A 144,179-nucleotide genomic window follows, 5' to 3' on the forward strand; every position below is an offset into this window, starting at 1 on the left:
ACTTTCATAGTATATGAGATATATATAAATCAAAGCATATCATGTATATATCCCATATATATATATATACAAATAATCATATATATATATATATATATATATATATATATATATATATATATATATATATATATATATATATATATATATATATATATATATATATATATATATATATATATATATATATATATATATATATATATATATATATATATATATATATATATATATATATATATATATATATATATATATATATATATATATATATATATATATATATATATATATATATATATATATATATATATATATATAATATATATATATATATATATATATATATTGTATTTAAAAAAGTATATTTTAAAACAAAAATATAGTTTATACCTATTTATATATATTATAGACTAAATATTTTTTTAGAAGCCATTTTGGCAAAGTTCATTCTAAAATTTACTTGGATATTTTCTGTATTCAAGTACATAATTAAAAGACAAACAATGTTCTCAGTACTTTCCCCACTAGATAGATAATACGGTTGTAGGCTTGTTCAAATTGTCTTTAAATGGTTTGTTTACGTGGTTCAAAATTCATTGCCTGTGATATAAATATTTATTTTATGTAGTTATTATTTAGTTATTACTTTTATATTATGCAGTTCATAGAACATGTGAAATATAGGATAAATTAAGAAGTTATTATTAGTAGTTTTTTTTCTATTTTTGAAACTTTATTTATTTAAACTGAAATTGTTTTAATAGTTGTTAAATTGTTTATAATTTTTTTTTAAATTGACCTTTTTGCAGCTAAAAAGTTTTTTTTTATGGGAGGGGGGGGGGGTAAGAGGCTGAATTAAATGGGTATTTGCCCTAAGAAGGGAAGAGAGAAAAAGCTAAATGTGAAGCATGATCAAAGTTTCGGACCTACTTCGATAAATAGTCCCATTGTTAACATATAAGGATTTTTGTTTGAAAAGAAGGCATGTTTGATCTTGGGTGTGCAAAAAAGGCTTAGAGTACTAAGGTGAAACTGAAAAAACCCATTGCAAACATCAAATATGTATATTAAATCTTAACGGTTAATCGTAAACATCAAATCTGATAAAATAGCTAATGATAAATGGTCAATCATAATCGGTCCTTAGGGCATTTTCCCGTATTAAATTGTCACCAAGGTCTAGGGCAAGGTTAAATCTGTACCTTTAAAGTAAGCCTTATGATAAAAGTTTGACCCTGCCCCCCCCCCCCCCCCTTCTGCCCTACCATGATTTTTTATTTTAGTTTTCACAATTTTGTCAATAGAGTATTGTATATTCATCTTATTTTGGTATTTTCCATTATGATTAACCTAACTTCATTTCTCGAGTGTGTATCATAAAACACATAAGCACTTCTTTTTTCAGCACCTTTTAAAGATATAAGTTATGCTACTTGACCAATGTTAACATATAAGGTTTTTACTATAGGGGTGGTCTTATTAGTTATGGAGGGGGCTCCTTCGATTGGAGGTCAAAAGTTATAATGCTCTTTTTAAGTCAAAAGTGATCGGAGGGCAACCAGCCCCGACTCTTAATGCCCTTTTTTCCAAAATTTTATCCAATAAAAATTTTGATATTGAAATTTTTTTGAAATTTTTTTTTATAAAATAATGAGGAAACCTGGGGGTTCGGGAAGGGGGGCAGCTGCCCCCCCCTAAAATGTAAAATCTACACGAGATATGGCTGAAAAAGTAGACGGTTGAAAAAACAGATGGTTGAAAGAGCAGTTGGAAAAAGGTAGATGGTTGAAAAGGCTGGAAATAAACTACTGGAATGACAGAATAAAAGTCAAACAAGAAGCAACTATCCAGAATGTCTAGGAAAGATTTAGTTTTAATCCAAGGAAATTGATTAATGCTGAATCTTATTGATGATTTTTGGCGATTAGTTTTCACAGGTATGATAGAACTTGCTGGCAATGTAAGTTTTTTGTGAACTGCCAATATAACTTCAGCCCCCCGCCCTTCATCAAAATTAGCTGCTCCCCAGCTAGAGAAGACGCTACGTACGCCCATGGCTGCAACATTTTGTTTTTTATCCAAACCAACGAACATTTCATTGAATTTTGCGTCGCAATTCGAGCAACGAGACTGGAACGATCTTGACCGGACTGCTCTATGTTAAATTCATCATCATCAACTATAAAACACGTTGCTTCTTTATTTTCTGACCAATCAGGACTGTAAGTCATGGTTATGAAGAAATCTGAGGGTCCAAGTCGACGAACAAAAGCCATGGCATCTTCAAAATGTTCACCATAGTTGCGTGCTGATCCGATGAATGATAACGATCGTATTACTTTTTCAACAACAAATGCATTATGTTTCGCAGTTAAGTCGTGTAACACCTATGTAGTGTTCAGTCATAAATTATCTAGTTCAAATATATCCATTGCATGCGATCACGTTCAACATGAATATAGGTATCGACAAGATATTATTGGGAAAGTTGTCCACCAAAATGTAAAACAAAAAACCTATCTGACGCAGGTCAGGTGTTACATCTTACAGAGAAAGGCTTTTTGCGTGTTCTGGTCAAAAAGCGATAACTGCATTAATTCAAGTCGTATTAGATGGCAACGATCTACATAAGGTCTTTGACATATCCACGGTCCATCCTGAGATTCCAGTTGGATAAAACGATGGGTAAGTAAAGGGCTCCACATGATCGTCGGAGTTTTTTAAACCGAAAAGATTTTGCCATGTTGTTTTACAACCATTTCATTCGATGAAAAACTTTGGTTAGCATAAAAGTAAGAACAGCACATACTTTATTACATACAGTATGGTTTAAACATCTATAATACACACCATCTGGCACAGTAAAAAAAAACCTGCACGTTTTAGAGTTTGTCTTCCCAGTCAAGCAGAACGTTAATTTACATCATCCTCCGCCACTTCTAGCATTTTCGTATAGTCTACCTTTGGCACCCTTGTTTGTGCCTCGCGATGTTTCGTCCAACAGATCAATTAGGTTACAAGAGATCCCATAATTTGTAGGATGTGCAAGACGCTCGTCAACAGCTTCATCGGGGTCTAAAAGTACATTTGGCCATGTGAAGGTGGTTTAAAACCACCTTGAATGGTTTGCGACGGATGTGCTGCCAAATTAAATTCTGTGATAAATTTGTCCACCTTCTTTGAAGCAAAAAACATTGCGACTATTGATGGTTCGATCACCACTTACGTTGAATGAAGTTACAGCGAAACATCAGTTCTGTTTTGGATTCTTTTGTGGTGCTCTTTAGAGAGCGAGTGACGTTCGAAAAGATGACAAACTAATTCATTTGTAAATTGTGGAGGTGGCTATGGAATTTGACTGTGCAAGCAGCAATCTCCAATATTTGCTACTCTACATTCGAAATAATAGAGGGCCTAACGGTGAATATATATATATGGAGAGAGAGAGCTGAAGGGTTTCATTGACTTAAAATCAATGCTTGTGTAGTTTAAGGCATCTTTGTAATGAATTTGCCGTCAGTTTGTTGGCTTCAAATATTGCGACGGCGTTGTTTTTCTCGATTTCGTTTGTCTCCGATTTCGTTTGTATTATGATATAGATATATATATATATATATATATATATATATATATATATATATATATATATATATATATATATATATATATATATATATATATTATATATATATATATATATATATATATATATATATATATATATATATATATATATATATATGAGCTGTTTTTACATTCATTTTGATTTTTGGGCAATATAATTGGGAATACACAGAATGCTTTGATTTTAAAACCTCAAAAACTACGAAAGTCGATTTGGTCAGATTGACATCTGATAAACTTGCATATTTCTAGGAATAATCACAAAAAAGTCTTCGCACACACTTCTACTCGTCAGATGCAGTATAATTAGAATATTCTTTTTTGAGATGCCACTTATATGTTAACAATGGGACCATTTAAGTAGAAGGGGGGTACCAGCCCCATTGCCCACCCCTGCTGCCACCTACAACTTTTTTTAAACACCAAATATGGGCATAGAGTCCCTAGGGGAAATGGATTTCTGAGAAATTGATTGCGTAATCAAAGTGTGTCAATCACCTAAATTTCCAAAGGTGTTGATGTTGTTGTTGTTGTAAGTGCACGCTCTCAGCGAATGTCAAGGTCAATGTTGTTGTTGTTGTTGTAAGTGCACGATCTCAGCGAATGTTATGAGTTTCCAGAAAAAGAAAACAGCATTTGTTGTTGTTTTGTACATGTACATGCTCGAGGCGTATGTCATGGTGTCCAAAAATAGGAAACAACATTTGATGTTGTTGTTGTTGTATGCTCGAGGTAAATGTTATGAGTTTCCAGGAAACCGTTACATCCCGTGTGTCCTTCTCAGCCAATAAGAGGGCTGGTTACATATCCTTTCTCAGCCAATCAGAGGGCTTGCTTACATATTAGCGACGGAGGGAATATAAGGAAAGGATTTTTGCTATAGTTTTATTAGTCTGTGAATAGAATTCAAAGGAGTGAGAAGAACAGTTTTGACTTTACTCATCTGGATATATATTTGTGATGACGAGTGGAATGTTTACCCTCCTAGAAGTTGATAGTGGGGTTGATGGTAATAATACAAGAGCGCCTAACATTGCGGTGGAAATCACGAAAGGATCGCGGCTTTGTCTGGAATGGGATGCAGTATATGCAAGATATGTGATATCCTTGAGCAAATTTAAAATGGAAGATCAATTATGTTTCGCCGCTAAAGTTGATATAGCACATGTGAATAGACTTCAAAGTGCTTTAAGTGCATTGGTGAAACATATCGAAGACAATAAACTCTATCGCTAATTGTACATGCTCTGTCTTATTAATGTTGTTGGAATTATTCAATAAAATTGTTTCGAAATCGAAAATGTTCCCTTTCTTTTCTGGTCATGTGGCTAGCGAATCAGGGTTAGTCGAGAGTCAGCAGTCGGAGTGAAAGGATTGAAAAATGAATAAATTTGAGAAAGAGAGAATTAGGTCAAATCTAGTGTTTATGGAAAAACATTTGATTTTGGATGACAATTTTCTCGAGTTATCTCTTAAACGCGGGATATTCTTTTGTGAGGGAACACTTGACAATATAATGAAGAATGATTCTCCCCCATGGGACTATTGTATGAAACTTTTAAAATGTGATTCAAATGCTTATACTCAATTTATTGATATATTAATTGGAACAAAGCAGAATCATATTGTGGATAAACTTTCATTGCCGATGTAGATGGCTCCTCCTTCGAAAGAGGTAACGTCACAAAGTTACTCCTCTCCCCACATTTCCCCTCACTGAATTTATGGAGCGAGGACGATCAGTTTCGTTTTAGCTGTGAGTGAGTTGACATCGGAAACCGAAAAATGTTCTATATATGTCCATTGTGCTTGTACACTCTTGGCAGTTGGACTCAATGTGAGAATTGTACAATTATTGATGACTATAGTGAAAGGTGTAAATTATGTAATCCTTGTAAATTACATAGAGGCTATGCAGTACAAATTAAAGGATGTAATTCATGTCTTGATGATGTGTGTGACTCTTATCCTAGAGGACACCTGTGCTCCAACTGTCACTATGATAAATGTGATCAGTGGGAGAATACTTACCCCGCTATGATTTGAAAGAATCCCAAACGCGATGTTAGATTATTTCTACGAGATTGGTATCGTCACGGATTTAAATTATTCTGGGAAGAGGAGTCAAGTCTAAAATTCAACTGTTGGGCTAACAAGACAATCTTGTTCCTACGTCATCGCTGTAACGACACAGCCTACTATGACTATAAACCTAGTGATTTTTATTTGGCAGTTGCCGAATGTGATTCACCACTTGAAAACACTGTTTATGATATTGCTTCAAATCCTTTTTTTGCCAAGCCTTGACCTCCCTAATTGAAGAATATGAATTAGAATCATGGGAATGTATTTTCATTTTATTTTGCATATTTTCGTTGGAAAACACACTGAAAAGCCATATTAAGAAATATATTTGTGAGTTTTTCACTGACAATTCATTTTTTAGCCGAGCCTTGACCTCCCTAATTGAAGGATATGAATTAGAACCATGGGAACGTATTTTCATCGTATTTTGCATATTTTTGTACCTCCCTAATTGAAGGATATGATTTAGAATCATGGGAAAGTATTTTCATCGTATTTTGCATATTTTCGTTGGAAACTACATTGAAAAGCCATATTAAGAGCTAAATTTTTGAGTTTTTCACTGACAATTCCTTTTTTTAGCCAAGCCTTGACCTCCCTAATTGAAGGATATGAATTATAATCAAGGGAACGTATTTCATCGTATTTTGCATATTTTTTGTTGGAAAACACACTGAAAAGGCAGATTATTTAAACTTACATCAAACATTGGAGAAACATCGCATATATTTGAATTATCCATTATTTTTATATCTCTCGTTCAATATTTCAGTTTATACTAATTTTTAAACCTTCAAAACCCTGAAATATACTAAAATAACGGATAATTATTTACGAAAATCGTGCGAGGTGACGATTTTAGAACAACGATTACCTAGCATTTATCACATAAAGGTAAAGGATGCGGCACTAGACCCTTAAGGTCCAAACAGGCGGTGCTGATCTCCGTTTCGTGGCCCTTCAGCCAGGAAGTGCAATGGGGGGCTGGGGGCCAGCCAACCTATGCTTTCGCAAACCCTTCCTGTTTTACCTTCCCCAGATTTCTCCAAATAACACTCAAGGGAAAAGGTTTCAAAACATCTTACATCATTTAATGTTTCTATTCTAAATTCTAACAGCACTTTTTTTCCCAATGTGCGTATACAATTGGAAATTTTAAAACTTTAAAAATTAACGCGCATCCGTGATCGTTCTTCTGGGAAAAAAAACTAAGTTGCAAATTTTTGCAGATATGAGCTTGAAACCTATGTAATAGGGTTTTTCTGATATGCTGAATCTAACGGTGTGACTTTTCATTAAAATTCTTTCAATTGTAAGGGATCTTTCCCCCCTCTTTCAAAATCAAGTAAGTTTTCACAGGGTCGTAGCCTTTGATGAGTAATACCGAACTTAATAAAATTTATATATTTACAATCAGCATTATAAACCAATTCTTTTGATACATTTATTGACATCGAAATTCCGTTTTTTAAAAGTTTCGATTACTATTGAACCGTGTCACTTGGTTTTTTACTGTTTTTTTTTTTATTACGTATATGAGGGGGTTCTCCCCTTAGTCAATACCACACTCTTTATGCTAAATTTTAAATTTTTGTTTAAATCACAAACCCCTGAATCATTTTTAAATAATGTTGGGAAATCCAGCGCCCCCTTCATAGAATTATCCCTTAACCCAAAAAGACATACTCCACGGAAAGATTCTCCCGAGTAACCCCCTCATCAAGAAAAAAAATCCTTCCTGAGAATGTCTGTATGCTTCTCAATAACCAATCCGCGGGACAGGTTCCCCCCCACCCCCGGGGGTGCAGGCTGAAGACCCACCGTGGGCGGGACCCCCCCCCCTATTCCCCGGGGCCGCAGGCCGAAGCCCGGACACGGACCAGGATCCCCACCCAGGGGCCACAGGCCGAAGGCGGCACAGTCGGGACCTCCATCCCCAGGTTAGGTTAGGTTACCTAACATTTCTAGGGTTAGCAGGTTAGGTTAGGTTAGGTTAAGTGGCCAGCCACTTAACCTAACCTAACCTGTTAACCCTATCCCCGAGGCCGCAGGCCGAGTTAGGTTAGGTTAGGTAAGTGGCCGGCCACTCGGGGTCTAGGTTAAGTGGCCGGCCACTTAACCTAACCTAACCTGCTAACCATATCCCCGGGACCGCAGGCCGAGTTAGGTTAGGTAAGTGGCCGGCCACTCGGGGCCACCATCCTCAGGTTAGGTTACCTAACATTTCTAGGGTTAGCAGGTTAGGTTAGGTTAAGTGGCCGGCCACTTAACCTAACCTAACCTGCTAATCCTAGAAATGTTCTATACCAATTCTATGTAAACAATGGTTAAAGTTTATAACTTGCAGCTCTTCCCCTGGGAACTGTGGGGGATTAAGTCATCCTCAAAGACATATTAATTAGATTTTCAACTATGCTAAACAAAATGGCTATCTCAAAATTTTAATTGGGTGACTTCGGGAAAAAAATGAGCGTGGGAGGGGGCCAAGTTGCCCTCCAATATTTTTGGTCACTTAAAAAGGGCACTAAACCTTTTAACTTCTGTTCGAATGAGCCGTCTCACGATATTCAAGGACTACTGGATCCATACGATCACCCCTGGGAAAATAAAAAACAAACAAATAAACACGCATCCGCGATCTTTCGTCTGGCAAAAAATACAATAGTTCCCATTTTTGCTAATAGGACCTTGAGACTTCTACGGTAGGGTTCTCTGATTTGCTGACGCTAACGACTTGATTTGCAATGGGGTTCTGTGACTTGTATGGGGTTGTTTTCGAAAATAAGGCATGAAAAAGAGCTATTGCTAAACTTGTTTAAAAGGGATTTTATGCACAAAAAAGCCTCCCCCTCCCCCAGAAAATGTAATCAATTGTCAGTTAAAACACACTCTCCGCTCTCTCACTAGTTGCTCACATTCGTGTTAATTTTCTATGGTTGTGGTTGTAAGGGTTCGGTCTAAATACAGAACGATATATCGCTCTCCTCGACTTACAAGTTTATCGGAGCGGGGAGGGGGGGGGGTATGACAAATTACGAAGAAAGAATTCAGGAGAAGAGTTGATGTCAGGAATAATGATCACAAGGCTTTCTTTGACAATTAGTAGCCATATGGCAAGATAGATTACTCCCTGAGTCTGTATTATACGTCTTTGAAAGAGGGCTAATGCTAAACCTGTTTAAAAATGATTTTATGCACAAGAAAAACTCCCCCGCCCCCAGAAAATTAAATCAATTGTCAGTTAAAACACACTCTCTCCTTCCTCACTGGTTGCTCACATTCGTGTTAATCTTCTATGGTTGTGGTTGTAAGGGTTTGGTCTAAATACAGAACGATATATTGCTCTCTTCGATTTACAAGTTTATCGGAGGGGGGGGCATATGAAAAGTTACAAAGAAAAAAAAATCAGGGAGAAGAGTTGATGTCAGGAATAATGATCACAGGGCTTTCTTTGACAATTAGTAGCCATGTGGCAGGATAGATTACTCTCTGAGTCTGTATTGAACGTCTTTGAAAGAGGGCTAATGCTAAACTTTTTTGAAATTTTTGAAAAAAAAAGCCCCCCCCCCTCCCCTCCTCCAGAAAATTTAATCAGCTGTTAGTTAAAACACACTCTCCCCTAGCTCACTGGTTGCTCACATTCGTGTGAATCTTCTACCTTAAAGTTCCCGAGGTAGGAACCCCTACCTTAAAGTCCTTACCGGGGGTAGGAATAAATTGCCTACATTAGGCAATTTAATTATGACGACTGATCATTGATATCATCATTGGCTTTAACACATAAAAAGAAAATGATTCCTGCACAAAAATTTTAGCTAACATCAAAATAATCACCAAGTGTCCTTGGCGCTGCCGTATTGCGCACCGGTGCGGTTACCTTATGATTAAAGCATTAAATTCCACTTGTTATGGCCTAATTTTTTTTTTTTTTTTTTTATTTTTTTTTTTTTTTTATAAAAAAGGTATAATTTAAACACGATTGTGATAAAATTTATTTTAAAAAATAATTTTTTGAAAAATTTTAAAATTTAATGTTTATTAAAATTTTCATTTTTTTCTAAAATGGAGAAAACACCCCCTTTAATAGCTAGATATGCAATGGAATAATAGCTAGCAATGGAATGACTGATTGCTGGGAACATCAGAAGTAAGTAAAGATGTGAAACGTTACAGAAAGAAAATTGCAAGGAAAGTGCAATATGAATTCACCATAGAAATAGGATAATTTTATTGCAAGCTCTTTCAGTGAAATTTTTCATTGAAAGTCTCAAACTTGATCTAATGCTTCTCTACCTTAGTTTTGCCTTTGGATGGACGAAAGGCTATATATCAACAAGTGAAATGATTCATATTTATAGAATTCTGAAAAAGTTATGCCAGTCTTACCTCCCACAGAGACTATCTGCCTTTGCTTTAGTCTTATTAGCCAAGGCTCTTAAGTTTTTGGTCCTTTCCACCAGGTTTAGCAATGGCTCTGGAAGAGCTTTATTACACATGAATTAACAGCTGCAACCAAGTAAAGATTAGTTCACTGCTTATACTGATCTAAATTTTAAAAGCGCCTTTAAAAAAACTATTCATAATCAAGTCTGTCACGAAATATTATTTTTCGTTTATAATTAATTGCGGATCCTCCTACTACGACAGACTGAATAAAATTTTTACAAAAGTTTAAAACGACTCAGAAACAGTCATATGTCAGAACAAAAAATACATTATTGGAATTGTCAAAACGCTTAAAACGGATATTCTCACTTCCCGAGCCTGCAAACCCAAGGAAATCCCTGAGTATGTTTTACCTGCTGCTAAAATGCTACCCGAAAATTGGAAGAGAGCTGTTTAAGATGATGTCAAAACAATTATTCAACTCTATGTCAATTTTTTGCATAAGGATAAATTTTCTAAGCTGAAGAAGTTGAGTTAATCTCAGAAAAACCTACCAGTAGCGAAAAAAGCAAAAGTGAAAAAACGGTAAAACTAGATACTGGTTATAAGTTATTATAATAATAACTATTTTCTTTTTATGCTTAAAAAATAAGGTTCTACTAATGGGTCTAAACAGCAAAGATGATACTTGAAATGAAAAAAATTATTTCTTCAAAGTTTATGTAATTAACTCGTTATGTACAAATAAAAGTAAGTTGCTGATTTAAGCAAAGTAAACTTTTTTGCAAGATTACCCATTGTTGGTTCATCTAGTCAAAAATTACTTATAATAGTCCTGTAGCAAATAACGGATTAGTAGGTGACAGTTGGGAAAGTTACCTGACGAACTAAGAAACCAAAGCAAGGTAAGTTTTTAATAAAGCAATAGTTTTACACAATTCTACAAACCAGCAATGTAGATATGTGCTACATAAACTTAGACCTCTAAAAAATTTCGTATATAATTTTTTTGGCTAGTAATTCAATATCAGTTGAACAGAATTTTTTCTCATTTTAACCTACATAAGGCAAAGCACATATTATATAACTTCTCAAAAAAAATACATAGTGGACATAGGAGTGATGCTGAATCATCAGCTGGATTCAGAAAATGAGCTTGATCCAGTTCAAAATGTGAAAAAACAAGGCTTTAAAATCAGGGCCGGATTTAAAGCTTTGACACTCCTAGGCCTAAGCTCTGTTCCCGCTCCATTTTCGCGAGATTTTCGGGGAAATGCCAAAAATTCGGGGAATTCCTGTGCTGTTTTAAGATCACTATTCCCTGAATAGATAGCGAGGCACCGGAGTGAACCTGGCGTTTTGACAATGGATCGCATCATTCCAGTTATAGTTGAAAAATTAACTTAAAAAAACAAGTTTTTGTAACTGAAAGTAAGGAGCGACATTAAAAATTAAAACGAACAGAAATTATTCCGTATATGAAAGTGGCTGTTTTTATTCTCAACGCCTCGCTCTTTACGCTAAAGTTTTTTATTTAAAAAAAAATAAAGTTGTGAGAGAGTCAAACTTTAGCGTAAAGAGCGAGGCATTGAGGAGGGGACAGCCCCTTTCATATACGGAAATATTTTCTGTTCGTTTAAAGTTTTAATGTCGCTCCTTACTTTTAGGTAAAAAAAACAGTTTTTTTTAGTTAATTTCTGAACGTTTTTGAATTAATGCAGCTTTGATTTTGGCTCACCGTACATGAATAATTAAAACGAAATTCGCAAATTAATTTTCTTTTTATGGCTCTTCTCTTTACTAGGTTGCAGCTGTTAATTCAGGCGTAATAAATCTCTTCCAGAGCCATTGCTACTGCATAGGTCTTGTTCATTCATAAACAGAAAAACAATTTTTAGAAAACGTTTTTAATTGTGGTAATATTTGAAAAAACGGGCGTTAAATAGAGATTGAGCCATGATCAGGACTGCCACAACAGCAATCAATAATAGCCAAATAACTGCGGTTAAATAGTTATCCCTTTGACCAATTATCCAGGAGGTCGGATTCTTCCCAAACATCCAGTAAGTTAATAATTGCTCTTCCTATGTCGTTTAAAATAAGACACTTCTTTCGCTAATGGTGTTGAAATACAAACCCTAAAAATTGTATCAACATCAGAGTTCCAAGTCTGTTCTTGCTTAATTTATTTTTCCTATTAAAAGCGGTTTTGCTTAACTTGGTTTAAAGCAGGATTCTGGGGATTGTCTTCTCAGATTATGTAATAGACTTAGTGTTAGACGTAACTTAAAGTCTAGTATTTGCAATTTGAAAGGCCCCTTACACCTATTTTAGGAGGATGAAGTATGTTGCTTTCCTTTTCTTCAAATTCAAAATAAGAAATCTCTCTTAAACTGCCAGAAACAACTCAAAATTTTCGCAACACTAACAACGCATAGAGTTAAAATAAACCTGGTGGAAGGGACAAAAAACTTAAGAGCCTTGCCTAATAAGACTAAAGCAAAGGCAGATAGTCTATGTGGGAGGTAAGACTGGCATAACTTTTTCAGAATTCTATAAATATGATTCATTTCATTTGTTGATAGATAGCCTTTCGTCAATCCAAAGGCAAAACTAAGGTAGAGAAGCATTAGATCAAGTTTGAGACTTTCAATGAAAAATTTCACTGAAAGAGCTTGCAATAAAATTATCCTATTTCTATGGTGAATTCATATTGCACTTTCCTTGCAATTTTCTTTCTTTTCTTTTTCCTTGCAATTTTCTTTCTGTAATGTTTCACATCTTTACATACTTTTGATGTTCCCAGCAGTCAGTCATTCCATTGCTATTCTCTATTTTATTAGTTCTCTTACCTAGCTATTAAAGGGGGTGTTTTCTCCTTTTTTGAAAATCAGGCAAATTTTCTATAACTTAAATATTTTAAAACTTACTAAAAGTTATTATTTAAAATAAATTTTCTCACATTCGTGTTAATCTTCTACCCTTTTTCACTCTTAAAAAAAAAAAAAAAAAAAAAAAAAAAAAAAAAAAAAAAAACAGGCCCTATCAAGTGGAATTTACTGATTTAAGCAGACGGAAACCGCCCCGGTGCGCTAGACGACAGCGCCAAGGATGCTTGGTGATTACTTTGATTTTAGCAATAATTTGTGTGCAGGAATCATTTTGTTTTGTTATGTGTTAAAGCAAATGATGATATCAATGAACAGTCGTCATTATTAAATTGCCTATTGTAGGTAATTTATTTATATGTTAACTGGACTGAAAGTTAACGGGTTAATTTTAATTTAACCCCCCCCCCCTAAATATGGAGTCGGCCACTACAACCTACGATGAGTATAAATGTTGTTAATGTTTCACACTAAATACGTGTAAACCGTGGCTGGTTTTGGTCATGAATCATTTCAATAATCCCATGTACCTAAAAAAATAAATTTCCCAAGTGCATAAGAAGAGGTTCCTACCCCCAGTGAGGACTTTAAGGTAGGGGGTTCCTACCTCGGGAACTTTAAGGTAGAAGATTCACACGAATATGAGCAACCAGTGAGGGAGGGGAGAGTGTGTTTTAACTGACAACTGATTAAATTTTCTGGAGGAGGGGAAGGGGAGGCTTTTTTATGCATAAAATCACTTTTAAACAAGTTTAGCATTAGCCATCTTACAAAGACGTTTAATACAGATTCAGAGAGTAATCTATCCTGCCACATGGCTACTAATTGTCAAAGAAAGCCCTGTGATCATTATTCCTGACATCAACTCTTCTCCCTGATTTTTTTCTTTGTAATTTTTCAAATCCCCCTCCCCTCAGATAAACTTGTAAATCGAGGAGAGCAATATATCGTTCTGTATTTAGACCACACCCTTACCACCACCACCCTTGAATATTCACACGAATGTCAGCAACCAGTGAAGGTGGAGACAGTGTGTATTACCTTACAATTAATAAATGTTTCGTGGGGCGGGTGATTCTTTCTTGTGCCTAAAATCCTTTTTAAACATGTTTAGTATTAGACCTCTTTCAAAGATGTATAATGCAGATTCAGGGAGTAATCTATCCTGCCACATGGACACTAATTCTCAAAATAAGCCCTGTGATGATTATTCCTGACATCAACTATTCTGCCTTATTTTTTTCTTCGTAATTTGTTATACCCCCCACCCCTCTCCGATAAACTTGTAAGTCGAGGAGAGCGATATATCGTTCTGTATTTAGACCGAACCCATACAACCACAACCATAGAAGATTAACACGAATGTGAGCAACCAGTGAGGGAGCGGAGAGTGTGTTGTAACTGACAATTGATTACATATTCTGGAGGAGAGGGAGGCTTTTTTGTGCATAAAATCCCTTTTAAACAAGTTTAGCATTAGCCCTTTTTCATACCTTATTTTTTGAAAAAAGGGCAACCACTAAAAGTCATAGAACTTTAATGAAAACCACACCATCAGATTCAGCGTATCAAAGAACCCTACTATAGAAGTTTCAAGCTCCTATCTTCAATAATGTGGATTTTTTTTTTTGGCCAGAAGAAAGATCCCAGATTCGTGTTTATTTGTTTATTTTTTTCCCAAGGGTGATCGTATCGATCCACTAGTCCCAGAATATCGTGATATGGCTTATTGGAGCGAAAATTAGAAGTTCTAGTGCCCTTTTTAAGTGACCAAAAATATTGGAGGGAAACTTGGCCCCCTCCCACGCTCAATTTTTCCCCAAAGTTATCCCATCAAAATTTTGAGATATCCATTTTGTTCAGCATAGTCGAAAATCTAATTAATATCTCTTTGAGGATGACTTAATCCCCCACAGTTCCCGGGTGAAGGGCTGCAAGTTATAAATTTTAACCATTGTTGACATATAGAATTGGTTATTGGGAAGCATACAGGCATTTTCAGGAGGAATTTCCGAGTGGTTTTAAGCTCTTGTCAAAATTTCTAGCAATTTGTTTTTGCATGAACATTCGCAATTAATAAGAACCGAAATAAAAGCTTTCATTCCAGAATCACAATTGAATGGCTTTTTTAAAGGCGCTTTTAAACTTTCGATTACTATGGGCAGTGAACTACTCTTTACTAGGTTGCAGCTGTTAATTCAGGCGTAATAAAGCTCTTCCAGAGCCGTTGCTACTGCATAGGTCTTGTTCATTCATAAACAGAAAAACAATTTTTAGAAAACGTTTTTAATTCTGGTAATATTTGACAAAAAGGGCGTCAAATCGACATTTAGCCATGATCAGGACTGCCACAACAGTAATCAATAATAGCCAAATAACTGCGGTTAAATAGTTATCCCTTTGACCAATTATCCAGGAGGTCAGATTCTTCCCAAACATCCAGTAAGTTAATAATTGTTCTTCCTATGTCGTTTAAAATGAGACACTTCTTTCCTCAATGGTGTTGAAAAACTAACCCTAAGAATTGTATCAACATCAGAGTTCCAAGCCTGTTTTTTCTTAATTTATTTTTCCTATTAAAATCGGTTTCGCTGAGTTTGGTTTAAAGCTGGGTTCTGGGAATTGTCTTCTCAGATTATGTAATAAACTTATTGTTAGACGTAACTAGAAGTCTAGCATTTGCAATTTGAAAAGCCCCTTACACCTATTTTAGGAGGATCAAGTATGTTGCTTTCCTCTTCTTCAAATTCAAAATAAGAAATCTCTCTTAAACTGCCAGAAACAACTCTAAATTTTCAGAACACTAACAACACATAGAGTTAAAATAAACCTGGTGGAAGGGACCAAAAACTTAAGAGCCTTGGCTAATAAGACTAAAGCAAAGGCAGATAGTCTCTGTGGGAGGTAAGACTGGTGTAAAGTATGTAGAACATCAATTCGAGAAGCGTTTCCGGGTATCTCATTTCTTAGTTATTTGGGCATTTATGTGTCAACGAGAGTGGTCCAGGGGGGCTCTTGGGACTAAAGCTAGTCGTCGGAAAGGGCCCATTCCCAGGCATGGTCGAACAACCAATAGCCGGAACTTCCGTTCCAAGAAAGTTATATTCGTGGTTCATTTCTAAAGGGAGTCCATCTTTCGCCTTCGTCGTAGCTAGTTGTTCTTGTGCTACCTTATTTTTTCTATGTGTATTCTCACGTTATTTTATAAAGACCATATACCAACGTTTATCGTCTATCTTTGGAATTTACGTAAACCATTACATCTACCAATATAAAAGGCATACAAATATAGAACTAAAAAGAGGTTTACAGAGTGGTGACAGCAGAGATTTACAGAGTGGTGAAAGCAGATGTTTACAGAGTGGTGGCAAGCGGTTAAAACTAGTGGAGCATATATTACTAGTGGAAAACCTCCAAGTGACATTTGAGTGACCGTTATAAGTACTTACGACATCTTACGCTAAATACTGGCAACATATTGAAGAGTTTTTCACCCTCTACCAGACTGTGATATTGAGCCGCAAATACTGCAAAAGACTGATTAATAAGACATCGAAACGTTACGAGCTATTGAACTTTCTTCTATTCAAAGCGCCTTCTTGAAACACACGTTCTTTTAAATGAACATTTTGAAATAGGCTGAAATACAATGCCTAATATGGATTTCCTCAAGATAGCTTCTACCTACTAATTCAAATTTCTACAACTGAGAGTCTCCGGTTGATTTTTACCTTCGCTTAGCCATTCTACGTTTGGTGTTTATTTTTACCTGATTTTATACAGTCGACATGGGATCTACATTTGACAGTTTCCAACCAAAATTTAACATTTTGAATTCGATAATCGAAAGTTAATTCTCAATTATGACTACATTTGACGCTAGTGATTTAATTGAGACCAACTGCAATTGGATTTGGGACGGACTATCTTTCGTAAGTGATTTAACACGACTAAACAACCCAGTAAATTTTATTAGACCCTTGTTGTTAGAAGTGAAGTTTTTGCCCAAAATTTAGCGTCCGTAATTAAAGAACTGTGTTTAAAACAAATATTTAAATTTTTAAAATAACTGCTTTTTCAAATTTTGACCTCAATATGTCAGTTTTTATTCCTATTCTCGATCCGGTGGAAACTGGATATAGCAAAAAGGTTGCTTTTGATTTTGTAAAACAGTTGAGGGGAAATGGCATATTTCCACCTCTTTTATTTGACTCAAATGATCCTGATTTCGATCAAGATAAACTTTATGATTACCTTCAAAAGATCAAGACATGGGTCCCAACAAACCCTCCAACTCCCCTGAGCACCACCCCAATTAATCCTCCAATAGAATAGCCTCAACAGTCCCAAGTAATAGGATCGCTAATTGACCCTCTTTTAGTAATATATCCACTCACAAAAGCAGAAAGCGGAAAAATAATTGAGTTTGTTTCGCAGTTACAAAAATTTCAGTTGTTGTTAAATTGGTCTGATCCAAGAGCCTTACAGACCGCGTCACTTCTTTCCCATGGGTTGTTTCGCCCCTTTTTTGAGGATCTAGATCCCTCGATTAAAAATTTGTCAAGTTTAAAACGTGGATTGCTTGTAGCATATGCCCCAGGCAAAACAGTAGGCAAAATGGTTGCAGAGTTTGCAGGCGCGATTCAATTTAAGGATGAAACGGTATATCTGTTCTATAAAAGGATACAAAACTTAGAAAGGTCATGTAGGGTGTCCTTAGAAGCCAGTGAGGACGGTTTAGTCCTTGGAAGACTTGCTCTTAATGCATTCAAGGAGGGGATCAGACCGTCTTACAAGCGCTATTTGCTAGAGCATAGCGCAGAAATTTTTTGTTTAGAGGATGCGTACAAGGTTGCAAAACAATATCAACAGATAGAACAGATAGTGGGGGAAGGAGATACGTCGTTTTCTTCCGACGAATATCTTTCTGCTCTGACGAGGGTAAAATTCGGACTCAAAGATGAAGGTTTTCAAGGCCGTGGGCGAGGAAGTGTTCGTGGTCGGGTAAGTTACGATAGTGGGCATAGTAGGGATAGTTCTTCTGATGAGAGAAGAAAAGAGTGTCTTACTTGCGGGGGGAGACAAAGCGTTATGGAATGCCATCAAAAATGCGGATCATGCGGGAAACCAGGTCACCCAGCGGTTAATTGTTGGGATGGTAGGTCGTATGAAAAGAGGGAAACGCGTTATGAAAATATACAGTGTTATTTTTGTAAGGAATATGGACATATTCGAGCCCAATGCGAAAGAGCCAATGCTCGTAGAAGTACTACTCTGGGAAACGAGTGAACCAATCAAAACTGGGAGAAATGGTTGGTAGTAAAAATATATCCCTAAATATTTCTACTACTAAGTCAAATGTTTAGTTTACACCATTAGAGCAAATAATGTTAGGTTCCAGTGATATTTTAACTAGCAATAGGAAACAATCCAATCACAGTCTGGAGAGACACCTAGAAGAAGTTCTATACTATCTTGGGTTACCTGCCAAGATAAATAATAACACTCAGTTCCCAATGCTCCATAAGATCAAGCTCGGTGATATAGAGCGTTCGGCATTTTTTGGTTCAGGTTGTCATAGGTCAATAATTAGTGAAAGATTGTTTAACCAAATCCCCCCTAAACTTTGACAGAATTGTGATCCAAGGTTAGCTGGTACAAAACCCCTAGGGTCTAAGGCACTGTCAATTGCTGGTAAAGTCAAGCTTCCGCTTTGAGTTTCCGACAAGAACCGACAGAAGCGTTTAGATTGGGAGTTTTTAATTTTTCCTGAAGTTGATTATAAGGTAGTAATCGGATGAGACATTCTGCATGCTCTGAATTCCACAATTGACCTCCATACAAATTCCATTACATTTGGGTTATCAGCTAGACAGATTAACCCCTGCAAATTTCAGTCGTTTTGTAGAGGTAGCGTTGTATTACCAAAATCCGTTTCGGTTGGCCCTGGAACTATGAAAATTATCCAATTAAACTTTAAATCCAGAGATAGTAATGACGTTGCAAACGGTTCAACAGTTTTATTCTACCCTTCAGATGATTTAGTAGACAATTTGAAATGGTCAGTACACGTGGTCACTCGTAATGCTAGTTTGGTGGCTTTGAAGAAATTTCTAATGAATTGATTGAGGCCGCAAAGGCAGATATAAAAATAGAAACCGAGAGAAGTTCGTCACAAAAGGAGGAATGGGGTGATGATACTTTTATTAACGGTTTCCAGCTAAATCATCTCACTGGTAAGCCTTTACTGAAAGGTACACTGTGCAGCCTTCTAGTTAAATATAAACAAATTATTTCGCGCCATAGTTATGACATAGGAAAGAATGACCTGTTTAAATACAAAGTTGTAATTGATCCAAATGTTCCACATCCACAACCAAAATCATTCAATTTACCATTTGCCATGCAAGACGTCCTACAAAAGCATATCGCTGCGCTTTTAAAAGCTGGCGTCATCAGACCTGGACGAAGTGAATTTTGTAGCCACGTTTTCCTAGTTGGAAAGGCAAAAAATGGGGAGATTGCTCCAAAACACAAATGGAATTAGGATAACTCGAGAATAATTTGGGACATGAGAGGTATTGATAAAATGATCAAAGATTCAGCGTGGCCTATGCCTCTTATCAAAAATGTCCTTCAGAAATTAAGCTCCAAAAATAAATACTCTATTTTAGACATGAAGCATGCGTATTATAATGTCGAATTACATAAAGACTCACAAAAATATTTTGCATTTAACTCACCGGAAGGAAAAATGTACACTTTTACGAAGTGTCCACAAGGGTCAAATATCTCTCCTCGAGCCTTTTGTCAGTGGGCTAGCATTTTAATTGATACCGAAACTTTCGGAAATATTGCGACATTATACTTTGATGATATTTGTATTGCGAGTAGGGGTGACGATAATGAACATTTGGCAGACCTTGAAAAAGTGTTTGAAAGGCTTTTGCAAAATAATGTTAAATTGGGGATGAATAAATTCAATTCAATTCAATTCAATTCATTTTATTTAACATAAAAATACATTTAACAAATATGCCAATACCCGCCCCAAGAAAGATACTAAATGCCAATTCTTCACTGAGCATCTGGAACTATTAGGACATGAAGTGACTCCAGCTGGCATTGCGCCGCTCAAGAACAAACTCGACACCATAAAAGCCATTCAACCTCCCAGAGATACAGCGGAGCTTAGAAGTTTCTTAGGGCTAACAAATTGGTACCGTTTCTTCTATTTGAATTACGCAAAATTATCGGCACCACTAACGAAGCTACTCAGAAAAGATTCAAAATGGTCTTGGGGAAAAGATGAACAAGAGAGTTTTGACTCGTTAAAAATGGAAATAAGCAACACAAATTCTGTATTTTTATCGTTCCCTGATCTATCAGAGAACGCTTCATTTTGGATTGCGGTATACATCCGCTGATGCTTGTGGCGGTTTCCTTCTACAGATAGACGTCACCGGACGGTTTAGGCTAGTCTCCACATTCAGTAAAGTCCTTTTATGTCAATTGATTAAAATGGATAACATGTCAGGTGAGCTCTTTGGAGTGGTGCAATCTATAAAACCCTTTGAGTTCTATATCTGGGGAAGGGAAGTTCATTTTCTAATCGATTGTAAAGCAATTACATTTCTCCGTAAGTGTAAGGATAGGTCATCAAAGCTGTATAGAATGTCAATTGTCTTAGACAGTCCCTTGTATCATTGGCACCATATATCAGAGAAAACACACACTGCCGACATACTGTCTCGACCAGCGAAAGAAATTGTAGAGGCTACTAGACCTTTTTCAATGGCGGATGATGAGTTTGAATTCTTTGCCGCACCAGCAAAATTGAAAGAGATTAATTATTTAGGTTTAGACCACGAACATATGGGAAAACTTTAAAGAGGAGACGACACATTAAAAACTTTAATTGAATATCTTGAGGTGATAGGGAAAAGGTCAAAGGTCTGTATAGCTACCCAGGAAAAGGGAGCTGGTTTTGAGGTCCCGTGGGATGGTACTGATGCCTCACGGGATGGTTTTGTTGCACTGCGAGATGGTACTGATGCCTCGCAGGACGGTTTGGCTACCCAGGAAAAGGGAGCTAGTTTTGAGGTCCCATGGGATGGTACTGATGCCTGACGGGATGGTTTTGTTGCACTGCGAGATGGTACTTATTCCTCGCAGGGCGGTTTGGCTACCCAGGAAAAGGGAGCTGGTTTTGAGGTCCCGTGGGATGGTACTGATGCCTCACGGGATGGTTTTGTTGCACTACGAGATGGTACTGATGCCTTGCAGGGCGGTTTGGCTACCCAGGGAGAAGGAGCTAGTTTTAATGTCTCGCGATATGAGGTTGATGCCTCGCAGGACGGTTTTGATGTCCCATGGGATGAAGTTCTTGTTGAAGAAACAAGGACAAAATTGGAGAAAATACCATGGTTGAAACATTTTGTCGATGGAATGTTCATGAGTAATGCTGTATTATACTGCAAATCTAGTATCAATGGAGATCTAGAATGTGCACAAACACCAAAACTTATGATCCCCGAAATGCTGATTGAAACTACGATTAAATTAGCTCATGAACATCCCCTCATAAGTGCACATTTAAGTAGCCAAAAGCCGTTTTAAGTTTTAATGTCGCTCCTTACTTTCAGGTAAAAAAAACTTGTTTTTTTAAGTTAATTTCTGAACGTTTTTGAATTAATGCAGCTTTGATTTTCGCTCACCGTACATGAATAATTAAAACGAAATTCGCATATTAATATTCTTTTTTTTGCTAATAGGCTTTCTCAAAATTTTGTTCTGAAATAAATCACGAATTAACTTATGTAACGAATTTCTATATTCGTATGTTTTTATGTCGTATATTAGGGAGTGCGCTCCCTAGTCAATACCTCGCCCTTTACGCTAAAGTTCGAATTTTGTTCGAACCACAAACCCTGAATCACAAAGGCCGTTTAATTATAATAGATAGCTATTTTGAAAGTACTAAAAAAAACTTTTGCGTAAAGAGCGAGGTTTTGACTAGAGGGCGAACCTCCTCATAGAGGTAATAATGTTTGTTCGTTTTAAGTGTTAGTATTACTCCTTACTTTCAGTTGAAAAAAACTTGTTTTTTTATTTAATTTCTGATCATTTTTTAAATAAAAAATGATCAGAAATTTCCCCAAAGAAATATCCTCCGTTGAAAGATCCTCCCCCGTAACCCCTACTCTGACCCCCACCCCCTACTAGAAAAAGTTCCTCCTGAAAATGCCTGTATACTTCCCAATAACCAATTCTATGTGTAAACAATGGTTAAAATTTATAACTTGCAGCCCTTCCTCCGGGAACTGTGGGGGATTAAGTCATCCTCAAAGGCATATTAATTAGATTTTCGACTATGCTGAACGAAATGGCTATATCACAATTTCGGTTGGTTGACTTCGGGAAAAAAATGAGCGTGGGAGGGAGCCAAGTTGCCCTCAAATTTTTTTGGTCACCTAAAAAGAGCTCTAGAACTTTTAATTTCCGTTCGAATGAGCCCTCTTACGATATTCTAGTACTATTGGATCTATACGATCATCCCTGGAAAAAAAAAAAAGAAACAAATAAACACGCATACATCTTTCTTCTGGCAAAAAATACAAAATTCGACATTTTTGCAGATAGGACCTTGAAACCTCTTTAGTAGGGTTCTCTGAAACGCTGAATCTGATGGTGTGATTTTCATTAAAGTTCTATGACTTTTAGGGGTTGCCCTTTTTTCGAAATTAAGGCATGAAAAAGAGCTAATGCTAAACTTGTTTAAAAGTGATTTTATGCACAAAAAAACCTCCCTCTCCCCCAGAAAAATTAATCAGTTGTCAGTAAAACACACTCTGCTCTCTCACTAGTTGCTCACATTAGTGTTAATTTTCTATGGTTGTGGTTGTATGGGTTCGGTCTAAATACAGAACGATATATCGATCTCCTCAACTTACATGTTTATCGGAGAGGGGGGGGGGGTATGACAAATTACGATGAAAAAAATCAGACAGAAGAGTTGATGTAAGGAATAATGATCACAAGGCTTACTTTGAGAATTAGTATCCATATGGCAAGATAGATTACTCCCTGAGTCTGCATTAAACGTCTTTGAAAGAGGGCTAATGCTAAACCTGTTTAAAAGTGATTTTATGCACAAAAAAAACTCCCTCGCCCCCAGACAATTAAAGTAATTGTCAGTTAAAACACACTCTCCCCTTCCTCACTGGTTGCTCACATTCGTGTTAATCTTCTATGGTTGGGGTTGTAAGGGTTCGGTCTAAATACAGAACGATATATCGCTCTCCTCGACTAACAAGTTTATTGGAGGGGGGGGGAGGATATGACAAATTACGAAGAAAAAAAAAATCAGGGAGAAGAGTTGATGTCAGGAATAATGATCACGGGGCTTACTTTGAGAATTAGTAGCCATATGGCAGGATAGATTACTCTCTGAGTCTGTATTAAACGTCTTTGAAAGAGGGCTAATGCTAAACTTGTTTAAAAGTGATTTTATGCACAAGTGATTTTAGCCTCCCACTCCCCTCCTCCAGAAAATTTCATCAGTTGTCAGTTAAAACACACTCTCCCCTCCCTCACTGGTTGCTCACATTCGTTTGAATCTTCTACCTTAAAGTCCCCGAGGTAGGAACCCCCTACATTAAAGTCCTCATCGGGGATAGGAACCCCCTCTTATGCACTTGGGAAATCTATTTTTTTAGGTACATGGGTTGATGGAACTAAATCATGACCTTAAACAGCCCAAGGGTAAAGGTATTTAAGATGAAAAATTTAAAAACTGTTTAATAATAGTATTTTTTATTGGAAGCATACATATTTAGGGGGGGGGGTTAATGGAACAGGCAACCGTGATATTTCAGTACATTTAACAGCTTAATATGTGACATTATTTAGTCTGATTAATAATGAAGAAGGGGCATTGCCCTCAACGGGTGGTTTAACACATAACACGACAAAAAGAGACATTCCAACAAATTAGATCTTACATCCCAGTAATAAGCAAGTGTCCTTGGCACGGCCATCTATCACCCCATGGCAGTTACCGTCGGCTTGTAGCAGTAAAGTACACTTTTTATGTCCTAATTTTTTTTTTTTTTTTTTTTTTTAGAGAAAATTTGTAGTAGTTTACAACGAAGGATATGATATTTTTTCTTATATAATAATTTTTTTAATTTCTAAAAAATTTAATTAACAGAAAAATGGACCTTAGTTCCTAAAAGTAGAAAACACCCCCTTTAACTGCACAGTCACAGATCAAAGACATTCGAGACTAGCAATTGACTAAATGATTGATGGGAACATAAGAAGTAAATAAAGATGTGAAACGCTACAGAAAGAAAATTTAAAGTTTATATAATTAAATCATGATGGAAAAATAACAGTAAGTGGATTTTTTTAACAAAGTAAACTTTGTCATAAGATTACACAATGTTTTTTACACTCTGCAAAATTACTTAGAATAGACCTGTAGCAAATAATGGATTAGGAGCTGAAAAGTCGGAAAGTCGTTGGAAGATCTAAGGAACCAAAGCAAGGTCAGTTTTTAATAAAGCACTAGTTTTACACAATTCTACAAACCAGCAATGTATATATTTGCTAAATAAAATTATACCTCTAAAATATTTATTATATTATTTTTGTGGATTTTAATTCCATATCATTTTAAAATATGTTTTTATAATTTTAACTCTAAATAACGCAAAGCACATATTATATAGCTTCGCAAAAAAAAAATATATATATATATAGTAGACATAGGAGTGATGCTGAATTATCACATGGATTCAGAAAATGAGCTTGATCTAGTTCAAAATAAGAAAAAACAAGGCTCTAAAATCAGGGCCGGATTTAAAGCTTTGACACTCCTAGGCCCAAGCGTTGCTGCCGCTCCATTTTTGTGTGATTTTCGGGGAAATCCCAAAAATTCGGAGAATTTCTGTGCTGTTTTAAGATCACTATTCCGTGAATAAGTAGCGAGGCACCAGAGTGAACCTGGCGTTTTGACGATGTATCGCATCAGTCCAGATTTAGTTAAGAAATTAACTTAAAAAAACAAGTTTTTTTAACTGAAAGGAGCGAAATTAAAACTTAAAATGAACAGAAAGTATTCCGTATATGGAAGGGGCTTTCTACTCCTCAACGCCTCGCTCTTTACGCTAAAGTATTTTATTCTTTAAAAAAAATAAAGTTGCAAGAGAGTCAAACTTTAGCGTAAAGAGCGAGGCGTTGAGGAGGGGACAGCTCCTTTCATATACGGAATATTTTCTGTTCGTTTTAAGTTTTAATGTCGCTCCTTACTTTCAGGTAAAACAAACTTGTTTTTTTAAGTTAATTTCTGAACGTTTTTGAATTAATGCAGCTTTGATTTTCGCTCACCGTACATGAATAATTAAAACAAAATTTGCATATTAATTTTCTTTTTTTGGCTAATTGACTTTCTCGAAATTTTGTTCTGACGTAACTTACGAATTAACTTATGTAACGAATTTCTATATTCGTATGTTTTTATGTCGTATATTAGGGAGTTGACGACTCCCTAATATACTCCCTAGTATTTTGATATAATAGTGATTACTTTGGACTCAACTTTCTGAGATTATAATTTTTAATTATCTGAAGTTAGATTACAGAAGTTCTTTCGAGAAATATGGGACGTATTGCAATAACCCAAATAGAAAACTGTTTGCAACAATTTAATTAATACTTGTATTCCCGCAAGGCAGCAGTGATTACTAGTATATAGATACTAGTACTAGTACTAGATATAGTGATTACTAGTATAGTAATCACTACTATAAAATTTAATTATGACGACTGGTCATTTACATCATCATTTGGTTTACCACAGAAAAAAACAAAATTATTCCTGCACACAAATTAGAGCTAACATCAAGGTAGTCAGCAAACGTCCTTGGTGATGCCATCTAGTGGACCAGTGCGGTTACCCTTTGTTTGAAGAAGTAAACGCCACTATATTGGGCCTGATTTTTTTTTTTTTTTTTTAGAATAACAAGGGTAGAAGATTAACACGTATGAGAGAACATCTATTTTAAATGAAAATGTTAAGTAATTATAAGAAGATTTATTCATCATAAATTTTGATCTATATTCGGAAAAGCATCCATCAAACATTGTCATATATCATTCCCAGAACTCAGATAATAGAGAAAATTACTGGACTGACTGATTGCTGGGAACATCAGAATTAAACAAAGATGTGATACTTTGCAGATAGAAAATTGTAAGTCTGTGTAATTAACTCGTGATGAACCAATAATAGTAAATGACTGTTTTAAAAAAAAAATAAACTTAGTCGCAATATTAACTAATGTTTTATAAACTCTGCAAAGATTACTTAGAATAGACTTAAAGTAAATAACTGATTGGGAGCTGAAAAGTCGCACCGTTGTCTGAAGATCTAAAGAAACAAAGCAAGGTCAGTTTTTAATAAAGCAATAGTTTTACACAATTCTACAAACCAGCAATGTAGATATGTGCTATATAAACTTAGACCTTTAAAAAATTTATTATATGATTTTTGTGGCTAGTAATTCAATATCAGTTTAAAATAATTTTTTCTCATTTTAACCTACATAAGGCAAACTTAACAAATATAAATTCACAAAAAAAAAAAAAAAAAAAAAAATATACATAGTGGAAATAGTAGTGACGCTTAATTATCACCTGGATTAATAAAATGAGCTTGATCTAGTTCAAAATAAGAAAAAACAAGGCTCTAAAATCAGGGCCGGATTTAAAGCGTTGTTGCCGCTCCATTTCTGTGTGATTTTCGGGGAAATCCCAAAAATTTTAAGATCACTATTCCGTGAATAAGTAGCGAGGCACCAGTGAACCTGGCGTTTTGACGATGTATCGCATCAGTCCAGATTTAGTTAAGAAATTAACTTAAAAAAACAAGTTTTTTTAACTGAAAGGAGCGAAATTAAAACTTAAAATGAACAGAAAGTATTCCGTATATGGAAGGGGCTTTCTACTCCTCAACGCCTCGCTCTTTACGCTAAAGTATTTTATTCTTTAAAAAAAATAAAGTTGCGAGAGAGTCAAACTTTAGCGTAAAGAGCGAGGCGTTGAGGAGGGGACAGCCCCTTTCATATACGTAATATTTTCTGTTCGTTTTAAGTTTTAATGTCGCTCCTTACTTTCAGGTAAAAAAAACTTGTTTTTTTAAGTTAATTTCTGAACGTTTTTGAATTAATGCAGCTTTGATTTTCGCTCACCGTACATGAATAATTAAAGCGAAATTTGCATATTAATATTCTTTTTTTGGCTAATTGGCTTTCTCGAAATTTTTTTCTGACGTAACTTACGAATTAACTTATGTAACGAATTTTTTTATTTGTATGTTTTTATTACGTATATTAGGGAGTGCGCTCCCTAGTTTATACCTTACACTTTACGCTGAAAATTCAAATTTTTTTCGAACCACAGAGCCCTTCAGTCGGTATTGATAGCTCTTTTGAAAGAACTAAAAAAAAACTTTAGCGTAAAGAGCGAGGTATTGACTAGGGGGCAAACCCCCTCATATACGTAATAATTTCTGTTCGTTTCAAGTTTTAATTTCCTCCTTACTTTCAGTTGAAAAAAACTTGTTTTTTCATTTAATTTCTGATCGTTTTTTAAATAATAATGATCAGAAATTTCCCCAAGGAAATATCCTCCGTTGAAAGATCCTCCCCCGTAACCCCTACTATGACCCCGACCCCCTACAAGAAAAAGTTCCTTCTGAAAATGCCTGTATACTTACCAATAACCAATTCTATTTGTCAACAATGGTTAAAATTTATAACTTGCAGCCCTTCATCCGGGAACTGTGGGGGATTAAGTCATCCTCAAAGGCATATTAATTAGATTTTCGACTATGCTGAACAAAATGGCTATCTCAAAATTTTGATTGGGTGACTTCGGGAAAAAAATGAGCGAGGGAGGGAGCCAAGTTGCCGTCCTTAATTTTTGGTCACTTAAAAAGGGCACTAGAACTTTTAATTTCCGTTCCAATGAGCCCTCTCACGATATTCAAGGACTACTGGATCGATACGATCACCCCTGGTAAAATAAAAAACAAACAAATAAACACGCATTTGTGATCTTTTTTTTTGCAAAAAATACAAAATTTCACATTTTTGCCGACAGAATCTTGAAACCTCTATAGTAGGGTTCTCTGAAAGGCTGAAACTAATGGTGTGATTTTGATGAAAGCTCTATGACTTTTAGGGGTTGCCCTTTTTTCGAAATTAAGGCATGAAAAAGAGCTAATGCTAAACTTGTTTAAAAGGGATTTTATGCACAAAAAAGCCTCCCCCTCCCCAAGAAAATGTAATCAATTGTCAGTTAAAACACACTCTCCGCTCTCTCACTGGTTGCTCACATTAGTGTTAATCTTCTATGGTTGTGGTTGTAAGGGTTCGGTCTAAATACAGAACGATATATCGCTCTCCTCGACTTACAAGTTTATCGGCGAGGGGGGGGGGTATGACAAATTACGAAGAAAAAAATCAGGGAGAAGAGTTGACGTCAGGAATAATGATCACAAGGCTTTCTTTGAGAATTAGTAGCCATATGGCAGGATAGATTACTCTCTGAGTCTGTATTACACGTCTTTGAAAGAGGGCTAATGCTAAACTTGTTTAAAAGTGATTTTATGCACAAAAAAGCCTCCCCTCCCCTCCTCCAGAAAATTTAATCAGTTGTAAGTTAAAACACTCTCTCCCCTTCTTCGCTGGCTGCTCACTTTTGTGTGAATCTTCTACCTTAAAGTTCCCAAGGTAGGAACCCCCTACTTTAAACTCTATCTTAGAGGTTGGAACCTCTTCTTATGCATTGGGAAACTTTTTTTTTTTAGGTACATGGGTTGATGTAAATTAATCATTACACTATACCGCCAAGTGGGGTAAAAGATTCGTCTAAAAATTGTACAAACTTTTAACGTTACTTCACATTTATGGGAAGAGTAAATTTTTAGGGGGGGGGGGGGTTAACATTTCCTTTCACACGTTAAATTTATTTTAATTTAAAATGAAAAAAAAAAAAAAAAAAATTGACGAAAAAAAAATAATTATTTTACAATATAAAAACATTAGATTATAAGCAAAACAAATGAAAACTAGAAATTCAGACAAATTCTAGCTAAAATCAATGTTGTCACCGAGCGTACTGGGCACTGTCGTCTAGCGCACCGGTGCGGTTACCGTCTGCTTAAAGCAGTAAAGTCCACTTGATGGGGCCTAATTTTTTTTTTTTTTTTTTTTTTTTTTTTTTTTTTTTTTTTTTTTTTTTAGAGAAAAAAAGTAGAAGATTAACACGAATGTGAGAAAATTGATTTTCAATAGATAATTTTATTAAAATTTAAAAAATTTAAGCTACATAAAATTTGCCCGATTTTAAAAAAAGGGTGAAACACCCCCTTTAATAGCTAGTTAACATAAATAATAACATAGAGAATAGCACTGGAATGACTGATTGCTGGGACTATAAGAAGTAAATAAAGATGTGATACGTTACAGAAAGAAATTGCAAGGAAAGTGCAATATGAATTCACCATAGAAATAGGATAATTTTCTTGCAAGCTCTTCCAGTGAAATTTTTCATTGAAAGTCTCACACTTGATCTAATGCCTCTCTACCTTAGTTTTGCCTTTGGATTGACGATAGGCTATATATCAACAAGTGAAATGAATCATATTTATAGAATTCTGAAAAAGTTATGCCAGCTTTACCTCCCACAGAGACTATCTGCCTTTGCTTTAGTCTTATTAGCCAAGGCTCTTAAGTTTTTGGTCCCTTCCACCAGGTTTATTTTAACTCTATGTGTTGTTAGTGTTGTGAAAATTTAGAGTTGTTTCTGGCAGTTTAAGAGAGATTTCTTATTTTGAATTTGAAGAAGAGGAAAGCAACATACTTCATCCTCCTAAAATAGGTGTAAGGGGCCTTTCAAATTGCAAATGCTAGACTTTAAGTTACGTCTAACACTAAGTCTATTACATAATCTGAGAAGACAATCCCCAGAATCCTGATTTAAACCAAACTAAGCAAAACCGCTCTTGATAGGAAAAATAAATTAAGCAAGAACAGGCTTGGACCTCTAATGTTGATACAATTTTTAGGGTTTGTATTTCAACACCATTGGCGAAAGAAGTGTCTCATTTTAAACGACATAGGAAGAGCAATTATTAACTTACTGGAGGTTTGGGAAGAATCCGACCTCCTGGATAATTGGTCAAAGGGATAACTATTTAACCGCAGTTATTTGGCTATTATTGATTGCTGTTGTGGCAGTCCTGATCATGGCTCAATCTCTATTTAACGCCCGTTTTGTCAAATATTACCAGAATTGAAAACGTTTTCTAAAAATTGTTTTTCTGTTTATGAATGAACAAGACCTATGCAGTAGCAATGGCTCTGGAAGAGCTTTATTACACCTGAATTAACAGCTGCAACCTAGTAAAGAGTAGTTCACTGCCCATAGTAATCGAAAGTTTAAAAGCGCCTTTAAAAAAGCCATTCAATTGTAATTCTGGAATGAAAGCTTTTATTTCGGTTCTTATTAATTGCGAATGTTCCTGCAAAAACAAATTGCCAGAAATTTTTAAAATAGATAAACACGACTCGTAAACAGTCTTATGTCATAACCAAAAATGCATTGTTTGAATTTTCAAAAGGCTTAAACTGAATAGTTTCTCTCCCCAAGCCTGAAAACCCAAGGAAATCCCTGATTATGTTTTAACTTCTGCTAAAAGGCTACCCGAAAATTGGAAGAGAGCTGTTTAAGATGATTTAAACACAATTATTCAACTTTATGTAAAGTTTTTGCATAAGTATAAATTTTCTATGCTGAAGAAGTTTAGTTAAACTCATAAAATCCTACCATTAACAAAAAAAACAAAAGCGAAAAAACGGTAAAACTAGATGCGTGTCATAAGTTAATGCAATAATAACTATTTTCTCTTTACTCTTAAAAAATAAGGTTTTACTAATGGGACTAAATAGCAAAGATGATACTTGAAATGAAAAAAATTATTTCTTCAAAGTTTATGTAATTAACTCGTGATAGACAAATAAAACTGAATGGCTCTTTTAAAACAAAGTTAATTTAGTCGTAATATTACCCAATGTTTGTTACACTCTGCTAAGATTACTTAGAATAGACCTAAAGCAAATACCGGATTAGGAGCTGAAAAGTCGGAAAGTCGTTGGAAGATCTAAGAAACCAAAGCAAGGTTAGTTTTAATAAAGCACTAGTTTTACACAATTCTACAAACCAGCAATGTAGATATGTGCTACATAAACTTAGACCTCTAAAAAATGTCTTATATAATTTTTGTGGCTAGTAATTCAATATCAGTTTAAAAAAAAAATTTCTCATTTTAACCTACATAAGGCAAAGCACCTATTATATAACTTCACAAAAAAAAAAAATACATAGTGGACATAGGAGTGACTAAACGTCTTTGAAAGAGGTCTGTATTAAACGTCTTCGAAACAGGGCTAATGCTAAACCTGTTTAAAAGGGATTTTATGCACAAAAAAATATCCCCCGCCCCCAGTTTATTTGTTTGTTTTTTATTTTCCCAGGGGTGATCGTATCGATCCAATAGTCCTAGAATATCGTGAGAGGACTCAGTCGAACGGAAATTAAAAGTTCTAGTGCCCTTTTAAGTTCACTAAAATACTAGAGGATAGCTTGGCCCCTTCCAATGCTCATTTTTTCCCGAAGTTACCCCATCAAAATTTTGATATCTCTATTTTGTTCAGCATTGTCGAAAATCTAATTAATATATCTTTGAGGATGACTTAATCCCCCACAGTTCCCGGGGGAAGGGCTGCAAGTGATAAATTTTGTCCATTGTTTACATATAGAACTGGTTATTGGGAAGTATACAGGCATTTTCAGGAGGAATTTTTTCTAGTAGGGGGTCGGCGTCGGAGTAGGGGTTACGGGGGAGGGTCTTTCAACGGAGGATATTTCCTTGGGGGGAAGGGAAATTTCCATGATGGGGGCGCCAGATTTCCCAGCACTATTTAAAAAACGATCAGAAATTAAATAAAAAAACAATTTTTTCAACTGAAAGTAAGGAGCAACATTAAAACTTAAAACGAACAGAAATTATTAAGTATATGAGAGGGTTCGCCCCCTAGTCAATACATCGCTCTTTACGCTAAAGTTTAGGGAATGAGAATTTCCGTTTTAAGTGTTTTGACTATTCCAATAATGTATTTTTTGTTCTGACGTGTGACTATTTCCGAGCGGTTTTAAGCTCTTGTCAAAATTTCTGTAAATTTGTTTTTGCATGAACATTTGCAATTAATAAGAACCGAAATAAAAGCTTTCATTCCAGAATTACAATTGAATGGCTTTTTTAAAGGCGCTTTTAAACTTTCGATTACTATGGGCGGTGAACTACTCTTTACTAGGTTGCAGCTGTTAATTCATGCCTAATAAAGCTCTTCCAGAGCCATTGCTACTGCATAGGTCTTGTTCATTCATAAACAGAAAAACAATTTTTAGAAAACATTTTTAATTCAGGTAATATTTGACAAAAAGGGTGTCAAATCGACATTCAGCCATGATCAGGACTGCCACAACAATAATCAATAATAGCCAAATAACTGCGGTTAAATAGTTATCCCTTTGACCAATTATCCAGGAGGTCAGATTCTTCCCAAACATCCAGTAAGTTAATAATTGCTCTTCCTATGTCGTTTAAAATGAGACACTTCTTTCCTCAATGGTGTTGAAATACAAACCCTAAAAATTGTATCAACATTAGAGGTCCAAGCCTGTTCTTGCTTAATTTATTTTTCCTATCAAGAGCGGTTTTGCTTAGTTTGGTTTAAATCAGGATTCTGGGGATTGTCTTCTCAGATTATGTAATAGACTTAGTGTTAGACGTAACTAAAAGTCTAGCATTTGCAATTTGAAAGGCCCCTTACACCTATTTTAGGAGGATGAAGTATGTTGCTTTCCTCTTCTTCAAATTCAAAATAAGAAATCTCTCTTAAACTGCCAGAAACAACTCTAAATTTTCAAAACACTAACAACGCATAGAATATTAGACGCGTGTCAACTGTGCCATTATCCCAAACAATTAATCCAGAAAATGTTACACTACTATATTTAATTTGAGAGACATTTTGATGCGATGAAGATTTTATGAATTTGATTTGAATAAAAACTCCAAAGAAGAGAACAGGTATTTAAGATTCTACTGTTAGAACCGAGCATATGCCTGTCTATTCTTTTCCTGTTTTGGTTTAAAGTTCAATTTAGAGCTTTCCAAAAGACATCGTCTCTTTCTATCAATAAAAGCAATGCTTAAATAACTGGAAAATGAACTTATCGGTACTAAAGCCGGTGTATGGTATTTCTAATTTATTTTATTACAGCATAAAGGATAAATTTTGCATATTTTACAAACATTGTGTACAGTCCGATTGTTTTTCAATATTTTCATTCTCCATAGAATCAATATTCTACAGCGTAACGCCTATTGAACATAAACCACCTGATCTAAGCTAGGGCTAACTAAGGCACGTGAACTTGCAATCAAAATTGTGTCAGAACAATCTAGCCCAGAACAAAATTCTATATTTATTTTTTATAAAAAAATTATCTTGTGAAAAAACTTTTAATACAAAAGTAACATAACTGATACTACCACATAGAAATTTTAAACAACCATTTCAGATTTCTTTTTCTTTCTATTCTATGACTCTAGTTTTGCTAAGAGGTCATTTTTTTTAAACAGAAAATATTCCTTGTCTTCAACTTCTAATTTGGTTCCACCGTATTCTGGAAGTAGTACTTTATCACCGACTTTAACTGTCACTGGCGTATGTTGACCTTGCTGAAAAAAAACAAAACAAAAAACGATCAATGCTCGAATCCTATATTTTTAAGAAAGTGTCTGAAAGAGGCAAAAGTACATAATAGATTACTGAATAAATCAAAGGAAATTGACCAAAGCTAACCAATAGATTCACAACATGTGATTTACTTCATTATTTTTACATTTGAAAATAGGGGTACTGAGTGGGGAAAGAGAGGTGGAGCCTAAGAAGGGGGAATCAGGTTCTTTTCGCCAATCGTTATGTCAGACACGGTATCTATGTGTCTATTATACAAAAAAGCCTGTGTTTATCTGTCTATTTATCTATCCACCTAGACATCACAGCTAAACGGTTCAAGCTAAAAACGTAAACTTCCTGCAGGATAATCTTCAGTAACAAGTTTTCCACAACAGAAATACTGTCCTTTTTTGTGCTTAGACCAGGTAAAACCTTCTATGGGTGCACTTCCACTAAAATAACTGCTTAAGAGGCAAAGGATTTCTGAGATAAAATAAACCTGGTGGAAGGGACCAAAAACTTAAGAGCCTTGGCTAATAAGACTAAAGCAAAGGCAAATAGTCTCTGTGGGAGGTAAAGCTGGCATAACTTTCTCAGAATTCTATAAATATGATTCATTTTACTTGTTGATATATAGGCTATCGCCCATCCAAAGGCAAAACTAAGGCAGAGAAGCATTGGATCAAGTTTGAGACTTTCAATGAAAAATTTCACTGGAAGAGCTTGCAAGAAAATTATCCTATTTCTATGGTGAATTCATATTGCACTGTCCTTGCAATTTCCTTTCTGTAACGTTTCACATCTTTACTTACTTCTGATAATCCCAGCGATCAGTCATGCCATTGCTATTCTCTATTTTATTAGTTCCCTTACCTAGCTATTAAAGGGGGTGTTTTCTCCTTTTTTGAAAATCAGGCAAATTTTCTTTAAATTAAATTTTTTTAAAATTTACTAAAATTTATTATTTAAAATAAATTTTCTCACATTCGTGTTAATCTTCTACCTTTTTTCTCTCTAAAAAAAAAAAAAATCCGGCCCTATCAAGTGAACTTTACTGCTTTAAGCAGACTATAACCGCACTGGTGCGCTAGACGGCAGCGCCAAGGACCCTTGGTGATTAATTTGCTTTTAGCTATAATTTGTTTGCAGGAATCATTTTGTTTTGTTATGTGTTAAAGCAAATGATGATATCAATGACCAATCGTCATAATTAGTGCCTAATGTAGGCAATTTATTTATATGTTAAAAGTACAGAAAGATCACGGTTGCGTGTTAAATTTAACCCCCCCCCCCCCCTAAATATGTATGCTTCAAATAACAAATAATATAAGTAAACAGTTGTTAAATTTTGCAACTTAAATAACTTTCCCCATGGTCTGTTTAAGGTCATGATTCCTGTCCATCATCCCAAGTACCTAATAAAATAGATTTCCCGAGTGCACTGAGAGGGGGTTCCTACCCCCGGGGAGGACTTTAAGGTAGGGGGTTCCTACCTCGGGAACTTTAAGGTAGAAGATTAACACGAATGTGAGCAACCAGTGAGGGAGGGGAGAGTGTGTTTTAACTGATAATTGATTTAATTGTCTGGAGGGGAGGGGAGGCTTTTTTGTTCATAAAATCCCTTTTAAACAAGTTTAGCATTAGCCTTCTTTCAAAGACGTTTAATACAGACTCAGAGAGTAATCTATCCTGCCACATGGCTACTAATTGTCAAAGAAAGCCTCGTGATCATTATTCCTGACATCAACTCTTCTCCCTGATTTTTTTCTTCGTAATTTGTCATATCCTCCCCACATGTCATAGTCCCACATGCAGCATTTAGTATATAAAAAAACTTCTACATTCATATATTTTTAATACACATATTAGAGGGTTCGCCCCCTACTCAATACCTCACTCTTTACGCTAAAATTCGAATTTTGTTCCAATTCTTTAAGAATGACTTCTTAATCACAAAGGCCGTTAATTAGAATAAATAGCTCTTATGAAAGTACTAAAAAAAAACTTTAGCGTAAAGAGCGAGGTATTGACTAGGGGGTGAACCCAATCATATGCGCAATAATTTATGTTGGTTTTAAGTTTTGATATTGCTCCTTACTTTCAGTTGAAAAACTTGTTTTTTTTTATTTAATTTCTGATCCTTTTTTTTAAATAATGCTGGGAAATCCGGAACCCCTTCATAGCAATGTTCCTTCCCATGTGAAAACTTCCTCCGTGGAAAGATCCTCCCACGTAGTAAACAACCCCCCCCTCCACTACCCAGAAAAAATCCCCCCTAACAACGTCTGTATGCTTTCCAATAACCAATACTATGTGTAAACATTCGGCAAAGTTCATAACTTGCAGCCCTTCCCCCGGGGACTGTGGGGGATTAAGTCATCCTCAAAGACATTGTTATTATATTTTTCGACCATGCTGAACAAAATGGCTATCTCAAAAGTTTGATCGGGTGACGTTGGGAAAAAAATGAGCGCGGAAGGGGGCCTAGTTGCCCTCCGTTTTTTTTCTGGTCACTTAAAAATGGCACTAGAACTTTTAATTTCCGTTTGAATGAGCCCTCCTGCGATATTCTAGGACCACTGGGTCGATACAATCAACCCTAAGAAAAAAAAACACACATCCGTGATCTTTCTTCTGGCAAAAATACAAAATTCCACATTTTTGTAGATAGGAGCTTGAAAGCTCTACAGTAGGGTTCTCTGATACGCCGAATCTGATGGTATGATTTTCATTAAGGCTCTATGACTTTTAGGGGGTGCTTTCTCCTTTTTTTCGAAAATCAAGCAAATTTTCTATAGCTTAAATTTATTAAAATTTACTAAAATATATTATTTAAAATAAACTTTCTCAGATTCGTGTTAATCCTCTACCTTAGAGGGGGTATTTTCTCCTTGTTTCGAAAATCAGGCGAATTTTCTATAACTTAAATTTATTAAAATTTACTAAAATTAATTATTTAAAATAAATTTTCTCACATTCGTGTTAATCTTCTACCTTAAAGGGGGTTTTTTCTCCTTTTTTCAAAAATCAGGCAAATTTTCTATAACTTAAATTTATTAAAATTTATTATTTAAAATAAATTTTCTCACATTCGTGTTAATCTTCTACCTTAAAGGGGGTGTTTTCTCCTTTTTTGAAAATCAGGCAATATTTCTATAACTTAAATTTATTAAAATTTACTAAAATTATTTAAAATAAATTTTCTCACATTCGTGTTAATCTTCTACCTTAAAGGAGGTGTTTTCTCCTTTTTTCAAAAATCAGGCAAATTTTCTATAACTTAAATTTATTAAAATTTACTAAAATTATTTAAAATAAATTTTCTCACATTCGTGTGAATCTTCTACCTTGAAGGGGGTGTTTTCTCCTTTTTTGAAAATCAGGCAAATTATCTATAACTTAAATTTTTAAAATTTACTAAAATTTATTATTTAAAGTAAATTTTCTCACATTCGTGTTAATCTTCTAGCTTCTTTCTCTATAAAAAAAAAAAAAAAAAAAAAAAAAAAAAAAAAAATCCGGCCCTATAAAGTGGACTTTACTGCTTTAAGCAGACGGTAACCGCACCGGTGCGCTAGACGACAGTGTCAAAGACGCTTGGTGATTAATTTGCTTTTAGCTATAATTTGTGTGCAGGAATCATTTTGTTTTGTTATGTGTTAAAGCAAATGATGATATCAATGACCAGTCGTAATAATTAAATTGCCTAATGTAGGTAATTTATTTATATGTTAAAGGTACTGAAAGATCACGATTGCATGTTAAATTTAACCCCCCCCCCCCCAAACATGTATTCTTCCAATAACAAATACTATACGTAAACAGTTGTTAAATTTTGCAACTTAAATACCTTTCCCCATGGGCTGTTTAAGGTCATGATTTATTTTCATCAACCCATGTACCTAATAAAATAGATTTCCCGAGTGCGTAAGAGGGGGTTCCTACCCCCGGGGAGGACAGGTAGGAGGTTCCTACCTCGGGAACTTTAAGGTAGAAGATTCAAACGAATGTGAGCAACCAGTGAGGGAGGGGAGAGTGTGTTTTAACTGACAACTGATTAAATTTTCTGGAGGAGGGGAGGAGGAGGCTTTTTTGTGCATAAAATTCCTTTTAAACAAGTTTAGCATTAACCCTTTTTCAAAGACGTTTAATACAGACTCAGAGAGTAATCTATCCTGCCACATGGCTACTAATTGTCAAAGAAAGTCCTGTGATCATTATTCCTGACATCAACTCTTCTCCCTTATTTTTTTTCTTCTTAATTTTTCATTTCCCCCCCCCTCCGATAAACTTGAAAGTCGAGGAAAGCGATATATCGTTCTGTATTTAGACCAAACCCTTACAACCACAACCATAGAAGATTAACACGAATATGAGCAACCAGTGAGGAAGAAGAGTGTGTTTTAACTGACATATGATTAAATTTTCTGGAGGAGGGGAGGGGGAGGCTCTTTGTGCATAAAATCCCTTTTAAACAGGTTTAGCATTAGCCCTCTTTCAAAGACGTTTAATACAGATTCAGAGAGTAATCTATCCTGCCACATGGCCACTAATTCTCAAAGTAAGCCTCGTGATCATTATTCCTGACATCAACTCTTCTCCCTTATTTTTTTCTTCGTAATTTGTCATATCCCCCCCCACATGGCATAGTCCCATATGCAGCATTTAGTTTATATAAAAACTTCTATATTCATATATTTTTAATACGCATATTAGGGGGTTCGCCCCCTAGTCAATACCTCACTCTTTACGCTAAAGTTCGAATTTTGCTCCAATTTTTTTAAAAATGACTTGTTAATCACAAAGGCCGTTAATGCAAGCTAAAAAGCTTCTTTTTTCACTCATAGGAAAACAAAAGAATGGCATATTCTTAACTGGATTGTTAAAAAGCAGTTTTTATTAATAAATGATAGAACATTATTACTGAAAACAAGAAAATATTTTTTTTCTGATCAAACTAAAAAAAAAAAACGGTAGAAAACAACATTTTCTTTGATATTCTACATAGAATTTACTGAATTGTTTTTACGCCATAAGTGAATGTATGATGATTCTTTATTTAAACAGAGAATTTTAAGTTAATTGAGGTTCAAACGACTAAAGATATCTGCACTTACGTTATTTCTCGCACCTGGGCCAACTGCTACAACTGTGGCTTGTAGAACCTTTTGCTGTGCCTTCTCAGGAATCACAATACCACCCCTGGTCTTGGTAATAGCTTCTGCTTTTTCGACCAAAACACGGTCAAAGAGAGGAACAAGACGCTTCAATACCCCAGACTGAATAAATATGTCATAATAAGTAACAAAACAAATGCAAACTGTAACTACTATACTGTCAGTGGATTATGAAAAACAATTTCTCTTAAAAAAAACCTCTCAATGAGTTGGCTAAAAAAACACTAAAATTGGCATCACAAAGCTAAAATGTTTGACCCTTAAAAACAGTATAGCCTATTTAGAAAAGTACCACTAAAAATAAAGGCGAGTAACCCTCCATCGACGACCTTAATAACGTAGTTGTGTATAGTTCTTATCATATTTGCTGTGGTTCACATTTTTATCAGTCTTGTTGAATTTTAGCGCGATCTATAATACATTTATTCATTCATGTATCTTGCATGTTTACATTCAGCTTGATATTTGTTTACATTCTTCTTGATTATAACTAGTTTTTTAGACTCCTCGATATTTTTTAAATGCAGATATGCGGCCGTTGCTATCTGCCAGCAATTTATGTGTGCTGTGACGGTTTATATTCCTTTGACCAACAAGCATTAAATAATTATATAATAACAGATACAAACCAGTGCTCATCCACGGATCAACAGTCACATGAATAAACAAATTTTTGCTAATTATGGAAATATACAGTGGTTTGGGTTTTCAAAAAACCTATAGAAATCATAATTTTTCTCAAGTCTTGGTAGTAATGCATAATAACTTGGAGTTAATAGGAGAAAAGTTTCCATCTTCTGCCCCCCAGGACTACAAATTATGATAATTTGCAATAATTGATAGCACATTTATGATAATCAAACAGTTCGTGGTAACAAACTGTAAGTAAAGAGCGACCCGGCTCAATGGTGACCGAAACTCTAGAAAACGGTTTTTTGATACCAATAGATACATCAAAAGAATCAGATTTTAATGTTGATTTCAAATATCAAATAAGTTTCATCAAGAGTAGAAAAGGGGGTGCCAGTCCCACGGGGAGTGATGTCACAGTCAGATAATTTATGCATGTTTCTGTTCTATTTGATGTTTTTTTTTCGTGTTCTGTTCTGTTTGATGGTTATTTGATGTTTTTTTTCATGGTTCTGTTCTGTTTGTTGATGGTTGATGATTTGATGTTCTTTTTCATTTTCTGTTCTGTTTGATGGTTATTTGATGTTGTTTCTGGTCTCTATGTTGCCGGTTGTTTGATGATTATGAGTATTGGTCAATTTGTTTGTTGTTTTTTTGGATGTAGACATGAGTTCAATAACAACTTGGATGTAGACGTAACTTCAAGTTCAACAACAATTTTGGATGTAGACATAAGTTCAACAACAATTGCTGGATATTTTCCTGGATGTAGACATAAGTCCAACAACAATTGCTGGATGTTTCTTGGATGTAGACATAAGTTCAACAACAATTGCTGGATAATTGATTTGCATAATCTGACGGGGAATTCTAATGTATCATGAGGGGATTAAGAAACTAAAAGGCTTCGTTTTCTTTAGCGTCAGAGATAAATTGATATTCTTTCGAAACCTTAATAGTGTAACTAGGAACACCTTAGATATATTTTCAGAAAATCAAACGAGATACAAGACAGATTGAATATATTTTACGGGGGAAACGGTTTCCTGGGAATTTCAAATGTGACAGCACAGGGATGCGAAAACAAAGGAACAAGCAGAAATTACGTTAAGGGGATTATTTGGGCGAAACATATTAATCAACATTTTAGGGATTTTTTTGGGTGAAACAGTTTGAGACATTTTAGAGGATGACTTGGGGTGAAACTCTGCGGTCGTTATAAAACACAAGTTCCATTTGAACAGTGTTGTAAGGTCCCTTACCCCAACCCCCAGGGCCCCCCTCCAAACAACTTTTTGCCCCCTCCCCCATTTTTGCGCTCTTGAGACACAGAAGGGCCCCCCTCCCCCTAACGTTTTTAGCGTAAAGAGCGAGGCATGGAGGAGGGGACAGCACCTTTCACATACAGAATAATTTCCGTATATGATGTGCTTGTCAATTAGGGTTACATAAAAAAGAGCTTGGCACACTTAAATTGAAACTGGCACAAATCTATCTTTACAAAATATAAATAAATGTCCAGAAACTAGGTCAGTAGATTACAACAATTTTTAATCCATATAAAAATATTTTGAAAGAATTGTCACACAATTAACACTGGACACTGAATTAATTTAAGATCCTAATGAGTTTCAAGTTGATAAAATCCAGTAAAGGTGTTAACACTTTTACCCAAACACCCCTAATGTGCAAATACATAGCCCAAATTATATATTTCCCATTTATTCTGTCACCTCTCTTTGTCTTTTCTTAAGCTAAGTTGAAAGAAACAAGCAAAAGAAACTGGCTTACAGTGTGTCAATACATGAACAACTTGAGTGGTAGGGAGTACATCATACAAGTACCCAAATGGCTTTTATTAATCAGTTATCTTGTTTTTTGTCTAGTTTTGTCCAAGACAGGGGTAGAGGAATGTAACAATCATGCATAAGAAAAAATAATATTTTATGAATTTCTAAATTATTTGAAAGAGCATTGAATAGTACGTGTTTCTTTGAGCTGGTAAATTAATTAAATACAAAAGTTTCTTCAACTGAAAATAATTACCTTAAATTGCAGCCAGGAGCAAGCTAAGGATTTCTCCTTGTAGAGCTCCAGAATGATGACTATTTGTATGCAAGGATCACTGGTGACCAGGTGCTGCTCCATCTTAGGTAGCATCCCAATTGAATTTACACTTCCTGGAGGACCACTCAGCATCTAGCCTTTGTGTAAAAACATCAATGGATTAAGCAGTAATTCTTTCATCTGCTTGACAAGTTTCAGGTGATGACCTCTAGTTCTTGAATTGGTACTAACAGTAGGGAATAAGGCTGGGAGACTATTAGCCCTCAATAAGTTAAAGGCTAAAATGGCATCCCCTTTATTTGTCCTATATACAAGTGTAGGGAGATTTAGCTTTTATAGTCTCTCAGGATAGGAAAGCTCTTGCATGCCAGATGTCACTTTAGTGGCATGTCTCTGCACATCTTCAAGAACTTTTTTTTTATCCTTTTTAAAATATGGAGAGGCATGTGACATTCCAATTTCAAGCTTAGGACACACAAGTCCCTTATAAAGAAGACTGATGACTTTAGAAGAACAAGTGGAAATGGTACACTAATCAAACCCAAGGTTGAACTAGCCCCTGCAACAGACCTCTTAGCATGTGTGCTGAATTTAATTCATTGTCAATAGTTATACTAAAATCTTGCGCATTTTTTAGAGAGGAGAGTAGAGTACTAAAGAGAAAAAAGAGTAACATGGATTCAGTTTACCAAAGTAAATGGTATGGTACTTGGCAACATTGATATTAAGAAGCCAGGTATCAGCCCATTGACCCCGCTGTTGAGTATTATTTTGTACCAGGGCATGATCTTCACAGGACAAAGCTGGTCCAAGAAGCTTCAGGTCATCTGCATAAAGAGCTGATTTACTGCTGATAATGGAAGGAGCGTCATTGATGAAAATATTAAATAGTAGAGGACCCAAGACATTTCCCTGAGGAACTCCACTCAGAACACACGTTGAGGAAGAAAGAATACGATCTCCAGAGTCATCAAACAAGCAAAAATAAGGCAAATAAGGAAAATCAAGGATCCAGAACAGGGATTTCTCTTTGAGCTTCACTGTGCATAATTTGATTGCAAGTTGATTGTGACACACTTTGTCAAAAGCTTTAGAAAAGTCAAGCAGAATCAATTCAGCAGGCACCCCAATATCAAGCAACTTGCGAGGTGTGATCATATGATTCAAGGAGATTGGTGTCAACAGATCTTCCAGAACGAAAGCCATGTTGTGAACTGTGTAAAACTTTGTTTGCTTCAAGGTGTTTAACAACTGCAGAATTGATTATTCTTTCAAGAGCCTTAACAACTGTTGACGTCATGCTGATGGGTCAGTCATTTTCAGCAAGGTCCTTTCTACCTTTTTTAAAAATAGGAATAATATGTGCAGTTTTCAAATCCTGAGGTAGTCTAGAAAGATTTAATGATAATTTCAACAGCAGGGAAAGAGGTTGACACAAAACTATACAACATTCATGTAGGATAGTGGGTGAATGCTGTCTGGACCAGCAGATTTATTCAGTTAATGACCAACATTTATAGTAAGCAACAATTAAACTTTAACAAACAGAAATTATTCTGTAGCATATACGAAAGGGGCTGCCCCTTCCTCAACACCTTCCTCTTTATGCTGAAGTTTGAATCTTTGTCCAACTCTACTTTTTGAAGTAATAAATACTTTGTTTGTGGGTATCATGCACGGAATTGAGAAAGATTGTGATTTGGAAGCCATAGAAGGAAAATATTTGGGGATTTGTGATTTCAAGCGGCTTGGACAATCTTCCGTGGTGAAAATAAATTTTGATTCAGAATCTCTTATGAAGTATTATTTGTGCCATGGTTTAAACATAAATTATGAGCATTTTCGGATTACTGCTAACAGGAAGCTCCCGAGGAGATGTCACCATTGCCAGAGTATGTCCCACAATACTAAGAAGTGCAAATCAAGTGCTATGAAATGCGCGTGCTGTTCGGGCGACCACAAACACTCCAGAGACAAGCCTTGCTCTCTGTTCAGGTTCAGTGTGCGAATTGTGGCTCAAAAGACCATCCGTCTTTCAGTTTCTGTTGTCCTCAGATTTGTAAGCATATAAATGCAAAGTAAAAATTTACCTGATCGATTGCTTGTTCCCGTAGTGTCTTTTAATTCGAACGGAGTTTTTGGTAAAACTGAAGTGTTAAGGCTGCTTTTGCTGACTAATGGAATACTATGTTTACAGGAACATAACCTCCTTGATTTTGCTTTGCCATTTTTGGATACGTTTCTTCCTGGTTATAAACATTATTTGATTCCTGCTATACCTACTGGGGGACACCCGTCAGGAGGGCTAGTTACTCTTATACCCAATACATTTGATTCTCGTCCGATATTTTATAATAATTATTTTATTGCATGCCGTATTTCTGAGTGTATCTTGATTAATTGTTATTTTCCAACTGATTACCGGAATGACCTGTCTGATTATTTATTCCAAGACGCATGTGGTAAACTGAGTGCTTTTGTAAAAAGTGCTCAGCTAATTATGATATTTGTATAGTGGGTGATCTGAACTGCAATCTGCTCAATTCAAGTTGTGTGCGTTCTTCTCTTTTCCTTTCTTCACTACCAAATCTGTCAATCGTAAATAAAACGGATACTTTTACTTGTTTTCATAATACCAGGTCAACTAGTAATCTTGATCACGTTCTTGTTCTTACTTCTAGTTCGGTTTCTGGTTTGATTGAAGTGGTTGTAGATTTCCCAATTAGTGATCATAGACCTTTAAAGTTTTTGCCTTCACTTGTAGGAATTCCTCAGCAAAGAAATGAAAGGAAAAATCAACCTTGGAGAACTAAGTTGATTTGGGATCAAAATCTTGTTGATTCTTATAGGGTGTCTGTAAATTCTGAAGTTTCAAAAGCTATAGTACCTGATTATTCCAGTCTTAAACCTGCAGAGTTTACATTATTAGATGTAGATTGTACATTTAATCAGCTTGTCCATTGCCTTAAATTTAGTGCAGGTCTAGTTTTTGAGAAGAAAATATATAAAGTAGGAACTGAGATACCTTGTTGGTCTAATAACGCAGATTTGGTAGCGGCGAACAATTTAGCTAAGCTTAATTATCTCTGTTGGCAAGACATTGGTAAGCCCCCAGATCACCCTGCAATTTTTGAGATGAAAGCAAGTAAGGCGGCATTCCAAAGAGAATTCTAGCAGCATAAAGATAATCTGATAAAAATTACTTCAGACAAAGTTGATGATGATCAGCAGTCATTGTGGCGAACTTTAAAAAATAGGAAAAGAGCTGCTTCCAATAAAATCTCTCATAAAGCCCCAACAAAGAAAATGTGGGTGGACCGTTTTTCTAATGTAATGTCTATGTAATGATAATCCTGAAGAGGTCTGAGAGCTTGATGAACTTCTTTCTCATCAAGATCCTCGGTTTGTTCTAACTAGTTATGATCTGAGTGTAGCTATGAAGAGTCTTAAAAGTAAAAGTGCTCAGGACCATGATGAAATTTTTTCCATCATCTGAAACTTGCTCCAGCTTAATTTTTTGCTAAACTTATGATCTAATTCTTTTCTTAATCTGATTCTGTGTTTTTTTAATCTGATTCTTTTGTCTGGGCAAGTGCCAACTTCTTTTAAAACAGGGATAATTACGCTGGTTCCAAAACATGGAAAAAGCAAGTACCAGACATGCAATTCTTTTTGGCCTATTACTAAAAGCTTGAGATTAAGTAAGATGTTTGAACTTAGTGTTAAATCTCTTTGTTTTGCTTGATTTTGGTTCAAATCATTTAGGGTCCACTAGGGGTATGGGTTATGATCACGCACATACTACTTTTTTTCAAATTTTAAATTCTTCATGGCTTAAAGGAGACCTGTTATATTGTTTATTAATAGGTATTAAAGGAGCTTTCGATAATCTTTCTCATGCATCTGCTCTACTTAGCTTACTAAAATATGGTTTACCCAAAAACCTGGTTAATGTTCTTTGTTTGTGGTATTCTGGACTTAAAGTTCGAGTTACATAGGGATCTATAATTTCTGCTGATGAAGTAGTATTTAGGAGTGGGGTTAGACAGGGTGGGATATTATTGTTGTCTATTTTCAATTTGTGTCTAAAAGATTGTTTTGCTTCATTAAAAACCTCTCTGATTTACTTAGCAGTTGAAATTAGTTATTTGGCTTATGATGATGACATTATTTTACTTAGTTGGTCAAAGAATGTGTTGATTGAAAATTTTAAGATTTTAGCAAATGAGTTGAAGAAAAAAGGACTTGAAATTAACCTTGCAAAATGCCAGTATTTTGATATTAATGACCCTCTTGATAAAAAAAAAAAAAAAAATTTTATCAATAAAAATTTTTATTTTTTAATTTTTGTTATCCCCTCTTGAAAAAAATAGTATATTTTTTTAGTAATCACAAAATACTGGCATTTTGCAAGGTTAATTTCAAGTCCTTTTTTCTTCAACTCATTTGCTAAAATCTTAAAATTTTCAATCAACACATTCTTTGACCAACTAAGTCAAAAATTGAAAATACTCTTGGCTCTCCTCCTCTTGATTGCGGTAATGATTGGATTTTTCATGCTTTGAACTCGGTGATATACCTAGGTGTCCCATATTCTTCTGTAAAAACACTATCACTTCTTTTAGTAATAAGCCATCTGGAAGTTAAGATAAGAAAGACGTTTGGTTCCCTTGTTCATCTGCAGGGTAATATGAAAAGGAATATATTAGTTAGACTGTATCAGTCAATGGTTCTACCTTTGATTAGCTTCCCAGTGGTGATTTTAAAAACTTTTTCATCTTCTACTTCATCTCAAATTTAAATTGTGTATTTTAGATATCTTATATTTCTACTAGGTTTTCTGCTAAGTGCTCATAATACTTCTTTAAAATATATGTATGGAATAAAGGACCCTAGTGAATTTACATAAAAAGGCAACATTCTGTTCAGCCGCAAGTGAATTGTCCCAAGAAGAAGGATATGAATTTATCCTGGGAAAAAAAGAAAAAGTCAAAGATTGGGATACATTTACAACCCAGTCCTGAGGGAAGAGGGGCTAATAATCTGTTGTTCAGGATGCGCACCTCAATTTACTACAGTTGATTGACCCGCTTGATGTAATAAAGATTAAGTGTGAGCTTTTAGTTCAAAAGACTCAAAATTATCTTGAATATAGAAATTTATTCCCGTTTTTTGAAAAAATCTAACCAATGTTAACCAATTGACATAGATGGTTGTATTAATTGGTAGTTCTGGTCTTGGTAATTGTAAGTTGTGTCTTTATATTTATATTTATTGATTGTCCTCATAGTGTATTCTGAGGGAAAATAAAAGTATTATTATTATTATTTGAAGTACCTATCTCCACTCCCTCTAGAGGGTCATGACCTTTGATGACCTTCAAATCTGTGTTATAAAAGTAAAACCTTGCAAAATAGATCTTCTACTTAAATGAAGTACAACAAAATTGGGTACTTGTGTAGAATGCAATAGTCATGCAAGAATTATATTGAAGATCAGATAGGCATTTTACAGGGTAATGCCCAGACCCTGTACAAACAAAGGGTTTCTCACTCTGGGAACTATACTTAAACTTTAGTTTTTTGACATTTAGGGAGAATAAAAGGTACCTAGGTTGAATTAGGTTAGGTTAAACATTTAATATATGCTATGCTTTACCCCCCCCCCCAATGTGCAAACATATAGCCCAAATTTGTTTCTGAACTATTATATTTTCATCCCATTTCATTTTATTTCATTAGCATTAACAAAACTTCACTTATTGTGTAACAAGCCTACTGGATTCTACACAAGTACCCAAAATTGTTTTCAGCTTCACAACTTGGCTCAATCCAAAGTTATAAGGTTTTAAGGATATGCAAATACATTTCGTAAATGATGAAAAAAAAATATTGATATGGCTTAAAATTCTACTCAAATAACAGGAATTACATTTTCAGAATTAAAGCCAGAGAATAAGAAAATAACTGAAAATTAAGGAAAAATTTTGTTTTGTCCAAATTTCAATAGATATAGGCCTAGACCTTTCATGTAGGCAAATTTCAGGACCCTCTAGAGTGAGAAGGAGTGGATGTAGGTACTTCAAAATACCTTCCCAGGAACAATGGCAATACTAGCCAACATGTTTAGGGGGGGGGGAGCAAGAGATTTTACTGACAGGCTGGTCATTTTAATGACTGTTTTTGTCAATAATTAGCATAATGTCCATTTTGAACACAATACATAAAATCACTGCACAAGTTAGAAAACCACAGCATTTACCAACCAAGATTTAGATTTTGGTACATATCGTTTCCTATCAGAAAGAACACAATCCGTCAGGGTCTATGATTCTCAAGGTGTTCCTCATTTATTGTCATCCATAACTGTGTTAAGTGGCGTCCCCCAGGGGACCATCCTTGGACTGAGTCTCTTCAATTTTTATATTAATGATGCACCAAACCTTCTCTCAAACCTCCTCACACTTTATGCTGATGACTCAAAACTTGTTGGCAAAGCTGCTATACCATCTGATCTCCAATCTATACAAACAGAACTTGATATTCTTGGAAGCTGGGCTGATCAATGGCTCCTCTCCTTTAATGCTGAAAAATGCCATGTTATTCATTTTGGCAAACATAATCCACATCAGCAGTACCATCTCCAAGGTAACCACCTCTCTGCAGTTACTGAAGAAAGAGATCTTGGAGTCATTGCTGATCATTGGCTGAGTTTCAGTACCCATGCAAAATCTGTATCTTCTTCTGCCTTCCAATCCCTTGGACTTATTATAAGAACTATCTCTAGCCAACGTCTTAAAGTATTTATGAAGCTCTACAAGGCACTGGTTTGTCCATGCCTTGAGAATGGTGTCCCCCTATTTCAAGACGGACAGGGAAATACTAGAAAAAGTACAGAGAAGAGCAACTAAGATGGATGATGGCCTCAAACAAGTGCCATACAAAGAGTATTTGCGTCATCTGAAGCTCCCTACTTTCACATACCAGAGGAAGCGAGGCAACATGATTCTAACCCACAAAGTCATTTCAAAAAATACTCTTCCTGGTCTCCTTGCTCCCCCAGAATGCCTTGTGACAAGAGGACATTCAATGAAAATTTTCAAGAAGCACTCTTCTATCCGAGAGAGAAGCCATTTCTTCAGCCAACAAATAACCAACTTGTGGAATCAGCTCTCTGAAGACACGTTGTCTGAAGACTTGACAATTGCCTTCAAGCAAAGACTTGACAAAGATTGGCAACAGCAGGAGTTCCTCTACACCTGGGAAGCTGCTGAGTCTACAACCCAAATGTAGCAAGCGAATCAAGACAAACAAAAAATTAGATGTCATCACAGAGCATTACAAGGATGGAAAATCCTTAAATTTGCTCCAAGCTGCAATTAAAGTAATAACACACAGGTTTTTAAAGGTCAGGATCCTTTAGAGGGAAAAGGAGTGGAGATAGGTACTTCAAAGTACCTTCCCAGGACATACTTTGGTAAATATTTACCAAATCATATTATTGAGTTAGTCTACAACTAAAGTGAATATACCACTCAATGCCTTTTTTTATGCTCTTTACAAATATAATGATCATTTTTGTCGGAAATGAATTTTAGCCCCCACCCCCTATATATAACAATTCAGGGTATATATTCACACATTAGGGGGGGAAGTTTAAACTTACCTCTAATTTACAGTATAAATAAAATTACCCCCTCCCCCCTAATGTGCAAAAATATACCCTGAATTGGGATATATAGGAGTGGGGGCTAAAAGTCATTTCTGGCAAAAATGATTAGCTATCATATTTTTAAAGAGCAAAAAAAGGGCATAGAGCGGTATATTGACTTTAGTCATAACTCAATAATGTGATTTGGTAAATATTTACCCATACTTTAGCTTGTAGACCCATTCCTGAAAGTTTTATTTTCCCAACCTAACCCCTTTCCAAGATAGCCACAAGTAGTTGAAGTAGAACTTTACTGGGGACAGCCATTGTCATGTCCACTCATTGGGGACAGCCCGCTCACTTAATATCTCTCTATAATCTTACAGCAGGCTAGCCCGGTTTTCAGCCATGGTGAGCCCTGCAGTACCCTTTTCATTCCTATCCACCACCAGTTATTTGTAGCGCTTAAATAAAGTGATGTACTTAATGGATTGATAGAACAATTTTACAATATTTTATAGCATATTTGTTTAGATTTTTTATTGTTTCCTTCTGAGGAAAAGTAATTCAGCATTAACAATGCTACTTGTAGCTTAGCCTACAACTATTTAATCACACAGAAACTCATGCAATAAACATACCGTATAGGCTAGGCCTAAAATAAATAATAGGGTCAATACCTATTCATTGATGAAATTAGGCATAGACAAGTTTTCATAGGCTATTTAGTCTAACAGTCAATATATACGAAATCATATTATTGAGTTAGGACTAAAGTGAATAGACCATTTGATGCCTTTTTGGTAAAATTCTACTTTAGCTACTTTTGAGTATCTTGGAAAGGGGTTAGGTTAAGAAAATGAAACTTTCAGGGATGGGTCTACAGGCTAAAGTATGGCCCAGGAAGATATTTTGAAGTATCCACCTCCACTCCTTCTCCCTCTAGAGGGTCCTGACCTTTAAAAATCTGTGTGTTATAAAAGTGAAACCTTGCAAAATAGATCTTCTGCTTAAATAAAGTACAACAAAATTGTTTTCAGCTTCACAACTTTGCTCAGTCCCAATTTATAAGGTTTTAAAAAAATGCAAATACATTTCCTTAATTTTGGAAATAAACTATTTATATGTCTTAAAATTCTGCTCAAATAACTGAAATTGCATTTTCAGAACAAAAGCCAGAGTAAAAGAAACTGATAGGCCCTAACTGAAAATTAAGGTAAAATGTTGTTTTGTCAAAATTTCAATAGGTATAGATCTGTCATGTAGGTAAATTTCAGGACCCTCTAGAGAGAAAAGGAGTGGAGGTAGGCACTTCAAAATACCTTCCCGGGACATAGGCTACTCCCAAGATAGCCAAAAGTAGCTTAAGTAGAATTTTACCGCCTTTTTTTATGCTGATTACGAATATAATAAGCATTTCTATCTGAAATGAATTTCAGCCCCCCCCCTATATAGGCCTAGCCTATGCCAATTCAGGGTTAGGTATAGCCTATATAGGGGGGGGGGGCTGAAATTCATTTCTGATAGAAATGCTTATTACATTTGTAATCAGCATAAAAAAAGGCATCAAATGGTGTATTCACTTTAGTCCTAACTCAATAATATGATTTCGTATAGCCTATTGACCAGTCTAACTTCAGTGGCATCATTTAGCGACTAGCTAGCCTACAGGAAAAAAATTCATGAATAAATCAGTGCTATCTACATAGGTCTAGACTATTGTGTGCAGAACTCACCATTTTGAAAATTGCTTAAAATTTCTAACAGAGTCAATTCTGTGCCAAACTGGATGTGAATGCCTACTATCTATTGATTGATCCAACACAACTGCAATCGGAGAAAAAAAAATCAGCTGGGAAACTGCTTTTCAGTCCGCGTGGTTTTCTTCTAGAAATTTCCAGCACCAGTGTTATGTAAAAATATTTCTCTATTTTCAGTATCATCATTTTTTAACAGTTTACATATTGGGTTTGTGCTTATAGGTTACCAGCTTAGGTGTGTAATTCTACATGTAGGATATTAGTCCTATTTAAAATAATTGGCGCTGGCAGAAAAGCTAGGCTTTAAGTGAAGTTTGCTGACTTAATTTTCAGAAACTGTTTTATATTCAACAACCCAATTTGAATGCTACAGGTAGACTAGATCCTAGGCTATGAGTTTTAAAAAAATTCTTTTTAGAGTCTTGTCCTCTCAGTAAGCTTGTAGGTTGGTAAAGTTCTACGAAATCATATTATTGAGTTAGGACTAAAGTGAATACACCATTCTATGCATTTTTTTATGCTGATTACGAATATAATAAGCATTTCTATTGTAAATTAATTTCAGCCCCCCCTCTATATAGGCTACACCTAACCCTGAATTGGCATATATAAGGGGGGGGGGCTGAAATACATTTCCGATAGAAATTCTTATTATATTCCTAATCAGCATAAAAAAGGCATCGAATGGTGTAGGCCTATTCACTTCAGTCCTAACTCAATAATATGATTTTGTAGAACTTTACCTGTAGGTTTGGCAGTAGGCTAAGTATTTCACAGTTTATGTTATTGACTTACAATAAAGTAAATAGGCTATAGGCCACCACTTTAGGCCTAGGCCCTATGCCTTTTTTTATGTGGACATCCATAACATGGCTAATATGGGAGTAAAGTTCATTTGTGATGCAAATGGATGTTATATTTAGATTGAGGATGCAATTCTAGGTATATATTTGCATATTAGGGGGTGGGGGTATATATTCTGTGAATATAGTAGGTTCTAAGAAATTAATAAATTTCTTAGAGAAACTGGAAAAAAAAGGAAAGGAGTGAATATAAAGGCTCTCCCCCTGTATAACGTGTTAACTAGGATTATTCTGCATATTATGGAGTAAAAATTGTTTTCTTATTATGTTTCCTTATGTCCAGCTGGACTCCTAGGCTTAAAATACTGGTTGTCTGGTTGGCTAATTTAAAGATTTGTTTATATATACACTGTCTAATTAGCCATCTGGTGGTATCCCTTTTATGCTCTTCCAAATATAGTAATCATTTTTGTTGTTAATGAATTTCACCCCACCCCTGTACATAGGCCTACCAATTCAGGGTATGCTATATATTTCCACATTATGGGTGTTGGGGGTAAAGTTCATATCTGATACAAATCAGAGGTAAGTTTAAACTTTACATAATGTGGAAATATATAGCCTACCCTGAATTGGCCTATATATAGGGGTGGGGGTAAAGACATGGTGGTATGTTCATTTTATTTGTAGGTCAATAATAAGAGCTGCAAAGTGTTAACCAGTTTGGCAAAGCTAGTGCAAGTCCACCCAGTAAATTTTGGTAAATTTTTACCAAATCATATTATAGACTTACAAACAGAGTGAATATACCACTCGATGCCTTTTTTTATGCTCTTTCCAAATATAATAATCATTTTTGTTGGAAATGAATTTTACCCCAACCCCTATATATACAAATTCAGGGTATATATTTGCACATTAGGGGGGTGAGGGTAATTTTATTTCTGATGTAAGTGTGAGGTAAGTTTAAACTTTACCCCCACCCCCCTATTGTGCAAATATATACCCTGAATTGTTATATATAGGGGTGGGGTAAAATTCATTTCTGACAAAAATGATTATATTTGGTAAGAGCATAAAAAAGGCATCAAGTGGTATATTCACTTTATTTGTAAGTCAATTATATGATTTGGTAAATATTTGCCTAAATTTTTTGTTATTCATATTATTGACTTATGAATAAATTAAACATACCACTCAACGTCTTTTTTTATGCTCTTTCCAAATATAATAATCATTTTTGTTGGAAATGAATTTTACCCCCAACCCTCTATATACCAATTCAGGGAATATATTTGAACATTAGGGGGTGAGGGTGATTTTATTTCTGATGCAAGTGAGAGGTAAGTTTAAACTCTACCCCCACCCCCCCGATGTGCAAATATATACCCTGAATTGGTATATATAGGGGTGGGGTAAAATTCATTTCCGACCGAAAGTTTTATTATATTTGGAAAGAGCATAAAAAAGGCATCAAGTGGTATATTCACTTTATTTGTAAGTCAATAATATGATTTGGTAAATATTTACCTAAATTTTTTGTTGTTTATATTATTGACTTATGAATAAAGTAATGATACCACTTGATGCTTTTTTTATGCTCTTTCCATATATAATAATCATTTTTGTCAGAAATGAGTTCACCCCCACCCCTATATACCAATTCAGGGTATATATTTGCACATTAGGGGGGGTGGGGGTAAATTTTATTTCTTATGTAAATGACAGGTAATTTTAGACTCCTCCCCCCCTAATGTGCAAATATATATCCTGAATTGGTATATATATGGGTGGGGATAAAATTCAGATAAATATATACCAAATCATATTATTGAGCTAGGATTAAAGTGAATACACCATTTGATGCCTTTTTTATGCTGATTACAATTATAATAATCATTTCTATTGGAAATGAATTTTAGCCCCAACAAAATGATTATTATATGTGAAAAGAGCATAAAAAAGGCATTGAGTGGTATGTTTACTTTATTCATAAGTCAATAATATCAAAACAAAAATTTACTGTCCACCCATCCCAAATCAGGGGTGGATATAGAGCAAAATCTTGGGGGGAGGGGCATGTGACGGGTGCCAATGAGCACAATCTGGGTGGGGGGCGGCAATCTGACAAAGGTGCCAATAATTGACCAAATTGGAAAATTTATTCTAAAAAAAGAAAAAATTCAAGAAATCAGGGTGCCAGAAAAATCTTGGGGGCCCAGGGTTCCCCTTGATCTGCCCCTCTCCCAAATCTTCTGCCCTTGCAGCCTATGCCTGTTCTTTTGCACTAAGATGTCACATCTTTCTTCAAAGATTTATGTTCTTTTAACTCATCTTTGTTCTAAGATCTTACAGCTCACTGATGTTAACAAAAAGCGTGAAGGATGCCATCTTTCTACCATATAGAACAATGATGAGAGAACTTTGATGATTTACTTATCATTGTTCTCAGATTGCTGACCAGAGCAGAATGATAAAAGATGTTTGCAAAAGAATGCCATAAGATATAATATTTTAGTGCCAAGATTTCACTTTTAAGCGTTCTCTGCCAAAAGATGTATTATATTAACAAAAAGATGAGTAAAAGAATGGACATCCACCACATGGCTAATATGGGAGTAAAGTTCATTTGCAATGCAAATGGACATTTGAGGATGCAATTCTAGGTATATATTTGCACATTAGGGGGGGTGAGGGTATATATTCTGTAAATATATAGGTTCTAAAAAATGTATGAATTTCTTAGAAAAACTGGAAAAAAAACAAGGAAAGAAGTGAAGATAAAGGCCCCCCCCTTGCAAAATGTGCTAACTAGGATTCTTCTGCATATTATGGAGTAAGAAATGTTTCCTTGTCCAGCTGGACTCCTAGGCCTAAAATACTGGTTGGTTGGTTGGCTAATCCAAAGATTTGTATATATATACACTGTCAAATTAGCCGTCCTGTAAAAGAATGGCCCTCCTGGTCTCATTACAAAGAAAAGCTGGGTGCAACTGTCACCTAATTTTGCTGACAACTCGCCACAACAGTTAGCCTAGCTCTCTGAGGCCAGCATAGCTATTTGTTGTCCTACTCTTATCACAATTTATTCAAAGCCACCATCTTTATGCTTTCCTAAGATGTTCACATTTCCCTTAAATCTTTCCTTACAATATCCACCCACACCATTTGGGAATTACCTGCTTTTTGTTTTGCCCTAGATGGTTGGCTGACATGGACAATCTTTGGCAATCTGTCATCCTCTACTTACAGAACATTTTCAGTACTTGTGCATTGTGCAAGCACTGCAAAAGAAGTCAAGTTTGGTTAATACTAATGAAATAAAATAGGATGAATATATAATAGTTTAGAAACAAATTTGGGCTATATATTTGTACATTAAGGGGGGGGGGATAAAGCAATAGCATATTTTAAATACCTAACCTAGGTACCGCCCCCCCCCCTAAACCCCAAAAAGCAACTGTTTAAATGCTGTAAACTCCATGAGAAACATGCTTTAGCCCTTGCCCTAAAACTGTTTTTGTTATCTGATCCTTTTGTTACCTCTTAGGACATCTGATTGACATTTTCAGGTACATATTTTATACTTTCTCTTTGGCTGCTCGATTCTCCATTTGGGGGAATTTTCCAGTGGGGGGGGCAGTGCTGGCTCTCTTGACTCTTTAAGCTCAGCCAGAGCTGACCCACCTCTAAATTGGTATCTGGAGAAATCAAGGGAAAGTAAACAGGACGAGTATGTGAAAGCACAGGATAAGTGACCCCCAGCCCCCCATTACACTTCCTGACTGAAGGGCCATGAAATGGTGATCAGTACCACCTCTAGGGATTGTAAAGCTCAGCTATATCCATTGTAAGAGAGCAAAAATTAAGTCCTGATATGCTAACAATGTGTCTTTTCAGATCCAACAACCTCAAAATGTATATTTTAAAATTCCCATTTAAGAATGGATATACTAACTGAGGGAGGGGGGCATAAAAATAGGAAAATTAGGTGAAACATAGAAAGCAGGAAACACGTCCAATACATGTGTTTGCAATGGTTATTTAATTGTGCAATTTTTACTTAGATATTTTTTGCCAATAAGGAGAAATTTGCACTTGGCAGTTTTAAATTATAAACCCCATATTTTGCCAAAGAGATGGCTCAGGCAAATCAGCTTGAATTAAATTGAACTTTTTTTTTCTGATTTAGATATATCAACTTTGCATTGTCTGCATATAAACTAAACCTTGATTTCTCACCGGTTGGGACATCATTGATTTACTGTTTGAGCACATAATTAAAATGGGTCTCAGTATTGTTTATTTTGAAACAAAACATCACTTAGAAAAATATAAAACTTAAATTTGTTCAGCCATGGAAACACTGTCTTTGTAGATTTTTAATTTATGGGTGGTCCTATGATCGTGTTGGAGTGGGGTGGGAGGGGAAATCTTCATTCAAAATTGAAATTCAAGAAAAATTATTACTACATACAACAATATGACATCAATAACAGAAATTAATAAATGTTGACATGTAAGTATTCATTATGTCATTTTTGTCCAGAGCCCAATAAAGATGTGAATTAGTTTTAATAGCAATACCATAAATATATTCTTTTAATTGGAGACCTCACCAGTTATACTAAAAAAATTGATGTTTTTGGACGTGGAACTTTTTGAGCATAAATGGTTCACTAGAAGCTTAATACTCTGAGAATAAATAATGTAAACCAGGTGGCGCTTGCCATGCGTGGCGGAACTGTGCCAAGGATTTTGGGGACTGTCCTGCCAAGAGTGGTGAAACTGTATAGCACACATGGTGTTCCAAGATGTGCACCAGGTGATGGGAAGTCAGAGCCCTCTTGTAATATACTCACTTTTTCCTAATTTTAAATGCGTTGCTCCATAGCTTTTTGATGATACAGATCTTGCCAGATACCTAAAGTTATACAACTTATTGATCCCCATTTGAATTGCAATGGCAATATTAAGACAATGAATGGATTTGAATATATCTTGGTTTTAATTAAACAATTTTGGTAATAATACAAGCCATCTTCTTAAAATTCTTGATGTTCAATTTTTCAAAAATCATTCAACAAAAACAAAAGAATTTCTGGTAAAATAGTTATTAAGAAGCTTTGTCTTTATGTAAAGTACTTTCGATTTTCCAGATTTTAAACAAGATGCATCGATTGTCTAGTATTCTTCGCCAGACTGTTGCAAAGCCCTCGCAGTCAATATCAAGATACTACGCCAAAGATGTCAGGTTTGGTGGAGAGGTCAGAGCTGCTATGCTTCAAGGTGTTGATGTTCTAGCTGATGCAGTAGCAGTAACCATGGGGCCAAAGGTAAGGCAAGGAACGAATAATAGGTGTCATTTATTTTGGCCATGGCTAATTTGTCTGAATTTATGTCTTCAATTTTATGAACTTAAAATTAAAGTCAATGGAAATATTTTCAAATTGAAATTTAATGGGAGCATTAGATTTTAAAAAATTTGAAATGCTGGGATTCTCTTTTGTGCACAATATACCCCTTGCAATAGCCATGTAATCATAAACTTTATAGCATCTTGCTCAAATTGAAGTTGTATGTCTTTTATCTTCTTTATTTTAGGATAAAGCAGAAATTAAATTTTCACTCTTCTCAAAGCATTTATTTTTTATGCATTATTACTACTACTACTATTAACAACTCACCGCAGCACCAAGCCACCTGAGGCCAACACAGCTGCGCACGCTCCTCCTCCACCCCAATCTATTCAAAGCCTCTCTTTTTACAGCCGCCCACAAAGTTCCCATTTCCTTTAATGGGAACTTTAATCTTTCTTTATGACGTCCTGCCACCCCAGACGGGGACGACCTGCTTTCCGTTTAGCCCTAGATGGCTGGCCAAAAAGAATGATCTCCGGCAATCTGTCATCCTTCATCCACACAACATGCCCTAGCCACCTCAACCTTTTGTTCATTATAGCCCTAGAGAGCAGTACTGAACCACATTTTTCGTATAGCCTATTGTTTGAAATAGCCTATGGTCAGTCAGCCAGGTACCCAGAACAATCCTTAAGCAATTCCTCTCGAAAACATCTAGCAAATCTTCATCCGCTTTTCGGAGCGTCCATGTTTCAGAGCCATATTTGACCGCTGTCGTCACTTTAGCTTCTAATATTCTAATCTTGGTTTGCAAACTTATCTTCCTATTCTTCCAGACTTTTTTTTAACTGTGAAAAAACACCCTGAGCCTTGGCTATTCTATATTTAACATCTTCACTGCTCCCACTATCTTTACTAATAATACTACCAAGGTAAGTGAAGCTTCCCACCTGATCAATCTTTTCATTACCCAATGTCACCTTTTCATTACCCAATGTCACCTTTTCATCTTCACTTATTCTAGCCTTAGTGACTTAGTCTTCCTAACATTATGCATTGTTGAAGTTGTTTATTTCAATTTTTTTATTAAAATTGTTTTCTATTCAATTCTATTGCATCTAATCTGCTAATAACATTATCAACTATCTGTTTTTTAGATACATAATTATTTCATACAAGGTAATTGACCAGCTATGCTTGAGACAAAACATGGTTCAGTACCTTACCTTAAGACTTAGGAACATAATTTCATATACTGTATACCAACATGAAGCCACATTATCCAAATACATGCTTTACTTTTTATAGATAGTTTTCATATATCTCCAAACAAAGGAAAGTTCCTGTGAAAAGGATTCAGGCCTTTTTATAATTATAAAGCTTTTATATATGTCCTTCTGTTTGTGCACAGTGATTTGTTCCAGACCCAGACTTCGGTTTTTAAGACAGCTCACTTTAAGTCTTTGAGGTGGCTTTAACAAGGACTCTCAACCTTTAATCTAAGATTAAAACTGTTATTTCTTTTCAAGGGACGTAATGTTATCATTGAACAATCTTGGGGCAGTCCTAAAATCACAAAAGATGGTGTAACAGTAGCCAAAGCTATTGAATTAAAGGACAAATTTCAAAACATTGGTGCTAAATTAGTCCAAGACGTTGCCAACAACACTAATGAAGAGGCTGGTGATGGAACCACTGCAGCTACAGTTTTAGCTAGGGCAATTGCCAAGGAAGGCTTTGAAAAAATTAGTAAGGGTGCCAATCCTATTGAGATCAGGAAAGGTAAGGATTGTTTCCTTTTTTTTATAATTGGGGTTGCAAATATAATACGTCTCATATTTGGTCTTAGGAAACCCACAAGCACCAAGTTTCTGCTTATGGAGAGTGGATTAACAACAATAAGGGAGAGACGTAGCTTTCTCTTGATAAAACATCTTACGAAAATTGAATCAAATAGCTCACACACATTACATAATTGGTTAAGAAATCCAGTCATGTATAAAGGTATTGCAGATGAGTATGCCAATATTCAAAAAAAGTTCCCTGCACCAGCAAAATCTATTGCACCTACTTTCCCCCAATCCCCTCCATGGAATTGGTCATTTCCCATAATAAATACTGAATTTTCAAAATGGAATAAAGATTTAACCCCCATTGCTTTTGTCCAGAAAAAATTTGCAGAACTTAATACAGTAACCTATAAAAATCACTTCCAAATATTTGTTGATGGGTCAAAAATGGATGAGAAAGTTGCAAGTGGTGTTTTCCTTCCTCACCTGAAAATTGCAATGGGAGAGAGATTATTTAATAATTTATCTATAATGTCTGCTGAGTTAAATGCCATAATCATGGCATTAGAACACCTTAAGCAAAACCAATCTTTGATTGCAGATTTGAATAATATTATCATCTATTCCGACTCTTTATCAAGCCTTGAGTTGCTGACCTCAGCTCCTCAATATAAGTTGGACATTGACACTTATCATTGTCTCAGTATTATTGATAATCTTGCTTCAAGTGGCATAAAAACTTACTTTCAGTACATTCCTAGCCACTCTGGCATAAGTGGTAATCATCAGGTTGATGAAATAGCAAAAACTGCTATAAATATTGACCAGCCAAGTGGGAGACCAATCCCAATTAGAGATATTTACCGATGGAGGTTATCAGATATTAATTTTAATAAGATTAATCCTATCCTTTCCCCCTTTCCCAATAAGTATCTTTCCAAAATTTATCATAGAATTCGTTCTGGAACAAATGGACTAAATTTCCTTGCATTCTCATATAAGTTTTCTAATTCAAGTGGTTCAATTCCCCTGTCCCCTCTTTGCAGGCATTGTAATATGAATAATGAAACAATTGACCATTGCCTATTTGAATGTAATATGCTGACGTCTGCACAACATACCTTGCTTTGTAAACTGTTAAAATACTTCAAACACCACAAAATCCCACTATCAGCCAAGAGCCTAGCCAACTGTACCTGCACACAGAGCATAGAAATCGACATCTATCATCTTATATTTGAACTCCTAGAGTCGAAAGATCTGCTGAAAGATATCTGAATATATCTAATAAATATGAGGCAATCAAGCCAGTAGCTCTGTAGCCCACAGAGTGAAGCAAAAGGAAAAGGGCTAAATAGTTATACTGAAAAGCCCGCCTGCTGTTAAATAGAAGAAGAAGACAAATTTCAAAACATTGGTGCTAAATTAGTCCAAGACGTTGCCAACAACACTAATGAAGAGGCTGGTGATGGAACCACTGCAGCTACTGTTTTAGCTAGGGCAATTGCCAAGGAAGGCTTTGAAAAAATTAGTAAGGGTGCCAATCCTATTGAGATCAGGAAAGGTAAGGATTGTTTCCTTTTTTTTATAATTGGGGTTGCAAGTGGATAATTATGCATAACATAATCATTTTGACTACTGAATGCTAAAAGATAGACTGAAACGAATTTGAATAAGCCTTTTAGAAAACAAAATCATCAGATGATTGCTGCATTATGATAAAATTGTCTAATCTCAAAGAAATGCCTTGTGGTTTAAAAATTATTTTGCAAAATTTGACGATTCCAGCTTTAATAAACTAGTTATTTATTCAGTTTATAGAAACGCAGAAACGAAAAAGGCTTTTATATATTTGTATACAGATGACGAATCTTTAAATAAAGAATTTTGACTGAAGAAAAATTGACCTTAAAAAATCAAGGTTGTCTTATTTATCTAGTGAGACGTTTGGTTGATTTTATATTATTGACAGCTCATCCCAAGTACGTATAGTTTCAGTTTATTAAACCCTATCATTAGTTTAGCACCCTGTCATGCCTAGGAAACTTCAATTTCGCTGCTTCCCTGAACAAAATTCACCACTAAAGGGTATATTTTTACAATAGCTGACATAAAAATCTGTTCTAGCAAGCAAAAAATATTTTTTACTTACTGGTGTAACTTTAAAAATAATGGGTTTCAGGGGAATAGCTAATTGTGTGGTAGATCCCTTTTCCCTCTTTAGTGATTATCACAGAAGAGGGAAAGCAGAAAATCTGTTTGGGTACATGCCCTGTTGACGTGGTGTTCTCTAGTATTGTAATTATTACTTTTCGTCATGTTTAAAGTCCTCGTGAATGCTGCTCAATTTTCCGAAAATTTATCGGGCATGTAGGACGGATGAGCGTTCAACAACCTGTCACTTAAACTTCCCCAAGCACGAGTTCTTCTAAATGATGAGTCTGATCACTGTACTGTTGTGTCTGATCTATGCCTAAATTATTGCCCTATAAATGTTGTGAATATTAGAAAGAGGAATTTTAGTAAAGTTAGTATTTTTAATCTAAAAATAAGTGGAATCAATTAGAATTATATTCTGGAATCGAAGTGCCCTAAAGCGTCTACAGTGACGTTCCTCGAAAAATTGAGTCCATTCGTGTCTTGGAAGTATAATACGCCGGAAGTATAAATGAGTAAAACGCTCGTTTCTATTGGATATGTAACTCGTCTATGTTTGTTACATCTGTAGATGTAACGTTGTCACCTACTGCCATTAGATCTCGGCTCCGAACGTTGCTCACACAATGCTTCTGCAACTATAAAATTATTTTTTGTGAAAGGAGCTCTTTTGTACTTATTATTTTTATTATTTTTTTATAATCTTTTGTTAGGATTGCATAAGATCTTTCAGCATTCCCTGTCCACCATTGATAAATGATAGTGTTTAGGTAACATTGTCTCGAATGGATTTATGTTGGCGGTAGTTCGAAGTTGCATGTCAATGTTGTTTCTTTTTAATGTACTTTAGGCAAGAGCAATTCTTTTTTCAGTGATAAGGTGTTTTGTTTTTTGTCATTATTGTATTAGCTCTGCTCCCCGCCAACGGAAAAGTGTAAAATTTCTTGATTTATTGTTATTCCTAAGAAAGAAACACGAACCTTGAAAGGAGGGAACAAAACAAATGTACTATTCTTAAACTTTCAAGGGTCCTTGCAATCATCCTTTTATCCCCAGCACAGCAATAACTTCATGGACAACGGAAGTTGCAAATAGTTTCTGACAAGTATAATATACTACATTGCCCAGAACTTTAAACTCCAATTTGGTTTATTCATTTTTTAGGGGGGGGGGGGCTATCCATCATAAAGGATGGTGTTCACTGCATAATTTAAACTACAATTTTAACAAGTTAGATTAACATACTTAATTTTATGTTAATTTGTCCCACCGTTGTTAGCTTTTGCACAAACTATTATGTATCTAATTTACTGATAAAAAGCCAGGAACCAATTGGTTTTCTCTCTCGGAGATTCAGTAATAAATGCTTTTTATTTCACTAATAAAATAAAATTATGGATAAAATACAGATATATCCATAGCTGAAACTGGAGGTAGATGCCAAAGTCTCGAAAACTAATTCCATATGCGCTTTAATAAAAATGAGTTGTATTTGGAGAGATTTTCTTCCTTAAATTTTCTTATCAACTTCTACCAAATACTATGAGAATAATACGCCTTTTTGTTACATGTATTGACACATCAACCAGTTTCTTAAAAAAAAAATTCATAGCTGTTTCATTGGTTTATGCATATCCAGCTGTACATGTAAGTCAATTGGATTATAAATTATGACTTAATTTAGAATCTTTATATGATACACCTGCACAAAAGGGGAATAACATTGCTTAACAATTTATAGTGACCCAAAGTCGCATTAGGCCCACATGCGGAAGCTGAAATTCGTATTATTTTTTTGCTTGCTATATTTACCTCAAAGGTCGACTCGAAAGGTCTACCCCGTCCATACGAAAGGCTTTGCGACTGACAGTTTTGAACCCCAGTCAACATAGTTTTCATGTGTGGTAACCTGGAGTTCTGGGATCCCCCTCTCTGAAAAATTGACTCGAAGAATCACCTTTTGCTTTGGAATATATAGTATGAAATTATTCTTATGCACCTCCCCTCCAACTCTTGCACATTAAAAGTCCCCCAGTCTATCTAAAAAATGAAGGGATTGTAAATAAAAATTATCCTTCTGGCACCTTTCCTTGGCTGTTTTATGCTTTTCTCATTCTTCAGTTCGAATTTGGTTGATCAAGCCTCAACAAGCGTTTCTTTCTATCTTTTCATCTCTTTTATATATAAACGGCCAGTTCGTGCGTTTTCCCTTGTTAGGCCTAGTTTGTTCGTTACTATTGGCAATAGTTTGTTCTTTAATATAAAATGTTCTTTAAATTTAACCATTAAACAGCCCTCGATGATTTTCAAGTGCCCCGCTAGCTGCGGAGAAAAAAAGAAAATATTGTGCTTGCAGCCACTTCTTATTGTAAAAGCCGTTTCTTATTTGGACATCTAACTGTGATGTATATATGACTAGTTTCGAACATAAATAAACAAGTAGAACAACAGGGAAATTTTTATACAAGACAGTGGAACGCAACTTTAAATGAATATTTCGACCCTATATCCAAGGGCCGTCCTCAGCAAAACAGACGAAGAGAATAAAAACACTATAAAAGAAACTTACATTAAAATTCAATCATTAAAACTGTTTAAATGTTTTTTTTAAACAGCCCTAATATCATTACTTCAAGGAAGTTCAACCAGGACTGGTACTCCAAACGAAATGGACAGAGAATAATTCATTCAGATGGAATTAAAATATTTACAGACAAGCTTTTAAAGCTAGTCTCGCCTTTTTGGCAGCCAGTCTAGATGGTCTATTCGTAACAGGTTGAGTGGAATTATTTACTGGTTTTTTAACATAATTAGTTAAATCATTTTTAATTAAATTCGTGCATATAGGGCATTAAGCGAATATTCCCCCAAATCTCTATTTAAGGAAATATTACTATTTATTTTGATCTTAATTTCAATTGCCTCTCGAACAACCTGTTTTATGGCTAAATCATTGCTAATAAGGCAAGTTTCTTCAAAAAGCATTTTATTACTAGGGTTATCATATATGTGGCTGCTTAAAGCAGAATCAAAGGAAATAGTTGTATTATTAGAATTTAAAGCTTTAGTTATGTCATCTTTGTGTTGTTGCAGGCGTTTTTCTAAATTTTGATGGGTTCTACCAACATAAAAATGGCCACAATCACATGGTATTTGATAAACCCCTCTCTGACGAGTAACTGGGGTTATATCTTTTTCCAGAATTTAAGAAATTCATGATTTTAAAATTATTTGTAAATACGACATAAAAATTATTTTGTGTGCAAACTTTTTTTAAACTTGTAGTGACTTTTGGAATATATGGAAGGTAGATTATATTTGAGGGCTTGACGGGAACTTCACAGTGTAAAAGACCCTTAATTTTACGGGACTGTCTTGCCAATCTTTAGCTAATTGTATTGTTAATAAAGACAATAGGATAACCGTTTCCCAAAAGTATGTCTCTAGTAAAACTTATTTCATCTGTTATGTAAGGTTCAGAGCAAAGGTGTAGGGTATGATCAACAAGAAATATAATAACCCCTCTTTTAACTTGTGGGGGGTGATTGGATTTAAAATGTAGATATGTTATTTTGTGTGGGTTTTCTGTAAATTGTAAAATCCAGTTTATCAATGTCACGAATAATTAAAACATCCAGATAATATAATTTCCTCGGAAAGGAAAATCTCTTGAAAAATTTTTGTGGGAAAGTCTGTCCACTGTAGATTATTCTTAGGTTGTATGGTTGGAGAGGAACTTCTTTAGTTACGATTTTCGTTTGTCTAGAGAACGTCCTTATAAGAAATTGGAATGTCTAAGGGACGAATCTTTGACGGATCATCGTGCTTATACCCCAATGTTTACTCCAGGGCTCGCTATTGTTAATCTCTCCCCTAGAGCTCTTGAACTTAAGGAAATTCAGACTCTTGAAGAAGGTCCAAAGTTTTCTTTTCCACCAAAACAAGTTCCTTTGGCAGATATTGTTTCCTTCTTAGAATCGTCTTTGAACAAACGCTACACATCCATTTCTAACCCAGATGAAGTAAGGTCTTGTTTTATTAGTACACTTTACGGCAGCCAAAAAAAAGTTAAATTTCATACTAATTTGAGACCAGAAATTTCGCACGGTATGAAATTTCGTATAATCTTCGCAAAGACTCTTCAATTATAATAACTAAACCAGACAAGGGAAATTCACTTGTAGTCATGGATACCTTAGATTACGACAATAAAATTTATCCACACTTAAATGACACAAATACATATACTTCCATGACTCACGACCATACTGATAAGTTTGCGAATGAAATTATATCCGAATTAAAGAATCTAAAACAAAATGGAAAAATCACCCCACAATTGTATAATAAATTTCTCCCCCGAGGTAGCTTTTGCCCAAAGTTTTACGGTTTACCGAAATTACACAAGCAAGGTATTCCATTAAGGCCAATTGTAGCATGTACGAAAGCCCCTGCTTCCAATATTGGAAAGTGGTTATGTACAACCTTCAAACCGTTAGTTTATCCCCAGAAATCGTACCTATGTAATTCAGTAGATTTAGTAGAAAAACTTAAAAGTGCCAGCATTTCAGAAAATACAATAGTAAGTAGTTTCGACATAGTTTCTATGTACACAAATATTGATGTAGCAATATCTGAGCAGTTACTAAAAAGTAAAATAGAAGAAAACTTTCATTTAATTGAAGATTCAACAGGAGGAATAGATTGTGAGGTTTTAATGTCCCTAGTCAAAATTTGTAATAAGTATTCAACGTATTTTCAGTTCCGTAATTCTTTTTATCAACAAAAAAATGGTCTCCCTATGGGGGCGCCGCTATCCAGGTGATTAACGAACATTTATGTAGAACACCTCGAAAATTGGGCTTTAAATTCATATTTTTTTAAACATGTATACTGGGGGCGTTATATGGATGATGTAATATCGCTTTGGAATTGTGGGAAAAATGTACTTAGGGGCTTTCTAGATCACCTTAATACATATGACCGAAATTTACAATTTACCTCAGAAATTGAAAATGCAAATAAATTACCGTTTCTGGATGTTTCAATTATTCGTGACATTGATAAACTGGATTTCACAATTTACAGAAAACCCACACAAAATAACAGATATCTACATTTTAAATCCAATCACCCCCCACAAGTTAAAAGAGGGGTTGTTACATCTCTTGTTGACCGTGCCCTACACATTTGCTCTGAATCTTACATCACAGATGAACTAAATTTTATTAGAGACATACGTTTTGGAAACGGTTATCCTATTGTCTTTATTAATAATACAATTGGCTGAAGATTGGCAAGACACTCCCGTAAAGTTAAGTGCCTTTTACAGTTTGAAGTTCCTGTCAAACCTTCAAATATAATTTACCTTCGATATATTCCAAAAATCAATATAAGTTTAAAAAAGGTTTGCAGACAAAATAATTTTTATGTCGTATTTACAAATAATTTTAAAATCATGAATTTATTAAATTCTGGTAAATATATAACCCCAGTTACTCGCCAGAGAGGGTTTTATCAAATACCATGTGATTGTGGCAATTTTTATGTTGTTAGAACCAATAAAAATTTATAAAAACGCCTGCAACAACACAAAGATGACATAACTAAAGCTTTAAATTCTAATAATAATAATATTTCCTTTGATTCTGCTTTAAGCAGTTACATATATAATAACCCTAGTCATAAAATGCTTTTTGAAGAAACTTGCCTTATTAGCAATGATTTAGGTATAAAACAGGTTGTTCGAGAGGCACTTGAAACTAAAACCAAAATAAATAGTCATATTCCTTTAAATAGAGATTTGGGGGAATATTCGCTTAATGCCCGATACACAAATTTAATTAAAAATGATTTGACTAATTATATTAAAAAACCTGTAAATAACTCCACTCAACCTATTACGAATAGACCTTCTAGACTGGCTGCCAAGAAGGCGAGACTAGCTTTAAAAGCTTGTCTGTAAATATTTTAATTCCATCTGAATGAATTATTCGCTGTCCATTTCGTTTGGAGTACCAGTCCTGGTTGAACTTCCTTGAAGTAATGATATTAGGGCTGTTTTTAAAAAAAATTTAAACAGTTTTAATGATCGAATTTTAATGTGAGTTTCTTTTATATTGTTTTTATTTTTTTCGTTTGCTTTGCTGAGGATGGTCCTTGGATATAGGGTCGAAATATTCATTTAAAGTTGCGTTCCACTGTCTTGTATAAAAATTTCCCTGTTGTTCTACTTATTTATTTATGATGGAAAGGCAGTGTGGTCTTCGTCGCTATTTGTTTCGAACATATTAGCTCTGTTTGAAGTGCAATAAAGTTATTAATTCTTTTTACTATTCATAGGGGTTATGATGGCGGTTGAAACAGTAGTGGACCACTTGAAAACGATGTCAAGGACAGTATCAACTCCTGAAGAAATTGCTCAGGTGGCAACTATATCTGCTAATGGTGATACTAGTGTTGGCCAATTGATCTCTGATGCAATGAAAAAAGTAGGAAAAGATGGTGTTATCACAGTTAAAGACGGCAAGACCCTAGTTGACGAATTAGAAGTCATCGAGGGAATGAAATTTGATCGAGGATACATTTCACCATACTTTATCAACACAACCAAAGGCATGTATCTTTGCATTATCCTTTTCTTTCTTTCTTTTTCTTTTTTTTGCTTTGTTGTGTTACTCGCAGCAAGGCTTTTAACTGCACACTAGCTGCTTTTTGTTTTCTGTTTCTAAGAAAACTTTAGCTTTTGTTCTTGCTCTAATCTGAATTCTTATGTTAAATACAAAATGTAATAATGTGGCTGCTTTTTTTTATCATGTAGTGTCGGCATGTTTTTTTTTTTTTTTTTTTTTTTTTTTTTTTTTCTAATGCACGAAATAAACACCTTACAATTTCTTATTGAATGCTTTCCTCCAATCCAACCCATGAGAATTAGCCTGGATGGGTTTGCTATGCAAAACTTTTTCTGAAGTGAAACTCAATTTCATTTATATCCTTGTAACCTATCGTTGTGGAAGCCCTAATATTCTCTGAATATATGCACCTTTGTACACGTTTTCTAGGATTAGGTTCGTATAATATTTTATCGATTAATATCAAGAGTTTTTTTTTTTTTTTTTTTTTTTTTGTAAAAAAGTCAGATATTTTTAAATGCTATATAATATATATATATATATATATATATATATATATATATATATATATATATAAATATTTATATATATATATATATATATAATATATATATATATATATATATATATATATATATATATATATATATATATTATATATATATATATATATATATATATATATATATATATATATATATATATATATATATATATATATATATATATATATATATATATATATATATATATATATATATATATATATCCCCTCCTCCGAAGATACAACGCCTCTTTGACTTCCTTCTATGGCATCCGTTGCTGATTCCCTAAAAGAAATCATCTTTCAGGGGCCAAGGTTGAATATCAAGACGCCTTAATTTTATTCAGTGAGAAAAAGATCTCATCTATCCAGTCAATTATCCCAGCTTTGGAATTGGCCAATTCTCACAGGAAACCTCTTTTAATCATAGCAGAAGATGTGGACGGAGAAGCCCTTACGACGCTCGTTGTCAATAGGTAAACGATTTGAATTTGCCTGTGGATCTAAATTTTAAAAGTTGCTGATTTTTGAATGGACTAGGGAGAAAATTCAAGCGCTCTTATGTGAGATTGATAAGAATCAATGTCTGCTCTCACAGTACAGTGTTGCTGAACAAAACAATAAAAATTCAACAAGTTTAGCTTAACCCTTTCACGACCAAGCCCTCTTTTTTCGAAAAAAAAATTGACGAAAAATATATGATTCCTGACCAGAAAGACACGCTGATCTTGAATATGCACATAAAAATCTTCTAAAACGAGTAGGAAAAATCTGTTCAAAGTGGGACTCTGCGGTCCCGCTGGACAAAGCAACCTGATCAAATGTAAGCCGAAGGGACCGAGAAGTCCCGCTGAGCAAGTAACTTTTTTCTAGAGGACATAATCATTTATTCCCAATGGAAAAATTTGATCAAAAATGTTAATTACAATTTTTTCATTAATAATGCTAATGATACTCAGCAAACCAATTCTTCCGTTCTTTGATGCACAACGTCAGAGCACATTTAGAGCAAATCGAGAACGATCTTGGCTCAAAGAACAAGGGCATTACAGAGTGTAAAATCAACAAAACCCTAAAAAACCCGATGCCACCATTTCAATGACTTTCTATCTCTTCCATGAAGAGATCTGACCCTTTTTGGTCAGAAAGGTCTACACCCCCATATGGTTATTATAATCTTTTGCTACCTGAAGGGCTGTAATAACAGAAGTAGACCCATCATAATTTTGTCTCCTTACAGAAGCCTCTGTACCATGATAGTTGAAGGCAAACAGAACCGCCTTGGAATTCATCCCTTTATAGAGATACCAATCAATCCGCAATGTTTTTGGTCAAAGCTCCCTATCTAAAGTTCTGTCGGGTGCAAGGATACGAATTCCTTTTCTATTTGAGCGAATAGTGCAACACGCCAAGATACCATCTTCCCTAAGTTGTTCAAGAAGGGACACAGACGAAAGCAAGTTATTAAAGATCACAATATGCTCTTTTTCACTTTGACCTTCAGTAATTTGTCAAACGACTCTACCGCCAAGTCCAAGTCCCAAATTATTCCTGAAAGCTTGAAATTTTTCTTAATAAACGTCAAAATTGTAGATATAACCGCTCATGCAGGCCAATCACCAAAGCTTGTAACCTCTTTTGATCGGCTTCATTAGGTTATATTGCTTCTGCGTGGAACGTCCTTTGAAGAGAATGATGGACTCGTCAACACTCAGGTAGGCTCCGGGTTTCACTATCTGCTTGAAACAGAAGTTTTGCAGGTCAGTCATCGGTTACAGCTTGAAAAGTCTAACTTTCTCATTAGCTGTTGTTGTCAGGTTGTCTCTGACATGCATATTTCTTTGAATATCTTCGAATCTATTTCTCAATATCCTTGATGATACAAAAAAGACACCCAAGTCAGGATCAGTAGCCCAGTAATCTCTCATGCTTGGAAGTTGATGGTACCCCATTAACAAATTTATCCCAAGGAATACCTTAAGCCCATTGTCTTTTGCATTAATATTCCTGCCCTTCTGAAGTGATTAAAGATTTAACTGAAAAACCAAAAGCTGAAGCCAGAAGCTCTTTGCTCGAGCAAGTGAGAAAAAAAAATCGATAGTTGATTCACTCCTTGTTTCCTCTAAATTAGCCTCAGGATTTATCGAGTTCAAATGATGTTTTTTTTTGCGACAACTTTCTTCCAAGTCCTTTGTGGTCCAACGACTTTTGCCTTTCTTGTCGGTGGCTTCATATTTTTCTTCAGCTGATAAGCTGCACAAGACGCAGTTGGTGCCGATGAAGTTGAAGGTGAAACAAGGCAAGGATCTGTATCGGTTAGGATTGGAGAAATAGGTGATGAGTCTTCCCCATTTTTGGTATGTCTGAACTTAGAGAACATTAGCTGATGCCATGTCAGTCAGGTCCGGCTCCAAAGCAATGTCTTCTGTGTGGGTGTTTTTCTGCAGATCCAGTCCCATCTCTTCAGGCTGCTGAAGAGATGGAACTCGCTTCCCAACTCTTCTAATGTGTTCAGTATGGTACTTTAGTTGGTAGACATTCGCTTTCGCATGGTCTGGTAAAAGAACGAACTATAAATAAAATCGTACGGGAAATAGAGAGGGGGAGAGAAAGAGAGAGAGAGAATGAAAGAAGGAGTTTTTCATTCTTTGTATAATCATGCCTTCAAAAAGAGAGAGAAAGGCGTTATTAACAGGCGAAAAAGAAGTAAGAGAGAGTGAGAGTTGGCGTGTGTGATGAGCAAGGCTAGTTAAACCAAAAAGGCATAGGCCATATGAAATTAAAATAAACAAGAAGAAAAAAATTCCAAGATTACAGCTGCTTTAGAAATTGCTTATTGTCGAGCATTTTCAAAATTGTCATTTTAATAACTTCGACCAGCGGGACTTTAAAGTCTCCGCCATTGCGCAACGGGCTTGACCACTGGGACTGCAGGGTCCCAAAAATAGAATTCATCACTGAGGGCGTCCAAATGGCTTTATCAGATTTTTATACCAGAATGTTTCATTACACATCAGCAATGACTTTTGAAGTTGTTGTTCTGATCTTATTACGCTGTAACTTTCTATCAAAAATAAAAAAATAAACTTTTTACCCTTTTTGAAAAAAAGCAGCCTAACTTCTTTGTCAGCTAAATAACTCCAGCTGAGCGCTACTTTGACTTGTTACCTATCAATCGAATGGCTAAAAAAGGCGGAACACGATGGAACAAGTTTTATTACTGTAGCATCGATTTAGAAGCTCCAAAAGGGTTTTTACATATTGGGACTGTAAGGTCCTGTCGGTTGCGAAAGGATTAATTGATTAAAATTGTGTTTCAAATAAAAGTTACAAGTTTATTTTGTCCTTAAAAAAATCTGGATTTTAAAGTAGTCTGAAATAGGGTTGGATAGCTAATTTTATCACTTGGAAAAAGTGGTTATTTACAGTTAGGCCAAATTGCAAAGTGAAAGTGAAATAGTGATAGAGAGAATAAATGCATCTAAAATTGAATTTATGTTTTTATATTTTATTAATGATTCAGCTTGGTAACATCAATGATTGTTTTGTTTGGTGTTTGTTGACATTATTTTTAGTTAAATTTCAAGTGGTAACGCTGATGGGTCAGTAAATTCATGCTGCCGTTTTTTCTTTGAACTTACTGTGAATTGATACCGTTCTGGTTCCGTTCACAGGACATTCTATTGTCGGTATAAGGCTTTGTTACCTAAGAATTTTGGTACCTGCGGGATTGTTACTTTGTAGTTAGGCTAACTTTTTTACTTTAGGTCCTAAGTTGGAACCACGGATTTTTGACTTACTGAACAATTATTTCAGGCACTATACAGTTCAGTTTAACAGACCTATAGAAATTGGACAGTTTTTAGTAAAATGAAGCTTCAGAAATACTCAACGTGTGTGCTTTAACAGTAGTAAAAGCCGTACACTTGTCTACGATTCAGAAACGGTTTGATCAGTTGTTCTATTTTTCTAAATACGGTATTGCACTTAAAATCTCCTGTAGGGAGAAAATAGCTGATTCCTACTTCCTTTTTGTTTATTGTTTAAACGAGTTTTAATTTTGTTTAATTTGTCATTTAGACTCAAAATTGGTCTTCAAGTTGTTGCAGTTAAAGCTCCTGGATTTGGTGATAATCGCAAAGCAACATTGCAAGACATGGCCTCGGCCACGGGTGGCATTGTATTTGGTGATGAAGCTAATATGCTCAAACTTGAAGATGTTCAGATCCAAGATCTTGGAGAAGTTGGCGAAGTCACTATCACAAAAGATGACAGCATGCTTCTAAAAGTTAGAATTCTTTAGTTCACACCATCAAAAATTGCTAATTGCCAGTAAAAAAAAAAAGAAAAAACTCAAATTTTATCTTCTTTTTTTTTTTGCTAGGCTTACTTTCTTACATTGCTAGGCTTACTTTCGGGTGTAATTGAAAATGTGTTTTAAGAATAACTTCTATATTATAATAAGAAAGAATCAAAACGCTGCCAAATGGAAACCAAGGGTAGTATAAAAATGGCTGCATATAGTTGAAGGTTGGAATTCTGTATTCTCAGGATCAGGTCATTATTTCTCTTAACCAAGCTAAACGTTCACTTAATTTATGTTAATCAAGATTGGAAAGTATAGGTATGCCTTAATTAGCAATTTAACCATGGGGGCGATTTGGAATACAGTTGGTATCTAAAAACCAAAAGTATAGCGGATTATCGCTTATTTTATACTTTTTGAATGTTTTTGTTTTTCTATAAAAATAAGTTTAAATATCAGAATGAAGTGAAGTAACATAGCCTATATTATATACCTTTGCGGAAAACTGAACATATTAATTAATATAAGTTCCGCTATTCTCATCAAGGATACTTGCTAGGCTTGCGACAATACAGCTTCATAATGGCCTACAATAAACACTATGTAAAAGAACCTACTGATTTGAAATTTCAAAATCAAATCATCTAATAAGAATTACAATATTCAATTTTATCTTGGGTGCTAATCCATTCTCTTTTGCAATAATGAATTATTCTTTCTTCTTTTCCCCTTTTTCCTCAAATGTTTTTCCCCCTGGATCAATGTTAAATATTTTGTTTTTCAAAATCTTGTGTTTCACTGGGAAAATAAAGAAAAGCTAAAAAAAAAAAAAAAATGTGTAAGGCCATTTCAAAGGACAAAGACGAAAAAAGAAGAGAGAAACTTAGATCTTCCGGGCTAGTATAGTTAGTAAAAGTTAAAGAGCTTTTTTAAACTTTTGAACTTGCCTGTGCATACTTATCTTTGAAATTGTTTTATTTTTCTCGATGATGGTAAAAATAAAATAAATTTTCAGCAAAAAGGTGGGTATGAAACCCAAGGAAAAGAAACAATGGGTTTCCATGCTTAGTGAAAACACGAAGAAAGGATGGAACAATCGAAAGTATTTTACCTGTTTAAAATAAGTTGTTGTCAGAGCGGGTAAAATAAGAAAGAGGCTAATCGAGAAGCTGCAAAAGAGAATACGAAAAATGATTGTAAAATGCAAAATAAAATAAAACCAAATATTCAATCGCTATGCCCGAAAACCCCAGGTATTTGCAAAATATAGAATTCGAACTACTTCTGTCGCATCCAGAAGACAAGTAAAGCTAAAATTAAGAAAAAAACATTCATTAATTCTCTTGAGAAATAATCATTTTGCTTGAATCTGAAGCAGATTTTTGCTTAGTTATTGAATTTGATGGATTCAACATTTTGTTTCACAAAATTGCATGTTTTAACAATAAGCTCATATCTTCGATTGTTTGGTTAGTTCTTGGATTTCTAGTATCTGTTTATTGCCTATTTTTTACTGCTTTCCCCTTTGTATAAAACTCCTGTTATAGAATTAACTAGAGTCCTTAACCTGCACAAAATGGTTGAAGGGATTAAAAATGTGCTTGCAAACCAAGTTTCATTATCGTATGTTGACTAAGTTTTTTTTAGCCTTTCATTAACATGTGGGACACAAGTTTTTCCTGTTACCACACCTCCAGGGGTTTGACCTATTTTGTAGAGTATCTTTGCTGACACATCTTTTAGGGTAGAAGATAAGGACAATGGCTGGCTCCAATATTTAAATAGTGACTGAAATCTAATTGCTATGGTCCGGCGATTATGGGTTTTTAAAAGGGCAGAATCAGAGCCGACCTTAGGCCCGGTGCAGCCGCCACTGCGCGAGGTCTTGACGGGGGCCTGTTTAAAACTGAAAACAAAACAAAAGGACATTTATGGCAACCAGCCAAAAGACTCCAATAAAGGGGGATTGGACAGTTTTACAACCACTGGTCCTGCTCCACATAAAAAGGGGCCCACATTTGGAAACGTTCAACTGCCGTTTCTATGAGGCCCTTCGCGAAGTCACAAATCACTCACGTAATTGTAATTTGAAACATATCTAGCCCTGTTAGGGCAGGGCCCCGGTAGGCGTGGGGCCCGGGACGGTATCCCCACTTACCATTCCAAAGGCCGGTACTGGGCAAAATCTTGGTGTTTTTTTAAATACCATCGTTAATGGATCTTCAGGAAAGCTCGTCTTATGACACTCCCTCCCCTCGCTCCAGATTACAACCGCAATTCTCGGCACTAACGAGTGCATGTAATTGGTTGTTATACATGTTAACATAAAAACATAGTGATAATTTTTTTTTCTGAATTAGACTCAATATTGGATCTAAGGAGCATTTTACTGTTTTAACGTAAAATAGTTACGGCTGGTAACTTTTCTATGGAGAAGTGGCACCAGACACAACTTTTGGAGATTCCTCTTCTGTTGGCTGTTGCTTCTGAACCCATAAATTACCATGTAGTTGCAATCACTATTTGTAAAAGACCAGTTAGTTAAGTGACCAAGCTTTGTTTATATGCTGATTCTTATCAGTGATTAACTTCTTCAACCCATCTGATTCGGCTGGTCTTAGCAGATTTTAATTTTACAAAATTTCAGGGCAAAGGCAGGAAAGAAGATATTGACCGGCGAGTTGACCAATTGCGTGACCAAATTGACTCGACCACGTCGGAATACGAAAAAGAAAAGTTGCAAGAACGTTTGGCAAGACTTGCATCTGGTGTGGCTGTTTTGAAAATAGGTGGTTCTAGTGAGGTTGAAGTAGGGGAAAAGAAAGACCGAGTTAATGATGCACTCTGTGCCACGCGTGCCGCTGTTGAGGAAGGCATTGTTCCAGGTGGTGGCACTGCTCTTCTTCGATGTCTTCCTGCATTAGATAAAATTAACCCTGCTAATGAAGATCAGAAAGTTGGTATGTTCCAATTTCTTCAAGTTTAGCTTCTTTAGTTTAATTAGGTGTTACATACCTCGGCATTTAATCGTCTTGCAATACCGACATTGAATAATGTCTTTCCTTTTTTATCTTCTCTTCTACACCTGAATGGGTCATGTGATTCAGGGATTTAAAGGTTCTGGATAAACTAAGGCTACTAAAGCTAAATTTACGATTATTTCTTTTTGTAAATTTTGCCAACCCAGTGGTAAGTTTTGCAAGTAATTTTCCAAATAATAATTTTCTTTGTGTATAGTCGCAGTGATAAATAATATGAAAACACAATGTGATCACGAAAAGTAAAGAGCAAATTCAAAACTCAAAATGGAGCAAAAATTAATTCATACAAGACGTCAAACTTAAAACGAACATTACACTTGACGATTGTGTCAAACCTAAACATAAATTCGCATTAATAATTATCTTAATACCCACTTCCCCAACTCAAACATCTCAATAGGTAGTGCCATTTGAGTTATAGTGGAAATTAAAAAGATTGCTGGAATTAAAAGTTTTGTGTAACTAGTTGATATTGTATACATTTGAAAGGAGTAGATTTAAAAGAAAGAAAACACAATAAAATTAGTTACATGTTAGACTGGTCAAACTGCAATAAGTTGAGTTTTTCTTTGAGTGGCTTATTGATTTAATAAGGATTATTTTTTAATGACAATATAATTTTAACGATTTACAATAGAATGTTTACAATAGAACGAAAACTGTCTCTATTCATTGAAACTTGGATTTTTTTTTTTTTTTTTTTTACTGTGACGGCTTATATGAGCTAACTTCTGCTCGTTTAAAGCTTAAAGTTGCTCTTCACTTTTTGTGGTACGTGTTCGTTAAGTATTTTTTTTTTATTGACATAATTTTGTAATTGACTATACTGATTTAACCAGTGATGTTGGCATAGGTTTTATTAATAATATTAGCTAATGTTAATTAATTATAGAAACGTGTGGGAGTAGCCGTCATAGGTGTTATCGTGGTTGGAGAAGTGGTAAAAAGAACTGTCGTAGTTGTGGTAGGAATAGCTGTAAAAAAAAAAAAAAGAAAGAAAAAAAAAAAAAAAAAAAAAAAAAAAAGGTTGCAGTAATCCTGATCAGGATGATAGCTGTAGAGAAGTTCTACGGGGAGTGGTGGAAGTTTTGCAGTAGATACTTACATGATTAGAGTAGTAGGGCTGGATGCTTTCTGCAGAGTAAATATTGTATTGTCGTTGTGAATATGCTACCTGTAGTACTGAATTCCGTCGAATTTAGTATTTTTACTTAATTTATTAATGGAAGCACTTAAGTTAGTACGGCCTTCCACGGGCACTCCTATCCGTTTAGTACAAAAAAAAAATAGCAAAAGATCTCAGCATTTGCAGCCAAATGACTTCTTTTGGGCTAATTCTTAAAAAGATTATAAAGGGTCTTCTTAGGAACCCTTCATGCTAACTTTCGATGGAAATGAAGCATAGTTTGTGAAGTGTGCTCTTGATGTGTTTTGGTCTCACATAATTATCCGTTCACTTAAGAATTGGCAGTTCAGGACTCCCTGGAGAATCACGAGTAAAAATGTAAGCAATAGGTCCGTGTTTATGACATTTTTATTTGAGGGGGGCTTGGATCTCAGGATCATGCTTTGAGCTCTCCAATTGTAAAAATTAAGGAATCTTTCCATACTAACGGCATTACAAATTGGAGATAATACTAAATTTGTAGGCTGCATGCTGTCCTTTAATCCATATTACTATTTTAGCCCTATACTTTTAATTCATGACATCATGAACTGTTTTCGATGTACCATGTCTGAAATGGTAATTGCTGTGTTTTGTTTAAGGACGGTTCTTTGATCATTTCAGACCGTTGGCTAAATGATTCTTTTACGATCATGATTCGAGAGAAGTTATAGCATGCCTATGATGGGGTGAGTGAGGCTCTGGTCCTACTTTAGACACTATTATTTAGACGAAAGAATATTTCAATTCAGGGGAGGGTCGGGGCGGGGATAGTTTTCCATTATTATGTAAAGAGTAATTTTTGAAGGATCCTGATTCTAAAAAGGCATGATGCGCTCATCGTTCTTCTAAATACTGACAATAAAAAATACTTAAATGCCAAATTTGCTAAAAAAAAAAAAAAAAAAAAAAAAAAAAAAAAAAAAAACACATTATATATGAAATGTGCTCCGTGTTTACTTGTGAAATAATCCCTGAACAATGACTAGTCAAGAAATTGTTTCATGAGGCGGAGAAGGAGGGGCTCTGAATTTTCAGAGCCCCAGTGTCGAAAAAAAATTGAAATTCACCTATGAAACAATATCAAATACTGCTACTAAGGACCTGTTGCCCATCTAGATTTACTCCCCCCCCCCCCCTAGATTTTAAAAATACATTGTATGGTACTTAGTCCACGAGTTCTGAATTTTTCTTTTTAGGTGACTTCAAATGATCATCGAGGATCTGTTACGTTCTATGCCTATGACGAAATTCTATCTCCCCCCCCCCCTTTTTTTTAGTATATTCATTTTGAAAAATAAATTAAAATGGCAAGATTGTCCGCCGTAGAAGCCGTTCGTTATCGCCCTTATCCTCAGCTGTCATAGCTCTTTACTTAAAAAGCCTTCGCACTACTCTATCCCTAAGGTTACCTTTTAGAAGGATGACCACTGCGCCACTTTTTATCAGAATCATAATACTCCAGTCTAGCTGGCTGGCCACATGACTCCACGGAGAACAAAAAATTTCTTCTTCATCCGCTAAAAAATGAAATAAAAAGTAATGTTTACTTGTGAAATGATCCCTGCACAATGACTAGTCAAGAAAAATGTTTCATGCCTATACCAAGTTAGGCGGAGAAGGAGGGGCTCTCCTTCAGAATCCTCCGAGTGTCTATGTCAAAATATTTACATGATTACAACGCGCAATAAAATGCTAATATTTTAACTAAAACATATCTTATATATAAAATGGCTTCCTAGTTTTTTTCAGGTTACTTCGAGCACGGTTCGGGAAATTCTTACTTTTGTTTTCGACCGAGTGCTTGAGTCACTGGTTCGAATTTTCTTTTTGTTACCTTTTTGTAGCTATTATTTTATGAATTTTGCATAATCTTTGTAAAAGCTGTCCGTATATTTGAGAATTCGGCGTTATAAAAATGTCCTCCCTTACAGAGCACAAAGTGCTTTTTAGATTTTGCATAGCTTTATTCGACTTGACGTAAGGGTTGCATAATTTTAAATTTTGTATATTTCGACATGAAAAGAAAATAAATAGTTGTTTCATGCTTTCGTGGTCTTATTTTATAGAATCCCTAGAATCTGGTATATGATTCTTGCTCGTAATCAACATGAAAAAGACATTTTCTCATTTTGGGTTCTATACAAAATTCTTGATTTCTAAACCCGACTTGATCGTTGGAGGTTTTTTTTTCAACTTCTGTTATAACTGAACCTTTCAAAAATCCCCGAAACTTTTTACATTCTGAGGATTATATACTAAGGGAAACAAACTTGGAAAAGGTTGTATTTTGAATCTATGCTTTACTATTGTAGAATATGCGTAATTGTTTGGTTTTGATTGACGAAATAGGTAAAGAAGACATTTGTTAGAAGTTCAATGGATTTATATACAGTGACTATCAGATTTAACAAATTTTGTCCAAAAACATAGACTATGATTTCTTCTACAACAAGATATCGAGTATCTTTTTAGTTGTGAATATGTATTTAGATTAACCCCTGTTTTTCAATTATAGGCATTGAAATTATTCGACGATCCCTGAAAATGCCCTGTATGACCATCGCCAAGAATGCGGGAGTTGATGCATCCGTCGTTGTTTCCAAAATTCTAGAATCACCCGAAGAAGTTGGTTATGATGCTATGCTTGGCGAATATGTTAATATGATTGAAAGAGGAATTATTGACCCCACTAAGGTAAGCTCTTAATTGAATTCATATTTCAAGCTGTACCTGCAATATATTCCCTTCACACCTTAATTAGGATGCGGTAAGTCAAAAAGCGGTATGTGATATTTTTATTGTTGCCAAAATTATGCTGCCTGTCGCCTCAAGACAAGATATTTTTTTTTTTTTTTTTATTGAAGCACGCTGCTTTCTTCTATCTTCTTTGATCATCGGTCTAGCGGTACTTTGCGGCGTTACTCACCTTGTGTTAATAGTCTGGCTTTGATATAAAAAAGAAAAGTTTGCCAAATTTTGTGGGCCTACAGAAGCCGAAACTCATTTTTCGGTTTTTACACTCGCCTGTAAAATGGGATCTGTAATATAGCACCTATTTAGTTACAGCCACGTTATTCCTGATTAGAAAATACGCGGTATTAGAGGCCTGAATTGATGTTTGTTTGTTGCACTGCCAGGGGTGGCGATGTCTTTTTTTACTGCTAAATTTTTTGGGGGAAAGTTGATTGTTTTTGGTCTTATTGTCACTCAAAATTTTTCTTATAAAAGAAAAAATAAAGTAGTTTGGCCAGTATTTTATTTTAATCGATCAATTTATTTATCAAATTTTTTACCTGTAATCAATCACACAAATTCTGTTTTGTGCCATTTCCTAGCTGAAAGTGTTTGCAAGGTGGTGTTTCGTAAGTCCGAAAATCCCACGCTGAAGAGGGCTTCCATGAAGTGTATTCGTGGCAGTGAAAATCAGATCAGGGAAGATCTCTCCCATATGATAACCCGATTTGTTGCGCAAACTGCAAGTCGAAATAAATTACCTTGTTCTACAGATTAATTGGTCCTTCTCCAAATACTTTTCTTAAATGAATATAGATTCTACGGCTAGTCTCATTTTTTCGAACTGAGTTATTGGCAAAATTGTATTGGTGAATGAGTTTCTGAAAAAAGTTAAATGTTTTGTTCGCAAGAAGATCACTTGATTGCCTATTCTTTCAATATGGTAGTTTCCCTTACAAGTTTGTATGATATATTTATGATTCCTACGAGCTCCTCCAGTGGGTTGCTTGTGAACTTTTTGATTGTATTTTGCTCAATTAGTTTATGCCTACAGATTATAATTTGGATTTGTCTTGGGAATGAAGCGTTATGTTCGTCTGCCGTAGAAATAGACTGCGATTTCGGTATCGTAAATGAAAGTAGTCTAATCTTATTTTCGTTGTAACCGAATTTAATATTTGCCAATTAAATTAAATAATTTGAAGAAGGAAGCGATTTTCCAGTCGGAACTTCCCGACATAATAATGTTTAGCTAATGGCGCTTATTTCGTTTGATTCATTAATGAGTAAATGCCATAAGATAAAACGACAATCCTCTTCAATACCTTGATACATTTTATCTATTCATGTGATATTTGCCGATACTTCTTTTCTCCTTCTGCTTTTAGCCTTGTTTTTAACCATATCTTTAAGACGGGTGAGGTTCCTTTGTTTTTTAGAGTTGAAGTAGTAACTCCTCTTTTCAAATTTGGTTAAAAAAATATATCCAATCTTGTGGTGCTTCTAGTCCGATACCGAAGGGCCCTAAAATTGTTAGGCTTTTTGAGTTGTATGTAAAGGGTGTTTGGATTTGGAGGAAAATGAAGGATTGATATACGATGATTTATGTTCTAGGTAATTAGGTAACTTCATTGTAAGTCGATAGCCTCATAAATAGCAGGTGATCTAGGTTGTGATTTAGGATGAGGGCACTATTTTTTCTTTTTCAAAATATACTGAACTTGGTTGGTGTGAGGTTCTTGGTTGGCCCAGAAGACTGGCTAAGATGGTTGATTCTTATTAGGTATGTTATAAATTATTTGTTATCGGGTAAATAAACAAAATACGTGTTTGGCGGACTGCCTTCCTGCTTTGTCTACAAGCCCTATTTCTTGAAGGCGGGATCTATTAAATATCAGGATGTATATAGGCAAGTTGAATTGAAATATGTTTCATTCCCGGTTTCTGATCGTTCTGTTTATCTTGGTTTGCGCTTTTGTGCTTCAGCGTGAGACTCTAAGACGCTATTAATTCTACATATTGAAGAAAAATCACAGGTATTTGGATCGAACTTGGTGGAATTTATCATTGTGATACCCTTCCTTTATTTTTCATGGTTTTGGAATTTTTGAATCTTACTCAATTTGTGTTTGTTATTATAATTGTTATAATTCTTGTCTTTACAATTTGGCGTAACACCGGATTACCATCGAGATTTAAAATTAATGAGCGGTCAGAAATAGCTAGGATTGAAACCGATAGTTTTTACCATCAGTCTGAAAGTACGATATTCTTTATCCATAATCTTCTCTTTTTTGACAATGATATAAATTTTTTATAAATTGTTCCCTTGTTTGAGTGTTACTGTAACTTTACATATTTGTCTTTCATATTCCTCAACTTTGAGAGAAATAAATAAAAAATGGAAATTATATATTTGTCTGGAGAATTTATTGGCTTAATATTAATAGCGGTAATACTCCTCCGTACTGGGAAACAAGAAGGCATTAAAAAAGAAGAACGGAATGGGAAAAAATTGTCATCTAAAGCTTGGTAAAGACGCAGTTCCTGGTAGTACTTTCCCCCCTGGTAATATCCCAATGGCCCTCAGCCCCGCTCAGAATATTATCAACAAATTATTGCATAAAGGAACGAGAAGTAAAACTTTTTTTGTGATTAGGTTTCAGCAGCTTATGTAAGACTGCATCAAAGATACAGTAAAAACAATTCTGATACAACAAATTGTGATTTATTAGCTTGTTCAAAAAGTGAAAAATTTATTTAATGCATTGAGATAAAAAAAAAATATTTAGAAATTGTTGAATATCTCTAGAATTAGATGAGACACGGAACAACGAATTTAAACTATTCATCGAATTTAACCTTAAAGTAGGCTACAAAACATTGAAACATTATGTCATCTTTGGTAAATCGTCTTAGAAAGGGTTGATGGTATATCCAGGAGCTTAGTTTAGAGTGGAATTTGCACTATAAGTTCTTTCCTTTTACGGAGCCCTAATCCCTTAAGTGGCGTTCACAAGCGTGTCAAGCTAGAATCCCATGTCTAGACACGACACGTGTCTAGCCAGAATTCAATGTCTAGGCAACGACCGTTCACAAGTAAAATTCGGTACAACTACAAATTTAGTTTCAAATTGTCATTTCTAGCCATTCAAGAGAGCTTATGTGTGCAAAACTTTCAAAGTAGTAATCCCTATTTTATCCATGTAAACCTGTTTGCTTTCTTTCTATCAGTGGTACTAATGTTTTATAAGCGTAAAAAACTAAAAGTATATTGTTAAATCTAGGATTTAGCTTCTCTTTTCTTTAATGCTACTATTATTAAAACGTGGCTTCATTTCATTTCAGGTTGTTCGCACTGCATTGACAGATGCATCTGGTGTCGCATCACTATTAACAACAGCAGAAGCCGTTATAACAGAAGTTCCGAAAGAGGAAAAGGCCGATATGGGTGGAATGGGAGGCATGGGTGGAATGGGGGGCATGGGAGGTATGGGTGGAATGATGTAATCTCAGAATTGCCCCTTAGATGTATTTCAATTGTATGAATGATAAGTGCGATTGTAGTCAAACAGCAAACTCCTTTTTTGTATTTTCATATGAAGTTATCTCTTTATAAATGGACCTTGAAACCATGAATGATTCATTCATGTTCCGTGGTGTATTATTTTGTTCTTCGGTCCCAAAATGATGAATGAGTCGCTAGTTATGTTGTAATTTTTTTAACGAATACAGGTCTCGTTTTGTTATATTGTATTTCTTAGTGCCTTTGCTTAGAGCTTCTTGAAATGAAATAAGAATTAGATATTCTACACTAGTTTAATCTGTCCCTTCTAGGCTATTCCACCATCCAAGTAATCGAACATCTCAGGAAATGGTGGCCCAGTTTTTTGGTAATGGCTAGATTGTGATAGATGTGAAATTTTAATTTTTGAAATTATATGTAAAATTCCTCAGACCTATCCAAAAGGAGGCTGGAGATCATGATTTAAGATCTCTAGAGGTGTGAATGTGGATTGAATATTGATAAAAAAATTATATATAAAATTAAATTGCATTGGTGGACTAAAGCGTGTTTTAATACTATTGCTGCCCATGCATACTTGTGTTGCAAAACCTCCCTCTTTGATGGAAAAATTACCTAGACTATATGCTTTCGATCAGTAAACAGCTTAAGAATACTAATGTTTTTTTTTGTTCTTTTTTTTTCTAACAAAACGGTGCTTGTGTACGATATAGCTAATGATGGTCTATAATTACCTAAGAATATAGACAAATGGTAATTAGCATGAAGTTTAGCTGGGAATTTCTCGTATTGCACGAACATGCAAAAGGAGAATCAAATGAAACCTCCTTATTGCGAAGGTTTGTGAATAATTGTGGGACAGGCAAGCCATTTGTATGGTCAAAAACGGTCTATTAAGATAATGTCAATTTACTTTATAAGATTTAGTGTGTTTGCTATAGTTGTGAGCTTTACGAAATAATCCTTCATCTTTACAAATGAAGGACTCGATCAAGGAAAGTAGAAAAAGATTCTGTTAGACAAAATAATAACTATATCAATGATACTGAAACAGGACCGCATCTAGATTTTTTCTGGATGTATAACTGTATTTTTGCCCGAGAGAGGTTTAAGGATTTTTTAATTGCATCTTCAGACCAATTTACGAATTGGGTAATATTTTCTTTATTTATTTTTTTAGAAACAGTCTTTTTACCAGCATTTTTACGGTCAATTTACTAGTCAGAGAATGCTTCAAGGGTTGGGGGGGGGACCTTGTTTTAACCTGGTACTCCCCTGCCCCCACGGATGCGTCCCTGTACTAAAGCAGATCTTGAGGGGCAAGTAAGCAGGTCAGACAGTGGATTCAGAGGATTGAAAACAACTGTTTTTATACGTTGCAAGGCAAAAGATTCACCCATAACGATAAAGTTGTGGCCACAAGTTGCCGATAGGCCATCTAACTTATAATGTGTGGGGAGTTCCCCTATAGGTATCAAGAGGCTCAGCGACAGCAATAGTCCTTGGACAATACCTCGAGGAGGATATTATGCTATAGAAGTCATCAAGGGAAAGATTTTTGGTCTGTAGTACTCGTGAGCTATTTCTTAGAGCTACCATTGTAGCCTTATGCTCAAATCTGTGTGTAAATACATAACTAGTTGCATTTAAGTTTTGTTTGGATAGAGGAAAAAGTTACCTCTCATTATAGATGCTAACTGCTATGCAAATAGGGTTTACTATGCTGTTTGATTAAAATGTAAAAGGATGGAAGATGTGTCAGAAACTTAGTTTATACGATTAAAATCAGAATATTTAAAGTAAAAAACTATAGTTAGCCTTTTTAAAGTAAAAGATATCTACATCCGAGGAAGTTTAGCAGAGGAGGGGGAGTAACCCACCAAATTATGGCATACTTCTCGTTTTTTTATTGTTTTACAAAAACTTTTCTTAAATTTAATTTTCGCATACATTGAAATCTCGATCAAAATATGTATTTATATGCGGATAACAGTTAATTTCTTATTTATGAAAGCATTTTAAAGATATACTTTAAATACACTTTAAAAAAATATTAAAAATAAAGTTGGTCCTGGCCAACGTGATGGACGATTTCAGATCTTCATAAATCTCCCAGTCTCTTCGAAATCATTCCAAACAATTCGACTCCCACTGACTCGAGATTAACTAACAACATAACTGAAAACTATACTTAGCGCGAATAATCGAAAGTTATCAGTTTGACTCGACTGAAATGGTCTTTATTCATTGGTCAATTCTGTTTCTGCCCAGGGCAGGTACGAAGGAATTTCTAGCCAATAGATTTGCATAATCATGTATAAGAAAATGATGAAAGTGAAACCTTTTATAATTAGTTAAAAAAAAGGTATCCCAAAAAAAGATCTTTATCAAAGAGGAGTAGAGCCATATCAAAACCAAAAATTAACACAAAAGTCATATAATCTTTCAAACTTAAAACTAACAAAAATTAGCATGAGTGAGAGTAACTGAAACCAAAAACGAACAGAAATTAAGATGAACAATCAGATTAAACTTAAAACAAACCGAAATTGCCACAAATATGAAGTAAGGCTATCTCCCTAAGTCTTTTACAGCCCGAGCGTCATTTGCGCACTAGTTAAAAAAAAAAAAAAAAACGCTTACCGTTACAATGTTGAAAAATAAAGCGACGAAATTTATTTTTCTTTGACGCTCAGAATGTACAATACATCTGCTTTATTCTAACAATTTTAATTGCCAGCTTAATACTGTTTTTTGTCAGTTTTATTTCTTCAAATGTAAATTCTTATACAGAAAAATGTTCCTTTGAAAATCTTAAAAAGTTTTACTAATTTGAAGCTTAAACTCTATGATGATTAATTATCAAACAGTTCGTGGTAGCGACCTGTAAGTAGGGAGTGACTGGTCCAATGGTGACCAAAATTCTAAAAAAAAAACAGAATTTTGATAACTTTCGACACATCAATATCCAAAATATATAAGATTCATGAAGTTTAATGTTACCCATCAAAAGCCACGAGCCTAAGCAAATTTGCCTGATTTTCGAAAAGGGGGGGGGGATCTCACAAAAGTCAAGGAATCCTACTGAAAATTACACCATCAGATTCAGCGTATCAGAGAACCCTACTGTAGAGGTCTCAAGCTTCCACTTGCAAAATAATGCTATTTTTTTATTTATTTTTGGGGGTCTTCCCAAGGGTGATCGTATCGAACTAATGGTCTGAGAAGATTGGGCGAGGGCTTAAGAGCGGAAATTAAATATTCTAGTACTCTTTTCAAGTGACCGAAAAATTTACATATATTATTAGCTTTGCCCATTATTCCCCAAAGTGGTCCAATCCAAATTTTGGGATACCCATTTGTTCAGCATATTTAAAAGGTCCAATAACTATGACTTTGGAGATGATATGAACCCCCACAGCGCCCAGAGGAAGGCTGTAAGTTATAACATTTGTCCATTGTTTACATATATTATTTGTTATTGAGAAATAGATTTTCCGGGGGGGGGGAGATTTTTCATTGAGAGAAATTTCTGGGGCGAACTTTCCAGGAAAAATTTTACATGGCGGGAACTTTCCAGAATTAAATTCGTTTTATTTGTCTTACTTTTTCATTGGTGATTCCACGTGTAGAGATGCTCCAGGGGAAATTTTTAGCTAAATTGGAGTTCACTGGGGGATTTTCCACAGGAGAAATTCTCCATAGGGGAATTATCACCAGAAAAAATTCTTTATGGGAAAATATTCTTGGGAGAAACTTTCCAATGGGGTGGAGGAAATTCTTGGAAAGTTGCCACATAGTGGGGATTCTGCCATGACCTGAAGAATAATCAGAAATTAAATGAAAAGCAAGTCTTCTTTTTAAATGACAGTATGCTAAGGGGTATTTTTCAGGCGGAATAGTCCGCAAGTAATTTTCGGGGGAAATTTCTTGTGAGGATGAAATTTTCCAGGGGGAAGCATTTTACATAGGAAGAACTGTCTATGAAGTAATTTTCATAGAGCAGATGGATTTTCTGGGATTATTTGAAAAACGATCAGGAATTAAATTTAAAAAAAAATGTCCACTGAAAGTAAGGAGCAACACTAAGACAAATATAAATTATTCCCTATATGAGGGGTCCTGTCCCCTCCTCAATGCCCGCTCTTTACGCCAAAGTGTCGACCTTCTATCCTGATTCCTTAAGAACTACTCCTGAAACACAAGGTTCGTTCAACTATTATCAGAACCTTTTCTTCAGTACTAAAAGACTTAAGCATGAAGAGAGGGGTAATGAGAAGGTAGAGCTCCTTCATATAGGGAATAATGTCTATCCATTTTAAGCTTTAATATTGTTCCTTACTTTCAGCAGAAAAAACATGTTCTATGTTATTTTTTAATTAAAACATCAATGATCCTTTCAAGTTTACGGCATCACAATATAAAGCAGAAACTGGGATCAAAGCGAGAAGCAAATTCTTACCTTGTAGTTCTTGCAGGGACTGGTCAAAGGCTTAAACCCAATGCGGATAAGTCTTCTCCATAGTTTGCCTTTAACTGAAATTTACCCTCGGGACCAGGGCAAGGGCGATGATTCACGACATTTTCAGGGGAGGGGAATATTTTTTTTTCTGTCTGTTTTTCCGACAAAATACCAAAAAAGGGCACGAAATGAGTGGAGGTCAGTGGCCTTATTTCGTCAAAATCCTGGGGGGGGGGGGCAAGTTGGAGCCAATTTTCCCAGATCAAGTGAAAATTACTGAAAAATGAGCCATTTATTTGGTACCATAAAGGTACTATATAGTACTATAAAGGTAAATATATACAAAATAGAACTAATCTATTTTTGTTGGTGCTTGAGTTTTACAGAATTATATGGGTTCAGACAAGATTTGTGAAGAAACTAAATTTCAGCTGGGGGGGGGGGCGAACTGGGGTCTGGAGGGGGGTGACCGAGGTTTGGGAGAGACAGTTCCCCTCTGCCTAATAGCAAAACACGCCCCTGGGGGAGGTATGCCAAAAGCCCCCTCCCCCTTTATTGGCGTTCTCGTTCGGATTTGAGAATCAATAGATGTCTTTCCTACAAATTGTCAGTTGTAGCATTTATTTGGAACGATTAGCTGACTCTCCAAACGATTTCTTACATACTTACCTATCCTAACCACTTAATAGAAACTCAATCCTGGTACATCTCATCCCCAGTCGATTCAACACAACCCTTTTAAATCAAGTAATTAAAAACATCGTTTGTTACAAGTAATATGAGTTAATACTTAAATGAATGTTAAATTTTGTCCCTTTGGTTAAGAGACTTCGGGATGCGTCTCAAACCGATTGTACACACAGACTCTTGGAAAAATTAATATCTCCTGGAAAACGTATAATAGATAGGTACTTTAGTGTCGAGCAAGCGTTGAATTAACTATCGAAACTTATGAAATATTAATTTGGGCTGAATGACATTGATCTCCACTGGATTGAGTTGAATGAGGGAGTCAAGCCGGATGAGGGTCGTCTGAAAGTTAGACTAGACCCTATTCTTTTAGTATGTTCGAATATTCCAAGTTTACTTATCCTTAGCGTTTTACGAGACGTAAAAAACATGAGAGGTCAGTAGGATTACTACTTGAGCGAACGTGTCTTGATTAGATGTCAGACGAGTAACCCTGGAACCTAGTTGTAACCCTAGTTGCCTATAGCTTTTCAGTTGACAAGTTACCAGCTTATTATTTGTTGTTATCTTTTACAGACTACATCCGGGGAAGTTAATTTTCAGCGGATAAGGGATGTTCGAACACACTTTTGACTCAGTGCAATAACAAGCAAAGCCCTAGGTGCCCTTGAGTCCCCCTTCTCTTAGGGCCCTTATTCCTTTGCCTAGGAGTAGCATTTCCAGTTTAGGAGGTTCCTCTAAAGTGAGGGGTTTTTAGATCTTTTAGGGGCAAATCCTTTCATTTGTGGATTTCATGGGTTTCTAGCCTAAAACTACCAAAGGCTACGGTTCCTTACCTTGTTTCCAAACACAATGGTCTGTGTGAAGGGAGAACGCGATTCAAAAGCCAATGATCCGTGTGAAGGGAGAACAAGAATCAAGAGACAATTCTCCACAATTCAAATATAATCGAATCTGAAAGTAGGGTTGAAATTTTGATCATGCCTCGCAATTAGTTTTTCTCTTTCCTTCTTGGGGCAAACACCCAGTTTATCCAGCTATTTCCCCCTCCCCCCCCCCCCAAAAAAAAACCCTTTTCAACAGCAAAAATCTACTGGTCACGTTCCAAGTAAACATAAACAATATGAAAAACAAAAATTTCAGAATTTACGAAAATCACCCAAAATACGAACGTAAAATAAACTACTGCTACTACAACAACAACAAAAAATCACATACGGATCAATTTTGAAGCACAAGATTTCAGAGGCCTCGAGCCAAGCAGCCAGCGCTTACATAAATGACATGCACCCTTCACTGACAATTCACATTTTTCGCAACAGAGAGCATCAACAAGAATTATTTTTCACAAAAAATTAACATTCAAAACCATAAAACTAAGTAATTTAACCAAATCTGGAAGTTTTTTCGTTGAAGTATGCCCCTTTAAAAATGAAGATAAACATGGAGATCATCATGATCTACACTCAAATAAAATTCTAAAAAATCACAAAAATAACTTTTGTCAACGCTAAAATCAATAATATCAGGAGCCGTCAGGAAATTAGTCTTTTGGGCTTACCGAAAAGTTCGGGACGTGCTTTGATGGCACGTGACGGGGTGAAATTTCAGTATAAGGAGCAGGCCCTTGCGGAGCTGCTGCAGTAACATACAGCGTCGGTGCTCTGGGAAGGAGATGCTAGGGGTATTCTTCAATTTTTGGTTTGAGAAGAGCATGCGGCGAGAGATAATTCATTGAGAACCCTGACGGACAAGGTTGAGGAGAGAGATCTTCCATTGATCTTCCATCTTTGCCGAAAAATAAAACATGATTATACAGCAGATTTGCTTTGATTGAGACCCTTCTCACATCTAGTCTGAACGAAAAAACGTTTGGATTAGTTGTCGATTGTGAATAGTCAACTGAAGCATATCTTAGTACATTAGCGGCTTTTCTGATTTAATTTTCTGACAACTATAAGTAATGCGAAGGCTACCAATAGCTGCATTTGTTTTTAAATTCTTTTATGCAGTTTTATATTAATTTTTATTATTTTGAAAGTCGGATTCTCATAAACTTCATTTGAGCCGTTAATTGTGAGGCTCAACCAGTGGCGGATCCCGCCACTGGTTGGGGCAAAATAGGGATTTTATGGGGGGGGGCAAAATAGGTTGATCCGATAAACTTGCGTTAGGAGCAAGTTTAATTAATGCAAACTTGCGTTAATTAGGTAAATTACAATACTTTAGACTATGTTAGGGGGGTGCCCCCCTCTCCCTCCTGGATCCACCACTGAGCTCAACGTTGCAGTTAAGCTTGTCCAGTCTATTACATCTAATAATTTCGAAAAAAAAAACAGAAAAGGGCAAAGGTAAAAACTCTAGACCCAAACAAATCTAACGAGGAAAGAATCCTTTTATCAGAGGAAGGTAGAAGCCAAAGAAGGATGGATAAAAAAGTATAGGCCGCTATGTAAGAATAAAACAAAACAACACAGGTAATAAGGATAGTAATATCAACAGCATAAAACGCTAAATAGTGTTTCCCTTAATATGATATGTTACAGCTAATATCCTCAATGTTTTTTTTTTTTTTCAAGAATATTTTAGCAATCGGGCAATTAATGGGTTTTTAATAGTACTACTACTGCTAACAACTCACCGCAGCACCAAGCCATCTGGGGCCAAAACAGCTACGCACGCTCGTCCTCCATACCAATCTATTCAAAGCCTCCCTATTTACACCCTACCAGGAAGTTCCCATTTCCCTTAAGTCTTTATTAAAGAAAGCCTCCCACCACGGACGACCTGCTTTCTGTTTAGCCCTAGACGGTTGGGTGAAAAGGACGGTGTTTGGCAATTTGTCATCCTTCATCCGCAGAACGTGCCCTAACCATTTCAACCTTTCTCTCATTATAGCCCTAGAAAGTGGGATTGAACCAAACTTTTCGTACAGCCTACTGTTTGAAATACGATCAGTCAGCAAAGTTCCCAAAACAAACCGTAGGCAATTTCTCTGGAAAACATAGAGCGTTCATTTACTCCAATATAAATTTATCCGACAAGCCCGGTTCTTAATTTGCGAAACGTAAATGACATTAAAGAAATACCATTACTACTTGAAACGGTCTAGGTTAGTTGTCGGATAATTTACACAGGCTAGCCACGGAAAATGCGGGATAACTGAGGATAAGTGACGTCATATATAAACAGAAATTCATTCTTTTCTAAAATTAATTGAAACTTTTTCCACAAAATAAGTTTTTCAAAGAAAAGTAAAGAACTCCATTAAACCAATAATGAACAAAAATAAAATCAACTCATCTACCAAGCACACAATTACCACAAATCAGCATCAATAAATAAATGAAACCCAAAACAAACAGAAATTACAATAAATAACCGAGTAAAACTCAAAATGAGCAGAAATTAACATGAGTAGAGTTCAAAACCCCTATGCTTTTTAAAAGCCAGAATAAATATGCACTTTACTAAAAAAAAATTCTTTTAAATGTTTTCACTTTTATAACTTTAAGAAATCAAAATTAATTAAGATTTTAAGGAATAAATATCTACACATGTATAATAAACTGACAAAGCACGTTCATTTGAATTTTTATCAGTAAAGTGCAAATTTTGTTTTGGCCTTTGGAAGGCATAGGGGTTTTGCGCCCAACTTATGTTAATTTCTGCTCGTTTTGAGTTTGACTCGGTTGTTTATTGTAATTTCTGTTCGTTTTGGGTTTCATTTATTTATTGATGCTGATTTGTGGTAATGTGTGCTTGGTAGATGATTTGATTTTATTTTTGTTCATTTTTGGTTTAATGGAGTTCTTTACTTTTCTTTGAAAAACTTATTTTGTGGAAAGTTTTTTAATTAATTTTTGTTCGTTTTATATGCACATAGTCTTTTCAGGGAAAAAGAAAATAATACTTTAAATCTTTTCGTTTTTTAAGACTTTATAGTTTGACCTGCTATTTGTATGCTGGAGAATAATTTTCGGTAATTTTTAGCAATCTACACCTTTTTAAAAATCTGGACACAAATAGTAGCGTTTTATTTATTTTCATGTACTTTCGAGTTGACCTGAAACAAGAAACTTGATAACTTTCCCAAAAAATCAGTTTACTTTCGTTGATAGCTTCAATACACTTACGTTATCTTGATTGACTTAAAGTTCAAGAGAAGACGCTGGAGGGTTGGTGTGGAAGGGGGAATATTTGCCCTAAAATTACGTTCGACTATTAAAAAGGGCACCAGTCCTTACTATTTTCAATCGAATGGGCCCTTTTCGAAGTTCCCACGACAACTTCTTCGATACGAAGTGCCCTGGTCTAAACAACAACAAAAAATAATACATTATACCCACTTCGATCTTTACTATGAAAATGTCAAGCCTTCCAATAACTTTCGACTATTAAAAAGGGCACTTGTCCTTTCGATATCCAATCGACTGAGCCCTTTTGGAAACGACAACGCTTTCTATAAACACCTTATATGCCCCCAGGGCATAAATTACAACCCTTACCCTAAGGTCCGTTAGGGTGGTTGTCATCATCTAAAACCGAATTTCCAGAACTTTGAACTACATTAAACAACATGGCCATCTCAAAATTTTGATTGAATGTGTTTGGGGAAATGGTGGGCGTGAGAGGGGTGTTAGTCACCTTTCAATCACTTTCGACTATTAAAAAGGGCACAAGCTAATCCAATTTCCAATTAAATGAGCGCTTTTTGAAGTTTCTACGACATCTTCTTCGATACGAAGTGCCCTGCTCTAAAGGAAAAATAAATAAATAATACATTGTGCCAGAGTCGTTCTTATATGCCCCCACGGCATAACTTAAAACCCTTGCCCAGAGGGTTGTGGAGGAGAGTCCTCCTCTTTACTTCGTCCCCGTTTCTTGTCTCGTTCTCGAGTGTCCCAGTTCTTTACTTAAGCAGAGCGATCCTGCTGCCTATGATTTATACAACAACTTTCTATATAAACCTTATATTCCCCCAGGGCATTATTTACAACCCTTGCACTGAGGGCGCTGAGAGAGTTATCATCCTAAAAGACCTAATTTAAAGAAGTTTCGACTACGTTGAACAAAATGGATATTTCAAAATTTTGATTGGATGTGGTTTGGAAAATGGTGGGCGTGAGAGGGATGTTAGTCGCTCTCCAATCACTTTCAACTATTGAAAAAGGCACTAGACCTTTCAATTTCCAATGGAATGAGCCGTTTTTAAGTTTCTACGACAAAGCTTTCAATAAGAACTTTATATGCCATAGGGCATAACTTACACCCCTTGCCCTGAGGGCTGTGGGGGTGTGGGTTGTCATCCTTAAAGACCTAATTTCCAAAACTTTCAACTGCGTTGAATAGAATGGCTATCTAAAAATGTTGATTGGATGTGTTTGGGGAAAAGGTGGGCGTCAGAGGGGGGTTAGTTGCCCTTAAATCGCTTTCGACTATTAAGAAGGGTACTATCCCTTTGAATTTCAAATCGAATTAGCCCTTTTTCTAGTTTCTACGACAAAAATTTCAAGAAAAAACCTTATATGCCCCCAGGGCAAAACTTATAATCCTTGCCCTGAGGGTTGTTGGGAGTGTCCTCCTCAAAAATATGTTTTCTATTTGCAAATTAACTACGCTGAACAAAATGGCTATCTCAAAATTTTTATTGGATGTGTTTCTGGAAATTAAAAGACCTAATTTCAAGAAAGTTCAATAATGTTGAACAAAATGGATATCTCAAAATTTTGATTGAATGTGATTTGGAAAATGGTGGACGTGAGAGGATCTTTAGTCGCTACCCAATCACTTTCATGTATTAAAAAAGACACTAGCCTTTTCAGATTTCAATTGAACGAGCTCGTTTGAAGTATCTACGACAACACTTTCAATAAAAACTTTATATGCCCCAGGCCATAATTTACAACCCTTGCCCTGAGGGCTCTGAGGGGGTTATCATCCTAAAATACCTAATTTCCAGAGCTTTCAACTACATTTAAAAAAATGGATATATAAAAATATTTACTCGATGTATTTTGGGAAATAGTGGGCGCGAGAGGGGCGTTAGTCGCTATCCAATCACTTTCAACTATTAAAAAAGGCACTATCCCTTTCAATTTCCGATTGAATGAGCCCTTTTAAGTTTCTACGACAACGTTTTCAATAAAAACCTTATATGCCCCTAGGGCATACCTTACAACTCTTACCCTGAGGGCTGTGGGGAGGGAGTTGTCTTCCTTAAAAGCTAATTTTAAAGACGTTCAACTACGTTGAATAAAATGCATATTTAAAAATTTTAATTGGATGTGTTTGGGGAAAAGGTGGGCGTGAGAGGGGGTTTAGTTGCCCTCAAATCACTTTCGACTATTAAAAAGGGTACTTGCCCTTTGAATTTCAAATCGAATGAGCCCTTTTTCAAGTTTCTACGACAAAGATTTCAATAAAAATCTTATATGCCCCCCGGGTATAACTTAAAATCCTTGCCCTGAGGATTGTGGTGGAGTGTCCTCCTCAAAATTATATCTTCTATCTGGAAATCAACTACGCTGAACAAAATGGCTATCTCAAAATTTTCATTGGATGTGTTTGGGGAATGATGGGTGTGGGGGGGGGCAAGTTGCCCTCCAATCACTTTCGACATTTAAAAAGTGCACTAGCCCTTTGAATTTCCAATCGAATGAGCTTTTTTTGAAGTTTCTGCTACAACGCCTTCTTTAAAAATCTTATATGCCCCCAGGGCATAACTTAAAACCCTTGTCCTGGAGGCTTTGGGGGAGTGTCCTCCTCAAAAACATATTTTCTATCTGCAAATCAACTACGTTAAACAAAATGACTATCTCAAAATTTTGATTGGATGTGTTGCGGGAGTTAATGGGCATGGGGGGGGGGCTAGTTGACCTCCAATCACTTTCGACTATTAAAAACGGCACTAGCTCTTTGAATTTCCAATCGAATGAGCATTTTTTGAAGTTTCTACGACAACGCCTTCTATAAAAACCTTATATGTCCCCAGGGCATAACTTAAAACCCTTGCCCTGAGGGTTTTGGGGTTTTAAAAAGGGTACTAGCCCTTTGGGAAAATGGTGGGCGTCTGAGGGGCGCTAGTCGCTATCCAATCACTTTCAACTATTAAAAAAGGCACTAGCCCTTTAAATTTCCAATCGAATGAGCCTGTTTTGAAGTTTCTACGACAACACCTTCTATAAAATCCTTATTTGCCCCCAGGGCATAGCTTAAAACCCTTGCCCTGAGGGTTTTTGGGGAATGTCCTCCTTAAAACCATATTTTCTATCAATTAATCAACTACGCTGAACAAAATGGCTATCTCTAAAATTTTGATTGGATGTGTTGGGGGTACTGATTTGCGTGGGGGGGGGCTAGTTGCCCTCCGACCACTTTCGAATATTAAAAAGGGCACTAGCCACTCCAATTTCCAATCGAATGAGCCCATTTTCGAAGTTTCTAATACAACTCCTTCGATACGAAGTGCCCGGGTATGGAGAAAAAAAAACACTTTGTGCCCACATCGTTCTTTACTTTGATGGTGTTTTTCAGGGGAAAAGGCAATAATAGTTAGAATTTTTCTGTTTTTTCTTAAGAATTTATAGTTTGGCCTGGTATTTGTATGCTGGAAAAACTTTTTCAGCAATTTAAAACAACATAAACCCTTTTGAATATCATGATGCAAATAATAGTGTTTAATTTAATCATATGCATCCTTTAGTTGACCTGATAAATAAAACTTAATACCATTCTCAAAAAATTATACTTATGCTCTTGCCCAGCCTAGATACTCTTACACTCTTTTGATTTAGTAAAATTTTAAGAGCAGAATTAGTAATAGAAGTAGCCCCGAAATTTTGAGCTTATTCCCTCAGTTGTTCTTGGTATATTGCTGAAATGTCTTATTGGCAACCAGCATACGAACGGTGCATTTTGATTTAATTTTAAAGCAAAAAATAATTTTTAAGCATAATGGGCAAATTACAGAACTGTGCGGGGTTGACCAACCCAATAACCCTAGTGATATAGTTACTAGACCATTCAGCTATGCTGAACAAAATGGCTGTCTTAAAATTTTGATTGGAAGTGCCTGGAAAATTATGAGCTAAAGAGCAGGATAAATTGCCCTCCAATCGCTTTTGACTCTTAAGAGGGCACTAGAAATATTAAATTTTAATCAGATTAGTCCCCTTAAAAATAGCAATGACATTACTAGCTATGATAGATCATCGCTGCCTATGCCCTTATATTCCCTATATTGCTTATATGCCCTTTTAATACCTGCATGCATATAGCTTTTTCGTTTAATTGAAACTCCCCCTAAACGTTCCTTAAAAGTTTCAACTTAATACCATTAGTGTCATTACTTACATTAACTGTAAAAGCAGCATTAAATGTATACACACAGTGTCATCTGGCTAGTTCAAAATCCACAACCTATGAAGGTATTGAATAAAAAAAACAAGTTTTTTTAACTGAAAGTAAGGAGCGACACTAAAACTTAAACGAACAGAAATTATTCCGTATATGAAAGGGGCTGTCCCCTCCTCAACGCCTTGCTCTTAACACTAAAGTTTTTTATTGTTTTAAAAAATATAGTTGCGAGAAAGATTCAAACTTTAGCGTAAAGAGCAAGGCGCTGAGGAGGGGACAACCCATTTCATAAACGGAATAATTTCTGTTCGTTTTAATGTCGCTCCTTATTTTCAGTTAAAAAAACTTGTTTTTTTTTTTATTTAATTTTTGAACGTTTTTGATTAAATGCAGGTTTTGATCTTGGCTCACAGTACATGAATAATTAAAAAAAAATTTTCATATTAATTTAATTTCATTTTGTTAAATGGCTTTCTCGAAAGTTGTTCCATTTTATTTACGAACGTTTTTATTAGTAATAAATATGCGTAACTTACGAATTAACTTATATAACGAACTTCTATATTCATAGATTTTTAATACGTATATTAGGGGGTTTGCCCCCTAGTCAATAACTTACTCTTTAAGCTAAAGTTCGAATTTTGTTCCAATTCTTTAAAAATGACCGCTTAATCACAAAGGTCGTTAATTCGAATAAATAGCTCTTATGAAAGTATTGGAAAATCTTTGGCTTAAAGAGTGAGGTATTGACTAAGGGGTGAACCCAATCATATATGTAATATTTTCTGTTCGTTTAAAGTTTTGATGTTGCTGCTGTTGCAGTTGAACAACTTGTTTTTTTATATTTAATTTCTGATCTTTTTTTAAATAATGCTGGGACGTCCGGCGTCCCCTTCATAGCAATGACCCTTCCCCCCTGAAAACTTCCTTCATGGAAAGATCCTCCCACATCACCCCCGACCCCCCCCCCCCCACTACCAGGAAAAATCTCCCCTGAAAACGTCTGTACTGTATACTTCCCAATAACCAATACTTTATGTTAACATTGGGTAAAGTTCATAACTTTCAGCCCTCCTCCCGGGAACTTCGAGGGATTAAGTCATCCTAAAAGACATACTTATAATATTTTCGAACATGCTAAACAAAATGGCTATCTCAAAATTTTGGTCAGGTGACTTTGGGAAAACAATGAGCGTGGGAGGGGGCCTAGTTGCCCTCCATTTTTTTTGGTCACTTAAAAAGGGCACTAGAACTTTTAATTTCCGTTCCAATGAGCCCTCTCATTATGTTTTAGGCCCACTGGTTCGATATGATTACCCCTGAAAAAAACAACAAAAATAAACACGCACCCGTGATCGATCTTCTGGCAAAAAATTCAAAATTCCACATTTTTGTAGATAGGAGCTTGAAACCTCTACAGTAGGGTTCTCTGATACGCGGAATATGATGGTGTGATTTTCATTCAGGTTCTATATTTTTTAGGGGGTCTTTCCCCCTTTTTTCGAAAATCAGCCAAATTTTTTCAGGCGCGTAACTTTTGATGAGTAGGATTAAACTTGATGAAACTTATATATTTAAAATCAGCATTAAAATGCGATTCTTTTGATGTATCTATTTGTATCAAAATACCGTTTTCTAGAGTTTCAGTTACCATTGAGCCGTGTCCCATTAACCAATACTATATGTTAACATTGGGTAAAGTTCAAAACTTTCAGCCCTCCCCCTGGGGGCTTCGAGGGATTAAGTCATCCTAAAAGACATAGCTATAATATTTTCGACCAGGCTGAACAAAATGGCAATCTCAAAATTTTGATCGGGTGATTTTGGGAAAAAAATGAGCGTGGGAGGGGGCCTAGTTGCCCTCCATTTTTTTTGGTCAATTAAAAAGGGCACTAGAACTTTTAATTTCCGTTCCAATGAGCCCTCCCACGATATTCTAGGACCACTGGGTCGATACGATCACCCCTGGGGAAAAGAAAAAAAACAAAAAAACAAATAAACACGCATCTTATCTTATCTTATCTCATCCGAGATCTTTCTTCTGGCAAAAAAATGGAAAATTCCACATTTTTGTAGATAGGAGCTTGAAACCTCTACAGTAGGGTACTCTGATACGCTGAATATGATGGTGTGATTTTCATTAAGGTTCTTGAGCTTTTAGGTCTTTCCCCCTTTTTTCGAAAATCAGCCAAATTTTCTCAGGCGCGTAACTTGTGATAGGTAAGATTAAAATAGATGAAACTTATATATTTGAAATCAGAATTAAAATCTGATTCTTTTGATTTATCTATTGGTATCAAAATTCCGTTTTTTAGAGAATCGGTTACCATTGAGCCGGGTCGCTCCTTACTTACAGTTCGTTACCACGAACTGTTTGATGAAACCCCCAGATTAGAAGTGTTTGGGGAAATGATGGGCGTGAGGGAGGGGGGGGGGGTATTCGTTCTCCGATTCTAGTTCTAATTTCCAGAGCTTTCAACTACATTGAGCAAAGTGGCTATCTGAAAATTTTGATTGGATGTGTTTGGGGAAATGGTGGGCGTGAGAGGGGAGTTAGTTAAATCAAATTCGACTATTAAAAAATGCACTAGCCCTCTCAATTCCCAATTGAATGAGCCCCTTTTGAAGTTTCTACAACAGCGCTATCTATAAAAACCTTATATGCCCCCAGGGAATAAGTTACAACCTTTGCCCTGGGGAAGTTTGTCATCCTCAAATACCGAATCACCAGAACTTTCAACTACGTTGAACAAAATGGATATCTCTAAACTTTGATTGAATATGTTTGGGGAAAGGGTGGGCGTGAGAGGGGGGTTAGTTGCTCTCCATTCCTTTTCAACAGGTAAGAAAGACTCTAGACCTTTAATTTTTCAATCAAATGAGCTCTTTTTGAAGTTTCTACGGCGACACCTTGTGTAGAAACCTCATTTACCCCCAGAGTAAAACTTACAACCCTTGTCCTGAGGGCTCTGAAGGAGTTGTTATTCTCAAAGACCTAATTTCCAGAATTTTCAACTGTGTTGAACACAATGGATATCTCATAATTTTGAGAATTTTGATTGGATGTGTTTGGGGGAATGATGGGCGTAGGGGGGGGGGAGGGGGATAATTGCCCTCCAATCACTTTCGACTATTAAAAAGGACACTAGCCACTCCAATTTCCAATCGAATGAGCCCATTTTCGAAGTTTCTAAGACAACAACTCCTTCGATATGAAATGCCCGGGTATGGAGAAAAAAAAAAAAAAAAACACTTTGTGCCCACATCGTTCTTTACTTAGGCAGCGCTAGCGCGCTGCCTATAAGAGGGTTTTTCAGGGGAAAAGGCAATAATAGTTAGAATTTTTCTGTTTTTTCTTAAGAATTTATAGTTTGGCCTGGTATTTGTATGCTGGAAAAACTTTTTCAGCAATTTAAAACAACATAAACCCTTTTGAATATCATGATGCAAATAATAGTGTTTAATTTAATCATATGCATCCTTTAGTTGACCTGATAAATAAAACCATTCTCAAAAAATTATGTCTATGGTCTTTCCCAGCCTAGATTCTCTTACACTCTTTTGATTTAGTAAAATTTTAAGAGCAGAATTAGTAATAGAAGTAGCCCCGTAAGTTTGAGCTTATTACCCTCAGTTGTTCTTGGTATATTGCTGAAATGTCTTATTGGCAACCAGCATACGAACAGTGCATTTTGATTTAATTTTAAAGCAACAAATAATTTTTAAGCATAATGGGCAAATTACATAACTGTGCTGGGTTGACCAACCCAATAACCCTAGTGATATAGTTACTAGACCATTCAGCTATGCTGAACAAAATGGCTGTCTTGAAATTTCGATTGGAAGTGTCTGGAAAAATTATGAGCTAAAGAGCAGGATAGATTGCCCTCCAATCGCTTTTGACTCTTAAGAGGGCACTAGAAATATTAAATTTTAATCAAATTAGTCCCCTTAAAAATAGCAATGACATTACTAGCTATGATAGATCATCGCTGCCTATGCCCTTATATTCCCTATATTGCTTATATGCCCTTTTAATACCTGCATGCATATAGCGTTTTCGTTTAATTGAAACTCCCCCTAAACGTTCCCTAAAATTTTTAACTTAATGTCATTAGTGTCGTTACTTACAGTAACCGTAAAAGCAGTATTAAATCTATACACACAGTGTCTTTTGGCTAGTTCAAAATCCACAACCTATGAAGGTATAAAACCCCCAGATTAGAAGTGTTTGGGGAAATGATGGGCGTGAGAGGGGAGTTAGTTAAATCACTTTCGACTATTAAAAATGCACTAGCCCTCTCAATTCCCAATTGAATGAGCCCCTTTTGAAGTTTATACAACAACGCTATCTATAAAAACCTTATATGCCCCCAAGGAATAACTTACAACCTTTGCCCTGGGTATTTTGTCATCCTCAAATACAAAAGTTCCAGACCTTTCCACTACTTTGAACAAAATGGATATTTCTAAACTTTGATTGAATGTGTTTGGGGAAATGGTGGAAGGGAGACGGGGGTTAGTTGCACTCCATTCACTTTCGACTATCAAAAAGGGCACTAGCCTTTTCAATTTCCAATCAAATGAGCCCTTTTTCAAGTTTCTACGACAAAACTTTCTATAAAAACCTTATCCTTACAACCCTTGTCCTGAGGGCTCTGAAGGGGCTATCATTCTCTAATAAAGACCTAATTTCCAGAACTTTCAACTACGTTGAACACAATGTAGATTTCAAAATTTTGATTGGATGTGTTTGGGGAAATACTGGGCGTGAGAGGGGATTAGTTGCCCTTCAATCACTTTCGACTATTAAAAAGGGGACTTGCCCTTGCAATGTCCAATCGAATGAGCCCTTATTGAAGTTTCTACAGCTTTCTATAAAAACTTTATATTCCCACAGGGCATAACTTACAACCCTTACCCTTAGGGCTGCGGGGTTATCATCCTTAATGACCTTAATGTCCAAAACTTTCAACTACGTTGAATAAAATGGCTATCTAAAAATGGTGATTGGATGTGTTTCGGGAAAAGGTGGGCGTGAGAGGGGGGTTAGTTGCCCTCCAATCACTTTAGACTGTTAAAAAGGGTACTAGCCCTTTGAATTTCCAATCGAATGAGCCCCTTTTCAAGTTTCTACGACAAAGCTTTCAATAAGAACCTTATATGCCCCCAGGGCATAACTTACAACTCTTGGCCTGAAGGCTGTAAGGGGGGGGGGTGTCCTGCATAAAGATATAATTTCCAGAAATTTCAACTGTATTGAACAAAACGGCTATCTCAAAATTTTGATTGGATATGTTTGGGGAAATGGTGGGCGTGGAAGGGGTGTTAGTTGCCTACAAATCACTTTCGACTATCAAAAACGGCACTAACCATTTCCATTTCCAATCAAATGAGCCCTTTTAGAAGTTTCTACGACAACGCTTTCTATAAAAACCACATATGCTCCCAGGGCATAACTTACAACCCCTGCCCTGAGGGCTGTGGAGGGAGTATCCTCCTCAAAAACATAATTTTTATGTGGAAATCAACTACGTTGAATAAAATATCTATCTCAAAATTTTGATTTGACGTGTTTGCGGAAATGGTGGGCGTGGAAGGGGTGTTAGTTGCCTTCCAATCACTTTCGACTGTTAGAAAGCGCGCTAGCCATTCCAATTTCCAATCGAAAGAGCCCTTTTCGAAGTTTCTACGGCAACTCCTTCGATACGAAGTGTCCTGGTATAAGGACAAAGAATAAATAATACATTGTGCCAGCATCGTTCTTTACTTACGCAGCGCGATTACGCTGCCTATGATATTGTCAGTTCAATATATATATATGCTGATATTTATTCCTTAAAATCTTAATTAATTTTTGATTTCTGTAAAAGTGAAAACATTTAAAATAATTTTTTTTCAGTAAAGTACAAATTATATTCTGGCTTTTAGAAAGCATAGGGTTTTTCTGCTCGTTTTGAGTTTGACTTATTTTAATTTCTGTTTGTTTTGGGTTTCATTTATTCATTGATACTGATTTGTGGTAGTTGTATGCTTGGTAGATTATTTGATTCTATTTTTTTTTTCATTTTTGGTTTGATGGAGTTCTTTACTTTTTTTGAAAAACTTATTTTGGTGCAAAACCTTTTTTTGATTAATTTCTGTTCGTTTCATATTGACACAGTATTTTTCAGGGAGAAGGACTGAGCCTCTTCTTAAGATATACAACCATCCCTTCCATAAAAACCTTTAATACCCCCTGGGCATAACTTACGACCCTTGCCCCTAATCTCTGGGGTTTATTTCGACCCCAAAAGCCTTGTGATACAATATTTAGACTATTTTGAATAGAATGGCTATCTCAAAATTTCTATTAGACACACTTCGGGACAACATGACGTGTGTGTAGAGGGAGAGCAGCTGCCCTCTGACTCTTAAAAAGAGCACTAGAGCGTCTGATCACCAATTCCAACAAGTACCCTTTGAATTTTATATGATTAAACTTTCTATAAAAACCCTATATGTCCCCAGGCATAACTTACAACCCTTACCCTGAGGGCTGGGGGATTTGTTATCCTCAAAGACATAATTTCCACTTTTTTATAGGCTTAATAAAATGGCTATATCAAAATTTTGATTGGAAGTGTTTGGAGAAATGATAGACGGGAAGGGGGACATTTGCCCTCTGATCATTTTCGACTAATAAAAAAGGTACTAGTCCTCTCAATTTCCAATCGAATGAGCCCTTTTTGAAGCTTCTACGATAAGATTTTCTATAATAAACGTTATATGCCCCAAGGGCATAACTTACGACCCTTGTCCTGAGGGCTATTGGGGGAGGGTTGTTATCCTGATAGACACAATTTCAAGATCTTTCAACTATGTTGAAAAAAATGACCGTATCAAAATGTTGATCAGAAAAATTTGGGGAAATGATGGGCGTAGGCGGGGAGGGGGATTCTTCCTCTGATTACTTTCGACTATTAAAAAGGGCAATAGACCTCTTAATTTCCAATCGAAAGAGCCCTTTTTGAAGTTTCTACGACAACACTTTATAGATGACATTATATGCCCCAGTGCATAACTTAAAACCTTAGCCCTGAGGGCTGTGGGGTTGTCATACTCAAAAACGTAATTTCTGGACCCTTCACCTACGTTCAGCAAAATTGCTATATCAAAATGTTGATCAGAAGTGTTTCGGGAAAAAGTGGGTATGGGGGGGGGGGCAATCGCCCTCCGATCGCTTTTGACTATTAATAAGGGCAATAGCCCTCTCAATTCCCAATTGAATGAGTCCTTTTTGAAGTGTCTACGACAACGCTGGCAAAAACCTAATTTCCAGAACTTTCAACTACGTTGAACAAAATGTTTATCTCAAAATTTTTATTGGATGTGTTTGGGGAAATGGTGGGCTTGGATGGGGTGTAAGTTGCCTTCCAATCACTTTCGACTATTAAAAATGGGACTAGCCCTTTCAATTTCCAATCAAATGAGCCCTTTTGAAGTTTCTACAACACTTTCAATAAAAGTCTTATATGCCCCCAGGGCATAACTTGCAACCCGTGCCCTGAGGACTACGGGGGGATATCATTCTCAAAGACCTAATTTCCAGAACTTTCTACTACGTTGAACAAAATGGCTATCTGAAAATTTTGATTGGATGTGTTTGGAGGAATGTTGGGCGTGAGAGGGGGTTAGTTACCATCCAATCACTTTCGACTATTAAAACGGGCACTAACCCTCCTAATTTCCAATTAAATGAGCCCCTTTTGAAGTTTCTACGACAACTCTATCTATAAAAACCTTATATACCCCCAGGGCATAACTTACAACCTTTGCCCTTGGGGCTCTGGGGGGTTTGTCATCCTTAAACACATAATTTCCAGAACTTTCAACTACGTTGAACAAAATGGCTCTCTCTAAACTTTGATATATTTTTGAGGAAATGGTGGGCGTGAGGGGGGTTAGTTACTCTCCACTCACTTTCGACTATTAAAAAGGGCAATTTCAATTTCCAATCAAATGAGCCCCTTTTGAAATTTCTACAACTTCCTATATAAACTTTATATGCCCCCAGGGCTTAACTTACTACCCTTGCACTGAGGGCTCTGAGGGGGGTTATCATCCTAAAAGACAAAATGTCAAGAACTGTCAACTACGTTGAACAAAAATGGATATCTCAAAATTTTGATTGGATGTGTTTGGGAAAATGGTGGGCGTGAGATCACTTAGTCGCTCTCCAATCACTTTCAACTATTAAAAAAGGCACTAGCACTTTCAATTTCCAATTGAATGAGCCCTTTTAAAGTTTCTACGAGAACACTTTCAATAAAAACTTTATATGCCCCCAGGGCATAGCTTACCACCCTTGCCCTGAGGGATGTGGGGGTGAGGGGTTATCATCCTTAAAAGACCTAATTTCCAAATTTTCAACTACGTTGAACAAAATGGCTATCTAAAAATTTTGGTTGGATGTGTTGGGGGAAAAGGTGGGCGTGAGAAGGGGGTCACTTACTCTCCACTCACTTTCGACTATTAAAAAGAGCAATTTCAATTTCTAAACAAATGGGCCCTTTTTGAAATTTTTACAACTTTCTATAAAAACCTTATATGCCCCCAGGGCATATAAGATTCAGCCATGAACTGAAGAATGATCAGAAATTAAACAAAAAAAGTATTTATTTTAATTAAAGTATGCTAAGGGGTATTTTCAGGCGAAATCGTCCACAAGGAATTTCCAGCGAGGATGGAATTTTACATAGGAAGAACTTTCCATAAAAGAATTTTCACAGAGCAGGTGGATTTCCTGGGATTTTTAAAAAACGATCAGGAATTGATTTTCTTTAAACAAGTTTTTTTCTACTGAAAGTAAGGAGCAACCTAACAACTACTCGTGAAACGAAAGGTCGTTCAATTATAATCAGATCCTTTTTTTTTAGTAGAATTTATGTTTAATTATAATCATAACCTCTTTTTTAAAGTACTAAAAGACTTCGAGTGAAGGGACGGGTATTGAGGAGGGATAGTTCCCTCTTATAGAAGAATATTGTCTGTTCGTTTAAGCTTTAATATCGTTCCTTACTTTCGGTAGAAAATAACTTGTTTTTTTTTCTTTATTTAATTGTAACATCTAAGATCCCCTCAAGTTTACGGCATCACAATAAAAGCAAACATTGGGATCAAAGCGAGAAGAAAATTCTTACCTTATAATTCTAGCAGGCACTGGTCAAAAGCTTAAGCCCAATGCGTATATACCCTCGGGACCCGGGTAGTTAATTCACGAAATTTTAAGGGGGGGGGGGATATTTTCTTTTTCTGTCTATTTTACCAACAAATTACCAAAAAGGGGCACAACATGAGAGGGAAGTGTGTCAAAAATATGAAAATCTATAGATGTCTTTCCTATAATTTGTCAGCTTTAGCATTTATTTGGAAGGGTTACCTCAATCTCCAAACGATTTCTTATATACTTACCAATCGTAAACGCTTTATAGTAACTCAATCCAGGTGCATCTCATCACACGTCAATTCAACCCAACTTTTTCAAATCAGCAATTGAACATATCGTTAGTTACAAGTAATAAAAGCTAGGACTTCAATGAATGTTTAGTTTTTGCAGTCTTTGGGTCCCTTTGGTCCACTTCGGGATTTGTTTCAAACCGATTGTACACACAGACTCTAGGCAAAATTTATATCTCTTGGAAAACACATAATAGATAGGTATTTTATTGTCGAACAAGCGTTGAATTAACTCTCGAAATCTATGGAATATTAATTTCGGCCGAATGACATTAATTTTTCACACGATTGAGTTGAATGAATGAGTCGAGCCGGGTTTTCCGACATGATCACCATGTTAACAACTTATACGTCGGTCATCAAGAACTGAGAAATATACTGTCCTCCACATGAAATTGTATTGACGAAGTACGAAATTTTATTCCTTAAAAGCCATTCCAAAAAGTTTCCCACTTTCCGCCACCTGGTGTGCATCTCGGAGCGCCCTGTGTTCCGCACATACTTGGCACCCACCAGCTAGTGTACATGATTGCTGAAAGTGGGTAAACCCTATCCAGACGAATCTTGAACATTCAGGACGTTAGGTATTCGGTATCTTCGTACAAAATAGGCATGCGTGCAAGAGTTAGTCCAAAAAAACTGCCGAATTAGATATGGCAAATTCTAAGAGAGAACACTAAAATAATTACAAGGGTTCTCAGGTCACGAATATACGCCCAAACCAATGCTGTTAATTTCATACTATATTTAATGTATCTACCTTCCAAATCATGTCTTGTATATGGACCTGTATGAACTTGTACATTTCGCCTTGTGAAAGCAAGAATGTCGTAACCGCACTTATTAAAATTCCGAGAAAAACACAATTTACAAAATCAGTTTTTCTGGAAGTGAACGTATGGTAGATAGAAAACCGAATGAAACGCCAATTTAAAGTCATTAATCAGAGAGACTTGTTGGTAGAATTTTGGTCCTGTTGGATAAGATTTACTAAGTCAAAGGTCGAACAAAAAACGGATACGACATTTTAGCCCGCCCTTTTTTGCTGCTAAAGTAGTTATGACAAAAGTGCAGACAGCGCTTGGGTTCCTTTTCTACTTTGTTACGACAATTCATCATCAAGGTTTTCTCAGGAATAGGCAAGCCTTATTTTAGAGCCCAAACGTGGCGTTTCTACCTTTTTGCACTACTTTGGTCGTTTAAACTGAATTTAAAACAAAGTGATTATAATACAACTTCAGAAATTTCGACTACTTGGTAAAAAAAAAGCAAGGTAACTTATTGGGTCTTTACTGACTGCCTTTCCCCTTTCTCAGGTTTTTTGATTTGGGAGGGGGGGGATTGAAGCTTCTTCTTCTGGGCATGCTCTCTATACTGCAGTGGGTGGATGGTTATTGTCTTGATTCATGCTTGAAAAAAAACTTGTAGTACTCCACATTTAGAGGAGACAAAAATCTGTAAGCTGATTGCACAACTTTGAATTTTAGATTCGACGGAAAACGACAGTTTTTAACCGACTCTTTTCGAGTAGCCTTGTTAAAATTGAAGTTTTTTAACTTTGGAAAATGGAACATTAGCATATTTATAGATCCTGGAGGCCTGCTGAAAATCCAGCTTTTTGTTCATTTGATGAACAAACTTTGTTCATTTGATGAACAAACTTTGTTCATTTGATGTCGTAACTGACCGGAGGTTAATCATCCGGTCAGTTACGACAATTTCAGCTTTCACAAAAGTGAAAAACATGCACTTACGATAAAGTTGAATTTTTTATTTACTCAGCCGGGAGGCATCGTACAAAAAAACGAACTACACTATTGGAAAACTCGTAAACAATAGCTCTGGTAGGGTTCGTAACTCAATTTTGACTATGGGTGTCAGTTACAACATTCTTGCTTTCACAAGGCGATTTATCTGCCAACCCTGAAAAAAAACAATGCCCTCTATGCGAAATCGTATCGTAATCAGTACGAATTCCCGCGTGTGAAGCTTTTCTCATTTTCAGCCTTTATTACACACGATTTCCGGAATTTCTAATTCTTGTTTCCTTGAAAATCATGGTTCGCTTGAGACCAAAAGTTTCGCAGGCAAATCTGTGGGAAGATTGAAGATATATATATATATATATATATATATATATATATATATATATATATATATATATATATATATATAAAATGATCAAATATAATCTCATTCCGGGAGACGTGTAGGTCTACAGGTATCCCTTGCATGCGTATATTTTATTCATTAACATCTTGCTCCAAAATCTTGCTTCACTTCTTATTGATGTTTCCTTTAATATGCAATTAATTTTTTAACACGACGGAAAAATGCACTTGCATAAGCATTGTTATTATTATTCCTCCACCTGTAGAACGATTCTAATTAGACTTCTTTACCAATTTACTGACTTTTCGGACCAGAAAGAAGTATGATCATAACAATGAAATAAAACACTGAAAGATTAATGATTTAATTCTAAATCAATTCACGAATACCGCAATTCTGACTTGCTAGCTATTGGACTACGCAATAACAATAAACGCAATGTCTACAAACACAAAATAGATCGATAACTTGGCTGCGGTAATTCTTAAGACGTTCAGTGACAGGGTACATGGAGTAACCAGGACAAAAAAAAACGAATGAACCACGTGTAGCCCAACGGTAATACCCAAGTCGTATTTTCTAACTTCCAGACAAGAAAAGGGAGAATAATGGCAGATTACACAAAGACAAATATCTAAAATCATTCTACGAACCAAAAGGATACTGGAATGCGGGCGGGACCGATCTATCAAACAAATTTAGTTTTGAGACATGAGAAACATATATTTAACATATAATACAATTTATCAGGTTGAGTTTTCAGATATAATTAGGGTACTTGTGTCTTATAGCCACCAGATTCAAGTTCAGTCGAGAAGTTAAGTTTGGTTAAGAACCGGTTTAACAACTGAGCTGGAACAAGCAGGTTGCACACACTTCACTGTAAACCACAAAAAAAATTCTCGGCCCAGAAACCAGCACATCTACCCAAAAAGTAGAGAATGTGGGGTTCCGTAAAGTGGAGGAATAAACGGCACCGAGGTACATCCCGCCATTATTTAATATCATACCTAGCACAGTACATGTGGCGGGCGGCAGCAACGGCAGAAGGAAAAGCTCATTTCAACGCAATTCTTAGTGACATTTCTGCATTCTGGGCGCCTATTTCTAGGTTGTAGTTTTCATAATTTTGTTGATAAAGCATTATATTTTCATAATATTTTGTTTTATTTCATTAGCATTAACCAAACTTCACTTCTTGACAGAACTTGAGTGTGGTGGATATAAGACACAAGCACCATAATTAGTTTAAAATTTATAAAACCAAGTCACTAACGCGTTTTGCATTACCAGAAACAAAAAAGTAAAAAAAAAGCAGGAAGTCGGCGTAACGAAACTTTATTTTAAAAGTTACCACACCAAAAATTGATAGAAACTCATTAGATCTTTGTACTTGTTACATGTATCCGTTTCGCTTCTGTAGAAACTGACTTTGCTGAAATAGAAGTATTAAACGACCTAAGACCATTCAACACAAATTGCTCTGGTCTTCTGTTTTTCAAAGTAGGTATGAGTAAAAAAATGCATATACTTTCCCTTCAAAATGTGAACACTTTTAAACCCCGAAACGATAAAACATTACAAGCTCTAACTTGATGCCAGCCCACTATATTATGTTCATTGGTTCCTGTGAAGGCCTACTAAACGACACGAATATACCCCCAGCTCTGCTAAAACTAACTGCAGTCTGGAATGAAAATTTCAGGCAGAACAAGAAAATGCCAAAAATAGCAATCGCGGGCGATAAACAGTAACCGTTCCAAAGCATCTGGATGCAACTATTTTTTGATAAAGTCTACGGCAAGCACCCAAGTACATAATTCTTATTTGGGCCCAAGACGATAACAACTACCCTTGCGTGACATTAAACTATTAACTTCACAAAATCAGTTTGTATCTGAGCTTCAAATCTATCTTATAAATGCAATATCTGTAGTCGATACTGGCCCAATTTTTAGGGTGGGGCATCTGACTCAACACGGTGTATTTAAAGTTTGATCTGTTTTTTTTTTTTTAGATAGGAATATAATCCTTCGGTTCATTTGACTTACTGCTCCTGCTGGTGATCACGCGTAACGATGTAACTGCTTCTTGAAGGTCAGGACCGATCATGGAGTTGTTCGGTTAGGCTGTCCCCCCATCAGAAACGGAATCTTCTACCGGGGCGTTTCCAGCCATACATAGGGCGGGGGTCAAAATTCCATAGCGCGCTGGCGTGCCAACTGAATGGCCGAACCCTCATAAGGTTCAGGCGTGGTCCACTCGTTTTGGCCAGTACAAATACATTGTGCCTTTACAAATATATTATGGAGGCGTGAACACTGGATGTCTTGTATAAAACATAGTATTTATCTTCTTTTTTCTAAACGATAAAATATTGTACCCTAAGAGTCAGTCGTAATACTGACAAATATTTGAGACGTTTTTAAACCTCAGAAAAGTTTTTTCTTTCTGAAAAGTAATAGACTAAGCCTTAAATCTGAATAGGCTAAGCCTAAAGCCAGCATTTCTTGCGGAAAAAATAAACAAGACAAGTTTAAAATTTTAGTACAAAATTATTGTACAAAAACAAAGATTGACCAGTGAGTAGATATGCAGTTCCATGCTTCGGAATCTACATCATTGATTTTGGGCAGTTCTTCAATAGCTGAAAAGAATTTAAGTCCATACAAAACAGTTTAGTCCACACAAAAATAGAAACCAAGTATGTGGAAAAACATATTTAACAACAAAACAAAACAATTATTATTTATGTTCCCATTTTTTTCTAGACGGCCAATCTATGTTTTAGTCCTGCTTTGACGTAGATTAAGCGTTCTATAGTCGACGAGAAAGTTGCGATATCTGCGAACAATCAAGAAGACGATGATGTCATATATATTTATGTATAAAAAAGACGACTGTAGTAGAAATAACGACAAACATATGTAGACTTAAATAATACACGCGAATAATATGTCACGTCATACTGGTCTTGCTTAGGTATCTTGTTAATAGCCACCGGAGTATTCTTGTCGACCGTAGCCACCCGAACTGTAGCTTCTTTCATAACCTCCGCCAGAGGAGCCATAGCGACTAAATAAAGTAAAAAAGATGTTTGTGATGGCACAGAAATACTAGGACAATCAGCAAATGAACTGACGAAAGCCTGAATTGGTAAGAAATTTGAATTTTGTTTGGCTTCAAACGCTATAAAAAATGTTGACCTTTTTTTTTAAAGGTTCAAAGGATCATACTGTTACCTGGAAAAAAAAAATCCCAAAGAACAGTGCTAACCCCATTTTATCACTAAGATGAAAAGGAAATTCTCAAGATTTCAACCGTAAAAATGTGTGACTGTTGCTGACAAATTTTGAAGCGATCTAGATTGCTAGAAATTTTTGTATTAAGAAACAGCAATTTATGAAGACACCCTAAGTTAGGAAATATAGGGGGAAGCGTTTCTTTTTTATTAACAAGTATTTAGTATCCATTGGTACTAGTTAAATCATAAACTGTAAGGCACCATGCAACACGAACAGGAGAGGGAATGGACTAACCTCAATCCCCCTACAAGTAAATTTCAAGTAAGCTTTAGATGCAAATAAAAGCAACAAATGTTAAGAAAGAACAATATAGGTAAATAAACTTACTGCAGAAAATAATCATGATTAATTTTGGAAGAGGACAAATAGAAATGTAAGTTACCAATAAGAACTTCAAAGGATCATTTAATATCGAGTAAAAAAAAAGACTAAGAATTGTTTGACACATTTATTGGACAGCAGGCCACTTGTCCAGGTCAGTTATTGGTATATTACCTTACAGAAAACTTACTAAGTGCTATAGTGAATACTGAGTGCCGATTTTGTCTTTTTCGTAGAAAAAAAAAACGAGATTGAACTTGTTGTAAGCGTAAGACTAGAAATAAATTATTCGTTGTAAGAAAGTAAGGGTAGAGGAGGTTCTTCTTACAGCAGAAATAACGGACAAGCTCCAAGTGTATGAATTTTATGCACAAGAGCTCTATGTTAGAAAAAAAAATTATTTTAATAGCGGCGAATCAGGCTTTCCTTGAACGGCGCTGCAGATACGCCTTCTGTGGTTGGTAAGAAATAATAATAGCTTAGTGAGTTGTACCAAAGCAGAAATCTTGTCCATTACAAAGGTGGAAGTCGGCATTCTTACTTAAAAGTCAGATAGCAAAGTTTGCCTTGAAAGTGTTCATGAAGCAAATAGAACAAGGTACTTATTTTAACAACAAAAAATAAGGTAGATCATCGAAAGTAGTACCTTCCTCCTCCATACGAGCCTGGCGATCGACTCCTGTATCGGTCTCTGTCTCCTCCATATCCACCACCCCCACGGCCTCCTCTGAAACCACGACCTCCACGATCTCCACCCCTACCCCGATAACCACCACGGTCACCACCTCGGAAACCACCTCGTCCTCCTCTAAAACCCCCATCTCTATCCCCATAACCTCCTCCACCTCCCCTTCGCCCACCACCACGTCTTGGAGCTGACATTTCTACTTTAACTGTTGAGCCCAGGAGTTCAGCACCGTTTAAGGAGTCGATAGCGCTAGTGGCATCCTGTGGATCTTCAAATTCGACGAAAGCAAAACCGGGTGGGTTTTGAGCAACCCAAACATTTTTCAATTCACCAAATTTGCTAAATTCATCCTCAAGGTCCTCACGACGGACTGTGTCTAGAAGATTTCCGACGTAGACTCGAGCACCACTATCTCTGTCTCTATCTCCATAAGGTGGCATTGTCGATATTATTATTGACGAGGAATCTAGAAGAATTTAGCATTATAACTGATTCACTTGGCTTTGTTGCAAAGCAAACATCTCATCATAGCAAAAAGGCACATTCATCCACAAAGTAAAGACCAAAAAAAAGATGGAAAATAAGACCAGACACAGAACTGTTTCATCGTTTTATCAAGTGCTAAATCAATCTACAAATAAAGGGCATGGAACAGACAGCCTGCGTAATTATATTCACCTTGATTATGCAAATATTACAAGTCTTTTTGGTGCGTGGGACATTTAAAATGTACATAACAAGAGTCTTATGTAGCTCAGAATGGCTATCCAGATGTTAACAGCTCAGTCACATTTTCTTTTCCGTTGTTATTGAACTAATATTGGCAAGCATGTCTAATATTGTTTCTCCATGAAAATAAAATGATTTTTTGTCATGAAGTTGTTAGATATCTCCTTCTTTATTCAGTCTGTAATTACACATAATATTTACATTCATTTATCATACAGCCCCATTAGTTCAAACAGCAACATTTATTTTTTGCAGGGGATATGTTTTAATTTTGGATAAGAAGGAATTTGTCCTTGGGCTCAAGACATCTGAGGTTGAAAAACTGGCAAACACTCCTGCTCCATGTTACATTGTCTAAAACTTCTTCTCTTGCCACTTTCCAAGAAATCCCCAAAGAATTAAATCATTTTTCATCCTATCCCAGGCTAGATTGAGGTAGTTAGCTCTTATCCATCTGTAGACCTCCTAATAAACTACTTAAATGATGTGGACTTTATCTCTCCAAGCCACATCTAAGCATTTATTTTTCATACAACACAGTGAGTAGAGGCAACCATTTGAATATATAGAGTAGCATTTGTTGAATCTTCCACCTAAGCTTTACAGTGGGTTAATGCTGCTGAAGTAGACATGTTACACTGGTTTACATAAAGTGTGTAAAACTATTTCTAAATGGTAGATTGTTTATAGGTGATCAATCAAAGACTTTTAGGTCAATCCTTAAAAATAAACCTAAAAACTTCCTGTCTGCTGTGCATACAATATCACATAAAGTATTTCCAAACAGGAAAGAAGTGTCGCTGTTTACAGGTTTATCAACAACTATTGTGCCAAAATCTGAATTTTGGCTGATTGAAACAGGAATAGATATCAGCAATATAGAATTTGCCTTCACTAAACTCCAGAATAATGAAAATTGACCTGGCTATATAAAGTATAACTTCCTCAAGAGCATACTTAGCAAATTAAATCCCATTTTTAAATTGCATATACATTTATTTAGATTTTTATGGACAGGGAAAAGATACTGGCTTCAATTATAACGTCTTCAGCCACCAAAGACCTGCATGGCTATGTTAATCGAAAAACAAATTGAACAATCAATCATTGTGCCATTTTGCTAAAAAACACATTTTACAACTATAATAAAACGGGGGAGTATATTACTTTCTATATTATGTACATTGACATAAAATAATGAGCTTTGTTTCTGTAAGAGACATGTTCCCAGTGAAAAATATTGTTTTTGACACGCCTACAGTTGTAACTCAAACCAAAAGGACAGGATACTTATATCAGTTGGCAAAGCAATTTTTAAAAATCAAATCAAAAAAATTTGCTGAGCTGAATTTAAGCTAGCAAATGACAGAAAAACTGATGTCTTAAACTGAAATATTAAAAACCATGAATACAAAAAACAAAACATTAAAAAAAACTTGCACGGCCCAATAAAAAAAAACATTTCCTTGCAAAGAATTGATACACATACCGTAAAGGGGCAAAAACATTTAAAATAGAATGAGAAAGCTGAATAAAACCTGCATATTTAGCTTAACTTACACTTAAAATTTTCCAAGACAGCATTTACCTATGGAATTAGAATTAACTAGGCTGAACAGAAATAAACGCCAAGTCTGACAATTTCTAACTAACTTGATGCTTGGTTAGTAATGGAGAGTTCACATCCAAACCATGCAAGAATTTTATGTTAAATATCCTCACAAAAAAAAGTGATTGAAGTTGAAAAAAACGTACGAGTGGCTGTGAAGTCTCAATGACTGAGATAAATGTTACAGATGGCAGCTGTTTAGCACGTCAGTGCAGAAATCTTGCTGCAACTACAAGTTTTGCATTTGATGAGAACTAAGCGTTAGGGTTTTGAAGGCCTAACTCAAAAGTATGGAAAACAGAAGAGTAGAAAATCATACTAGGGCCAAAAACACAATCGTTTGGCAATTTTGTTTCTTTTTAGTATACTTGAAATGTCTACATAGACTTGTTCTGTTTTTGAATGCTTTAAAAAGTGGGAGACCGTAAATGATGCTTAACTGTCATCAGGGGGTCTATCACTCAAATTGCCTCTTAACCTACCAAGGTTTGTCTGCCCTTAACTTAATCTTAATTTGTGCACTGTGGATTTAACATGGTATAATTCTTTAAAAACCTGATTAAGTATCACTTACAAGAAAGCTGCTCTTGGTTTTCACCTTTCTTTTGCTGAGCTTAAAAGCATATTCCATTTGAATTTTCTGGTCAAGATTAGTAGGTCCATTTTACAATATGTTATAAAAATGGAAATTTGTTGGTAGCAGTACAGTTTGTGCTGTTCTGTTCAGAGTTGATTCCACTTTAACTGACCTTCCCTCACCCAAGTGCCAGGAAATAGCCCAAGACTAACACTAATTTTTGTGGCCTACTGGGTTTTGCTTCTTTTCCCAGGACAATTTATATCACAGGCCTTGGACTCACTCAGAAAATTATTTATCAAACTTAATAAACTCCCAAGATAGGGGAATGTCTCTCATCTTAAAACCTTAATCTCATTGAACTTACAGGCTAATTTCAACAGTTGCAAAGCTCTATTATAGGGAACTTGGTATTATTTTAGTAGTTAGGCTCTAAGGAAACCCTAAAAAATTCAGAAAAAACTACTTAAAAGAAATTATACACTTATGATTCCTAAGAGCACATCACTGTAATTTAATTACCTACCCCCCCCACCAACCCTGATGTACTAATATTTAGCCCATATTATACATATTCCATGAATCTTTTTCTTAAACTTAACAAAAAGCCCTTGATATGCCTGAAAATCCAATTGAAATAACAAGAATTGGGTTTTAAAAAACCAAAGCCAATAAAAAGGAAATTAAAACCCCAAAATTTAGATAGATTAATTTTTTTCCAGCACAAGAGTATGCATAATAACTGACAAATACCCAATCATGGCGTTTTTGGTCCTGGATTCATCCCTGAAAGTTTTATTTGCCTAACTTAACTAGTTTTCAAGGTAGCAAGAAGCCCCTAAACTTGGATTTTAGGTAAAATTCTAGTTTAGGGACTACTTGCTATCTTAAAAACAGGTTGAGTTAGGTTAACTAAACTAGAACGAAACCAGTATTTGCCCTAGAGGTAAAATTCTAGTTTAGGGATGTTCTTGCTATCTTATAAACTGGTTGAGTTAGGTGAATAACTTTCAAGGATGAATCCAGGGTCAAAAACACCACTGGAAGGTATTATCAAGTTACTAAGATTGGCAAAGGTTGCTAAAAGCCATTGTTTTCTGTAGAAAGAAGGATTGGTGTCATGCACTTCAAGGTATTGATGCACAAATTAAGTTCAGTAATTTTTTTGTTATTCATATTATTGACTTACAAAAAGTAAATATACCACTCAATGCCTTTTTTTATGCTCTTTCCAAATATAATAATCATTTTTGTTGGAAATGAATTTTACCCCCGCCCCTATATATACCAATTCTCTTGTTTTCTTCCTTTCTTCATGATTTTATTTTTTAAACCCATTCAGGGTATATATTTGCACATTAGGGGGGCGGGGGTAAATTTTATTTCTGATGTAAATGAGAGGTAAGTTTAAACGTTCCCCCCACCCCCTAATGTGCAAATATATACCCCAAAATGGTATACATAGGGGTGGGGGGTAAAATTCATTTCTGACAAAAATGATTATTATATTTGGAAAGAGCATAAAAAAGGAATTGAATGGTATATTTACTTTATTTGTAAGTCAATAATATGAATAACAAAAAATTTACCTTAAGTTCTTGGGAGGTATATATGAAAAAAAAAAAAAAAAAAGTTCACTCCAAAACATTCACAAAATTGCAATGAACATATTTTGAAGACATTTGTGTTATACTTTACCCCCAAACCCATAACATACAAATAAATAGCCCAAATTATGTATTCCAATGCAATAAAAAAATCCCTAAACTAGAATTTTACCCAAGAACTTTGCTAATAATGCTAACACAGAAGACCAGCAAACTTGTGGGTAAAGCTACATTTGGCTTTCTTGAAAAGGGGTCAGGTTAGGAAAAAGAAACTTTCAGGGATGGGTCTACAGGCTAAAGTATGTTCTGGGAAGTTATTTTGAAGTTCCTACCTCCACTCCTCCCTCTAGAGGGTCCTGACATTTGCCTACATGACAGGTACCTATTGAAATTTTGACAAAACAACATTTTACCTTCATTTTCAGTTATCAGTTTCTTTTTCTCTGGCTTTAGTTTTGAAAATGCAATTATTGGGTAAAATTCTACTTTAGCTACTTTTAACAATATTGGAAAGGGGTTAGGTTAGGAAAATGAAACTTTCAAGGATGTGTCTACTAGCTGAAGCATGTCCCAGGAAGGTAATTAGAAGCGCCTACCTCCACTTCATCCCCATCTGGAGGGTCCTGACCTTTGATGACCTTTAGAAATCCATGTTATAAAAGTGAAACCTTGCAAAATAGATCTTCTGCCTAAATGGAGTAGGCCTACAACAAAATTGTTATCAGCTTCACAACTTTCCTCAATCCCAATTTATAAGGTTTTAAAGATATGCAAATATATTTCTTAAATTTTGAAAAAAAAACATTGATATGGCTGAAAATCCTAATCAAATAACAGGACTTGCATTTTCAGAACTAAAGCCTGAGAAAAAGAAACTGACAACTGAAAATTAAGGTAAAATGTTGATTTGTCAAAATTTCAGTATGTAGCCTATAGACCTGTCACGTAGGCAAATTTCAGGACCCTCTAGAGGAATAAAGAATAGGAGAAAGTATTTGAAAATACCTTTCAGGGGCACACTTTAACCTGTAGACCCATCCCTGAAAGTTTCATTTTCCTAACCTAGCCCCTTTCCAAGATGTCCAAAAGTAGCTAAAGTAGAATTTTACCTACAAAACCATAACACACCATGTGTCATCATAGCCTAATACACTTTGAACTCTAGCCAATGCCTATTTAGAGCTCAAAATTGAATTTGTAATGGTAATATAGCAGTTATATAGCCTATTTGGAAAGAAGGGGAAGTTATATATGAGGACTTTTGGCTATCATGGTAAGTAGCCTAGACCTAACCTAGGATCAAACAGCCGAGGCCTAATTAAAATCAAATATTAGAAGTAGAAAACAATTAGATAAGCTCAAAAACACTGCCCCGGGACATAACTTAGGCTCTGAATTAACCACTTAAAATTTCTGAATTGGCTCTTCCCCTCTCCAGTAAAAAAGAGAAGTAGGCCTCATCTAGACAGCTTCTCTAAAAAATTAAATAAATAGTCTAGCCGAACAAATCGTTAGACTATACTTTCATTGTTCAAAGTAACAATAAGAAGTCTTCTTTAGTCCATCAGTATGCCTAGGAAATTAAAAGAACAAAACACAAATACTAAGTTTTATCCACTCCAATCATAAAACGATATTTCCAAATACCTCTAATCACTTAAGTGTCAAAATATCAAATGGTAAGAAAATGGCGCAAACTTATAAATAATGTTTTAGTTTAAAACCATCTAGCTTGAGAACAAAAATAAATAAAAAGAAAATACTGTTACAAACTTCAAACAAATTAACTATCATCACATTATTTTTTTAATTAAAATTCTTATTTGTAAAAATATTATCTCAGACTTCAAAAACGCAGCCTTGAAAATGGTTTCCCACGTGATTTTGCATTCACGTGTTTCCGGGATTTGACCTTTTACTCGTGTCTGAAAACCGGACTGAAAGACGAAATGAAAGCATTGGTCTTGCATTTTAAAAAGAAATAAAACGTTGGATTAGGCTAAGACGGTATAAAACGTTAAAAATAATTATAATGATATATTATTAATTATATCATTTAATAATGACATATTAGTCATGTCTGTTGCATAAAAAACAAATGTGCCGTCTCGATCAGAATATCTATTTATTGAATATTACCTACCTGTAAAATTAAAGAACACAATTTATAAGGATGAGGAAGGGTCAGCAGTGGACAAATATTACTACTAGCAACGCATTGGCAGCACCAGAGCATTTGAGGCCAAAGGAAAGCGTAAGCTTTCCTCCAGCCTTATTTTTAAACATCAGTCTTTACCTCCTCCAAAGGAGTTCCATTTTCCAGTAAATTCTTTCGTTACGACTGCTTATCACCCATTCTTTTCGTTTGGCCTCAGTTGGATGGCTAAAAGGCACAATTTTTGGGCCATAAAGCATGGTTAGGGACAAATTAGCGCCAAGTAAGTATGAAAAAAGGGACGAAAAATCACCACACTCTGAAACCGATATGGGAAATGCCCTTCGAATGCTTACCATCAAAATATCGACATATTTTCGTACGTTTCGCCTATTTTGATGATTTTATCAAAGTTAAAGGCCTATCACCTGGAAGTAAACGGTGAACTTGGTCAGACTTTTTTATATTTAGTATCTAGAAACGCATCGAGATTCATAGAAAGCCGTTTTGAGCTGTTATGAAGCCCGAGCAACAGGGCTTTGGCAAAGTATTTGCCAACTCATTCTCCTAGACTTGAAAATTATCATCAGACCATTTGATGGAACAGCTCTGGCCTTTGTCGTCCAAGAATATACCACGTCGTATGTCCTAAGTAGATTCAGTGATTTTTATAGGAATTTTACCAATATTTTTGCTTCCAACATCCTGTTTCTGGTTGGTTTTCCGTTGTCGTTAAAGCGCCAGTTCAGAATTTTACAAATATAAGGAAATACCACGGTTAATTTATTTGAGCTATTTTCGCAGATACATATTGCATGAACTGCGAAACAATAATTTTCGTTGTTTTCCAGTTTTAACTTCACTCTTTACTTCCATCGGGAAAATTTCCTAATTAATTTCAAAGGAGAGACGAATCTAGATTTAAGCAGTTCTTATTTACGCGACTGCCCAAACAACCTTACATTTCTGTTACTTCTCTGTTTAGTACAAATTACAAAAGGAGTATGGTCTATAAACTCTTTAGCTAACTGACATGTCATATAATATGAACTAGAAGTCATATAAGTTGGGGGGTTCTCACCCACTCTCCCTCTTCTGAGGGCTTCAGGTCATCCCTGGATATAATCTAAATATGAGGTTTCAACCCCGTCCCAAATTTTAAGTTCCAAGATTTCGGGATTGTTCAAGATTAAGCCAAAGTGTAACGGGATTTCACAAATTCAGTTTAACGTAACTCCACTAAACTCTTATGTTTGCAAACCCTACATTATGAACGATTTTGTTTTTATCTTTATAAAATAAATATATTTTAACTACAAAAACCATTAATATCTTAAAACGAAAAAAAAACCTTCCATTTCACCTTCCAGAAATATTAGTATCTTAAAACTAAAAGATCATAGTAAACAGTAGATTCAAAATATAATTGAATTTTTTTTTATCTAAAGTATCCTGTTGATAAAATGATTAAAATATCCTATACATAAAACCTCCTTTACATAAAAAGTAGATATTTTCATGAGTGCGCTCTTTTCAAACTTATTTTTTTATATACTGCTTTTAGCTACTTGCTAATTAACCCAACTGAGAGTGGTTATTCATTCCTTTATAATGGGTATCGTAACCATACATTATTTGAAATGGGTCGTAGCTTATGCACATAGTCTCATGTGCTAAAGAGGGGGACCAAAGGTGGGCTAAAGAATACTTCATTATCCTTTTCTTAAATATTTAAAGGACTCGATGCCAGTAACATCACAGTGACGTGGCCAGGAAGGGTAGGCTGTATTCTGGCCTTGCTTCGAAATCTAAAAATAATTGTATAAATCTGGGCACTTTTATGAAAAAATACTTTTTCCGTAATCAGCCCCCTCCCCCTAAAACAACAAAAAGTTATGCCTTTCAAGAATCTTAGTGTTGGCTTTTCAATGAAAAGTAAAGGGCTACATTAAACTTAAGACGAGCGGAAACACTTCAAATGTGAAACAAATATAAATCACTATAAATAAATAAATGGAACCCAATGGAATGAACAGAAATTACAATAAATAATAAAGTTAAACTTACAACAAACATAAACTACAGCAAACAGGAGTAGGGATAATGCCCCCTATGTCTCCTGAAGACCAGAACGTCACATGCACCTTACTAAAAACAATTCTTATTTCAAGCTAAGTTTTATTTTTCGTAACATCAAAAAAAAAAAAAAAAAAAAAAAAAGTCATCGTATTAACCAAGATTATTGAAAAGATCCCACTTGAATTGTCATTTGAGTTTGTTTCCGCTTGCCTTAGGTTTAATAAAGCTCGACTTTTCTTTGAAAAACTTTTTTTGTTGAAAGTTTCTTTTTTAATTAATTTTTATTATTTTTTAATTGACATTTTTTTTTTAGTAGAGTAATTTATAAGGAATATTCGCAAAACCTATTTCTGATTTTTCTCCTCAATTAATAAGATTTTAGGTTGCTATTTATGTATTGAACAAAATTTTGCAGAAAATTTTGACGGTAGTTTTACTATAGAAGCTTAGATTGGTAGGTACGTGGAATATTATTCAAATACATGAATTGAAAATCTACATATTCTTTGGTCTTCTAAAGGGTTGAAGTCATTCTGACCACTATCATAGTTCCCTAAGCATGCCTTAAAAGTTTCTAATGATTTCTCTTAAGCGTTCCTGAGTATTGCATACAAACACTTTTGACATCCTTGAATGTACATAGTGCTTTTTGATATAATTCAACATCTCCCTCAAAATGCCAAGAAAGTCTATAGCCGTTCGAAGTCTTTAGCCAAAAGAAAGCTCTTAGCCTTTCCTGAGACATTGCCGATACGTTCTTATGGTCATCTAGATACACATAGTGCCTTTCGATTTAGCTCAACACACCCTAAAGGTTTCAACTTAATGCCCATAGACATTCCTAAGACCTTGCATATATACCCATTTGACAACCAGGAAGCTATAGTTCTTTTGATTTAGTTCAAAATCCTCCTAAACATGTCCTGTAAGTTGTATTGCATTTCGATTTAGATAAACATCCCCAAAAACTTGCCTTTAAAGCTCCAAAGGAATAAGCTTAGCTGTTCCTTGGATATTACAAAAAAAAAAAAAAAAAAAAAAAAAAAAAAAAAAAAAAAGAAGAACCTTACCAGGTTCTAAGGCTTCACGGCTCCATCTTAGAACCTTACTAGGAACGTGTACCCTAAACGTTATATTTCTTCAGAGTTATCAGCTATAATAAATAGTGTTTTTGCTCACCAAATAAGGTTGAGCTCCATCCATCAGTTTTCCCAACATCGGCTCATCCTCTGTCATCGTTAAGCTTGTTATGATTTTAACCAGTCAATGGATCATGAATTAACTCCTTAAATAAACGAAAACATTGAGAAACTCTGATAAGAGTTGAATTTTTCTTTCTTTTTGTTTTCAATGTGGCGAGTAGGTTCCGAGCTCATTTTTTTAATTGCAATTTTATTTCGAATAATACAATTGTAAAACAAGCAATATAAGGTAACTATTTATAGGACTAGCATTTAAATAATAAATTTGATCTCTTATTAAATTCAACGCTTTAAAGGCTCCATAAATCCTTCAACAGAGACAATCACGACCAAATTCCATTCCTTTTTGTGTATAGTATATACTGTCAATTTAATTTAATAGATATTTAATTCATGGTTTACATATACTGCGTTCGTTCCCATTGTTAATTAGATAAATCACAGAAAAAACAAGAACTTAAAATTATCATTTCGATTATACAAGAATCATTATTGCCAATATCAAGCTATATGTATATAACATGATTAATAAAACTATCTCACCGTTACGACTAAAAACAGTGTATTGATCTCACATACCCCCTCAACAAGATTGTAACCATGATTCTGTTTGTGAGAGGGGGTTATTGGGTCGCGAATAACTTGCTTTTTCACCATTATGTAACCAACAAATAACCAATTCAGGGCTTCAAAATGCTGGAACCTTACTATAGTAAGATCAATTTTCAATGTGTAGGGGGGATGTTAGAGACATCATAATCTGCTAAAATTAATGTCAAGCAGAAAATCTTTAAGCTTACAAAAAGCTATATTACTGATTGAAGCCATCGAGTGTTTTGTCCCTGGCACTTTTCAGAATGTAGTAGATTAGTAAATGAATGTTTTACGATACATCTTACCTTCTTTGTAAACCACTCATACGTAATTCACCTACTTCAGGGTCAATTACATACAACCAGATGGTTCTTATTCTTTTTTTAATATGTTTGGGATTGAAAAAAAAAATTATAAAAGACGATGAGTACAAGTAAAATGGTTAATATTAGAAGTTGTATTTGAAAGGGGGCTGTATGTTATAGGTCGTGTTTTCTACGATGAAATCAGCACTGATAACTTTAAATAAGCTCCCGGTTATGTTTGTTAAATGGGGGTTTGTCCTATTTCAATGTTTCAGAGTAAGCCCATTAAGATTGTACCATGGGTTGGAGAACCAGGGGCTTCTAAAATCGGAAAGAAATAGAAGTTTTATAATCTTAAAAATGGATCTCTCGGAGTTTTCCTATGATCGAGAAGCAGTGACGTCAGAAAACTTTGAAAAAAAACATATAAAACTTCTAAAAGCCGATGCACCCATCAAACAATAAGTATAAAAGTCAGATCAATACAAAACCCATGTTGTTAACCGACATGCTTGTGGACAAATTATATTAAAAAAAAAAAAATCGTATCCTATTTTTGTCAATTTTTAAATTTTACTATAAAATTGTACTCGGAAATATTTCGTAAGACATCCTAGCCTTTCATAGCCCATCGCCCAGTGAAAAAAAAGGGGGGGGGGTGAGAAACACATATCAGTAGATACTAAAGTCGTGGGGAGAGAAAGAAGGGCTGGAAGCACAATAATAATTTGGAATATTTAAAAATCTAACAAGTCTTGCTTTCCTATTATTTCTTTTTTATTCATGGAAGATATAACCAGAAACAAAAAATAAAATAATAAACTACTAAGCTTGTAGCGATTGTAAATTTCCCACCAGCTAATTTTAAACAAAAAATTAAATCATTTGACTCGAAAATTCTGAAAGATTCCCGTTTAGGCCTACCAGTTTGCTACCTATAGAAAAGATGAAAGGTTCGGTAAAGGCAACTCAACCATGTAAAATTACTTGCTTAGTAGTTGTGTCTAAATGGTCAGGTGTTACTTTTTTTAGTTTTATTTTTGCTATTTTCAATAGAGTGAAAGGAAATCTATAGACGAATAACAATAATAATTACAATGAAAAAAATAAACGACACACGAAAACGAAGCTAGATTTATTTTGCTTAGGCAACTTAAAGCGTTTCTACGATCTTTTGTTGGCTTTACCCACAACAGTGTTGCGGGTAAAGCAGTATGGATTTGTTTCTTCACTATGAATTGAAGTCTTGACCCCTTAGAACTGTTAAAATTGCGTGTCCCAAAAATTTGATGTTAAGACCAATTAGATCACCACATAAATCCTATATTGCACATCCTATATTCCAAAGAAATAAAAGGTAATAATAAAACAACCAGAAACTATAAAGCTAATTAGAGCCTGAGCTGTAAATCTCAATGGTCTAAAATTTCCAGATGGAAGTCCGCTTAGCTGTAGTTGCATACCTACCAAATTTGAAAGGACTCTCGCCAATTCAGTTCAGAAAGAAGGTTGGACTTAGAAGCGACGTTAACCTTTTAAAATGAACCCTCCCCCTCTGTCTCCTTTACCTGAATTATTTTTAAGCGGATCTGAATAGTTTTGTGCGAAGGTCAGACAAAGGGAGAACTGCTTTGAAAACCATAATTCTCTGGCATCGTAGAAACAAGGCACTAACCCCATAAATTCAAGCTGATCAGTAAAAAAAGGGATGCCTACGTTTATGTTGAAAAGTTTGACGCGGGGGGGGGTGTTTGAGAAACTAATAGACCGTTCAGTTCCTCCATAAATAAAAATAAGAAATTTACGTTATTTTATATCTAACACCGTATATTATGCCTGCCTTTCACCAAGAGTTGACAAGGAAAGCGGAATCAAACAGATTGGAAGTCATTTGGCATTTCTGCCTTGAGCAACGTGCGAAGATTATTGGTGGGGCTAAAGGCATACTTAGTGCCTCAAATGGTTCAAATGAAAAGTTCTTGCAAGATTCTGCCTCAAACAAGGTGTAAAGCTGCAAATTCAACTTGTTGTTGCACAAATTCCTGACTTGGTTTGTTTTTTCACCAAATTCAGAATCCTATCATTTTTCCACGGCCATTATCAGCAACTTTTTTCCAGATATGCCCAGCAGCAATAGTGTTGTAAATGGTAAAATTGGTCACTGTAAAATTTGATATTTTACGTATTTTACTGCAATTTTACGGACCCCCGTAAAATTGATATTTTACCCATTTCACGCATTTTACCAGTATTTTTCGTAATTTACTGGTAGTTTACCAATATTTTATTGACATATTTTGCGGCGCCTTGTAGTTATCATGGTGCAAAACTACCGAACGGCCGGGAGAAGCAGGTTTGGATACAAAATTGTTTGACAACAGGGCAAAAAAAAGTAACATAAATGTTAGTTGCGCTCATTATGGCGTCAAACTAAAAATTTTATGGCATAAAAAAGGAATAAAGCTCACATTTAAGGGCAATACTTGACTGAGACAAATATCACTCTATGGCAGAAACTTAATTCTGCTTTAGTGATTGAGAGAGGAGGGGGAGGAGTGAAACTAAACAGGTGATTTGTTCTTTAAATACTGGAATATAATTAACATTTAGCTATGTTTTGGACAAACTTTCTAGCTTACATACCTACTGCAGGATAGAAACCGGAGACTTCGGACTAGGTCCCTTTGTGTGCATGCAAAATTAAAGCACGGGGTCGAAGGCATTTACCTAAAGCCAGAAGAAGTAGGAGACAAGAAGATGAAGAGTGCATCACTGGCATAACGAGGACTATTTGTAAGAGTATTCAAATTTTAGCAAGAGTCCACAAAACAAGAAAGATTCTTCTTGTCATTGTGTAGAAAAAAGCACACGTAACAATTACAATATAAATTTTTATTAATCAGACATTATCAACACGGTATTATAATAAGCTGGCAAAAGTGAAGAGGTTTCTTAAACAGGGCATCAAAAGAATTATTTTTACAGCAAGCAAACATTAATTCTGAATTAAAGTACCACTTTGGATTCCATATGCATAGCTAGTGTGAAACAGAGGGGAGGGATTAAACCCTTGAAAGCGCATTCAAAGTTAAGTTTTGAGAAAAGCCGGTAGATTAATCACTAGTTGACATGCTGCCCATCCCGCCTATGAACAATCCTTGTCCTATGCTCATGTCTGTACCAAAGATTTGGACAGGCTAATGCAAAAGGGCCCCAATTTTGAAAATTTAGTCAACAAATTTTCAGTCTTTTCAAAAAAAAGATGTTTGAAAAAGGTACCCTACTGAATGAGCACTTTGCCTCATCATCGGAGGCGATGTAACATAGCTTAATAAAAAACAGTGTTTACATATGGGATTAGATGCTTTGGTATTTAATCAACAACTGACTCTTTTCAGAGCAGGCATAAACGAAGGAATAAAAGAAGAGCAAACGTCTGACTCTTAAGTCAAGCGACCAAGAAGGCGAAATTAAGCACAAATGGTTTATGGTTTTCTCCAGGTCAAACTTCTCTCGCCTTTCGGCCAGAAACAAATGGTACTATCACTCATAATAGCCGACTTTTACATCCCAAAAGCCAGCGGAACTTGAGATTTTTTTTATTTCCAATAAGAACTTCTGAAGCGCATATTTTCTTTAAAAACTAAGCCTCGGCACTGTTTCTGTTTTTCAGAAAAACAGAAAAGGAAAAAAAAGAGATAGAAAAAAAGAGAACAAAAACAGAAACACGTCCGTCAAAACAGGTAAGCTGTTTCTGCTTTTTTTTTCTTTGGAAAAACAGAAAACAGCCTTTTTTGCTTATCTTGCCCTTTTTTAGAATGTCGCACCCTGTCATCTATACTGGGCAAGATTATACACTACAATTCCCAAGCTAGCGTAAGAAAACCGCCTTGAAACCATCCCAACTCCAATAATCTCTTTTTTAATCGATTACATGTGCATACGATACGACCCCGACAGAACAGATGATTCAAAAACCAATTAGAGGACCTGAACAAACCACAATTCTTGCCACCTTAAGATGCTGAGTTTTTTAAGATGCTTAGCTTAAGATGCTAAGTTTTTATTGTTTAAAAAAATTAAGTTGTGGGAAAGTCAAACTTTAGCGTAAATGTACCATGAGTAAAATGCGATATATTTAAAATACAAGATTCCTTCCTTATAAAGATGATTCGGGCAGAAATTAAACGTCCCCTGATTGAGTTCAAATACCGCTTCCAAGAGTCTAAATTCTTAATCAGCAAAAAGAAAAATTGAATTTTAGATTCAGTCAAACAACGACGCTAATCGTTTAAATTTTGCTAAGATAATTAGTAGCAAAAAAATGCTATGCACAATATTTCTAAGGAAGTTTAAATGGAAAAAAAACCGTGTGAATGCTCGAATCATCAAAAAACATTTAAAAGAATTCATTGGACGAAAGATTTACACCCTTTGTCCTCTTGGGCCAATGGCGAGCAGTCCTCATGGCGCAGGACTGAAAACCTATGTTTTGGTAGTGGGGTAGATGTGCTTTTTAATTTTAATCGTAAGTCAGATTTGAAACGATTAGTAAGTCAGACCTAGAGAGATTCAGACGAAATTCTTATATTCTTGTCACCGTTATTGTCTTTGAAGTGACCCGTTGCTGTGCAACTAAGCATGTAAGTTCAATAAATCTATTGTCTTTTTTACCTCTGTTTACTTCATCTTATATGTCTGCACCTAGCCTAATAATAGATAATTAGTTCGTAAGTCTCCAAGGTAAATGCTCCCAAAGGAATCTGATCTCCAGATAGCTTGAGAAAAAAGAGGCCACATTTATATGTCTACATATTCGATCTTCTCTCACTAATTGAGAGCGTCGCTAGCCTAGTTCACACAATCTCCAGCGGTATAAGAAGCGCTATTGGAAAAATTTCTACCGCTACAAGTATCAATCTTTTTATCGCTATAAATGGTGCGAGTTGGAAGTTGGAGAAAAACTTGCGAACTATTTAAGCTATAAAACTTTGTAATTTGAATTTAATTATTAGGAACGATACAGACTTATAAAAAAATTGATTAGACCTATTGCCGCTAAGCTACGATAGGAAAACCCTTATATCTCATAGGAGATAATAGCCTTCCCCAAAATAGGTTAAGAAAAAATAAATTTATTTCCAATTAATTAAAAAAAAATGGAAGAACTCGGTGAGTTATTAATAGTGCAAAAGTTAGTCGCGAAAAATATAGAGATAGTAAAATCTATACCAGAGTACAATGGTCAGTCAGATATTGACGAATTTAATATCCAATTGACCCAGTTTGTACAACTAACAAAAACAGACGTTGGAGCGTTAAAAGACATGCTACTACTACGATTAAAAGGCCAGGCCTTAACTTTTCTAAAACAGATCGAACAGACCATAGGCAATAACGCCAACTTGCCAATAAATACGGTTGACGACTTGTTAAAAGCATTCAAAGAGAGATTTATAGAAACCAGTTCTATAAATAAATTAAAACACGGAGTAATAAACTTTGATTTTTCACAGAATATAAGGGAATATCTTGATAATATACGCATTTCTGTAGAAGCAAAATACGGAAGTGGTTTTGGGCAACTGTATGAAAAAGTCATACTAAATACCTTTATGCAAGGGCTACCCCCAAAACTATATAGGGTGGTAATATCCAAAAATATTCAGACGCTGGATCTCGCAGTTCAGGAGGTAGAACAAATAATCGAAGTTGATAAAATGGTTGCTAAACATATTAATGCAAAAATAAATAGCTTAGGTGATTGAAACGCGAACCTAATCTTCAAGGGTGATCAGGCATCCCCCAATTTCTTTTTAAGGGATAATTCCCCATTGAAAAAAATAAACAAAACACCAGAACCCGCTAGGCAGAAAACAGTACGCTTTGAGTCTATTAAACAATCCAATTACTGAAATAATCCTACAATAATAAGGTGCCATAATTGTAATCGTGTTGGCCATATCGCAAGAGAGTGCCACTATATCAACAATCCTATACCAAGAACTGCTGTCGGTAATGCACAAAATTACGGCAGCCATTTGTTCAGAAAAACAAATTTTAACACCGGTCGTGCAATAGGCTATAGCCAAGGGGAATTGCGCCAATCAGTACCTTATAATGCGTACCAACAAAATTTGTATGACCCTCTGCCCAACAGACAAATTAATAACCGGTTTGAAAACCCAAATATCCGCCAAGGCCAATATAATGCGAGAATGCAATATAGAAATCACGAAAATTTTCCAACAAGAAACGAAAACTTTGTTGGCCAACGTCATGGGCAGTCAGCGCAAGCCAGTGGCACCGACAAGCGACATCCACGTTACCATGATAATACTTGGAAAAGACAGGCAGAATTAAGTCATTCAAATATGCCTAAGGAACCTAATACGTGTGAATATCTATTAGGAGTACAAACACATGAAATAAATCCTCAGGGAAACGTTTCAGGCCCCTCAGAAACATAAATTGGACCCAGAGGGTGCCAGGAATATTTAATAGGTCCAAGACAATATTAGTGCCGTCTTGTAGCGATATTAATAACAAGTTACCTATATTTAATGATTTTTGTGTAGAAAATGTTTATTTTAAGGCTTGGATAGACTCAGGTGCAACAATTAGTATAATAAACTCATGCGTATTTAATATCTTGCCTCCGCACATTAAGCGACAGAGGAACCATAATAATCCCCATTTAACGAGTGTGACAGGTCATAAGTTAAATGCAAAAGCGTCAGTTTGCCTAAACTTAAGAAGAGACACTAGAACGTCCATGACAAATTTCATTATGTGTGATAATTTCCCATATGAAGCTATTATAGGGGCAAATTTTCTAAGATCTAATAGAATACTATTAGACGTAGCCAACGAGAGGCTTGTCTACCCAGCTAAGGTAGGGGAAGAAATTTCTACCTTAAGAAATCGTAACAGAGGTTACGACGACAACAAAAAGGCAAACAAAATTTCTAGTGGTATAATGTCGAAGTATTATGAACCTCATGTCTCGCAAAGACATGGCATAATTGGAAATTTGTTAAATTACCCTGAGAGACATTGCAGAAATGAAGTAGATTTAAATAATAACAGTATTGAATCTGCGAAAATAAAATAGGAGATATGCGACAGTACAGGTCAAACGAAATCAAGAAAATAGTGGAATTATGGAAAAACATAGTAAAACCCAACGTGACGCCGCAAGATGCCGCAATGGCGCAGGATAGCGCCAGTATGAATCTAATAAACAATGAAAATGAAGAGAAATATTACGGATTTGCGACAAAGAAAACAAAAGTCCCTCCCAAAACGATGCTAAAAATTCAAATATCACAAATGATCGAGTCCGTGGTTAGCAAATCAGAAATATGGTATGCGACACTGTCTGAAATACCTCAAAACCTGTCTTGCGAGGAAGGGATTATATCTTTTGACAAAGGAGAAGTTTTTTTTTGGGTAGCAAATAATCATAAAAACGATGCAGTTACATTTAAAAAGGGAACGTTTTTAGTCCAAATCCGAGTTTTAACAGAAAATGATTTAAATAGACGTGAAAATTCTAAAAGAAACCTAGTTAACGGTATCAAAGCTTCAAATAACGAATATCCCCTGACCAAATCACAATTTTAAACAAATTTAATATGGATCATATTACGGATATGGAACCTTAAGGAAACATTAGGCGAATTATTATGGAATTTTAAGGATGTATTCTCTGCATCTGAAAATGATATCGGGTAAATTCCATTTCACGAACATTCTATTTTAACGACTGGTAATCCCGTTGTAAAACAGCCATATCTTGTACCATATAAGCACAAAGAGTAGTTAAAAAATAAAATCCATTAAATAGAAAAAAAAAACAAAATTATATGCCCAAGCTTAATTCTGTATGGCGCACCAGTGATCTCAGTACTAAATAAGAATAGAGATCTTAGACTCGTAGTAGATTATAGGGCTCTCAACAAACAAGTAGTTAGCGATAAATTTCCTCTACCAAGAATAGACGAAATTCTCGACTCAATATCAAGCAAAAACAAAATTTTTACCTCTTTGGACCTTACCCAAGGCTACCACCAAGTGAAAATAGCCGAAAAGGATGTCCATAAAACTGCTTTTTCAGCATCCGAATATGGTTCTTATGAATACTTGAGAGTACCATTTGGGCTTAAAACAAGTTCAAGCGCGCTATGTAGATCCCTTTTGCACCTGTTAAGAGGATTAAAGAATATGATTCATTTTGTAGCTGATATATGAGTGGGGGAAACACTGAACACCACTTTGCAACGTTAGCTAAGGTGTTCGAGAGGTTCAGACAAGGCAATTTAAAATGCCGGCCTGAGAAAGTAAATTTATTTCAATCTAAAATTAAATTTTTAGGAGTAGTAGTAACCCAGGGAGAGATATCCCCAGACCCTGATAAAATAAAATGTGTTGAGAACCTCAAGCCCCCCAAAACTATGAAAGAATGAAGGGGAATTTTAGGACTTACTGGCTACTTTAGAAAATTCGTACGCAATTATGCCCAAATTGCGAAACCCCTCACGGAACTAACCAAAGGAAACTCCCATAATGTTACCTGGTCCCAGGAAGCTCAAACTTCCCTAGACCGACTCAAAAAGGCACTCACTTCTGAACCAATATTAGCACTCCCTGATTTCGAAAACGGAAAATTCATCATTACCACAGATACTAGCTCAAAGGGCATAGGCGCTATCCCTTCGCAAAAAAATCCCGGTAGAAAACCCTAACCCTCTACAGGGAACATCCAAACAAATAGAAAAAGTTATATGCTATTCAAGTAAAACTTTATCAAAAGACGAAAGTAGTCATTCCGCCACAAACTTAGAATTGTTATCTATTATCTACCACTGGGACAAATTTAGACATTATTTAATTGGTAGAAAATTTATATTACGATCAGACCATAAAAGCTTGCAGTACCTGCGAACATTTAAATACCCAACGGGAATTCTAGCTAGATGGATTATGAAAATCCAAGACCTAGATTATGAATTTGAACATTTAAAGGGAAAACAAAACGCAGCTTGCGACTTTTTAAGTAGATACCCAGAAAATATTCAATCGGAAGCTGAAGAAAATGAAGTTGACGCCATAATTGCTAAGAGCAATCATAGATGTAAGAAAAACAAAGTCAAAGACGCAGTAAAAGAAAATAAGATTAACTATTGTCGCGTGTCTTTGTAAAATATAAAAAGAAAGCAAAAAAAAGACGAAATGTGTCTAACACTAGTTGATTATTTTGTGAATGATGAAGCGTTACTAGATAAACTTAAAACTCTAAAAAAAGAGATAGATAGTTTTTAATACGACTTTGAGGAAGAAATACTGTGTAGAATCTTGACTGCTGAGACAAATAGAAACCAAACCTCGATAATACCTGTGTTACCACAAAACTTGATAGGGCCTGCATTTGAATATTTTCATTCGGACACAGGTGGACATTTAGGAGTTATGAAAACGTTCCATAAGTTAAAACAATACTTTTACGCACAATCTGCACTGACAAAACTTAAAGAATTTGTACACAATCTGCACTGACAAAACTTAAAGAATTTGTAAGTACATGCGAAGCATGTAACTTGAGAAAAATCCCCCAGCTTATCCAAATCCTCCAATGGGAAGGGTCCCGGTAGCAAAGTACCCCTTTGATATTATCTCCTTTGACCTATAAGGGACAAGTGGAGGCTTACCTGTTTCTAGCAGAGGTAATACTTGTATTCTTTCGGTTATAGATCATTTTTCCGGATTTACTTTTGCAAAAGCATTAAAAAATCAAGGTTCTTATGCCATAAGTAAGGCATTAGCAAAGTTATTTTTACAATTTGGCATTCCTAATAATATTTTGAGTGACAACGGGAGCAATTTCGTTTCGAAAGTAACAAAAGATTTAATGAGTTTCCTTAATATAAAGAAAATGGTGACAGCGCCGTACCATCCACAAGCTAATTACAAAATATGAAACCGGCATAAAATATTTTCGAACATTCTAAGTATTTATACGATAGACAATAGGAGCGAGTTGGATAAATTCTTACCTTATTTAACTAACGTAATCAACACTGCTTATTCCGAAACAACCAGAGATAATCCATTTTATTTACTTTATGGTCGTGATTTCAGAATCCCGTATAATGAGATTATTGAATCTCGGCAGTATTATAATAGATCTGAAGGTTACAAACAAGAATTCATAAATAGAATGAGGAAAACTTATAAAATAGTTAGGCAAGAGCTGGAAAAATGTAAAATAAACCAAGAACTAAGAAACCAACCCAAAGTTAAGGGGAACATAAATTTCAAAGTAGGAGACTTCTTTTACCTAAAGAACGAGGCAAAAACAGAAGGAAAAAAACTTTCTAACAAATACTCTGGACCGTACAGAATAGTCAAAAAGTACGATAATGAATATACTTTTAAAATGGAAAACTCCAATAGCGGAAGAACTTACAAGGTGCATGTTAGCCGAATAAAAAGAACCAAACTTCCAGAGAGATGGGTATCACATCCCTCTTCTACTGATTCGTCAGATTCAGAAAATGAGCCCCCTAGGTCAAGACTGGAAGAGCTAAAACCCTTTAATTTCAAGCATGACTATTTCGAGAATGACAGTGATGAACAAAATTTCGAAGAATTTTTAGCTATGGAAAATGTAGTTGTTCCTAAGAAAAAATCTCTAATACCAGGATTGTTTCCTGAAATAAAAACGCGAAAAAGTCCAAAGAATTATTCATCGGTGAGCGCAGGAGATTTAGATTATACAATATCCCCAAAAACCCAGTTGTTCCCCGATAGAATTTCGACCCCATGTCCACCCAAAAGACTCCCAGATGATATAGTGTCACCTGCAAAACCAATAGAAAGGTTTCTGTCTTTATAGGAATAATAAAACAGATCTTAAGAAACTCCCGTTCATATTGTGGACCAAACTCCTGCCAAAACGTCAACCAGAAAGACTTTATAAAAGGCCATGTATCTCACGGATTTCCCCATAAAAACAAGCCAAAGTACATTACCTAAAAAGGAAACTCCAACTGATGATCAGCAAAGTCAATATTATGATGAAATTGTATCCAAGTCCAGACCAAAACAATATAATCCACGGAGGAAAACTCTAGATCAAGAAATGTCTCATCCCCCTGTAGACATGGCCTTCAAACAGTGGATAAACCCTATAAAAAGTATTGATTCCTCCCAAAGCTCTCAAGAATCTTTCAAATCTCCCAAGTTGAGGAATCAAAACGAGGACTTAGGGAATAAACCTTCTTCTTCCAGGGGAGTAGAAATATACGAAGGAATGGCAGGTGATACCACAAAAAGTGCCACCTCTAAAAGTTCCAATTCGGATTCGTCGGTAACCAGTTCCGAAGAGTCTGACGGCGAATCAGACCATATAGTAGCTAAAGAAATAGGGAAATCAAGACCGTCCTCAGTAGCCGCACACGGGAAACAAACGAAATTAAAAGGACAAGAAATTTTTAAAAAACAATACAAAAGTTTTGACCTTATTTCACTATACAAAACGAAAAAGAAAAAACCAAAGTAAACATACTATAAAATCATAACACAGTCAGGTAGAACGGTTAAAAAACCCGATAGATGGAATTACGCTTAATCAGAATAGGATTAAAAGATTTTAATGGATAGGCGTCCTAACTTTTAACTCACGAGTAAAAAACATATGATTATAAAAATGCTGTAGAGAAATTCTGTTCAAAATATATCAGTTCACAAAAAGCAAATCCTAATTAAAAGGCAATAATGCATATGATTCATTCGAATAATTTCCTTGGATACAAAAAATTACACGTACCATCCCAGTACGATGGATCCAATCCAACTGAAAGAAGCCGGAGCGTTCTGGGGATTCGGAGTGTGGGGGGTAACGATATCATTGTTGTCGTGCCCAGGCCAAACTTCGAGCCGCAAGACTGGCTCCCAAATCTCCAAATTCCAGGACAATTCCCCATTCCAAAAAAAAAAAATCTGACGTGGAAAGCTCGTGGTCGACCGTAATGACAAATAGTATTTTTAGATCCTCTGTAGCACATTCTGCCTACTGGGTAGCTACCTCACAAAAAATTTAACTATATCCCTATAAATGAGAATTAATCAGTTGGACAACCTATACTTGACCCAATCATCGGGATCAAGAACGGATTTTATATCATGGGGAGGGGAGATTTGGTTTCCCCTACCGACCGCATTTTCAACTTACATTCTACAAAGGAACTAGGGAAATCATCCCCTACTCAGTATTAAGTTGTGTAATCAAACCTAATTAGATGGACCACGTTTGGTGGTAAGTGTGGGGGGAGGGCTCGCCCAAAGGCAACGTTTGGTTTTTTTTGGAGACCTATTCCCTCGTTTTTTCTATGAAAAAAAATCGACCCAGGTCCTAACTGTGAGCATTATCAGATCATAACAATGGAATCAAAACCTACTCGAAGGGCGACAATTGATACTGAGTTCATTAGCATAATGAACGCGAAGGAAAACATTAAATATTCGGCAGCTATGTTAGTCGTGGACGAACAAGGAAATCAAATATATGAGAAAGAATGGGATGTAACCTACAACCTTAAAGGGTATGCACCCCACACTTATAAGTATGGTTTAGCACATGCAAATTCCCCCAAGTATCGTCCGGCTAGAGGGGAGGTCAAAACAAAGTATAGGAAAAGAAGCGCAAAGCAACTTGGTTGTTTCCAATTATTGATAAGACGCCTACAAAAGAACCTCAATATCAAGTATTTCTATTGCAGGGGACCCACTCAAACAGACTTATTACTCCTTGATAAATGCAGACCCCCAAAATTTGCTATAACCTCGAAAAAAATCCCCAATGTGTCAAATATGAAGGCATACATCATCCTTTAGCGGAAATCCAATATTACAAACAATTTTTATTTGACCCTGAATCTGAAGAATACAAATCCCTTGGTAGTAAACTATTCTTGAAACGCATAAAAACATACCAAAGGAAAAGAGACGCCTATAAAAATAGTAATAAGAAAATCAAGAGAAGATTCTAAACTCAAAACTACCTATTAGTTGGTAACTGTGGAAAAATTAACATTGTATGCATAAACTATTTTGTCTAAGTGCAGATTATAATTATTTTAGGCCTACACATAAAAATAAGATACCAGTGTAATTACGTGCTGCACGCTACTCATTCATGTGTTTCTTACTCGAGAAATATAATATAAAAATTAAATTGTATAGCGATTACTAGCTAAGCTTTAAAGTTATATCTCAACCAGTCATAGAGGTATATCACGACCAGAATTAAGCTCGGAAGTCCTAACTTTACTTTCCTAACCTATCTAATCATAAAATAATTATTCTGTTTTACGCATATAAATCAGTTTCCTTTGGCAAATGCCAAAAAATGATTACATAATAAGAAATAACCTAAGTAAAAATTAAAGTGCCTTTGAAAAAAAAAATACATATATATAATAATAACAAAGGAGTATACAAAAGAATTTTGCAAAAACAAATGGGTACAATAAATGATAAATTAAGTATAGAAACAAACAATAAGATGAGGCCTAAGAATATCAGCCTTACTCTCGTTGTTCACGCAATGGCCCAAGATATTGTAAAACACGGAGTAATATTCAAGCATGAAAATTCACTGCTAGTTAGCCATGACGCATGGAAAATCTTTATGAAATTGGACCCCAAACCTTTCGAGACCTTGTTCCAACAAGTAACAAGACTAGAAAAAAACACGAATGAACTCAAGAAATCGATATTTCAATACCTTAGATCGAACAAAGGACTACAATCCAGTAAAATAATGCATAATAAAGATAATAAAGAGTTTCCAACTTCAGTTGTACCCAAACAAAAATCAAAATTCGTAATAGATGACCCTGATAAGAAAAGGACAGGAATTGACAGGGCACTTGGAACAAGCACTGAGGAAGACAGAGGGAAAAGACTGGCGGATAATGTTGAATACTTTGCGAAAGACGTTGCTAAAACAAAGTCAATACAAAACCCTAAACTACTGACTACAGGGAAAGGAAAACCTTACGATGGAAATTACGCAACGAACGACGAACAACCATTACCCAATCTAAATGAGAAAAGTACACAAAAAATTTCAACTCATCAAGCCTACTTAATACTATATAGACAAAAATTACAAGCCCTATTTGAATTATTCAGCACGGAAATACAAAAATTAAAACAAAGTACCACGAAGATTTTCGAAGTATTCTTTCGAAGAAATAAATACCGTAGATCTACAGGCCTAATTTACATCATTGGAGAACTCGCCTCCCGACTGTTCGGTTTAACGACAGAGGAAGACCTAAACAGCCTAAGGGAAAGTGTAAGAAAGTTGAATAATGCCATGAACGTAACATTACACGTTCAGGAGATACAAGCCAGTGTAGCAAATTACCAGAGAGATAAAATCGATATGATATCTAAGAGAATCTCAAAAACTATAGACGTAATGAATTACTTAAGGAATGAAGTGGACCGCGTGGTAATAGACGCGAGCTTAACCATGGTTTCGCTCGATACAATTACCATGTCATTACTAAATTTGGCGACAGACGTCAGCAAGTTCGAGTTTGCACTATTTGCCCTCAAGGGAGGAACTTTGTCCTACGACCTAGTTGATCCTTCTAGCCTAAAAAATATGTTAGACAAAATAAAAACACACCTAACGTTTGGCTTACATTTGCCCATAGAACCAGAAGTATCAAATTTATTCCATTACTATACTAAAATAAAAGTCCACGTCACGGAAATAAATGAACAGCGATTTGTGGTAGTAACAATTCCATTGATAAATCAAAAATCCGTTTACGACCTATACAAAATTTCAACCTTCCCGGCTAGCATAAAGAAGACGAATTCATTTATGAATATCACGCCTGAAGCAGAGTACTTGCTTATTGATCAAGATAGACGAAAATACGCCCTAGCCAATACGCAAGACTTAAAAGAGTGCGTACGATTCAAAAACTTAGTATGCCAACTTACGTTATCTATTTATAATGTCAAGTCTGGATCCTGTATGTTAGATATATTTTTAAAAAACACACAACAGGAAGAAACACCGAATTCATGCGAAAACGTGGTAGGAAGTACTAAGCGAGAAACATTCATTCACCTTAGAAATGACCTTTGGTTATTCTCAGTTCCAAGAGAAACTGTCGGAGCTTTGTCTTGTTACAATAATACAGAAGAAATAGACCCAAGTTACAAAACAGAATTACTGTTACAAAATGTGGGTACGATAACCATAAAACAAGGGTGTCGACTCGTAACTAAAGAGTCAACCGTCCGAAGGCCGTTAATTACCACAAGCACAAAGATAATAAGTCCCAAAATAACTAACTTCAAGGCGATCAACCTGTCGTACACTATTCCCAATATAGAAAACAAGGAAATCAAAACCTCGATATGGTCAAAAATAGAAAAGAATAAAGGAACGATAAGGCTTACAAAAATAAGAGAAGCATTAGATTCGCAGATTCCCCTATTTACAAACGAAGACCAAAGATTAGCGTATGTAGATAATAAATACGGATTGTTCTCGACCGATTTCTGGTGGAACAAATTATTGGCCGTATGTTTCGTATTCGCAACCTCCCTGACCATAAGAACCCTATTGACTTTTAATTACGTAACAGTCCTAAGAATAAGAAGACGAAAACCAAGAGAAGAACACGGGGAAACAGCTGAAATGCAGAGGTTAAACCCGGAACTCCATGAGAACGTCTGAGCCAAGAAATAGGGAAGACATTAGACAACGAGTGGGTATAGAGGTCTCCACTCGTCCTTGTTATGTCTTGTTCCCTCATTGTAGTATCGTTTACGTAACACCGTTTGGTTATGACGCTGCAACATGCGTTTCTTATACAGCACGGACGTGCGTGAACAATTCAGGCATGAAATATGTTGTAAAATTAGACCTCAAACTTAATAATGTAGGGTAAATTATGTTTATTTAATATCGATATGTCCGTTCTCAAAACAAATTTGAAGACATCTCTGTTTTAGATTTTCATTGTGAGTACTAATATTAGTGTATTTATTTAATTCTGTCTCATAGCTTAGAAATTAATTTACCCAATTAATACGTGACTAATTTGTACTATGAGTGTTTACTTTAAAGAACGTGTGATTCTGCCTCGCTATTTTTATTACAGGGAGTAAAATGGAAACATTGGTTATTGAGCATTACAATGAGCTGCCCAGTACAGATACAACCCAGTAGCATCTATTTTCATCATATCTCAACCAACGAAGAGTACTCACCATAACTCCAGGCAATTTTCATCCCAGCTTCGTCTACGAAAACAACAGTTACCTTCGATCGTCGTTTCTTCGACCATGAACCATATTACGTATCAGGTAACACTATATTTGAACCTCAGTATCAAGTACTTTAACGAACTATATAATCACATAAATGCTGAGAAACCCATCGGTCAGTACAAGATATAAATACATAGATATCGCCTTTGATACTCACTATGGACCCCAGAATAATTTGACAGTATAGTGATGATATTTGAAGCTAAACGATATTTAACGATATTTGAAGTTAAATGATATTTAAATTTGAAGATATTTGAAGCTGAAGTTAAATACAATTTGAAGTTTAATTCTGAGAACCCCATCGATCAGCACACGATAAAGATATTTGAAGTTAAATTACATTTAAAGACATTTGAAGATATTTGAAGCCGAAATTAAAGACAATTTCAAGTTTAATTGTGAGAACACCATCGAGCAGTACAACATAAAAGATATTTAACGATATTTGAAGTTAAATGATATTTGAAGTTAAATGATATTTGAAGATGTTTGAAGTTGAATTTAAAGAAAATATATTAAAAGAGTCACTATAGTATGACGACAACCCATTTCAAAAGGCACAAATGAACAATTTTACGCGAGAATACATCCTCTATGTGCCTCAAAAAAAAAAATCCTAAAAATGATATGCTGAGAAGAAAAACACCAACACCTGTAGTGGGAAGCATCATTTCCCAGTTGACTATTAGAACGATATTTAACGGTCATTTCCCAGTTGACTATTAGGGAAAACTTGTCGTGTAAAGACAACTAGGCTCGAACTGTTCCATGAAGAAACCATAACGTAAATGCTTCAAAATTTTTGCCAAGACAAAAAAAGTGAAGGACAATAATTTACAACAGAAGGGTGTAGTACACTAAGGACTCGAAGGTGATGAATAGATGTGAATCTACATATGTTACTTCCTAATAACTTGGACAATTCAAAAATCCCAATAGTGAAAGTGTTATAATGTTATCAGTGAACATGATGAACCCAATATTGTGTGTTATAAATCATTCATGTATTTACCACAAGTAGAATTAGGTGTAATATTATCATGTTATTCATTTAACGTAGCGTAGGTAGAATGTAGTATGTCATATAGACAGCAAAATTGAAAAAAAAGGCCTTGTAAAAAAAAAAAAAAATATTTAGTATAGTAGCTAGCCAAGAACCATGAATAATCTTAGTCCGGTAGATGAATTTTAGAAAGGGATGTAGAATAAAATAAGAAAAATAATAGAGAAAATTTTTATCACCCCTAATGAGCAGTTACTTATGACGGGGAGTCATTAATTGATGGGAAGATTGATGTATGCCAATAGTTCAAGTCGATATATAGGCAAGAACAGAGCACGTCATTCTAATGAGTTTTCGGGCATATAGTAAAAGTCCATAAATCGTTTTAAATGACCACTAAAACTAGACATAAGTTTTACTCTAAACAAAAACATCAAATTTCTATTTTCAGTTAAAATACGACCCTAGTCGTTTGAATTTCACTAAGATAATTAGTAGCAACAAAAATGCTAAGCAAAATATTTCTAAGGAAGTTTAAATGGCAAAAAAAAACCGTGTGAATGCTCGAGTCATCAAAAACATTTAAAAGAATTTATTGGACGAAAGATTTACATCCTTGGTCCTCCTGGACCAATGGCGAGCCAGTCCTCATGGCGCAGGACTGAAAACCTATGTTTTTGTAGTGGGGTGGGTGTGCTTTTTAATTTTAATCGTAAGTCCGATTTGAAACGATTAGTAAGTCAGACCTAGAGAGATTCAGACGAAATTCTTATATTATTGTCACCATTATTGTCATTGAAGCGACCCGTTGCTGTGCAACTAAGTATGTAAGTTCAATAAATCTATTGTCTTTTTTATCTGTGTTTATTTCATTTTATATGTCTGTACCTAGCCTAATAATAGATAATTAGCTCGTAAGTCTCCAAGGTAAATGCTCCTAAGGGAATCGGATCTCCAGATAGCTCGAGAAAAAATAGGCCATATTTATGTGTCTACATATTCGATCTTCTCCCATTAATTGAGAGCGGCGCTAGCCTAGTTGACACAATCTCCAGCGCTATAAGCGGCGCTATCGGAGAAATTTCTATCGCCACAAATATCAATCTTTTTTATCGCTACATAAAGAGCGAGGCGTTGAGAAGGGGACATCCCCTTTCATTTACGGAATAATTTCTGCTCGTTTTAAGTTTTAATGTCGCCCCTTACTTTCAGTTTAAAAAACTTTTTTTTTTATTTAATAAAATAAAGGAACCAACTTTTTCTTTCAAACACAAAAGCACTGCAGCTTCGAATAAAATGGAAAACAAACAGCTTCGAATACAAGAAAATCTTTCGCAAGAGCCCTCAATCATCTCTACGACCACTCAGTGACCTGTCGACGTTTGAAGGATAGAATAAGAAACAGAAAATAAAGGAGATACATCAGTGCCATCCATGCTAAAAAATACAATTCTCTTTGGTTTTTAGGATGGGGGACTGAATTCCTCCGGGTAGGTGTTTTCAATCATGGCGATTTCAATGGTCTACTTTTTATTTCGATCCACTGTCATTTTTAGAAAGGTCTCGGACTTTTTCTCAATAATAAGGGAAATTTGTTTTCACACTCAAGATTTACATTGAAGTAGAACGTGAGTAATAGTTAGCACTCCTGAATCAGCATCAAATAAATTTTATGCATAGAATAGTTTCTATAAAAACACATTCGTTTTTTGTCTTCGGTTAGTATGGGCGGAGATTCACTTTTTACTAGGTTGCAGCTACTGCTGCATCCATGGTGGCAAAAATTCGTTGGACACGAACACTGATAAATCACTAAAACCACCTTTTCTTCTGACTTGTACTCTTTACCCCTTTCCAATTTTTTGCAAACTCCCCGACCTTACTTATTTCTTTCCAAGATCTAAGTCAACGGTACTGCAAGCTTCCTGCTCTGTTTCTGAGCATTCCGAAGGATATTTTTGAGTTAAACCAGAGCTTCTTCTTAGCTGACAAAGCATTAGTTACAAGAGCTAGCTAAATATATATAAAAAAAAAGTTAATTACCAACTGGCCATTTCGTCGGCGCTAAACAAGATAGACGCCTTCATAGGCTTTGACTATGTTTTCCGTATTCCGACCTGCTGTAGCATCTGATCTTTGGACAGAGAGTGTAAGTCCTGTTTTATTTAAAAACCGCGAAAACTAGTCAACAACTTAATTCAGATATTTCTATATAGAAGGCTCTTTCATATTTCTATTCTCACCTAAGGGAGCGTGCCCACATGAGGAGCTAAGTAAGCTAGTGGGTGACTGTCTGGCCGCCACTCACTCCACCAAAGTCAATTCATATACAAATGGTTCCAAGCAAGCTGTACGTTAGTAAAACTCCAACTTGAATTTAGGGTTGTGAACGAAGTGCTTCTTAAACAGGAATAAAAGCTGATCATTGAGAAAATTTTTGAGCGAGTTCCAGTTTTCTGATCTTAATATCTCGAACATTAATGCCATAAAATTTCTGAAGGGCAGAATTCCTCTGGAGGGAGGAACTAATCATGGTATGTGTGCTGTTCCAGCGAAATTTCATGTCATTAAGTATATAACCTCACATTCCTATGTCTTTGCAAAGACCTTCAAATATGTCATGATGGACATTTGATTTTGTTTTTGTTTTTAGTAGCTTCAGGGTTATACGCAACTTCTGCAACACATCATTTATAGACGCTGGCACTATATCATTAATAAGTAAGTATGACGGCACTACACCCTTAAGGTCCAAACCGGCGGTGCTGATCTCCAATTCGTGGCCCTTCAGCCAGGAAGTGCATCCACTTTCCATGATGGGAATGGGCAAGCTATCCTGTGCTTTTGTATACTTTTCCTGCTTACCTTCCCCAGATTTCTCCAGGTACCCATTTAGAGCTGGGTCGACTCTGGGTGAGCTTATAGTCACGCTACAGACCCCCATCCCAAACCAAATAACTAGCCACGCAAGGGATCGAACCTGTGTCCCGGGATGGACAATATATCATTAGTGCTGCCTTCAGAATCAGATGTATTTTCGGCCCAATCATCAGGCGCACTTTCTTCATCTAACTCGTAAGGATCATCCATTTCAGATACGGTATTAACAATATTTTCATCAATGACATCAGGTAGGTCATCTTCGGCTGTATCAACCTCTTGCTCTCAAATAGGATCATCATAGTTATCACATTCAACTAATTGCTCTTCACCTTCTCTCCAGAACTTGAGAGCATTTGCTATACCAAGGTGAAGGCAATGACCAAAGCACGAAGACCTTTCGATCCCCCAAGGTAGCCGGCTTT

At 35.5% G+C, this 144,179-nt stretch overlaps 3 protein-coding genes and 1 pseudogene across 7 annotated transcripts; 1 reads left to right on the forward strand and 3 right to left on the reverse strand.

The window, feature by feature from the left end:
• Positions 1-33,629: 33,629 nt before the first annotated feature.
• Positions 33,630-51,203, reverse strand: LOC148956778 (10 kDa heat shock protein, mitochondrial). Of its 2 annotated transcripts, XM_089087320.1 has the most exons (4): positions 51,126-51,203; positions 41,719-41,876; positions 38,983-39,144; positions 33,630-33,864 (listed from the first exon to the last, which is right to left on the reverse strand). In XM_089087320.1, exons 2-4 carry the CDS (start codon positions 41,869-41,871, stop codon positions 33,724-33,726), a joined length of 456 nt encoding a protein of 151 aa, XP_088943446.1. In that variant the 5' UTR covers positions 41,872-41,876; positions 51,126-51,203; the 3' UTR covers positions 33,630-33,723. The 2 variants fall into 2 exon arrangements, with proteins under 2 accessions (XP_088943446.1, XP_088943449.1); XM_089087323.1 differs by lacking the exon at positions 51,126-51,203 and having other exon boundaries at positions 41,719-41,886.
• A 5,911-nt stretch (positions 51,204-57,114) lies between these two features.
• Hsp60A (Heat shock protein 60A) lies at positions 57,115-83,432 on the forward strand. Its single transcript, XM_089087328.1, has 8 exons — positions 57,115-57,288; positions 58,842-59,094; positions 67,602-67,874; positions 68,743-68,911; positions 72,516-72,723; positions 75,389-75,701; positions 79,466-79,644; positions 83,032-83,432. The coding sequence occupies exons 1-8, from the start codon at positions 57,124-57,126 to the stop codon at positions 83,191-83,193; spliced, it is 1,722 nt and encodes a 573-aa protein (XP_088943454.1). The 5' UTR covers positions 57,115-57,123; the 3' UTR covers positions 83,194-83,432.
• A 27,427-nt stretch (positions 83,433-110,859) lies between these two features.
• On the reverse strand, positions 110,860-122,684 carry LOC148956780 (RNA-binding protein 1-like). Of its 4 annotated transcripts, none has more exons than XM_089087309.1 (3): positions 122,579-122,680; positions 112,602-113,109; positions 110,860-110,976 (listed from the first exon to the last, which is right to left on the reverse strand). In XM_089087309.1, the coding sequence occupies exons 2-3, from the start codon at positions 113,081-113,083 to the stop codon at positions 110,970-110,972; spliced, it is 489 nt and encodes a 162-aa protein (XP_088943435.1). In that variant the 5' UTR covers positions 113,084-113,109; positions 122,579-122,680; the 3' UTR covers positions 110,860-110,969. The 4 variants fall into 4 exon arrangements, with proteins under 4 accessions (XP_088943435.1, XP_088943427.1, XP_088943428.1 ...); XM_089087301.1 differs by lacking the exon at positions 110,860-110,976 and adding an exon at positions 111,191-111,404 and having other exon boundaries at positions 122,579-122,684; XM_089087302.1 differs by lacking the exons at positions 110,860-110,976; positions 122,579-122,680 and adding exons at positions 111,191-111,404; positions 118,813-118,892.
• A 21,148-nt stretch (positions 122,685-143,832) lies between these two features.
• The window catches only part of LOC148956781 (uncharacterized), a 609-nt pseudogene continuing 262 nt past the window's right edge, over positions 143,833-144,179 (reverse strand).

Source organism: Artemia sp. Qi Xiang Cuo, chromosome 1 (assembly GCF_049724085.1).
Source record: "Artemia sp. Qi Xiang Cuo chromosome 1, ASM4972408v1, whole genome shotgun sequence".
In the NCBI taxonomy this organism is placed as follows: Eukaryota; Metazoa; Arthropoda; class Branchiopoda; order Anostraca; family Artemiidae; genus Artemia; species Artemia sp. Qi Xiang Cuo.

Coding starts and splice junctions, on each gene's coding strand:
- LOC148956778 (XM_089087320.1), bottom strand. CDS start 41,871: ATGCTGAGTGGTCCTCCAGGAAGTGTAAATTCAATTGGGATGCTACCT. Junction 39,145..41,718: donor GCTCCTGGCTGCAATTTAAG/GTAATTATTTTC, acceptor ATATTTATTCAG/TCTGGGGTATTGAAGCGTCT. Junction 33,865..38,982: donor GCCCAGGTGCGAGAAATAAC/GTAAGTGCAGAT, acceptor GTTTTTTTTCAG/CAAGGTCAACATACGCCAGT.
- Hsp60A (XM_089087328.1), top strand. CDS start 57,124: ATGCATCGATTGTCTAGTATTCTTCGCCAGACTGTTGCAAAGCCCTCG. Junction 59,095..67,601: donor TCCTATTGAGATCAGGAAAG/GTAAGGATTGTT, acceptor TACTATTCATAG/GGGTTATGATGGCGGTTGAA. Junction 75,702..79,465: donor TAATGAAGATCAGAAAGTTG/GTATGTTCCAAT, acceptor TTTCAATTATAG/GCATTGAAATTATTCGACGA.
- LOC148956780 (XM_089087301.1), bottom strand. CDS start 113,083: ATGCCACCTTATGGAGATAGAGACAGAGATAGTGGTGCTCGAGTCTAC. Junction 111,405..112,601: donor GGCTCGTATGGAGGAGGAAG/GTACTACTTTCG, acceptor TACTTTATTTAG/TCGCTATGGCTCCTCTGGCG.